This window comes from Aythya marila, assembly GCF_965140915.1.
Source record: "Aythya marila genome assembly, chromosome: 5".
Lineage (NCBI taxonomy): Eukaryota > Metazoa > Chordata > Aves > Anseriformes > Anatidae > Aythya > Aythya marila.
In genome coordinates, this window is record NC_139046.1 from 57,113,910 (window position 1) to 57,258,088 (window position 144,179).

General features: G+C 40.8%; 1 protein-coding gene across 3 annotated transcripts; it reads right to left on the reverse strand.

The window, feature by feature from the left end:
• Positions 1-5,391: 5,391 nt before the first annotated feature.
• On the reverse strand, positions 5,392-104,705 carry MPPED2 (metallophosphoesterase domain containing 2). Of its 3 annotated transcripts, none has more exons than XM_082761215.1 (7): positions 104,556-104,705; positions 100,120-100,363; positions 70,368-70,549; positions 49,176-49,401; positions 12,416-12,531; positions 10,182-10,295; positions 5,392-6,952 (listed from the first exon to the last, which is right to left on the reverse strand). In XM_082761215.1, exons 2-7 carry the CDS (start codon positions 100,245-100,247, stop codon positions 6,834-6,836), a joined length of 885 nt encoding a protein of 294 aa, XP_082617341.1. In that variant the 5' UTR covers positions 100,248-100,363; positions 104,556-104,705; the 3' UTR covers positions 5,392-6,833. The 3 variants fall into 3 exon arrangements, with proteins under 3 accessions (XP_082617341.1, XP_082617342.1, XP_082617343.1); XM_082761216.1 differs by lacking the exon at positions 104,556-104,705 and adding an exon at positions 103,952-104,032; XM_082761217.1 differs by lacking the exon at positions 104,556-104,705 and adding an exon at positions 103,361-103,514.
• Between the last annotated feature and the right edge of the window lie 39,474 nt (positions 104,706-144,179).

The window sequence follows — 144,179 nt, forward strand, 5'->3', positions numbered from 1 at the left end:
TTGCTCGAGCATGTCTTTACATCAAGGAACTACATCTATCAAAACACAGCTTAAAGAAAAGAAAAAAGCATGGTGACTGACTGGTCTCAAAAAATTAAACTGGGATTAAGGTGTCAGCAAAGAATATTCCCTGCCCAACTAATAGTGCTTTGTGAACTACTTCACAAAGGTATCTGGAAAGCTGTCCGGATTTCATTAATAGAAACCCAAAATCAAAGACAACAATAAACTGAGCTTCAGTTTAAGCTGATACGCCTATTGAATTTCAAAGTTTTATATCTCGAATAAATGATTATGAATAAGAATTTTGCATATTTTTTACTTTTAAGTCTACAGTAAATTCAATAGCACTTTGTAGTAGAAGTTGTTCTGTTGATTAGGAAACCTTAATCAATACAATTTAGCTCCTCTTAGGAACTGCCACTCTCCCAGCCTGAGTTGGGCTTCAGCCAGATTCCTCCTAGTGTCAATACAATGTTCAAATACATTGTCTCCAAAACTCTCTAGATACCTCGTAACACAAAGCCAATAACAATGTGGTGTTACTGACAGAGCTGTAGTCATCTGTACCTTACAGTAATGTAAAGATTTTGTACTTCCTTCAGACCTTTTAAAGAATCTATGCTAGTGATGATCTTCAGAGAGTTTGAACTAAGCTAATTCATCACGTATTTGCCTGCTGAAGAAAAAACACAAGATGCACTTTAAGATGATTGATAAAGGTTTTGCTGTGCATCTAACATAGATTACTTGCTCTGTTACTAAAAGCCTGTTTTTACCTGTTTATCCTCACTCTATCCTGGCTTGATTAAAAATGCAGGAATCAGCTTTGATTTTTCTCTTCCATCTAGCTGAAAGTCTCCCCTGTCAGCCTATGTTCCAGGATCCAGGGATGATTATCACAGCAGCAGCTTTGTATTTGGGTGTAGTGAAGGAATTAGTATCTCCACCTATTTGCAAAGTGTACAAAATAGAAAATCGTAAACAGAGAGCTAAAACACTGCTTGCAAGATGCAGATTCACCTCTGTGAGATCTCCTGTGTGATCTTGGGAAAGTCAGTTAGTTTTCAATCTGTTTACTCAAGAGACTCCTCTCCCACCTTTTCAGCACCCTGTCCTTTTAGATTCAGCCTTACAGCATGTGCACTGAGCTCCCAAACAAATCAGATCCATGCTGACTTTGGGCAATACTACCTACGTTCACAATTAAGACCAAGAGATAAAGAGAGAGAGAGAGAGAGAGAGAAGTTGCTCTCTTCCTCCAATTGTAGACTGACTCTCTGCAGGCAGTAAAAATATTTTGCTGAAATACTCATATGACAGTGAACGGTGAAAAGGCTTGTACGTGATATGCAAAAAAATGAAATATTTTGCATTGTTTCTCCTCTAACAGGAAAATCATCGCTGAAAGCCCTTGGCAATAGACTGGCATGTTTGAGTCACACTAATAGCAACAGCTGTATAAAAATAATGAAATTTGAGGAAGACTAAGTCTCGGTCTTTTATTTTAGACCTTTAAGTCTGCACTTTAAAGTGTTTTTTTTTGTTTGTTTTGTTTTTTTTCATGTTTTGTAGTTTAGAAGTCTTAAACTCCTAGAACTCTAGCAGTCCTAGCTCCTCAGTTCATAAAGCTGACAAATCCTATTGTACCACTGAGCCATTTACCTAGATAAACACTAAGCACATTTTAGGGAAGACATGAATGTGGGACATTCATTCAGTTTTCCTAAACCCAGGTAAGTGTTTTTGTCAGACCCTCTCCCGTGAATGTAAGCCTTAGATACAAAGCAAGTGGGTCAACCGTGGAATAGAGATTGCCTAGAAGAAGTGAAGGACTCCCCCAACTCTGTGCTATAACCACCAACAAGCAAATTTCCTCAGCAAAATTTAGAGGTAGAACAAAACAAGATGTATCCTTACAGCCACATCATGAATGAATCATTATAAAACTGGCTGGCACAAGCCAGAGATGGAGGTATGGAAAGCAATAGCTAGATGGGGAAAAATAAATCAATATGGATGACTGAAATCCGATTTAGTGCACTAAAACTCCCTCAGCTTTCTCTTACATTTTCTCTTGATTAGGCTGACAGTAACTGAAGTTGAAAATGTTAAAAACCCAGCCTTAGTCTTCCATGTTGCACTTAGGCTACGCTGATTTATTAGAGTCCCTTTCTTTGTGCTTCTGGAGGTCGGACAGTGCTTTGATGGCTGGGACTTTCTGCAAAAGTGCACAGGGCACCATCCTGTGAGGGCTCACAGCTGGAATAGGTGTCTAAGCCTGATCATAACATGATTGAATGTCAATTACAACAGTGATAGTGCATAAAAAGACTGGTTACTACAAATGGAGAATCTGCAAGGAAGTTAGGATCTATACCTCAAAAGAGAGACACGGCAGAATACATTGCTCTGTGCTGCAGGCTTGGCTGCACACAGCTTTTATCATGCGTTTCTCCTTCCGATAAGAAGTTGGTCACAGCAGGCAGGGAGAATGGAATTCCCTACCTGTCTGTAACTACTAGAAAGTATCCTGAAAAAAAAAAAAGAAAAAAAAAAAAAAAAAAGGAAAGGGGGATGGGAAGGGGTGTTGGAATTGGGAAAGGAAGTAAAGAAAATTCCAGAAGTGTAATTCAATCAGGTGTGGTCAAAAGCAAGGTCTTAGAGAAAGCCCTTGGGTCAATTTAACACCAAATGGAAGGACTGCAGAGTTTGGATGTCTCCCGGAGACTTAAATTATAGATGGTTTCCAGGAGTTTCCTTAATAAAATTTGTCTAGGGAGAAAATATTGATGTCAGTGAGGGGAAAAAAAAAAAAACCTCTGATTCACGGAAAATGGAAAAGAGAAAGGCAGCTTCAACCAGGAGTTAGCCATCAATCTATTTCTTAGACACAGTCTTGGCAAAACCCATTCTCCTGGTAGAACTTGCCTGGAGTAGACCAGATTGATTTGACAGTCTCTTAGCCTAATAAATGCTTGACCTCAAGGTCTGCTGAATTCACTAAATTCACTATGCAGAGAGAATTGGGAACCAATCTCCTCTGGGGAGCATCCTGTTCTGCAGCCCTCCCCTGATAAAGGCCTTGACTGCTTTCAGCCTCAGCAAGACGACTAGATGAAAGCTGCTCTCAGAAGAAGAAAGGTTAATCGACTACACCGCTGTTAATCAATCACTTGGAAAGATTCAGCACTTACAATAGGTAGGTCCCTCTTCCTGCCAAGAGGTTCTTGCATGTTAACCAGGGACCATCTCCTCCAGTTTGAAGGATGAGCAATAGACAGAAACACAATCCAGAGAGATGCCAGGTGTCTGATCCAAAGCCAGCTGAAGTCAATAGAAAGACTCCCAGTGAGTTCAATGGACTTGGATCAGACCTCAGAGAAAGACTTATTATCCGAGGTTTATTCTGCACACAGACATTGAGCTACTTTTAGTAGTAAGGGATCCTTGAAAAGCAGCTGATTTAACGCCATTTTGCCTCCCAGTGAAACCAGACTTCTTCAAATCATACTGTGCCCTATTTACACTGATTGTCAGATATGGCTGACATCCAGCAAAGGAAGATTTCCTGCCTGTGACAGCAGACAGACACATATACATTTCAAGGTCTCTAAAGAGTATGAAAAAAAAGCCAAACTATCTCTGCAAATGTTTTCCTGGCCTTTTTGTAATTGCTGCTATCCAGAATGTTAGCTTTCTCGGAGAGGAGAAAAGGATAGGTAACTGTTGAAAGCATGATGGGAAAGGAAGAAACACGATGTAAAAGATACTGCCACGCGGAACAAACTCTGTGATGAACAAATGGTGGTAAAGACGGTGAAGCTGACAGCCAGAAAGAGAAAAAAAAACACAAGAGAAACAATATATTTTGAAAGTACCCCCTGAAGACTAGGGATTTCTCTAAATGGACACATATTCACCGTCAACACCACCTGATGATGAAGCAGTGACTGTCCTTGACGCTTGTCTGACTAGAAGTCTCAGTCTGTTACAAATACAGGCCCTCACATTCCAGTGCAGAACCGCTTGGTTCCACCTGCTGCACTACAGGGCCTAAAAGCTGTAAGGGAAATAGTTGAAACCAAGAGGCACACACCTTGAAGACATACACAACGACGCGCACCAATTCTGTTGATTGCAGTCTGGTGCACACTTTTGCTTATTCAAGGAATTTTGCCTGGGATATTTTCTCACTACCAGCTGTCTAAAGGCAGACTCCTGGCTGCACTTACACCAGCCTCAATTCATCTGGCTCTGTCTGCTGCCAGAAGGCTTCATTCAGGCTGCTCACATTCTGGAGCAAAGCTGCTGACTTATAACTTTTGCTTTAGGAATAATAACCCAGTTTGCACTACGGAAAAATACCTGCAGAGGAGAATGAGCAGTCATGGACTGCTCCTGTCCTAACTACCATGCACATAGTGAAAAGGTAGGAGGTCCTTCAGAAGGCTGGAGAGGAATTCAGATGCAAGCATTATTCTCTGCTCTTCTAGGAGTTCATGGCACTATGAAGCATTCCAGGTAACAGATCCTTCTTCCTTGTGTGGTGACAACAAGCAAAAGACCAATGAAAGAGAATAATTCTGAGTGCATTATAATTTTTTTTTTTGTGTGTTCCAAGAAAATGCTTCACCTGAGGAAGGACAGTCATTTTTAATATAGCCACGTTCTTTGCACATAAGCAGGTGACTAGAATATTGGTTTTGGCAATCTACAGCTAACTGGGGAAAAAAAAAAATCTGAATTTACATCTACAGTGAATGACTGATATTTAGTGACAATGAAATTTCAGTATCACCAAGAGACTTAAAAGCTAACAACCTGCTAAGATAAATGGGAGTACTCTATCTTACTCCACTTCTGCTCACTGCAGGTTCAGAATCATGAAAACACCATTGTATCTTCTTATGTTTCAATCTAGATTTTCACAGCTCCAAGTGCTATTTTTAAAGAAGATTCTGTTATTATATACTTAACTGTACTGCAGCATGACCAGCAGGTCCTGATTCATTTGTTGTTCTGCTGACACACACTGAATCATAATCCCGTGCAGTTCTCCTGTCAGTGGTGAATTCTGCTGTAGCCACAGAACTAAGAACAGATCCGAATAAAAAGATACATTTCATCTATGACTATTCATTTCTTAACCCACAGTGGATGAGCTTAAAGTACCTGCAGCTCGGTACAAACAAGTGAGGAACTACAAAGGCTGCTGCCTAATCCATTTTTCCTCGTGTTGTCTGGAATGGGATCCTACAAGGCTTAACTGCACGAACTTGGTCGCACTGAATTATATCATCTTGAGACAAAATCTCTTCTTTCTAAAAAGAACGGAAAGATGGATGGCTTAGAAACAGAAGTAAAAAGTCTGAGTGCTTTATTGGCCCAACTGACATCCTACGAATGGTAAACAATAAAAAATCATGGAAAATTAGAAAAGCTGTTTCTTAATCTTATTGCTGTCCCCCCCAACGTTCATGCCAAAGAAAAATGCAAAATTCTCTTAAACCACATATTTAAAAATCTTGCAATTTTATTTGCATATAAAGGCCGCTAGATATAATATCACAATAAATTTAAAGAAACAACTGCTTTTCTAAATTCCATTAACAAGGTAACATAAAACAGAACAAAGCTCAATAGCATTTACAGTGGTAGAACAGAAATAACTATCTGCAACAATATTTTGTGCTAGCAAGATTGCATTTACACACAGTGCAAAATAAGAAAAAGAAAATAAAAAGACGAGAAGAATATTTAAATATAAAGGACAACTAAGCCTTATTTTAGTTAGGCTTGATTGTATCCATTTGACTCTATACATGCCTGAACTACGACAAAGATTTAACTCAGGCTCTTGAAGGCCTTGAGCACTTGGAAAATGTGTCACATCCTTCATAATTTAGATGTGCTGTACAGCATAATTTTGCAGATGCTATACTGGCAATATTAAATCCTAGCTTAGTTATAATGCACAAAAAATACATATATATATATAAATTCATATTTAAAAGGAGTCCGCATTTACATTTTTTTTTATTTTTTATTTTTTTTTTTTACTGCGTGAAATGCCTGCTCTTTGCAGCTTTCACCCCCAGTTTTTTAAAGCTAAAATAATTTAAAAACAAACAATAAAAGGTAGATACCACATACAGGCTGCGGCTATCTATACCAGTCTTTAACGTATAAAGCAGGTAGAGACAAACAACTGAGAAGTCTATTCTCCCCTTGCTGCATTCCACTGTCAACGGAAAGAAGTTGACGTGTAGACATATCAAGAGAAAAATGGACCCCAAAATCTTGTCTGTACTACTACTACAAAAAAAAATGATATAAATGGAGAGATGAAAAGCTAACATTTAGACCTAGGGAAAAAGAAGACACTTAAAAAAACCCCGACAGTAACGTAAGTTGTGCAAATTTGGGTGTTTTTAAATGCTGCCTATTTTTTTAGCTTATCATATAATATTAAAATAAGGTCTCTCACTTCTTAAAAGAAAGCTTGGCTGTCCTTTTGAGAACACTATAACAATTTACAATGGCAAATTTATTGAAAAACAAAATTCATTTTACAAATTCACAATGCTTTATCAATTTAAAATGGATGCTGCATTTCCAAAAAGCACAACCCTCTAACTTTTTTTTTTCTTTTGTACCAGCAATTTACAAAAAAAATCCATCCCAAAACAAAAACAACCACAATTCTCTCCCCCAAAATGCTCCCCCCCCGCCCCAGTAATTTTGAAATAAACATGTAACAGAATGTAAGTTTTGTACTTAGAAAATGGCAGTTTATAGACCTTCCCCAGTTCCAAATGTGCAGTAGTGCTTCATGATCCTTGAGGGGTTGGAAGGTCAAATATAATTGGAGGATTGGTTGGTTGAAAGCTGACTGTACACGTTGAAGCATTGATGTAGGTTGTGTAACCGTCTGTCATAATGCCATAACCTGTAGGGAGAATGTGTCACACTTACTGTAATATAAACAAACGATGCTGCCCATGGGCAGCTGCACTGAAAGCTTGTTGCGGGATCAATGCTTTGGAATAAAATTGAATTAATCCCTTCAAAATGACATAAGCTCTTGAAAGCTGCCACAAAGACTTGAAGGAAAAAACGCAATAGACTGGATTTGAAATCAGAACTGATGCTTTTGTTTTATCTTCACACATTTTTCCACGGAAAATCCTCTGCTGCAATTGATTACAGCAAAACCAGAGACAAAAATCACACACGTACTTTTCCTAATTACTTAATTAGCACATTGTACTTTGCATGCTTGTAGTATCTGTCAGATAATAAAAGACCGATCAGGAACAGGAGATTTAGAAGTACTTTCAGCTCTACCTACAAAAATCCTTGCTGTCTCTGGGCAATGAACCAAGCTTGGTAAGCTTTCCCCATGCTAGCCTTTATCATCCAGGTCCCTCTCACAGGACTGCCAAGACGGTGTTCACATTGGCTTGTGAAACCTCAGAAACCCATTAGTAGCAGGTTAAAAATACACACACACACATTACTACTCATAAAAGCTGCTGCAAAGTATTTCTTTGAAAGTATAAGTGGGTCTAACCAATAGTGAAAAACACAGGCACTGCTTGGTTCTAAAGAGGTCTTCGCACAAAAGAGGAGTCTCATTGACTCAAAGGGGAGCTGCAGTTATGGCAGCCTGAGCAGGCCAGGCGATTTGAACCCAAATGTAGGAATAGACTTGACAAGAAGAACACAATTAAAGAGATTAAGTTCTTTACAAGGAGACACCAGTGAAAATCATGACTAAGGAAAGGAATCTCTTGCTATAAGCATAATAGAGCACTGGAGGTCACTGGATAAGCACTGGCTTAAGCAGAAAGTTGAGGTTAAAGTTTAATAGATGACTGCTTTTCACTATGAAGGGATCCTGACAGCTCATTCCCAAATAAATGAAGGACTAGCCAATATTAATCATGGGATTTTTCAGCATGCCAAGGCCTTGACTCCTCAGTAACACTACGGCGTCAGGTTCAGGAGGCCGGAGACTCTTCTCAACCCCCTAAACATCTGGCCAGCAATAGCCATGTTCAGGACAAATTTGAGCAACAAGCAGTAAAGCCGCTTCACTTCTGGCCTCTATCTGTTCTTCCACTTGCCACACAGGAATAGGATGGAACAGCCCAGGGCTGTGCACTCCAAGAATTTTGGGCAAGTGGAGCAAACTATTGACCTGTGAACTGAATCACACCTGCGTCTCCATTCAGGCAATGGGATTCTATCTACTATGTGAGAAAATGAATGGTAATAAAAGCACAGAAACGTCTCCTCTTACAGACATTCTCTCAAGGACATGGAGACGGGGCTCCAGTTCCATCGGTGGAAGAGATCCATTGTTTTCAGCTGATATCCACCAAAAGCGCACAAAGAAACTAGAAAAAGTCTAGGACGAATTTGGCACAAAATGTACCTTTTATTTTATTATTATTATTAAGAGTTTCATGGAGAAAGAGAACTTCCCATTGCTAACCCACAAAGGAAAAATGTTTTTCTTTTAAACCAACGTGGTACAGTACAGCTCACTGCTGTCTGAGAGCTAAGATAAATCCAGCTACCTACAGCGTCTCTCACAGAGAATAATCACTTCAGAATTGCTGCACTTTATTTATTTGGACTGGCAATTTTGATTTAGATCATCTTACAGTGGGGAAAACCTTGTTTGTGGTTGGTTTTACTTATCAACCAGGACAAAAAGCCTGCACGATCAAAATGTGTGTATAGCCTCCCTTGGTTTAACAGAATGTAGTGTGCATTCATCTGAGCTAGAGTTGGATGAGAATTAACTGTACTGCGAGGTGCTGCTCTGAAGAGTTGACCATTTGTTTCTGTACAGGAACTGGTAATTCTTATGTCTTCTGTGTAAGTACTAAAACAGGATTCTAACTTGTTTTAGTATTCTTGTAAGAATGCATTTGCACGTTCACTTTTAACACGTGCTACCACCTTTCCTATGAGATTTAGATGCGAGGTGCTGCACGTGGCTCCACAGTGCTTTTTCATAATCATCTCACACATTAAAATTCTTTTCTCTCCCATTACTTAAGAATATTACAACTAGAAGTTTCAGCATCCCAGGCAACTACAAAAGCTGCATTTTTGTGTTTTAGCTGGAAGTCTTGCTGTATTCAAATACTGCTATCCATGCCGCTGTACTTAAGGTCAAGTCAGTATTTCCATTACAAACTCCTTATTTACAGACCTTTATAAACCATGCGTAAAATCCATTTCATGAAGTCATGAAGGCTTTGGAAAAACCAACAATACTAGTTGACCAAGCTCTCTTTTTTTTTTTTTTTTTTTCCTTTTTCATTTCAGAAGTTCTCCAAATCTGTGAGCTTACAGAGAAGCTAATTAGAGTCAATGGAGAAACCTCCAGGGGGGAAATATAAAGCATTTAATGCATAATTTTGAGTTCTAGGGTCACAAAGTCTTACACTCTCTCTCTGGCAGACCTCCTAATATTTGTCTCACAGCCACATGAAAGCTACAAAATTGTATTAAATATTTAAATATCTCCAAAATATACTTAATCTCTCATTCCCTCCCACTGCCACAAACAGAGCTTTTCATTTCTGATCTGGTACTGACAATGGGCAAATCTCTTTTAAAATATGAGGCTGCTGGAAGCTAACATACACAGTATGAACTGTACTACAGGATGCTTTTAGAAATGTATGCAAAGTGAGTTCTGGCAATCTCTCCTCCCGATGTCTGTCCTCCTTTCTGCTTTTCCTTGCATGCCGAGGGAGGTAAGCTGAGACAGTAAGTTGTCTTCAATTTTCTAGCACTTTTCTTGGCTCCCGCACTTGGAATAATTGGAATAATTTTAATTTTGGCTTGCATGTGTGGGGTATCTCATCTGTTTCTCTAACAAAGTTTGTCAAAATTTACATTGCTTTCAATTAACCTGTGTAGAACAACCTTTGCACAGTGAAAGATGTAGGTGGCTAAATGTAGCACACATTCCTGAAACAGCCTGTTTTAATTCTGGCATAAATTTACAAAGTGCTGTGCATGCAATCACTTCCCTCAGTTCCCTCTCTACTTTAGTCCAATATGCCAATACCCGTCCCTTTGCAATGCGTCATGGAGAGATGCGCTCCTTTGGAATTAGCCTCAGATCCAAGAGGAGTAGCACAGGTCCTTACCTTCATGGATTCCACCAAAGACGTGGAGTTTGGGCCTTACTCGCCTCTGCACTGTGTTTAGCAGTTCCACACAACCAACTCTCTGCAGCTCCTTTGGAACCCAGTCTCGAAAACCTGAAGGCAAAATGCAATCAATAGTATTAATTTTCTCTATTCAGGTAAGGTTTTACATAGTCTTTCAGGAAGTCATAATTCACTGAAGGTTTATTACCATTATCTACACTCATAACCTCTCCATTAAAGCACACAATGGCTTTTAAGCAACATTTCACTGTCACTTCGTCTTCCTTAAGATTTCCCCTCTCCACATGCATTAATATTTTTCTGGATGTGATTTGTTTTTTTAAACTATAGGCTTCAACTCATCTTCCACCTTCAAACCCTTGAACATTTTTTCCCAGCACTGCTGATTTTTCTTCCCTTTCCCCTGGCTCTCACAGCGGTCACCTTCCCACTTCAGTGAGGTGGTCCCTCCAGAAGCAAAATACGTGAGGAAATCAGCTGTTCTACAACCTGACACCTCTGCCACCCCAAAGATTTAACACAGCCTTCCACAACTTCCAGAGGGCTGCGAGCATCAGGTAATGTCTGAGCCCCCAGTTAGCAACAAGAAGCAATGCATATTCAATTAAAGCATTCATTAGCATCTGCAGCATCACTGTATTTCTCCACGAACCCAATTGAGAGCAGATGGATTAGCAACCCATGTAAAATAGCACCCGCGAAACATCATAAAAGTGCTTGTGGGGTTTTCTGCTTCTTCGGGAAAATAAACAGATTAAAAGAGTGCTATTCAGAGCGCTGGTTTGCAATATCCGGTGTGCTCCACTGTCAGCAGCTGGTGCAGCGCTGCTTTATCAAAGCAGCAGGCAGGTAGCTCCGGGAAGCTTAAAGTGAATTTGCAGCACTATTAAAAGAGCTCCTAGTAACCAGGATATAAGAAGAGCAATAAGTATATTATTGGTCAAAAACTTTTTTTTTTCTCTGCTCTTAGCTCTCCTTCGATTGCTGACTCTTAACTTACTATGATGCAAAATAGGCATTAATTCCTGACTCCACGGTCCCTGGGAGAGCACTGAGCCAACCTGGTGGCATTTAAATGCTGCTTTATACTGGCACCGTGCAATTCTGAGAACTGGGGGTTTTCTTCTTTTAAACTCACTACCATCCCAAAAGTCAATGACTTCATGTTATCGTGCGATGATCTGACCCCTTGTATTTCTAAACAATTTACTGAAAGCCTGGCAAAATCACCATCTATTAGTGGTAACGGTAATGAATAAGTAGCTGGCACTTCTTCAGCCTGATAAGCAACATTGAAAAAAGGCAATTCTCAGTTGTAAAACTGATTGAAATACCGAAAATATGATCCTAGACTGTTTGCTATGTGTCTTGAAGAAAAGCAACACATGATGTGTGATAGTATCTTGTAGGGTAAAAGATTGGAAAAAATAGTGGAAGTTTTAAAATGGTTTAGTGAGCACTTAACACATGCCCCAAACCAAGTACTTCTACCTCTGCTGAGCGATCCTCATCTTAGCATCTTTTTGAGACAACCAGAATTTACTTTATTGCAGAATTACTGTGAGATCTGTTTTATCTGTGAATTACACACATGTTCAGGACAAGCAAAATGTAACTAAATGGAAAAATTTCAGCTAACTCATGAAAAAAATTTACACATTTACATAGCTGTCTTTAGTTTACAATTATCTGAGGGCGTAATTCATTCTTTCACAAATTTACTTTAAGTCAATTAGAATATGTAACAGTGGTTTTACAGATGTTATGCTTAAAAGGGAATTGTAAAGGAGAAAACATGACTACAAGCTCTTGAACTTTTGACTGCATACGCTAAAACCTCAAAGAAATATGTCATAGTAGGGGGGGAAATGTTTTAGAAGTTTAAGCCAACCTCTGAAAAATCACATGGGATTGGAAACTGTCAGATGAATATTGTACTTAAACAAAATGGCCATGGAATTGGATATATGATATTCCCTAGCTTGAGTTAAACAAAAAATGTAATTGAAAAAAACACCTGGAAGCTCAACAGATTTTGCTAACCTTAATGATCACCTTACCCTTCTTTCAGAAAGGCTTTTTAATTCATAGCTTTGAGTTAGAGTGCAATTACAGCACATGTTATGGAATTACTAATTTTGCTTAGTTGGAAGGTAAAATTCTCATGCAAAAAAAAAAAAAAAATCACACACAGCTTTTGTTTCACTTACCAAGGGGAGGTCCATGTGTCATTAGTATATCAATACCCTCGGGGATAAGGTTCCACTTGTCTAGCAAAGACTGACCTCTGGGTAGGTTAAAGCCCCATCCATTAAACCACGGTGTCCTTTGGGGAAAAATAAGATGAAGTGCATCAGTGCAAAATAAAAATCTCTTCCCTTCTCCAATTTTTCTGAATTACAGTAACTTCTGCAGCACAGAGACTACTTGCAGACAGCCTGTTCGAAGGGAATGTCTCTACAACAAACTGGTTCAAGTACACACTGATCTGTATGTTTGAATTTAATATCCAATGATCTTTCTGTACCTCAGGAATATTCAGCTCCGGGGGCATTTATCCAACAAAGAGAAAGGAGAAAAAATTAAACAACACAAGCTCATTCTAAAGCTCACATTTGGGGATGTTCAAATACAAGAACTCCTAACTTGTATTATCCAATCAAAACAATCAAAACCCTCAGTTTTTGGAGGCAAGGGAAAATTACAGCACAAGGCATCTAGTGGGTAACAGTTCATCAGGAAGACAGCGTAACATTGTGGACATAAGCACTGTGTACTACAATATTTCACCAAATTCAAACTTCCTTTGTCTAGCGCTTTTAATATCAGAACATTTGCACATAACTTGGCTTTGAAGCCCCGAGCCTCCTGGAGGCCTCGATCAATGTTTAGCCTCCCAGTAACTTTTTTTAAGAGATCTTATCACTTAAAACTCATTTGGTATTTCTTAAGAAAAAGAGATCCTCAGGTTTCTCCATCACAGCACAGCATTGTTCTGTGACATTTGTTTATCCATCAACCCAGGCACGTAATGATAAAAAGCTTACTTTCTTAGAGTACTTTGTCAAGGTATAATACCACAGTGAGTGGTCTTGATGCAATTTTAATACAGTAACGTCTTTCCTGATCAGGTAAATCCACAATTGTTCTGAAGAGGCAGTGTTTACAGCTGTTATTTGAACATTTTGGGTAGCTGTTAGAATTAAGGTATTTGTAATAGTTTTCATCTGTGTGCGTGTTTCTTAGAGTGTAGGCAAAAGAATTAAGACTGGGTTGCTTCATTTTCTAGGAGGGTTTCCCTGTACCAGCCATAGATATTTGGGGCCATCCTTCTCAGAGTTCAAGCTACTCCTGCAGTCTTGTCTGTACTGCAGTTGTGAAAAGAAAACTTACATGTTAAAAAAAAATGTGGAAAAGCATACCTGTTAAATGAGAAAGATCATTAAGAGTCCTACATCACTTCATTATGGAATCTGCCTTCTGCACCCTCTAACTTACGAATATGTTCAATCTCAAATACGCATTCAAGTGGAAATTTCCCGTGGAGATTACATCTCTATTTAATTTTATTTTTTGTAATTAAAATACATACTTTGCTTGCCAGAGAAAGTAATTTGACCAATGAAAGGTTTACCCAGTTCTAAGTACACTCAGAGTTCCTGACAATCAGCAGTAAGGGCAAACAGCAGGCACTACCAATACAGGTGCAGGAAGGTCACAGCTACAAATCACAGACACATCCTCCTCCCATGCGGTCCTTCTGAGCTAATGCTTATATTACACATACATAGGAACTCGTTCAACCTAATAGACTTCCTGGACGTTGGAAGAACGGCAAGAAAAGACAGGAAAATTAATGCTATTTAAGCGTTTTATATAAGCTATGGGCTCCTCGTGCATAGCAAAGAAACTCCAGCTCTCACTGTTGGCTTACTCTGCGCCATCTGAAAACCTGAAGAAAGATCTTAAGTTGTTAAGTGAGGGCAGTGCACCGCAGAGCAGGTTTGCAAGCAACTGAATTAAAAATGAAACGTGTCTGAACTTCAGCTAAATCACAACTGCTCCTGCTTTGCCATGATTCACCTTTCTGAAACGTCTAAATTAGGTACGAATGTTTCCTTTCCTGTAATGTTCCCACGTTTTAACATATCAAGATTATCAAAACCCTCAGGGCTGCAGTTGGCTAAACATTCAGCTGCTTAAAAAAAACAAACACACAGCACATAGGTTGAACTTTTCACTATCAATTAATGATTCTTTCCCCACTTGCATTCCTCCTGCAGATAGTACTGTACTTATTATACCATAGTTAAACCTGAAACATGAAACCACATCTGTGATCTCTCTGGAGCTCTTTGGAGACTGCAACCACGGAAAAAGCTGCATTTGTCTGCAGGTTTTTTATTTTATGTTATTCTTAAGCACTGAGGGAGGAGGAGGGGAATCCGAGTTCCAATATATTCTTCCTTCACCAGCCTCTGTAATTAGCTGTGACTAACAGCCACCACATGGGAACCCACTTGTAAGAAAACTTTCGAGATGCCTTCCCCATTAGCCAGCCCATGCACAGAAAAGGCAGGAATCTTTATTACACTCAAATCTTTTCGTAAAAAATTAATAAATCGGGAAGATGAGAGGGCGTGACTGGAAGAACAGCAGGGTTCAGGCTCCGCTCCCTGACTCGGGCCTCGCAGGGAAACCCACAGGGCACGTTTGGAACAGCACCGAGAGGAAAAGCAGCACAGGGTCATGTTGGGATGAGATCCCATGGAAGGTCACCCCGTGCTTGCACTACGCTGGGTTGTGGTGCAGGCAAAATGGAGTTGATGTGCTGTGAATCCCCTGAGGGGCCGGAGGAACGGCTGCTTGTCCCCAGCAAGCGCTGAACGGGTGGAGGAGAGGCAAAGCCCGCACTGCAGGCAGGTAGCATCCTATCAGCATGTGTTGGACGGGGATATTGCACTCCAGGTATTGCCTTTCGCTGCATACCAAAGAGCTAAACAGAGTCACACACAACTTTTAAACAATCTAGGGGAAAAAAAACATGCACACAGATACATACAACGCCTTCCTGAGCTGATTACTTGTTGGGAGAAGACCCCTCAGCTCCAAGAGGATGTGTCTGTGATGTCCTTTGGCTGCACCCGCCTATGATAAGGTGCAATCCAGTGCAAATAATTATGCAGAGGATAATTAGGCATTCGTAATCATATTTAAGACCTGACATATTTTTCCTTCCTATTACGTTCGAAGTAACAGAGTTCTGTGAACCACCAGCGCCGTGAATAGCGTGCTTCATTTCTAAATAGTCAAAAGAAAAGAAAGCGATCAACTGTTGAAATGTCACAAGGGAGGCGTAGCCATAAAAAACCGTGGGAATTCGTAATGAGAGAGAACAAATGATTTTGTCATTTTACGTTTGACGGACCAGAACACTTCCTCAGACGCACCGCACGGCACGACACGGGTCCCGCTCACGCACCGTGGCAGCCCACGGCCAGGAGAACCTAATTCAGCCTCCGCTCGTCACAGCCACGCTGCGCTCCACAGCATCCTTCACGTGCCATGAAGCTGTCATGGTAAGTCTTGAGCCCTGGCTCACCTGACAGCTCGGCCCTCCCCTGACTGCAAAGCTTCCTTCTCGTTTAGGCATTTCGGCTCTGCCGGCACCAGATGTGTCACGGGGAATATCCTAATGAAAGGCAGACACCTGCCCCGCTGCTGTACCCTCTTCGGTTCTTCATTTCTGTGCAGGAATCCCCACAGATCCCTCTCCACCTGGCGTTCTGGAGCTTACGTTGGCTGCAATTAACAGAGTGCTTATGCAGCAGGCTGCGCGTTGCCTTCACACCCTGTGCTGCAGGAGGGGCGCATGGCACTCGCCACCAGAACGAGGAGGCGGCGATCCTAAACTTCAGGGCAAGGCTCACCCTCCCGTCACGGGTGCTGTGGGAGAACTGCCTGACAAGACAAACAAATCCAGCGGCCTTCAGAGGCAGAGAGCTGACTCTTCAGCAGGTGATCGCATCCTCCCTTTTCCCAAATAACTGAAGTGTTCTTACTATTTTGCTATTAAAAAAAAAAAAAAATACAGCGAGGGAGCATTACTTTACAGCATAAGCTTCAGAAAACAAAATCACAACCCCTCCGTGGCATGTACATCTCAGAAGCAGCAGTCACGCAGGGAAACAGAAGACACACAGCTATGGCCAAGCTCATACAAGTGATGCAAGAGTTTTGACTCCTTCGGGAAGGTTGATGTTTTTAAAGGATGTTATCTCCCACCATCTACTTCCATTCTTTCTCTGGCTAGGGGCTCATCAATTTAATTACACAATCCTCAGAGTTCAACAACTCAAAAGGTAAACCTACAATGAGACCTAGACAAAACTTTTCCTTTTAACCCATGAGCAAATCCAATTATTTCATTGGCTACATCTAAACAGAAGTAGAAAAAAATAGATTCTTTTTTCTATTTCCTTTATTCATTCATTTTTAAGGCTAACCGGTCACCCTACAAAAGCTCCAGTTTGATCTTTAATCCTCCAAGCGAAGTGCACAGGAGGCAAAAATCTGGGGCTGTTTCCTTCTACAGGACCAAGCCGAAGGAGCGCCTGGCCCACACCGCAGCAGGAAGCGCTTCCACGCAACGACCAGCAGGAACGAGACGCTCGCTGGGTGTTTTTGTCAGCATTCAGGGTGCACACACGAGCCTGGAAGGAGACAGACAGCTCCTGCAGCAGCAAAGACGGGATGAGACAGGGCACTGCATGTGCATTCCCAGAATCGTTGAGGTTTGGGACTAGCCCACTAGCATAGCCCCAAAATATTCACCACGACCCGACGCAAAAGCTTGCCGCGGCGCAGAGCGCTTGCTGACAGCAAACCGCAGAGGGAATAAAAACAAAAGCGACCTTTGTGCACAGCACAGAAAAGCCTTCCCATCCGATCCTCCACCCTCCATCCGATCCTCCGCCCTCCGTCCCGAGGCGCACACCAGCGTTTGCCAGGGCGCAGCAGCACACGCGCTGCTCCGGCAATGGGCAGAGCAGAGCGTGCCTGCTGGGGAAACAACGGGGCTGGAGAGGGGAGAAGGGGAAGGCCAGAGCCTGTGTAACCACGAAGACAAAGGGCTGAGCAGGGCAAGTGCACGGCGTACTAAGCAAGCGTGTTTTACGAGATAAGAGCTTCTGGGCAGACTCTGACACTTGCCTTCGGTGCCACAAAAGCGTTTTTGATTAAGCTCTTTCTTAGAGTGAATATTAAAACCCCTTTTTTTAATATAATGTAACAACAACTAGGAAATCCTAAAGGCTAAATAATTTCCTAAACGTGCTTGTTATAACATCGTGATATTGCTCATAACGTTGTGATAGCAGAAAGGACAAAGTTAAATGGTTCTGGCTGTCCTAGCTCATTTCCACCCGCGTTTACGTGCTGTGCCTCGGCGTCCCGCTGAGGAAAGTGGGGACAGTAACACGCAACCTTCTTAATAAGTATCACAGAGCCCAGCTCCTCGGGGTTTTGCTTATCCTGCATCTTTAAACAACTGAAGCTCTCGTGGGACAGCTCTTACAGAAGTGGGTTACCAGTACTGTGACGCCGTGGCTGTATCCCTCTCCTAATCAGAGAAGTACACACGTTTCAGGCACCTCTGCAAATGTCCAGAACACGGTTCTGCTCTTCTCCCAACGTTACAAAAAGCTGAAGCCGCAACAACGGCTGGGATTTTTGCAGGTTCTCTCTCTTTCAACTCACATGCTACAATTTCTAAACGTTTATTGGTTCTCTGAATGATAAAGCTGACAGTCAGGAGGTTAAAACACCAGCAGGATCACAGAGGATGACAAGACAGAGGACAGCAAGACAGGGCATGGGGCTCCCTGAGGGAAGGGGGGAAAGAACACGCAGTGAAGCAGAGATGGGGATGACACCGGCATGTTAGTGGATGCTGGAGAGGTAGGGAAGAGATGAGATTTTCAACTTTATGACTCAGAAAAACTTTGGTTAAGTATGTGAATCGCTCATCAAAGAGGAAATTTCCTCCAAATCTTCTGAGGTTTTCCAATCTCCAGCTGTGTTGCAATTATTTTATTGAGGGCTTTACTTAATGAGATCTGGGAGATATTTTAATATCCCCCAAATCTGAAAATAATTCAAACTTGACTCAAGGGCTAATTTCATTCTACTTTTAAAACACACAGAACTACACAGACCTACTAACAGAAGAACGTAGTAGCCGCTGCGTATGGCTGAGGATGGCTTGAGGGACACACCTGGGCCAAAGGTAGCACCAGGCTCGGCTGGGGCTGTATGGGACCTATAAAGTCATCTGGGGCCGTAGAGGACCCACGCTGCATTTCCCCAACTGCTACAGGAGTGCTGCGGCAGCAGGTCAGGCCTGCAAAACACCATGGGGACTGATCTGATGATCTGCTGCTTGTTCCAGAAAGGGCACCTTGTCCCCTTCATTCCCGTACTGCACCCGTGCCCCTTCCAGCATCACAGGATGCTGCAGTAGTGAAAAGAGCTTGAATTTCTCGGTTTTTGATGGTAGGATTTTCTGATTTTTGTGGAAATGAAGAGGAAGGAGCTGACTGGTCCAGAAGCTCTCCACAATGTAAAATCAACGTCCACTCTGAGGGACAGGGCAGGAGGAGGAAGAAAGAAAGAAAGAAAAAACAGTTTGTTTGTTAAGCTGGGTGAAAAGCCACTTACCCTCCATAGCCTTATGGAAACAGCCAAAACAACCCAAGTTTCCCGAGTGATGACACACACTTATTTGGCATTTAAGTACTGCATAAAACATCATGGCTAGACCTTAGACAGTAACACTGGTTCACCATTTCATTGTGTTAGGAGGTGTCATTTCTTTAAAAACCATGCCCGTTTTCTTGTTTTTCTTCACTTATTATAGCCTTTGCCTTGTGCTGAGAAGTAACATCTGACGCAATCAAAATTTCTCTTTGCTGAAAACTGTGATCCTACTTCAGAGTCTGCAGAGAAGTTGGTAGCTTCACCCAAACACACTGCCACCTCCTCTGTCAAGTTCTGTCAACCAAGAACTACAAAAATTCATCGGGGGAAAGGGGTGAGCATGGCTCTCTGAATACATATCATACCTCCTTCTCAGTTCAGGCAACCTCATGTACTTGTTTTGTAGGCACATACAAAAAGCCTCCAGCTGATATTACATACACGCTACTTACACAGGTATACACGTGTGCATATACACATAAATACACACTACCTATGTAATATAGATGTATATAAATACATCTATCTCCTGTTGCTCTGCCTGTGACAAGGAATCTAGCACAGAAGTTGAAGAAACAGAAGAAGGCACTCCCAACCCAACGAAAACTACAAGTACTCTAGCACTCAAGCATGAACTCAGTAACCTACGTTAACATTTTCAGGTTATTACCTGGAGGAGCTGTTTTATGTATGAGCCAATTTAGCAAATCAATTAAAGTAATGCAGTTACTTGATCAACAGATGAACACAAAGGGGAAAAAAAATGACAGAAGAGGCTGACAAAAAAAAAAAATGAGGATCATAAAAGAAGCAGGAGCTGCTGAAAAGACTGCAGAGCACTCAGCATTACAGAGGTAAAAGGAGCATTATTTTAATTGAAAAGGATCTGTTTAAGCATGGGTCATTCGCTTTTGTCGGCTTCAAGATCATTAAGCAAAGATCTCAGATTACAAGCAGGTCAATTTACACAACATTTAATTTTAGGCTTGCCCACCTTCATCACGCCCCTTCAAAGAGGTTTGTGGGGGGATGCAGATAACCACAGACTGAATAAGAGTCAATTTGGCTCTTCTGGCGAAAAAAGCTAACATGAAAACTTTAATTAGAAACCGATGTTGTAGAGTCTTTACCTCTGTATCAATGACTCCAACGGATCAACAAAATGCTCCTCATATTCTATCCAGTTCTCACCTTGACTGAGACAAGAATTTTTCATCTTTTCATCTATCCAAGGCAACATGCAACACCTAATTCCCCTCAAAAGAGGGTTAATGGCGCTTAATTAAGTGCAAGCAAGCAACAGGAAAAAAACATGAGTCAGGAAAGACCTCTTTCTCATGAACAACCCATCAAAAGTCCTGATTTTATGACAAGACGGAGTTGCCTCCTGGTTGGAGGATACTGTAAGTTCAATTTGGCTGCTTTCAAGCCCTCTGCATGCCCGCCAGAGCAAGCTGCTGCTTCTCCTGCAATCACAAAGCCCAACCCCAGCCAGGGGCACCCTGCCGTGGCCAAAATGCTGGCACCATCAGATGTTCCCATTGCTGCTATAGGTTCACCATCACCTCTTCATCCCTCTGGATCATATACACTTGCATTTTTACAGAACACATTTTCAAAGAAAAGACGTGAGCTCATACTCCAAGTTTCCACCTGAAGTAAATTTTTCCTGATGAGTTACAAGCCTACAAACTGGTGGTTTATAATAGAAAGGCAGACTGACATTTAAATAGAGCGGATCTAGAATAATGGCTTTACATTAGGATTTTATGGGAGGCTGAATAACCACAGAGTTAACATACTGTATTTTCTAGCAATAAAAAAATCTGTTGAAAACAAAAGGTCATTTGATTTGATAATGTAAACGAATTAGATTTGTATTGTATGGTCACAAGAGTAAAGGAAAGATTAATTCTTAGAGGAGAAGTCAATATATCAGAATGGCTAGGATTGGTTTGGTTTTAATCCTTTAACCGTGTTGTAAAACCTGCGGTTCATAACCCACAGCCATATATTGCTGTACTCTCCATTTTAATACAGGCCCCGGACTTTCAGTCTGATCCGATAAAAATCTGAAACTTGCAGTAGGCCATTATGTGGGCAAACTATTCATTTTATATTCACCTCCCTGTCGTGTCAGTGCAGAGGTCATCTAAAGAGGGGGCCTAATTAATCAAACTGTCAGAGCCAATGAGGAGGAGCATGTTAATAGGACTTTTATTTCACCCAGGAAAGCAGTGGTCTGACAGGAACCAGAAAATATGGCCTTGATGTTGCTGTTTATTAGCAATGCTGAGATCAGTGGTAATAGGTGCCAAGCAGCTTATGTTTGATAAAGTGCTGAATGTCAAGAACCTGCACCAACTAGAAATTAGACTGACAAGCAGCAGGGATCTCAGCATATTGATAGCTAGCGAGAGGAGATGGAGCTTGGACAGCACCACTAAACTTGAACCTCCACAGGCCACACTCATTTTGTGAAAAGCAAAACAAAAAAAAAACCACTCCCTCCATCCCCAAACAACAACAACCAGCAGCTATTTTCCTGCACTGAGAGGTGAGACTTCTCTCTGTGTAACTCCAGCCCAGCATACGTAAGCAAGCACAGCCACACTGGCAGAAGAGCCCTAACTAAACTCGGTACAACGGTGCAGAGCTTAAGGGATTGCCTGGATGGGAACCCGTGGTGATATAAGGCCAGCATGCTGGCCCCACATCGGTTATCCTTCGAGAGAAGTGTCAGGTTTTCAGCACAGAGTAGTTTCACACCTAACACTGACCCAGATCACTGCAGAGGCTGCTGCAGATGAAGGATGCACAGCACAGGTAGCAGTGAGGTCCACATGCCCCTTGCCTGTGTTAGGCTGTGCACTTAGTGAGTTAATCCTGGCCCCAAACACAATAATAATGCTAACACAAATGTGGCGAGGATTTCATTTCTTACCCGAAAGCCCTTTTTGCAAAATGGATACTCTTAACACGAATGGCATGCCCATAGTAAAGAATAAAACAAGCGCAGCTAAAAGGGAGTGAGTGGGAGATACAAGAGATGCTAACAGTTTTTGAAGGGCACTGGACTCATTTTAGCAGCAGCCACGGCATTTGCTGTGTGGGTGATATATGTAAAATCTTAAATTAATTATTTTAGTAATGCACCCCTACATGATTTCTCAGTCTGCAATGTATTTTATACTTCAGGCCATGGTAGGTTTTATAATTAACTACTTTCTGAAGCCATTTTAATTAATTTTTTTTTTTTCCCCAACACCATTATTTCCAAATGAAGAGAGAGCTAACATTAAATGGCCTTCTAAATAGAGTGCTGCAGGAATCTACTCCCGTAGGATGAAGCACTCAGAATCATGCCCCTGGTAATGCCCCCAGGAAGGTTTAAGCAGAGAATGTGGCAGCAGGACCGAAGTGAGCTGCCCCAGGAGAGCCTCGGACACCAACGGGACACACGAGTAACTGGTGAAGTCAAAACCTTTCTTGGTGGAAGAGGAACGCCGTTATGTTTACGGCTGCTGTCGCAGATCCAAATATCCTCATCCTGAATGATCTTGTTTTCATTTGCCCCGAGAATAATCCATTGTCTGGATCTTCCTCTCAAAGCCAGCAGCGCTCTAACTGGAATCAAATGTTGCAGCAGGGAATTCTGTGGCCCCTCGTTCTCATGACTCGAGCCTCCATGGCAACCGCACTCCATCCCCGAGCTCTCAGGAGGTTGCCACAAAAGCACGAGCCGCTGCCCAGGGCAGAAGTGCCATCTGCGACGTGGACTGCTGTCCCTGGCGAGTGGCCTAGCACAGCTCACACTACAGAGACTAGGGAGAAACCTCTGCAGTAAGCTGGCGAGCTGGTGCTGGTTCTGATAGCTGCTTACTCACCCTGACCGGGGTTGATAGAGCTGAGCACTGAGGTGTACGAAGATACTTGGGTGGCAGAACCACTTGGAGAACCACCTGCCTTTCTCCTGAGCTTTCCCTGCTCTCCAAACAGGCACCGCTCCACCTTCTTGGTACTGCTGAGACCGAGATGGGGTCACTGACACATCACATCTTAATAAATAATAAATAAATAGAAGCGTATCTTTTCAGTTACTTGATTTAGAGCGCTCAAATCTTCCACGGCACAAATAAAGGACAGGAGAATGGTAGAACAGTGCACAGGACTGGTTATTCAGGGCATGCACTGCCTCTTTGGTGGCAAAACTTACTTGATGTTTTACCATCAAACTACAGCTTTAGAGATACCAGTTCATTCCTACTGCAGAAAAAACACGGAGAATAATAAGGACACTTCCTCACATTCTGTTGTTTACAATGTCCTTTCGAATGGTTAAAATTATATTATTTTCCCCTTACAGTTTCATACTTCCTAATTTAAACAAAATAAGGCACAACTCTGTACTCCACAGTAAACATGTCAGGTTGAAAATAAACAATTGAAGATAAAATGAGGTCCAAATGACTACCTTTTAGAAATTTAAATGGCTGTTTTCACAGCTACAAGCAAAGTGTGTGTTGTTCAGTAAAATCTTAATAATGGCTATGAGCATCATTTTTACATTTCTCAAGTGCAGTAGTGTTTTTAAAATCATAGATTTGTTCCAGCATTAGCACTTGAAGGGGAAAGTAGCACTAATTCAGAACTGTGCTAACTGAGCAACTTCTTTTTCTGCCTTTGACAACTTATTACATTGCGATTAGCACAGTATTTTATTAGTTTTTGGATTTTATTACCTAGACTGTTATTACTGGTGTGTGTGTGTGCAACATGTACTTGTATATATATACATGCTATTTTTTTTAATGATCTCACACCTTCATTTACTATTCTGGTGTTGTCTGAGTACGGCCAAGTAACTGTTTCTTCAATAGCTTTGTAAAAGTGTGTGCTTAAAATTGCTTGCCTAACTTCACAGAGATACTGCTGCTGTTATGAAACAAAAGAAAATCTGTATGCTGATCCCAATAACACCGCGATAGGAACCTTATTTACAGTATGATTTTAAAAATAGTCTTTTCTTACGGGCTCATTAAATCTAAGCCTCATTTAACTACTAGGACATTTTTACAATGGGTTTAGTGACATACTGTGATAAACGTCTGTGTAACATCCTTCAACAATAGCCATGACTACAGTCATAACCACAGTGTGTATAAACACTGCATCGGTTTGAACAATGCGCTGTCCTGAATAGTAGGAAGTGAAGTAATACTGAACACATTTTTACTAACCAAACCAGCTTTTTGCCTTTTTTTTTTTCCCCTCCAATGGTTTCTGTTTTGTTTTGGGGGAATGCTTTGTTTTGTCAGTGGGAAAAATAACATTCCCCCTAAAATTATGAGAATTAAGCAGCTCAACTTTTTAAGTATTACATGATCCCTTTGAAATTTCGGCCTAGGCAGAAAGGTTTCCTGAAATTTGATTCTTTAGAGATAAAAGGGTTGGCAGCAGGATGAAAGCAGCCCTGCCCTTTTTTCCATGTCAGAGAAATGAATGGAATGGCTTATGAATACATGCAACTCACCCTTTCAGGAGCCACACTGGTGCCTATTTGTCCCGAAATATCAGTGTTACGTTACTGTGCAAATCAAAATAACTGTTAGCCAGCATGAACTTGATCCACAAGAACAATGAGGAGCAGAACCAGCTTTCCAGAGACAAACTTTTCGAACTGAAGTGTAATGCAAGAAACTAAAAGACATTTCTATAGGAACTGTGGTTTCCAAACACTTTATAAGCTGCTACCAATTGTAACTTGCTCTAGCTAGGAACAGAGATCAGGAGCAACAGAATTACACTGCAAACTAAAACTGAACAGGCTCAACTGCATTCCTGTTGGTGGCTGGCCTCTGATTTAATTTCACACAAAATGATATCGCAAAGCTGGACATGGTAAACCTACAGTATTTACGCTGGAGACTAGGGTCTGACATTCTGTCTAAATGAAATTTCCCAGTTGTCCTAAACACTTTTTATCTTATTTCCATGCTAGCAGTTTGAATTGTCACTACATATTGCCACAGTGACAGATGAGCAAAAGCACAAGAAAGCAACGTAGCTGGTTTCTCCAATGAATCATGCCTGGTAAATGTGAAAATCTACTCTTGCCCCAGTTTCTTGGTCCACACCCAGGCAGGTATTAATGGCACCGGGGGTAAATTCTGGAATGGGACTTCATGCAGACTGAAATATAGATCAGCCGTTAGTATTTATTTATATACAGTTAGTATTTATTTATATACGTTCGTATGTATTTATATACACACACATTATTAAAAACAGCACTAAAGGACACACCTTGCAAATATATATGTATATATTTATACATTTATTTTACTGTATCTCACTAAGGTAATGAGACACAGAGCAATAAACTTCCTGTACTATAAGGCTCAAGCCACGTGGCCATAATACATATTTTACGTGGATTAATAGACTCAGGCCCAGATGGTATTGATGAAAAAATAAACATCCTTCAGAAAAAAATTGCTTAAGAGATGAATGCCTCCAACTCGGTGGCTTTTCAGAATCTGTGGAGACTTCCCTCTCGGTGACAGTGGGGATGAGGCCATGGCACACTGAGCAGTGTCCCACCTTTGTCCCGCCTCAGCTGAGTATTTCTACTGACTGCACTGAATTGTTTCAAGGATGACTTCAAGATCAAACTCTGAACTTGGGTTTCTCATTCCTAGACCTCTCTCTCGTTGTAATGAAACCTTCATTAAGCAACCTCTCTCTTCAGGCTTGTCCCTGTCATAGAGCTGCTAACCACTAAAAGAAAAATAGATGGGGTTACGTTACCAAGGAACACCTAAATGTTGCTTACCCTCTCTTCCAGGTGAGTAACGCTCTGAACAACACTCCTGTTTACCTCAGTGAGATCAAAAGACTTGCCACGCATGGCAATGACTCTTTCTGAGCAATATCAAAAAGAAAAAGAAAAAAAAGAAAAAAAAAAAAGAGAAAAAGGAACAGTGAGCATTTGTATGCAGCAACCTCCATCTAGAAACATCCAACAGCTGTATCAACATGTGTGAAATGCTGGTCTCTCATTGAAGTCAGCGTTCAAAATTTCACCCATGATCTATTTTTCAATAAGTCATCTCTCACTGTTCTGCTCTTTTATATTGCTTTCCTTCTGAGAGCACAGAAGATATGAAAAGGTGCATTTCTATTAGCAACATCCACTTTAAAACTTCACATTTCACCCTCTTTATAAGGCTCTGCTGCTATCCATTCTCTGATACAAGAGGTTTTTCAGCCTTCATCTGGCTTTATCCTCACAAGAAATCATTTCAACTACGGCAATACTCCGTGTAAAAAAAAAAAAACACATCAGAGGTCAACATGGACTCTCTTGTAGGCATTAGGAAATGAACTTTTGAGTCATAGAGACAGGGTAAAAATAGATTTCTCCACTGCATTTTCAGTAAGTCCCCAGGAGACGGGAATCTGTACAACTACTTACTTAAGCAAGTGTAGTACAACTGAGGCCCCAAATGAGTTGAATCTTCCACGAGTGAAATGACGAGAGTGAAGCCTACAATATATTAGGAGTGTATTTTCAGAGCTTAATAGTGAACCACCCAAACCAGCAGCACAACATCCTTACAGAGGTAAGTTTATCCCTACTGTAGCTTTATTTCTTACAATGCATCAGGAACGAATATGACCTGTTATTGTTACGTAAAGTGAATGCAAGTCTATTAATACTAGAGTTCCTGTCAGCTAAATTTAGCCTTCTGAAAGTCAAATGTTTGGTCCAAGCCAGGGCTGGGCTCCTTTATAGGCAACGGACAGAGCCAAGCCTTGCAAAGTGCAATTCAACTTGTCCACAGGCTGATGTTTAAAGCAGTGGGATGGAATGCAGGGGCTGCTTTCTCTCCCCATTAACTAAATTAGGTAGCTGAGGAACTTAGCTTATCTTACACTCCCAGCCTTTAAATGCAAAAAAAAACCACCCTCAACAACCCCACTTACTGTACCTTAAGGAACATCATGAATATATGCAATAAGTCTTCTGCAGAAAATAGTGGTAAGAAAGGTGTTTGTTCACATGGGAGCGCGTGTATATATACGGCATATAAAATTTGACACCTAAAAGAAAGAACATATATACACCAACTTCTGGCAATCCTGAAAACCCTTCAGCATGTTTCATCTTTCAAAGTGTGCAATGCTTATAAGAAGGCAACTGTGATACTGCTTTTAAGCTATTTTAGTAAAGGCCCTTGACAAGCTTCACATAAAATATTCAGCTTTGATGCTTTCAGGTCCACACAATTTAACTTAAAATGCTCTCAGTCTTCAGCCCACATTCTGAACAGGGTTCTTCTAAAGGCGGTGCGTGGATTCTGTGCTTTCCTTTACCCTTCCCAGATCCCTTTCTCAAGTGGAATAGTATTGGACTGCATCACAAACACAAGCTAAAATCCAAAGCAGTTTATTTTCAGAATTATTTGGTAAAAATTGTAGTAGTTTTTAAGAAAACTGCTATGAAGGCATTTTCACATTTGCTTCAAAGGTATGGTACAGCTGAAAAGCAGAGGGGGCTGTAAGGATCCTATATATTTGGTCCTCTGGTATCAAACTGGCCATGCCTTTTACGGGAAGGGTTTTGCCTTCTGAACTGATTTTTGACATGAAATTCTGGCTTTGTAGAACTGAGGAGCCAGCGATACTGATTTCAGAGGGAGTAGGCTTTCCTCCCTGATCTTTCCTTGCTGTCTGCATAATGAGCAGGTATCAGCTCAATGTAAATATGACACTTTTGCTGCCATAAAGCAAAAGCCAAACTCTTACGGGCCTGGAGACTTCAACATATTTTTCTAAGCTATTTAGATGCCGAAGCTGGCATCAAGATGGAGATATGGTTGAGCCTGGATGCTGCACTTCGGAATGGAAATCTACAGTCCTTAATCAGGCAGAAATCCAAGTGCGGCATTTAAATCTTTCTCATCTGTTGTCTGACTAAGATCTTCAGATCAAGCACATAATTTAAAGCCTACTGAGATCAATGGAAAAATCCTACTGGCTTCAATAAGCTTTGGATCAGGCTCAGAGGACCACAGGCAGGAAGCTACGTCGGGCCTACAAATGCAAGCAGGCATCGAGTAAGTTTTCCAAAGAACTAATGCAGATGCTGAAAACACTTTTACGACTCAGTGCTTTCAGCATAGATTTTGAAAACAAACAGATTCTCGGTTGAACCACGCCATTTTTTTGCCAGCTCAGCACAAAAACTTCTAGTTATCTTAGTTTTTCTCTCAACTTTTCCACCTTCCTGCCCTGAACTCACATTTTCTTTATTCTTTGTTTCATTGGAAATCTGGTGCCTCTTTTTCGCTCTTTTTTTACCCTTTCCCCTCTCTCTCTGTTTGGTACACTTGGGAATTTTCTCCTTGACAACAGAACCTCATGATAAAATCGAGGCTAATAACACTTTTAACTTCTATTCATGTTATGCAAAGATATTTTAACTTCTGTTGAACTCAAGCTATAGGAAATGGTGACTTCAAACTGGACTTGATACATGATATGGTCATTGAGATATTTCCTATAAATATTTTAGATGGTAATTCTATTCTTCCCAAAGAGAAAATGACTTAATTATCAGAGTCTTTTACTTACCCTATTCATGGGAACAGATATACTTTTGTAGCATATTTAAAGATACTAAATTATGAAAACCGGTTCACACAGGGTAACTATCAGAGATAATTATTTGATAGTTCATTACAATGACTACAGGAGATTTATTTATAATAAGCGTCGTGTTTTATAACGTGGTACCAAAGCCACATGCTGCTACATAGCCAAAAAAAGCCTCCGTTGGCACCAGCAAACTAAAAATCAGTGCAACTTGGTGTACAAATATATGGTTAACAAGCAAACAGATTTCTCTTTGCTGTATTGATACTGCACAGCTACCACAATCCATTTCCTTGTCCAAAGCCCACTCGGGTCAGTCTGCTGACTTAAGAGCTGTGCATGCACATCCGTAAATACGATTTGCCATTTTCTGCATTTTATAATTCACCACTTACCCTTTAAGCATATGTTTGTTAAACCCCTAACAAGACTGATGCCTCGATTTGATGCTCATTTACAGAGACTGCAACCTCAGCTCCCACTGAAACCAGAAGTTTCCCTATGGATTTAATTCCAGGTGACTACTGCCAAGGCATTTCATTTTTCCCTGCTGTTTTTATGCATGCATGGACTAGATCTAATAATTTACTGTGCAATTGTTGCAAAATGTATTTTGATAATGATAATGCTAGAAAAATGTTTGAAATCTAGGAAAGTGCCATCAGAAGGAGCAGAACAAATGCCCACTGAAGCATATGGAAAGATGAAGTCAGCTCTGGCTCACACCTTGTTTACGAAGCACCATCTTCTTTACAGCTAACTATATTTTACCTGAGGAATTACAGGTATGTTACAGATCATCTGTACAAGTTCCCTATAGAAAAAAATGTGTAGAGAATATATGAATGCTGAATACATGGTGAGGAAGCAGGAAGACTATTTCCACAAGCATTTAGGTACAATCTTTGACACGCAGTCAGGGGTGATGTTTGTTAGAAATTTTTCAAGACAGCAATTTGTAGGCTGGGCTCCTCTGCTTACTTTCAGCAACCTGACTGCTTATTTGAAAAGGAGAGCAGAGAAACCACAATGCATGGATTTATTCATTAAAACAATGCTGTTTTAACGAATCACCACATTACTGAGAAAGTTGAGGTTTTGGAACAGAATACCAACACTAAGCAGTTTGGATACATGTGCCAAGTTTGTTGCCAGTGTTTGCTGAAGTTAAATGCATTCACCTGAAATGTTACCAGTGAGGAAGAGTAGAAGGTGCAACATATCATTACAATCAAAGGCAGGACATTAAAGTTGTGATATGTTAAGTTACCACCCTGGCTGGCCCCCACTGCTTACTGTAACTAGGAAAACATCTAAGAAAAAAAAAAATGCTGTGCTGGACCAACTTTTAATGAACTTATGTACCATGCCTCCAGAAATGATTAATATTTCTTGAAAGGAAAATTAAGAATAGCAACAAAATAAAAACCTAGACCATCGTAACTACACTGAATTTCTTCTTGAACTACACTGCAATAAGTTTATTCCTCAAACAGTAAGATTCAGTTACTCACGTTGTAAAGTCAAGTACTACAAAATTAGGATTAACTTAGATTTTCAGTGCACAATTCAGCATGATGTTTCTGTATGAAAGGGCAGTGCTTTTGACAGGTTGGCTGAGAAACACCGAGAGTTTCCATTACAGAAACTAAAAAGAGCAACAAGAGCATATGCAAAAGGTAACTGGGAATACTTGCCAGCAGTGCTTGCTATCCGTCCCGAGGGACTGAACCCATCATCCAAAGCACCACTTGTCCCCACAAGCTTCTGCAGCCTCTGCGATGAGCACTAGGGCTTTCCACAAGCTGCAGCGTGTTGGTTCACCAACTTCATCTCAGCTTGGTGGGCGCTTTGTGGAACACAGCTAACAACTCCAGGAGTACAGAAATACAGACATTTAGCTTACTCTGTACGCCGTTCTAGCTGTGAGAGTGAGATGACTTGGGATTGTTACCTTTTTTTTCCTCCCCCACTATTCATGATGCAAGAATGCTGGTGCCTTCACTTTATCACCTGCAAAAGGCATTCAGTCTCAAAAAAATACATATATACACATTATTTATTTCTTTATTTTTACTTTACTGATTGGTTGATTCCTTGTGCAAAATATCTTAAATACGTTTCCATAGGAAAGGATATTTTGGAATACATAACCGGAATAATTAACAAGTAAAAATATAAACACAGAGAAGTGCCATTCCGTCCTCACAACATCGCTAGCATAAAAGCTGTGTGTGTGTGTTGCAATTTACTAAGTAGAAAAGCAAAAGCCACACAAGTCATACTCGGTTCTCTGCTGCAATTTTATCACAGACATGCAGGAAAAATGTTAAGATTCACAACACTAAATGGTGGCATTGAGACAAAGTTCTATCTCTGATTTAATTAATATGGATTTTTCTTCCGATTTTTTACATAATGAATTGTAGTTTATATTAAATACATTATTACTGTTTTGGACAGCTAATTATTTTTAACATTTACCCTCAGTCCATGACTATCTACACGAAATCTACACTTCCAACAATACATTAAAATCATTATTAACTTAGTAAGTAAGCATTGTTTAATTGCCTCTGAAGTTAAAAGTCAAACCACTGAACTGGCAGAGGTCCCCGCACAAGCTCTCAGAACCACAGTTTGCTGAGAAAGGTTTTCATAGGATTAGTCTCTGCTTTTGGCGCAAAGAGAATTATTTTTAATTTTAGCCTATACAAGTAGTTCACATTAATGTTTAATTAAAATGAAAAAAATAGACTGGGAATTGGAAAAGCAAAGGTGCCACCTGCAATTTATGAATAAAATCTAAGAATGGAGGACTATGTCCATTATCTCTGCGATCTTGAAAGACTAGCTTGACCAGGAACAATAGCTCAGTTTAGAAGCTGAGACAAAAGTAATACTTTGTCTAACGAGACAAAAAAAACTGCTGAAATGAACTTACTTTAGGTATTTAACAGTTGTAAGGTGGTTTTGTTCAAGCAAAACAATTTAAACATTGTGTTTATTCATAAATTAATTCTAATTTGCATCCAAAGACTGCTTGAAGTAATGACAAAAAAAAAAAGTTTAAAAAACCTAATTTACCATGGTATATCCAGAAAAAATTAAAATGCATAGACTAAAATGTAAAGAAAAAAAAAGTAGTGACTAACATAGACCAACATATAGCAAGCTATGCTGTTATTTAAATAAGAACAAGCAGCATAACATCTGATGTTACCACTGAAGAAATATTGTTAATCAGCAAAACTCGAGCTTTCTTCCAATAAAAAACCACCGTATTTTAAATAGCACAAAAGCAAAACCAGATTAAAGCTGAATAGAAATATCCCTGCAACTTAAACCAAGCCATTTTGAAAAACACAATCAAGCACTCTCTTTTCCAAGCAGGTAACTGGGTGAATGGCAGTGCTAAGCTTCCCCCTGCTCCCGAGGCTTTCCCCTGAGGAACGCTGTCTGCCGAATCTTTCCTCAGCTCCCTCGCGGTGCCACCCATCGCCGTGCTCCCCGCAGCATGCCCTCTTTCTGCACCTTGCTGCTGTTTATCCACCTTATCAGCTCAGGAAGAAATTTCGGCCAAACTCTTCCTCTGGTCACTGATATCTCTGGGAACCGAATCCATTAAGATATTTCTGCCCCCTACTCCTGCTATTTTAACTGGCTGTTGTACAGGAAGGAACTGATAAAAATAGGCTTACAATGCCCTTACAGATGAACTAGCAGGAGGCTTGATTGTGATTGATGCCTGAATAAATATACAATAACAGGCCCTACATTTCAACACAGCTTTTGATAGAAGGTATGGAGAAGTGTCGGTTTTCACTGCCCGGATTGCAGCTTTCTTTTCTCAAATACCTGGGAAGTGCCTTTCAGAGCAGCCTGACTCTCCTACTTTGATTTGAAACGCAGAGCGGGAGGTGGTATCCGTAGGCAGGAACCAATATTCATAGGAGCTGGGAATTACAAAGGTGCGTTTCTTCCCACAGGTGCTCATGTGTGAGCCCCAAGTCTGAAAGGTCTAAAGCCCTCTGAAGCCCAAACCCCTCTGCGAGACCTCAGAGCCAAGGTGGGTCCATGGGAAAAACAAGCAACACCCTGAGAGCTCCAAACAAGTGGCTCAGGCTTGGAGTTGGAGGCTGGGGCTGCTGCAGGTTTTGGCCACTCAGGAACTCCCTGGGAGAAGTTCTCAGCAGGCCTTTGGGTACAGGCTTTGCTCCGGGGAATTAAAACAGAGCCAGCTTCTTGCTTTTCTCCCAGTGGGGTCAGCTACAAGAAGAGGGGATGAGCTCCTTGAGAGGGCAGCCCACATCCTTGCTGTACCTCACTGGTGACGGCTGCGGGTCCCTGCCCAGCACGGTGGCCACATCTTTTTAGGAAGGGCACTGTGGAGATGCACTAAGAGGACGAGCCCAGCTGCTTGCTGCTGGTTTGGACAGTGGGGGCACCGTGTTCCTGACAGCTTTCACTCACCCCACTGCACTGCAGTACAGATTGAGCTCTGTCTGTATTCTTTTATTCTTTCTCAACAAACTAGTTAGTGCTGAGTGATGCATTTACCAGCCCAAACAAAAACGTCAGGAAGCAAACTCAGTGCCCAGTTTTTATTAACCTCCCTCTTTTTGCAGAAGAGGGCTTCAAGTGTCCTGAAAGGACACATTATCAGCTCCCACTCCAAGTACCACTGCTATCTATACCACTCCAACAGTAGCTCTGATATGTCCTTTCTTATCCTGCAAAAATATAGATACCTACTTAGCTTTCCAGTGGCACAATCCAGCAAAGTACTTAAGCGAGTACACAAACTTCAGGCAGGCAAACAGTCCCACTGGACTCTTTGAAATCACTCATGAAAGTAAGCTTGAATCTGTTCGGTACCTTCCCGGATCACCTTGCTAAAAATACCTAATAGTAATACTTGGCACTTGGCAGTACTTTGTGTGGAGAAACTACTGCCCAAACAGCAAGCAGAGGTGCACATGTAACTATCACGAGCTTCGTTTTGCAGATAAAGAAATGAAGGCAAAGACACAAGTTACTTCCTGCTCCTCGCGAAGCCAGGCAGCGGCAGAGCTGGGACTCCCACTCCGTTTCCTTCCCCATATGCTCAGTCCTTCTGGCATAAAGTGGCTCTTTAGCTGAAAGCATGGTTAGCATACATAGCAGCTGCCTGCCAGTCTGCAGTGCTACAAACAAAATGGAAAGATTTGGTTCCACCGATTATTTTACAATCATTAATATAGATCAGTGTGATACATACTCGAAGATGCGTTCTTTTGAATGGATTGTAATTGTGCTACCAAGTAATTTCAAAGACACAGTCATTTCTGACATGCACATGTTGCAGCACAACCCCCTGTGCTCTGCTAAGGAGCACCAACCATGTTTCCCTCTTACCCACTTAGCTTTCTGAAAACTCTGAATTAAAATTGTTTCATTGCAGGTGACCGAGGCGCAACTGGCTTTCAGATGCACACATAAGAGCAAATCACGTGGATTTCTGATGAGGGTACACTAACTTCCTAATGGATTTCTCCTCAAGCACTCAACCCACTAAAAACGTAAGCCAGACAAACAACGCTGTTTAAAAATATATCATGTCCAATTCCAAATGCCTGCTTTATTCATGAAGCACTTCAGTTTAAATGAAACACCCTTACATTTAGAGTACAAACGTGGACACCAGACCTGCCACTCCATTTCTTGCTCTTCGTTATTAGCAGATCTTCCTGAAGTACTCCCTCTTCCTGGAACCGTGGTTCAACACAACAGTGAATCCCATTTCAGGGTACCCAGTACTAAACCAAAACTAGATCAAAACCCCAAACAAACTCCAGAACAAAGCACTGCGGCGACAAGCTGCAAAGCATTCACCCAGTTCAAAATGCTGAACGCACCCAAAGGAGTAGCTCTGCCCTGCTGCAGCCAGCGCAGACTCCCTTTTTGTACTCTGGATACTGAATGAGAAACGTGTCTAACTCGGCCGAAGCCTGCATTAAGGGGTCGTACGGCAGATCTCAGACCCAGCATTACCAGTTGCGGAACTGGGGCTGAGATCACACTGTGCCCCAGCCTCCCTTCCCTTCCCCAGTTTCTCTGGGATTTAAATGCTTGCAGGGTGACATCAAAACCCCCGTGCCTGAGGTCATTTAATACAGCACCTTCCTGCTTAGTGTCACTGGAGAAGTCGCTCCCTTCAGCAGGGAGAAGTACCAAGCCCTGGCTCAGGGACTCGGGTGATTTATGAGCAACACGCCCGACGAGTGTGATTTCTTTGTTTAGACTGCGCTGCTCCCCAGCCCTTACCAACCAGAACGTAACAACAAGTGCTCTGGTTTTATGTTACCATAGTTCTGGATTAGCACAGTCGTAAATCAGGGCTGTGACCCATATTTTAATACCTTTTCTTCTCCCAGTTATTATGATTCGGTTATGATTTGAACAGCATGCCATTCCAACCAAGCTGTGACAAATACACTCTCCACACTGCACTTTATAATGTAAAAATCAATTTTTGCACCGAGCTTGTAAAATAAAGCCTAACATACATAAAAGAAACTGAACTTTCCCAAGATTGTTTTGATTCAACTGCTGATAGCACAACTTGCTATTCAAGTTCATATAGGTGCACACAATGCAAATGTGGAAAAAAAAAATAAAGCAAAAGATTTTTCCTATTGCAACTTAGAATTTGAATGGAATATTAATTCAAATGGGCTACTAACCAAGTGATTCCCCTAACCCGCACAACAAGAAAGCGCTCAAGTCCGTGTTAAACTTAAGCAAGTACATAAATCCTACAAGTTTCACAAGGGTAAAAGTGCGCACTGAAAATTAAGTCGGGAGTTTGCTGTTGCTTTTACAAACAGAAGAATGAAAATTCAAACAAAGATACCTGTCATTACAAAGTAACAAAGCTCTGACCACAATGACTGCCGACAAACAAAAGGTAGTTCAAATATCTAAATATTAGTGGAAAAATTCTGGCTAAATTTTAGTGGAAAAATAAATATTAGTGGAAAAATTCTGTCTAAATATTAGTGGAAAAATAAATATTAGTGGAAAAATTCTGTCTATTGTACTAATACGGTATTATAAAAAAAAAATTAATTACATTAAATTAAAATGTAACAATAACCTGGTAGATTGTATCACACTAAACTTTAGCAAAATGCTGTACAGTCTTTTTTTAAAAGCCCTAAAATTGGCTTGCCTGGTAGGAGTACCACTCGGAGGAACAGTGGCTAAAGGGCTATAAACAAATAGATTGCAGCAGCACGAGGGAGGTGCTAGTGGATTGCTACAGGGACTGGTATTAGGATCAGTTTTATTTAACATCTTTATTAATGATCTGGAAGAACGGGTAAACAGCACATTAATTAAATTCACAGATTTCAATACAGCGAGAGGTGTTATAAACACGGCAGTAGGGAAAGAAATTATGCAAAAGGAGGTTAGGAATGCAGAAGTAAAAAAAACGGGATCCCTTCTGAAAAAATGCAGCCTAATACATTGGAGAAGAATTTAAAAATGTAAATAATCAGGGAGGGGAAGCAACCTGAAAACCGTTAAGCTAAAACAAAAGACCTTAGGGCAGCACTTGACAGCGCATTATGCATGAGCTCGCAACATGAACGGGGGGAAAAAGAATAAAATGATGCAGGCTACACACATGGATGTATCACAAGACATCAAAGAGACAATGCGGTGCAAGTCCAGGCTTCCTGCAGAAGCAATAAACATAGAGTTGCCATACTAAATCAGTATTTCAACTAGCCAAGTGTCTCCACTCAACATACATTATGTTAGTGACATCCATGCAAAACATTGGCTTTTTGCTTCGCAGCCTCTTGTGAAGATTTAAATCAAAATAATATCTGGGAAATATGTATATAAAAAAAATAAGAAAGAGCAAAAGAGGTAAACCTGGAAGGATTACAAAGAATGAATACATAATATAATAGAGACAGGAGCTGAAAGGCACAGGAATATATACATCAGGAAAGGAAAAGAAACCTTTAGGCTCATCAAATATGGTACAACTTGGATTTTTTAAAGAAATTAAATGAATATAGGAAGATTTAAGTGGAGTATCAATTACCGTTAGTAACACCTACCAAACTAAGGAACAATTTTGAAAGGAGTTAACTAGAACACCCTTTTTTATTCATCAAAATTGAGCAAAACATTCAAAACTATAGTGCAGGAGACAACCCCGCAATGGCAGAATGACTCAATAGGTCTTTTCCATCTCTAACTTCAGTGATTCCATAAGAGACAATAAGCAGAGAGACAACCCTCTGCAAAATTAAATCACTGGGAATCAACCGGAGAATGAAAATTAAATCACAGGAAAGTATTTTCTTCTTTGTAAGCATTAGCATTAATCACATGCAAAAGTAAAATATTAGTTAATTTGATTCTCTGTGCCTTCCAGACTCCAGTCGAAATGAATCAATGCAGGAAGAGCGGTTTCTCTGATAACTGGGAAATGATAAGGAAAAAAAAAATGTAGAAAGAGATGGTGAAAATGAAATGACCAAAAAAGGGACTATAGAAAACCATATTATGGGCTCTATTTCTTCTGAATCCCTAATAAGAATAACATAGGTGATACTTCACAATGCTGGCTTTTAGAGAGCCTTGCCCAAAAGGGCAAGAATTAGGAAGAAAAACACCTTCCGCGATATAAACTATTACTAATTTGGTTGTTTAAATGACTGTTATCACTGCTCTGCGAGCCTGTGAAAAATGGCTTTATTATATGGCACCTTCAAACGGTGAGCCCGCTGTAATGCTGCAGGTCTGCCACAGGGAAAAGAGCAAGGTAACCTCGAATCCCAGCAGCCCCTCCTCAACTCACGCAAGAAAATAAGCAACGGGTGCGATGGATTTGCAAAGCCTGATGCATTTGGGGACCCGTTTGCCTTAATTGCTGTGAAACGGGTTACTGGGGTGCACGTAAGCTGCTCGTGCGGCTATTCATGCCAGGATCGTGTCAGCGATAAGACACAACCGAAAGAATTACATCTGCACAGTGTCAGAGCAGGGAGGGAGGCAGAACGCTGGCACTTAACGCTGTTCGTTAGGCCACGAAAGGTCAAACCGGACAAAACGTAGCCTAATGAAGCAGCTTGTATCGGGGGGGTGAGGCAGCACAAAGCCTTTTAAATTAGCAGTTAAATCACGGCAAGAAGCGATAACGGAGCTGGGTCTTATCACAGCCAACAAGAATTCAGGTACGTACTTCACTGGAAGTTGAGACTGGTCCAGTTTTGCAAAGGGTGGTGATTTAAGCTCGCATGCTAGTGAAACTGAGGCATGTGCTGTGGAAATAACAATAAAAAAAAAGGACACGCATACGGTGAGAGAGCAGCACTGCAGTCGAGACAAACCCTACTGCCTCACTGCCAGGTTATTTTCCAGCCAACAACCCAAGCTCTTAGTTCAGTGACAGACATTCTTGATCTGACATGAAAATATGTAATAAACATAATGGAAACTTCAAAAAAAAAAAAAAAAAAAAAAAGAATCAAACCAAAGGGACAAAACAGAAAAAAATAACTAGGGGTCTGTTTTGTTTCTTCCAATACATTTTGAAAATAGATACTTTCCTCCTACAGGGAGGAAATAGTACATTTAATTGGAATCATAAATCATTAAGCTTTTATAGTTAGTAATATCTTATATAATGAAACTAGTTTCTCACCACATATACTGTTTATTGTTCAAATTTTACAGTAAGTTCTAATAATGGAAGTGTTACAGATCAGTTCAGCTTGCCATTTATATTCCGTCAGTTCCTTGGTGTTTTGTTTTTTCTTTTTTTATGTGTGCGGTTTTAGGTTTTATTTTTTATTTTTTTATATATATATATATTTTTTAATATCAGCATAAATCTGTCTGGCCTTCTACCTCCTCCAGAAAAACACAGGCTATTTTAAATGACTCTGAATATTAGGGGGCTAAAAGTATCTTTAATACTCTGTAAATGGAGTTGAAAACACAGCCTTCCTTCTGTAATCACAGCTGAAATTCCAGTTCTCACCTTTAAAGATGTGAGGTTCTTCTCATTCAAAAGGCACCTAGCAAGCCCTTCCGCTGTGCCAGGCTCCTTCCTGCAGTTGCCGCTCACCTCTCTAGCAACACGCAGCCACAAATGTCACCAACTTGAGCAATTTTCTATAGGACTGCAATTATTTTCCTCTTTCTGCTTTCCCCGTCCCACAGCAACACAATCAAGATGTAAAAACAAAGAAAGTGCAACAGACACATCGCTGATTTCATTGCCATTTAAGACAAGCCCGGCAGCTCTGCGCTGCGGGCTGATGAGGAAAGCACATTAAGTACTTGCAACAGAACATCCAAGTAGACCTGCTTTGCAGCCTGATTAATAGAAACAACCTCTAAGGACTAATCACAAGTCGAGCCCTGTTTTGTAGATTAATAGAACAAAGGCACGAGAGAATAGGGAAGGTTACAGGACTGGAATATAAATAAGCAAAGGTGTACACTCTGGGCAGTTTGACTGCTAGTAATTATCAGCTAACAGCACATCCTTACCACGAGGTCTCAGTCTTCTGTGCTAAAGCAGCTCACGTCCAGATGGACAATCTGCCTACGCATCTCTGAATGTCTTACCTCTATTTTAACTCCAAACTTTACGAAATCAAAGCAAAACCTTGCTCCCAAGCTAAGCATATTTTCTTCCCCCTTAAATCGCTGTCGAGATTAGGTGATTACCAAGCTTGCAGGAGGTACACTTTTCAGTTGCATACACACAGCTCAGCAAATCCCACGTGGGCATACAGTGGGACTCAAGCGCTGCTGCCACTGCAGCATGGCAGCAGATGCTCAGACCCTGCAAGGAGGCGAGCGGCTCCTGCCGCGCTGTTCTGGCCAGCAGGTTTTGCTGGCCCTGAGCAGGATTCCACCTCGTGAAGGAAATGAACTCAAGAGAAAAGTCCTACAAATAAATAAACCTCTCTGGAAGGAGATGCAAGATAACTAATGCTACCATAAAACAAGAATTAGAAGTTATGCATTAACTGTACATAGCAGCTGTATAAATACCAGACAGAAAATTATGGAAAAGACTTCCACACCTCCGAGGAAAACAGTTTCTCTGCTTTTCAAAATATTCCATTGGATTGGCTCAGATAAAATTCAGTGATGATAATGGCAACACCAAATGCCTGCTTCAGAGCTCCAGGTACCACTTTGCACTGTGAACTTCATGAAACACGTGGAAGCTGCTGCCCAAAACCCTGAATGACCGAAGTCCTTTTAACTACAGAGAGGACAGATTTCATCCTTTATGTTTCAAAGTATGTCTTCAAATACAGGAAGATTAAACAATACACTGAACTCTACTAGAGTGATTCATACTTATTTCCACATTTTCTAAGCCTTCCCAAAAGCTCAGCCTCTTCCCAAAAGCTATGTGCACATGAACACGAGCAATATCATTCCTGAACCTTATAAATCCAGGAGTTAATTAAAAAGGATCTTCAGGTCAGGCAACGGATGACATTCTTCCTTAAAGTGGTACTTTCCACATTTCTCAGCAAATACAAAACCTAAGTTTTATTCACAAGCAGAAGGAGACAAGCTTTTTAAACACTGGAAAAAAAAAATTCAGATGCACAGAGTCCTGGATTACGGTGTATCGGGGCATTCCCTATTAAAAAGGGAAACACTTTAGGACTGCAGCTTTCAGGTTAATGCTCAGTTTGCCTTTTTCCTACAATTTCCTGCTATGGAGAATATGGAAGTGCCCTAAGCAGCCCAGATGGAACACCAAGAGAGGTGTTAAAGAGAACACCTTTCTTGTGGTTTCTTTTTATTACATTCCCAGTTTGGGAAACAAGATGCATTAAAATCTGTGCCAAGAAAAGCAGACTGAAAGATTCCTCCTTCCTTCTTACATAAAGCTTTTTTACATGAAGTCTGAGGCAATACACAAGCCATAAGTGTATTTGCAGGGTACAAACCTAAAGCTTTTCTCACCAGGGCAACAGCACAAATAGCAGCCTCTGTCAGTTAAGATACGCGGATTTATGTGTGTACAGAAATAAGGAGGCTTTCTGAGGAACTGCAGCACACAACTTTCTGTCAGTCCTACCCGTCCAGAAACCGCTGCTGGAACACCAAAATGGAAGGCTCTCCGGAAGCAGAGGATAGCCAGGTTGGCAGGTGCACAGATACAATACTCAAGTACTCAGAACATTACTTGCAAAATAAAGGGCAAAGGACATTATGACACACTTGGCAGGTGATTTCACATCACTACTGGCTCATTTTCGAGGAAGTATTGTTTCCTTTGACAATGTAGATGTAGGCACAAGGTTCCCAAACATGACGTGCATATCAGGATGTCAGGCCACCAGTGAAGCACATACATGAAAGGCTGCAGGTTTGCTCACAGAGGTGGCTTTACCCAAAACACTAGAAGAGGAGGAAAAAAGAATGGAGTTTCTAGCTGCTAGCTCCCATTCCTTTTTGCCCCAGCATGCTGTGCACCCAGGCTGTACAATGGTGCCCCTGTTTGTGCATGGTTACAGCATGCAAAGCAGCTCATCCTTGTGATGAGCAGGTACAGCCTACCTGCTGGAGCTACCTCAGGTGAGGCACTTGTGGATAACCCAGAGCTAACTGAGGAGGCAGCAAGCACCACACCATGGCAAGGCCTCCTGGAGACACACAGGGGAGGATGCTACTCAGCCACTTCCATGGTGATACGTTGTCGTCACCTTCGTGCTTGTAACACCACTTCAGCCTTTTCCACGTGCACAAATACAAACAGTTCTCAGCCTTACAAAGATTTTAATGCTTAACTAGTAGAGTCCAAAATGCCAGCAACTCCCCTACCTCAGATATACACAAGCCAAAAAACTGACAAGCACCTAAACATTTTAGAGGTGATAAATACCCAGTGGTCTCATTGATTTCCAACTAAATCCATGAGTCTTGACCACTTGTGATTAGATGCCAAATCTATTCTACTGAAAGGACTCTCATGAAAATCTGATGAATGTAGTTGTCACTCCTGACCTTTACATCCACGCTCAGATTCACAATCAGTGTTCTCTTATTTGGAGTGCTTGTGCAATTTCGGCTTTATTTCATAGCCTCTGTGAATTCCATTAAATATTTTAAACTGGTTAAAGTTAGCATTCTGATCAATAAGTATTAGATAAATATGACCCAAATCATCTTCAAGATAGTCATGAGAAATCTTACCCTTCATTGGGAGCTAACAAAATCCAGTCACTTGCTACATGACTTATTTTTATTAAATCCACAACACTATTTTTCAAACTTAGTTTCTCTTCTATTTCATTTTATCACTATCACATCATGTGAGTCTCATCATCGCCTCCATATGAAGCAACGTACATTCTTCTACACACTTTCCTCGTATTGCTCCAGAATAGATGAACTATGAAGCGAGACCACACTTAACCATTTCACATACCTGATCCCTCCTTGAGACAGTGTGCAGGACAATGCAGGGCAAGACCTGCAAGACCTTCTGTCCACCCCTCAAACTCATTCATTTCAAATAATCTTTAAAATGCACTTGAACGTGTCCTCTGTATTTCCAATTACAACTTAATTCAGCAAATTTCCTACCCTTTATTTACATACGTAATTTCAATTTTATACAAACAATTATTTAACCAATCAATATATTTATAATATGTATGTATAAATTGGTTAAATAATGATAAATATTCATATTTAACCACTAACTACGAAGGTACTGACCCCCGTATGTCTCTTCTAACTCAGGGTCACAACTCCTGACTTAGCAAAGATTCACTCATCCAGTGCTTTTAAAGCAGCAGCATTACTGACTAAACTCCCCACCAGAAGCTGTTTGGATCTGAATATCCTGCTGAAAATATATGTGCTTCCACGCACATCAGACTCAATGGGCCTCTCTCTTCCAGTGATACAGTCCCCCATGGTTTCCCCTGCAACAAGGTCTTGGTCTCCCACCTGGCTCCTTGCTGGGGTCCTGGTTTCTCAGGCTCACCAGCTCACTCTGCCCCCAAGTCCTCCGTCAGCCTCTCTGCCTCTCACTCAAAGCACTCTGCTGCTCTCCACTTCCTCGTGTTTAGGGTACACCACACAGGGGCAACGAAGGCAAGAAAGTAATGGGACCTGAAGCACACCATCCAGTGTGGAAACTGGGATGTCAACTCTGGTCTGATGTAATCCAGACACAGCCTGAGACACCCTCTTACTTTTCCAGTCTCCTATTGAGAAGGTGGCTATCCTCAAGTCAGATAATCTTTCAGTCAGCCGTAACAGGTCGGTATTTTCAATTTTATCTGTCTTACCCCCTGTACTCACGCACCACAGAGGTATGGCACACATACAGGAAGAAAATCAAAATGTAAAAGTCATGAGGTGCGCAGAAGCCACCCAGGAGAATTTATTTAAGTAATCAACATGTGCTGAGCCTCGCCTCACGAGGAACAAAGTAACCACACATTAGGGTTAACTCTCCCCTTCCCTCCTCTTTCCCCAGCTCCCATTCTTTAGAGTTTCTCCTCCCAGGGTTTGCTGTTTGCTGTTGAGCAAACCTTATTTTAATCTGTGAATAGGAGACCACCAGAATTAAGTAACCCCTGAGCAGCACAGGTGATGCTCATTGTGGCTCTTTGCTTTTTTGTGTAGCACCTACTTAACTCCAGGAAAATGGTGCGGGAATTAGAGCCATACAGCACATTATTACCTCAATCATTTGTTTGGGAGTGCTCTGAAGGAGTTCAAATCCCTGCTTCCACACCAGGAAAAATGCAAAAGAGTTAGGAGAATCACCATTTTTGCCTGTTTAAGTGCCTAGACTTCCACCCACAAATAGATGCAGTTCATGTGTACTAGTAAATTCGTGTTTAAGTTGAGCCTGAATGAATAGTTATGACTTTATGACTTGTCCCAATAATGGGATGCAGATGGGATAATGTCCTAGTTCGCTAGGACAGGATAGCACTGGAGTATTAAAAATCACTTACGAGATAATATATTTCAAATTACAAACATTCCATTATTTCTTTAAAGAAAAAACTTTTAAAAAGTAAACAGCAAAAAAAAAATTCAACTTCAAGTAAATCTGATATCAAGCAGACTGAGGAAAAATCAGCAACATTCCCAACAAGGCAAAGAATGTAAACAAACCGCTGCACTCCTGGACCTGGGGGAACACATTCTTCGAACTTAAAATGAGAGACTTGAAGGACAGATGCCAAGAAAAACGAAACAGAAGCCTGCACCTTAAACACAAGCATGCTACAGTGGTGGCGTGTTTGTTTAACACACAGACAGAGGACCAGAGGACTTCAGGTTTTGCCAATATTTTGCTTGGTTGCTGACTTCTCCTGAATAAATGCTGGAACTCATACAAAAACTGGTACATCACCAATTTTCTTTTCCAGTCTCCTCCTGGTTCCCTCGCTGCTAAAATAGCAATGAAGAACTTTATTGCTGAGTAGTCCAATTTCTGTTCCTCCTTTTTTTTTTTAGGCACAAATTAATTGCCAGCTAAGATTATGAAATAAAAGAAATGAGATCCATTCTAGCCCATCAGTATGTCTGAATCCTATCATGTGAGTTGCCAATTGGTTTTCCAGTCCTCACACTCAATATCTGCTGTTAATTTGCTTGCTATTTCAAGAACTTGAAGACTGTCAGCAAAATCCATGATGCATTACGAAACTTATAATTGAAAAGAAAAAACAACATCTGATGCTTTTCTGACAGGATAAATACAAAGTCTGAAAACACTGATCAGAAGACGGGAGACGCACTAACTTGGAGCCACTCGGATTAAAATATAATTGCAAATGAAGCAAAGAAAGGAACTTTCTTATTATAGAAATAAGTTCAAACTTACACAAAATCTTTTGATGAAACCCACAAAATTTAGTGTGCTAAAAAGAAAAAATCTCAAAAAAAATTATTTCTATAGCAGATGACTGAACCTCTCTACACTTCCTTAAGGTTGCATTATCTATGCCAATTAAAATTTTGCTTCTGAAAAAGAAGTTAAGGCACTTCCTCTAGAGTTACTAAAAAAAAAAAAACACCTTGAAAGCCTTGGCTTCTCAGAGGTGAACGATAGTGAGCTGTTTGTTCTTGACCTCTGGATCACCCTACAGATCAAATTCTTGGACATAGGAAAAACCCACCAGTATTCATTAAAAGCAACTGGGAGGCCAGCTTTGTGCTGCTGTTCTTGAGACCTGAGCAAGCTACAACCTGACAAATGTGCAGGATATTGCTGAACAATGCTGCTGTTCCTGTCAGAAGAGAAGAGCTTTATTCCCAGCTTCATTCAGGATGAAGTGATTTTAATCACAATGATGCAAATCACAGATTTTGAGTCATTATTTAAATAATCAATGTTAGTCTTTTACATTTGCACTTTTCAGTTATTTCCATAAAGTTGATTCAATTAACCATTAAAATACATTGATTTATATAAAATTAGCTTTTATATAAAACATTTTCACTCCTTAAAATGATTCATCTCTCTCTATGGTGATTTAAACAAATATATATGCTGAAAGCCTTTGGTCTTCAGTTTTATTTTTCATTCTGCTAGATATGGGTGTATTTTAGTAGCTAAAAACTAACGTACATGATTGCTTTACGAGATTACTTTATACTTATGACTGGTGACATTTTTCTGAAATTTTATGGAGAACAGGATTTAAAATCCATAAATAAACCTATCACCTCATTATTCATGAAATTATGTACCGTAAATTTCTAAGCACATAAAATGAAGATCATCAGAACACTTTCAACTTTTTCCTTTTAAACAAACCAAAAAAAGCTAGCTGTAGAGCAGAACAAAATAAAACAGAAAATATTCTCCCTGAACAATTGTTCCTGTCAAAATGTGGTTTAAACAAACTCTGCCTCCAGTTAACTGCAGCTCTCCAGTGGTTTGAACACTTTTAGAGCTTCATCTGAAAATAGACGTTGCTAGAATATTTGTATTCAAATGTCAATAGCATGCTACAGAAAATTCACCCCTCAACATGGATGAACAATTTCAAATATTACTTGAACACACAAAGTACATTTGAATTTAAATAAGACTTGCATTAATTCACTCGCATATATTCAGTACCGCAAGGTCCAGTAAAAACAAATGATCTCCCCCTACCCTTTTAAAGACACGCTGATATGTGAGTTACACTTATATATAAAGACAGAGAGTCCTAGGATGTAGAAATTCATACATCCATTACTGTTTGTATTTTTGTCTCATTCAGTGACTAGCCTTAATCTCAAATTTCCAAAGGAGAAAAATGTTTCTATTGGAGCCCTGAAGAGTTTTGACTATCCAAAGTATAAACTATTCATCATTTTTCCACCAAACAAGTCAGATTCACCAGGCAAAGTCAAAAGAAAGAGAAAGAAAGGAAATATTTTTGTTGATTGTTATCTGTAGACTGTATGGAAAATCTTCCAATCCCCTACTCAAGGTGTGAAAACATCAGTTAGATCTTCCTCTGAAAGCGAGCAGAGCCCAGGGTGTGACTCATGTCTCACCCTCACTCTTTTCTCTTCTAGGGGCTGTTGCTCTGTTTTCAACTCCCCTCCAGCTAATGCCATTTAATACTCACAGAACCATCAGGCTAAATTCAAATTTTCTGCTCCTTAGAGGCTGTTGATATGCACCACCGCACATTCCAATTGCAAATACACATGAATGCTCCCGTGTATTGTAAGTTATTTTCTACATACAAATTCTTCTAAATTGTAAGTTAGCAGGCACTACTTGAATTCTCTTAGGTCTTTAGAAAGCTTTCAGATGTACCATGAGCAATAACATGTAATGAATATGGACTGATATTTCTTTTCTGTAGTTACACTGAGTTGGCAATTTACATTTTCTAAATAGATAGATGACTTATAGCCAGTTTTCCCAGTCTTCTAGCAATTACTTCTTAGAAACCTCTGACAGGCTGAAGCCTCCAGAATCACAGCTGTTATTCTTGGTTTGATCCCCCTTTTTAAATTAAAACCAGTAGCTTTATCAGCAAATGAGAATTTTTTTTCCCTCTGGAAATACAGAAATGCACATAAATTGAACATGCCAACTTATCTCATTTTAGGGTTGGAGCATCTTCTGGGTTAACGACCACTGTTCCACATCTGTGACAGAACTAATTGGGGTAAGGAGGCCATAAATACACACAAACCCCCCACAAATTCTCTTCCTTTGGGGTAATCAGAAGATTTATTCTACTAGAGTGAGATGCAATTGGAAGGGAAGGAGAAAAAAATTAAGAGCGGTCAAACACTTATCTGATCATTCTGTCTTAGTTTCCAGGCACAGATCAGATTTGGAACAGATTTTTCCAGTATCTAATGCGACTTTTTCTTCCTCTTGAGGACCAAGTAAAATACTGGACACCAGCTTAATATTCATCTTCTCAGGGGTGAGGTGGCAGTGGTGGTGGGAACCACACAAATCAAGAGAAATGAAGATACTTATCTCTGTCCTCCAACTCGGATTACATATACTGATCTAAAAAGCTGTACTTAAACTGATAACCACAACTCCATTTCCCACCACCAGTTGCTTGAAAACATGCTTTGACAGCAGTTTGTCACAGCTGAACACAAAGGAAACATCTTTGACAAGAGAGTAGAAGTCTGCATTTGGTTGGAGCTCAACTTGCCGTTTCAGAAATCTAGCCGAATCTCCCATTGATCATAAATTGGAGAAATTCAGTTATTAATCAATAGATTATAAGGATGAATAATCAAGATTTGTCTTCCACAAGGTCACAATATATATGCCACTCATGGTTAAAATCAACTCTGATGGCTTGTCCCTTGGAATTTCATAAGAAACATTCTACATTCACATGTGTACCAGTGAAATGAAGGACTTCTCGACACAGCTGGATGAAAAGGGGAACTAATCACCATTATGAATTTTGGAAACCACAGAGGGCGGGGAGGGGGAAACTGCACTACATTTTGCCAGCACACATAAATGTAATCTGTCCCAACAGATTTTGAAAAGATGCCTACACACTGAAATCATTGGGTGCCTGCAGAATGCAAGCTCTCTGTCTCAAACATACATATGGAAGAAGCTGAACAAAATCTTAATCTCAGCAGGTGACCTTCCAGCCCACACAGCTACTCACAAATCTACCATACTCCAAAAGAACTTTTACAGGCCCTGTTTTCTTCTGTGTGTTATGTATTATTATACTGAAAAAAGTAATTTTTTTTTTTTTTAAACTTTGAAATGTCTTTACAAGATGGTTTCTAACCTGAATTAAGACCATCTTTCCCAATCAGCTGATACTGCAGGACACAGAGGGTTGGCTGTTTAATTAGTTATTTTTTAGTTAAGCAAGCTGTCGGGCTGACTTAAAACTATTTTAAATAAAGAATTTTAGATCAAGCTATATCATTTTTCTAGATAGCACTAGTACACATGTACTAGTACAATTATCTAAAAAGTATTGTCAGAAGCATTAACATATGTGTATAAACTACCAAATACTGCAGGCTAAGTGAATGGTCAGGGGAGATGAGATGAAGGTAAGTATGAGAAAGGGGGAAAAAAAATTATGCCTGTATATGTTTGCTCCATTCTTTGGTTCAGACCCTGCCATTCCCCCTTCCTCTTCTTTCACCTGTAAAACAAGCCTGACATAAAAAATGTAAATTGTAAGCTTAAAATAAACCCTTTTTATAGGTGTGCATAAATTAGCATCCAATCACTTCAGCTGATAATTGAGAATGCCAAGTAACATAATGATCATCACGATCACTGAAGTTCAGTTTTCTGGTAGAGGCTCAAAGGACCTTGGTTATTGTTGTTAGTGTGAGAATTTAAAACGAGTGCTACTGAAGACTCCACAGAGAGATAACAGGCATTGCAATTTAACAACATATTGAGAAAACGAGGAATAGTCTCCTTAGTAAAACACTGGACAGCAATTTTCTTCCTGCATATACTTGGCTCAGGGGTGGAATGAAAACAAAACTAGCTCAAGATCACGTTATTTTAGCTTTACACACACACAAAAAAAAAAAAAAAAGCCTCAAACTGATCAGAAATAGCACTTAAATCACCTGCTGCCTTGTACCTTGTGCTGTGTTGGTGATAAACGCCACCACACTAACCTATTAGAACAGTAGATACAAATATCTAAATAGCATACAACAGAACAGTGCTTCCTTCCCTAATACATATTACATATTAAGATGATACTGAAGTTAATCCGCAAGCATTAAATGGATATTGAGTCCATAATTTAAGTGCGTTCAGCATGCAGAATACAGATAAGTTACAACTTTTTCTTTATTTTCACATACGTGGCTAAACACAGCATACTTATCCACACAAAAGAATGGCCATTTCTTCAGGGCTGGGAACAGCTGAGTTTGATACTATTCTGCAGGGCAATATAGCAAAGCAGCTTCAGGCCTTTTCAGCAAGAATGATTCCTGCTGTGGTTTAAGTAATAAAGAGCAAAGAAAGTTTAAACTGAGACTTACCATGGGGCACCGTATATTCGGAATCCTTTAACTGTTACCTCTGAATCTTGTAAGTAAATACTATTTGTCAGGAGTGACTGAACATTGTCAAAGTCCTCTGGTTTCAATTTGGACACAGAAGGAAAGCGGTAGTAATCTTGTTTAACAAGGTCTGCCATGAATTCCTTATCAAATGTCAGTTCATGATTCCCAGCAATCACTATTTTATATTCATATGGCAGGTTTCCTGAAATAACAAAAAAAGGACTTAATTAGCACATTTTCCTCCCACACCAGCATTGCCGGCACAATAAGTAGACAGCTAGCAGTGACAGAATGAAATACCCAAAATCTGCGTGCATCTCCATGTTGAGCAGAAGCTATTAATGCTGCCTCCCTTCCACTGAATGAAACTGTTTTAAAATTTAAAGTAACGACACAGAAATAAATGTCATAATAGTAATAATTCTGAACAATAATTCTGCATGTAGCGCAGAATTAAACAAAACAAGCTGGTAGGCACTGAACCACCTCCAAGCATGGCATAAACCATCAGTGCTCCCTTGCTTTCAGCTGATTATATGTTGGTTTATATTACCCCAAGCTGTGAATTACCACTGAATTCATGGGACTGGGTCAGTCAGCACTGCTGAGCCCTAGCCCATGGAAGCGACCCGCAGTGATTTAACTGGGTGCCCTGTGGGTGGGTACAGCAGAGGCAGCAGCATGCCTCACCAGGATGCCTCACCAGCACATTGTGAGGATACCAGCTACAGGGCACTGAATCAGCTAGCTGGCACAGGTGTTTTTGAATTGTGCAGTTTTTTTAGGTCAACGTGTATGGAACCCAAGCATTCAAAAGATGGCATTTATCCCCAGACCTCGTCTGTTCTTCAAAGCTCTGACTCAGTTGAAATGGACTTTCACTTTATTATTATTCAGTTTATGGTAGTATCTCATTTCTGTAAAGAGTACATACATTGAAGAAACCATCGAACCCAAACAATTAAGACATAAGGTAGGAAAAAAGAAACGTGGCTAGCACATTTATTTTGAGTTTCAGATATAAAGAGTACAGGCTTGATCACCTGAAGTCCATGCAACTATTTCCTGTGTTTGGAACGAGGCATGGATCAGGCCCACGGAGCCAGATTTTTTTTTTTTGAGTTCAGAGACAGATTTTTCAAGCACTTGGTACCAACAACCAGTGCCAAATATTTCAATTAAACATATTGCGTATTGGGCTCCCTTAAAAATATGTTCCTCTACTATGGTGTCTTCATAGAAGTCAAGATCTTTTACGAAATCTGTCTTACTGTGATTTGCCAAAAATCACATCCAAGTTTGCATCAAAGCTAAAACCAGGCTCACATCTCCCCTCTATTGCCATCACTGATTCTGTCTTGAACCAAGTTGTTCATTTTAGTGCACACTCCTAATCATCATTTTAAAAATTGTTTTTTTTACCACAAATATGCACAATACTTTACAATCAAATGGATAATACATATAAAATATATCATTATATATATTCACTTCTTGTATTGCTCATGAGTCTTTGTTATTTACACAAACCATGAAAGCAACAACTGACACACTGTAATGGTTAATGCTGTTAGCCCCGATGCTCACACGTATATATACATGCAGATGTTTAATGTCCACTGGTTCAGAAATAAAGCACAGGTCCTCAAAACATAGATGGGTACATCTTCCAGATCTGGAACTTCCAGCATGCACCCCCAAGGGACACAGAATTGTAAGCTAGGTATTTCTCATGAATACTGTTCTCCTACTAAACAGACACAGCTTTACTAGTTCAAAACTTGTTTTAAACAGCTTCCAAAGGTGTTTTCTCTTTGTTTTAAACAGTAAGTGTTAAACTAAACCTGTAAACATCTACAGCAAGATTAACTTTCCCCCAAATAAGGCTTATAGGGAATCAGCCAAAGCTCTCTGCTTGTCAGTATTTACAGCAGAGAAACAGGAATTATACAAGATACATAGGCACTGTCTCCATGAAATAAGTTAATTCTGGATAGAATAACAAACAGTTATATATCCCCTGGGGAAAAACAAAAACAAAAAAATCATAGATTCCTCACACCTGAACTAAATGCAGTTAATACATATCCATAATTCCCTGAACTGCTGCATTAGATTAAAAACTGTGGGAGACACGGTAAATGTTCCTCTACAGATTATACCTGACTCCTTTCTTTCTTCCCTTCCCCATCTCTGCTACTTGCTCCTCTGCAATTAATTTTTATTTGAATACTAGAAGTGCTAAAAATTCCTGCTCTTTGACACTCCTGGGCACAAGGTAAAATTGCTATTTTCTCCTCTCTCAGGAAACACAAAGACACCAGTGGCATGAAATCTGATATACTTGTCATACCTATCAATCCCCCAAAACAAGAAAGATGTGATTAAATTCTCAGAGCAGTAGGATGGAAAAGTTAAATTCAGGTTTCTGCTAAGTTATTAACATTTACCATGATAGCAGAGAAAAATTCCCATCTTACTAGATGAATGCCCAGGTTTTACACTTTCTCCAACTTATTTTGATAGGAGATCTGAAAATCAGCACATCTTGCAGATATTATGTCCAATTAAATCTGGAACGTTTTGTTTGAAGTGAATGCTTTTTATCTTGACTTGTTGAAAAACAAGGCTTACTTTAAAGACACATAGGACACACACATAAAAAAACAAACGAGTAGTGGGATTAATGATTGTTAAAACGTACAAATGTAATATTATACATGTTATATAAGCAACTGAAATCACTAAGGAAAAATCTAGCAGTAATTACTTCAATTAATGTCAAGAAAGCCATTAATTTTACGGAGACTAAGGAGACGCTCCGCTTGGTCAGTCCTTGAGCCCGGTAACGCCTCAAGGCCCAGGTCTAGGCCTCAGGCACCAGGCGTAACCAGGGAGCTCAAGACTAGGCCTCTCTCCAGGATCAACACCAGGGACTGAGAAACAGGGCTAAATGGGTGCCTGAGGAGAAATCCTACAGGGACCACAATTCATCAATATCTGCCTGCAAGCCCTAACTTAGTAGTTCTGCACACCGAAGAGCAACCAGTGCAGGCTGGGGCTGCATTCACCGTAGTCCCGAGTCCCCCCTGAAGGGGCAAGGCAAGATGCGCTTCACTCCCTAGCTGTACACACAGTGTTATTTACCACAGCATGGGCACAGAGTTCTCACCTGGCACCCCCGCTTAGTTCCCTGATTTTATTACCAGCCACATTTTGCACTTTTTCTGGAGGCAAAAACAACCAAAGTTGCATTGTGACCTAGCGATGAGGAACATGCCTCATAAAAATGCCAACACACCAAAAGCCAGGCCCAAGCCAAGGAGAGCAGCCAGAGGAAGTCTCATCCATTTCTTTCCTCTTCCCTGAGGAAAGACTATATAGCACTAATCATGGTAATAAATTACCTGCAATCAGATTAGCTATTTGTTCATCACATTCAGGTTTTGCCTTCCTGAAAGGCCCTGGCGGCAGTGCACAACATTCATCCTCTCTGATATAATTTATGAAATACTTCGGTGTCTTTTACTTTGGCAATTTTGCCCTTTGTCTATAATCTGCTGACCTTTTGTGCTTTTTATGGAAGCATAACAGTCACACAACAAATCTCCTACTCCATGATATTTTAGTTTTCATCTTGACCAGATTAATCTCTATCTACTTCCATTCCGTCAGTTCAGAAAGCCACTGTACCACAATACACAAGTTGGAAGCAATTTTCTTCACTAAATTTCTGTTAGCTACATTTGGTCTTTATTAAACTACTTTCCTATCTACCAGGTTTTCTATCACGTTTCAGTAATATTATTCATTCCAATTTATACCACGATTCTGAGAAAGAGAAGAATAACTTCTCAAGCTAGGAGGAGTTTGATGTGTTCACTAGGACAAACACTTCAGAAACTCCAAATATCAATTCACAAAGTAATTGCTAAATTTAAATTAAACATACTTAACTGTTTTCCAGATGAAATCAAAAGGCTAACATCACAGCTTCTAAAAATGATTAGAGCACTAAGTCTGTGAAGCAGAGTCACTTATACGGAAGTACTTGAAATCTTAACAGGTATAGAATACATATATGTGCACATGCACATACACGTGGTGTTTATCTTCAGTATATGTTAATATTTTTTTGGCCAAGATGTCAGTTAATATCTGCCCTCAGCAGGAGTATAGCAAGGACAGAAGGTGGTAGTTGATTAAGAAAATGTCGCAGCTAGACAAGTTGTCCTGAAGGACAAAAAGTGAGTATCACTCTTGCTCCAAAAAGAACAAAGATAGGTAACTGCAAATCATTTGGAAGAAAAAGAAAGAAAAAAAAAAAAAAAAAAAAGTAATTTATAGTCAACACATTAATCTGGCAGCCTCAGAAGATTTCTGTAACTTTTCTGTTTGTCAGTCAACTGTCAAGTTAGAGTCCCACATAGCAATACTTTCTTCCATCTGATCCACAAGCCTTCGTTCTCACTCCTCTGCCAAGCCCCTTTGCCAGCACGATTTGGTGGCCACAGAGCACGGTGGATCAGGAAACCAACCCTGCTGAATACCGATGCAGCAAATAAGGAACAAGACTGTATGCACGTGCTAGTAAGGCAGGACAGGACTTCTTTCACTGGCAGCAATGATGTATAGCACTTTAAAGCAGAAGCTGAAAGGACTGACTTTAAATACAAAAATTACATTGTTGTTTTTTATTTTAAGTTTACCTTAAATACTTGATCCTAGGAATCCTTAATCCATTGAACAACCATTTCTATTTTAATGGCATGCTTCATACAAGTCCAGCTTAGTCACACAACTGAAGTTCCGTAGAGCTGCCAGACATGAAAAGCAGTCTGACTGTCAATGAATGTTAACTACTGACTACCTATAAAAATAAAAAATCGCATTGTTTTTTGACTACTGTTATCTACAAAATGCATTGGGAGGCAGGGGAGCTAGAAATAACATGATACTAACTGTCTATATATAGTGGTACAAACCTGTACTTGCAGATCATCGCTAAACAAATACTTTTGATGTGAAGCTCTGAATATGCACACACATGCATTAACTATTCACACCGCACAACACTTCCATCAAGCGTTAAGTGCTTTCATGCCCATGTCACATAGACCCTTTGGCCATATCCTAAAAACTGTGCTGAGAAACCTTGAAGTAAAAAGCTTTGTCCTTTCAAAAAGAAGGAAAATTTCTACAAGTCAGATGCCTGTGCAAGTCAATCACCTCCAATTTACAGTGTATCATATATGCTTCAAAGAGCATAACTAGCTCTGGAACATTCACTTACAAGCAACCCTATGCATGTCCAAAGATAAACACCGAAGGAGCAGATTTTGTGTGGTCCTATGGCCTTCCAGTCCCTGCAGCATCTCAGGTTGCCATCAGCTGTCTGACCACAGCTGCTTAAGTGCCCTGACAGCAGCCAGCAAACACCATCACTGCTGTTCAGTAGCACTGGAATTCCTCAAAGAGGTTTCCCATGGAAAGTCCATTGGATCTCAAGGCCATGGTTATTACTCTTCTTCCCAGCATTTATAGAATAATCACAACACTCACAAGCCCCTTTCACAATTTTAAAAGGAACAGTATCAGAAAGGATCTGATTTCTCCATCAGCAGCAACAAATGAGTTAGACTGTACAAGTACAGTTACGTAGACCTAAACTGTCACATGATATGCTGGACTTCTCTCACCATAAAGGAAAACCATCCACTCACTGTAGGTGTGGAGATTCAAAACTGGGTATGGAAAAAAACATCCTTTCTAGGATGAGAACGATTGGCTTTAAAAATATTCTGGCTGTTTTAATCAAACAGCCCGCATAAAAAGTCTTCAACGAAACAGCTATGCTGATGCCAACTGATACACTGACTGAAAACTTAACCCATATATTTCTATTCATCTTCCCTTTGTATCTGCAGAAACCTAAAGAATGAAATAAATAACAAAAAGCAGGCAAATAATAGAGAAAACATGCACAAAAACAGAACAAGTTTCTAAAGAAGCAGAAAGAGCTGAAGCACAAGATCTCAAAATCTTTTTGATGAAAAGTATTCCACCAGCTTTTTAAACTCTCATCAGTTCAAATGCCTCTTCATTTTTTTCCTCCAAAAGAAAATCTGGAGAAGGAAAAATAAAGGCAAAACACACATGGGAAATGCAGCAAGGCGAGTAGATGAATGAAAGTTTAACTGTTTTGCCTTTATGCAAGGAAAACATCAGACCACAGCGCAGGGAGAAGCAAAGGCTGAGACCCTTGAGTTCCTGTGATAAATCTAAAGCTCGCACATTAAAGCTCCCCTTTGTTGAAAACGCTGTTAGACACAACAAAACAGAAATGTTACGTAAGTGCAAGCTCTGCCTCTGACCTTTCACTCTGTAACCGTCAGGCTTCATTAATTTTCACAAGGCCTGACAGCTCTAGCGTTAATACTCACACTTGCTGATCGAGCCACACAGCAGGTTCAGACTGCTACCTTCTCCTCTGAAACTCATGCATTAGGATTTCTTCCATGCTGGCAATGGAAAACCAAGTCTAAGAAACATTAAACACAAAAAACTACGTTACAATAATGCCAAGGTTGAGTCATAAACCCATGAAAGCAAGGAAGTATCAAGTGAGTCTTGCCTCAGCACCTGTAACTCGGCTACCCAGTGCCAGGATGCTGCAGCCTATATGGTCCACTTTGAGTGACCACAGATGCAGGCTCTCCTGTACCTATGTGGTCACGTATGAGCCCTCTGAGGCTGCAGAATTGGTGGTGCCTAATACCAAGTACTTCTGCTCTCTCCCATCTAGGTAAATGAATTGAATTTGGTACAACACTGGGCCACAACATCACCAAACACAGCATGAACCCTGGAACAGGGCCATATCTACTGCCGAACCTAGTTAGCTACGGGTCTGATTTAACGAAGCTCTGACATCGTAAAGATTCCTTGCTTTTATGTATTTATGTCTCAACCATAACATTATTCTAATGTAACTGTTTGTGATTAATATCCTTCTCCTCTAATAGAAGGAAAGTAGCATAACATGAAGGACAACCTTTTGTTTCACTTCAGCATTGCACAGCTTCTGTAGCATTCCGACATTACACACGTTGGGTTTTGATCTCAAAGTCATTTTTGATTTCATCTGACTTCTGTTATTGATTTTTTTTTTCTTGAAACAGAAGGTTTCTCTAAGGTTTTATCAATTAATACATGACATTTATTTGCTTTGAAAAAGAATCTGAAGGTTTTGTTTAGTCTAAGCTCAAAAAAAAATATCCTCAGGATTTTGCAGCTCACAGCACTGCCAACTGTAGGTGTAAGAAGTTCCCAAAATTGGCTTTAAAATTATCATAATTGGAACTTAAACAGCACAGATTTCCCTGTTTATGAGTCCACAGAAAGGGTTTCTTTTCAGGCTTGTATTTATGTAACCAAAAAGATGGAGCTTTCAAAAAAAAAAAAAAATCGCGTAACTTAAAATCAAAAAAGCTGACAGCTATGAAGTTTCCCTTTAAATTTAGCGAATTCTCAACACAACACCCTCACTGCAAATCACAATAGCCTTATTTTTCCCTTTCATTTCTAAAAAGGATTCTTGCAGAAACGGTAGTTCCTCCTCCACTTCTGCTTCCTATAAACAAAGCAATACATAAAGGCCTAGCACGACCACTTTGGTGCTGCATGCATGCTTTTAGAGAGATGTTTTAAGTGAAATAGAGTTCACTTGGGACATTACGTAAGGTTTTCAGCCAAGAACTACTTTTTGTCTGGTAGAGTGGAAGGGTATTCCTTTAAACAGGATTACCCCATATTTACACTTAACATGAAATTTGCGTCTTATCTCCTATAGTTTTTGGTCTATCCATCCTGTAGGCAGATATACAGAAGTGTTATATTTTGTCCAACAGTTTTACATTTTCTCCTGTGACCATGAACATGAAACATCAATGCATTAAGATGTAATGCACCAGAGCCAATGAGTTTTAGACTGATTTCAGCTCAGTGCTGAAAATGGAAACAAAGCATGCCTTCACAGGGCCAGCAGGGCTACACAGAAATGTTCTTCTTCAACTTGATTAAGACAAAATTGAAAAGGAATGGGTTTGGTTACTATTGTATTAGGCTAAAATAAGAAATGAACCCTAGCACTACCTAAATCTAATATGAAAAAGCCATCTTTGTTTCAAAATTTTCAAAGCATTCTCTATAAACGCATCACAGATCAATTTACATGGTACTTTTGCCAATAAGCAAAACGAAATCACAAGTTCCAATTGGCTTAACTCATATTGGAAAGTGTGAAAGCAAATGCTAGTAAATGCAATTACTGCAAACAAACTCCATTTTCTTCACTCAGGAGGGAATTTCAGCGAATATTTTATTGCCCTCAAATAATATTTCTAAAGGCATCAATACACAATTCTATTTTCTTTTTGGAGTCCCCCCCACACACACCATATAACCTAATCCTCTATAAGGAAACTCACCAGTTTTTGAAATAATATATTGGTAGTTGATATTACCTTGTGCACACACATACTGTATCAATTTAAATGATTATTCTCAGAGAATCTTAAGAACGTCAAAACCAGCAGTCACTGTCTGACACAAACAGCTCTGGACCTATTTTCATAACATGCCCTTTGTCTCTGTAATTTACAATCTCAATTAAGTCTTTCATATATTTATAAAAAATAAATGAATAAAAGCCATCCAAAAGGAGGTCATCTTGAGAACAATTATACAGAAAGTAATTAAGTTAATCATAATCATCACAGACGATAGCTTGGTACATGTACGTGTATTTTCACACTACAAAAACCTGGCAAGCGCTAAGGGCACGTTTTACCAGACAAAATAATATCTTTTAAAAAGGAATGAGTCTGGTTGGCAATTTTTCACTCCTTACTGAAAGAAACTTGCTGCAAATCCATTAGAATTATGAATACAGGCCCCAGATCTAGGGTGCCTCAGATTGTTCTTCTGCCTCACCAACAGGCAGCTTCATGGGAGCAGCAAGGCTGAGAAATGGACCTGGACCAAGATATTTCCAATATTTACCTACCGATCTTAAAATAAATACATAAACAAACTAATCAGGATTTGCAATTAATTGCCAGAAACATTCTCTTCTTTCCTCTCTGACCACCTTCCCATTAACTGTTTCCTCATTTTTAAAGGAAAGATGCAGAGTCTCTGTGGCTTACAATTGCCAAAGCACAGGCAGACACCTCCCTCTGCCTCGCAGCCTGGGAAGCCAAGTCAGTATTTCTGAACAACCCCTTCAAATGCCTCCTTTTTTCTCCATCCTAGAAAGGTGATCAGAACATTCCTTACGAGAAGAAAAATCTCCACTACATAACAGGGAAACTTCTGATACCAAGTTTAATTTTCTTCTGATATCGCAGTGTCTTTAACGTACCTTTTCCATTTCTGTACATGGAACTGAATATCCTCCTTTGATTTTTGAGCACGCTACTGATAAACACTAAAACATACCGGTGCCCAGACTCACCTGACTACCAAACACTAACATAACGTGAATAGAGTCCAATAACGGCAAGGAAGTATTAATAAGCAGGAACAGCAAGGATAATCACGAGTAAAATAAACCAAAAGGAAGAAGAAAAATAAGGTAACGTGTTTTTAAAATATCATAAAGGTTTTAAAAGCATAGAATGCTGTCTAAAAGCAGGAGATCAGCTTTTTAGTAACTCTAAGAATGTAACGTCTTCCAATGTGCTAAAGCAATCAGCTGCTTTTGAAACATGACGCTGTGTGCATTTGTTGTGGTTTTACTTGTAAGCATTTAGTGTAGGAAGCAGATCGGATATTCAGAATGGATTTTTAAACATGTTTTCAGATGGCCATGCTGATGTTGGTTGGGAATTGTTTCTTCCTCTTGTAAGTCGCAAGAGAGGAAATCTAAAACCTGAACTAAACTCTCTGTCTAGAAGCAGACCAGTACGCTTCTGACAGCACCGTGCACTGCGTTTCACAATTACCTTCACAGTCCGCCCCCGAATTTTTTAGAGGATAAAAAAAGACGAAGTACTGAGAGAACGCAACCAGAAATTACAGTCAACTAAAAATATTCAGGCAGATCTCTGCGATCCTCCAGTACTATCTTCTGAATCCCACATTCAAATTTGTTCTTCTCCATAAACCTAAACATTCCACTGCAGTCTTTCAAGATGATCTTGGATATCAGGGATCTCCTGAGCCCTGTAAGGAAATTCCTTTTAATAATCCAGCCCACAGAGAGATTTCTTAGCTACTAAAGGAGACAACCAGATCACTCCAGCTGTATCATCTTATTACAATGAACTGAATTTCTCATATTCCATTTTTTGTTTTGTTTTGTTTTCCCTTAGCCATCCACAGTTGCCTGAAGAGAATGCCACATAGCCTCAGACATTTTCCGTGTAGGTTTAAGCACATATACTAAGCCCAAACATTATAAAATAAGGAAGGACGCTAAGCCTGAAAGCAGCTCTAAAGTGAAACTGGGATTCCAATGGAAATCGGAGCCAGCAAGTTCTGAGTTCTCAATCGCACCTCTGGTACTACTTTTTCCACCTCCTCTCTTCTTCAGCTTCGCAGAATTTCAATTCCCAAGTTACTGATGTCACGGCACCCCACAGCCCCACGACAGAAAGTTCAGACTGAAGACTTTTAAAAATCCAAGGCGTCACTCTTCAACATGTAATGGGCAAACCTATGTGCCCAAACACCTCCTAATCATCCTTCCAAAGAAGGGTAACAAAAGAAATGAATGGAAATAGTGTACAGAAAATAAACTTCATTCTGCAATATCAGAGTTCAGGTGCTTTCTATGTGCCTGATCTCACTCAGGTAAGCCTTCTCTTTCTGTCCCTGCTGCTACACATACTTGGGCCCTCTGCCCCAGCCATCTCCGCTCCTTATTAAAATAAGGATAATAGTAAGTGCCTAACATATTAAGGTAATTAAATATTTTTAAAGCAAGCTAACGGAGTATGTGTGATTCATGGTACTTATATCTGTGCACTTGAATTTACAGTAACATTTTCGTGAAGTGTTGTAAAAGCTCTATGATGCAGCATCTGTAGTTTCCCTTTGTGTACAGAAAATACACCAAGGACCGTGGTAGATGAGTAAGTATTTCTCTATCATTAAATGGTATCATTAACTGCTGGGGTATGCAGCATTTGCAATTTTTGATCGACTGTGCTTTCTTCAGAGCAGGGTGTTTCTCGGCTTACCCATTTTAGTCACCGTTTCTAGACTAAAAAAAGAAAAAAATGCCATAAAAAGGCAAGATATGCAGATCTTAACTTTTGCTGAATAACACAGCATAGTTCATCACAGCTGGTCATTAAGACAAAGCACTACCAGAACAGCTATTTCAGTCACTTACACAAAGGTAACAATTTATGTCTTATTTATACTCCTTTCTGCTAAGGTTTTGCCCTTTCACCTCAAAGGCAAGCATCATTGTTTTTACAGCTGGCTTCACGGAAGCATTTGTTTATGAATGGCTATATTGCTTCCACTATAACTGTACGCGCCATCCTCTCTAGGAACTCAGTCAAATGTCAGCCCTCATTTTAGCACATCTACCCAGAGCTGTCCATCAGCAAAGCAGCAGCTCTGCCTCCCCTCTGCCCCCAGCGCTGCCCCATGGGGACTGCCCAGGTGTCCCTGAGCCACTCTTGCTCAATCCTGCCCCGCTTTCCAAGTCTAGCAAATGCCACAGGGCTGTTATTTGCAGCCAGGTGACTGTTCCCGGGGAATGGCTTCCCCTACAGCAGACCCTACAGACACCGGGGCTGTTCCAGGAATTCCTTCAGCAGGGGTTACGAAGGGATGTTAGTCGGGGACCTTGGCTCTCAGGAGCATCAGCACAGCCAGCGCTGTTACTTAACTCCCAGTGACCTCCAAAGCTTCCAAAGCACAGGAGAGCAGAAGGGATGAACTCCTTCCTCACGACGCTCAGGAGAAATCTCTTGCAGAAAAAGGCAGAAAACTTCATGGTTGCCTTGCAGCTTTTCTGCTCGTCTCTCAGCAGGGAATGCAAATAGCAAATGCCTCTCACGGAGTGGGGGGATTCAAGGGTAGCACACACGGGAGGGCAGCTCAGATGACAGTAAGGAAGCACAGGAACTTTTTAGCATGTGCAGCTCTGTTTTAATCTAAAACTCTTTACCTTTCTCTTGGTAGTTACGCACAAAAAAAAAAAAAAAAAAAAAAAGGCAACACTGAGGAGAAAAGGAGCTATTGTACCCTGGTGCCTGGCTTGTAATATTAAAGATTGTGGTTCATTAGGAGAGATGTGTGTAACCCTGGGGCCTGCAAGTTTCACTCATCATAAGTCACAGGAAATTCAGAAGTACAGAGTGTTCCCGAGCTCTCATTTGTTAATTTCATTATCTTGGGGAGAAATGAAGCTCTGGAAAATGCAGGTGAATCTCTGCTACTTTACGTCCCCATGTTCTCATTTGTCTTTCTTTCCTCTGGAGCTGCCGTCCCTCCCCCAGTTTGAAGTCATTTTGTTCTCTCCTGTGTTGGCTTCGCATCTCCTTGCCCCTCTCCTTGCAGTGCTATCCCCTGTTGTGCTGCTTTGTTCCTCTTCTACTACAGGCCCGGCAATGGGAAGAGAGGCTTTAGGAGCCGTCACCTGGCAGCTGGCAGGCAGCACAGAGACACGGGGCAGCTCCGGGAAGCAAGGCACCGCCGCCAGCCCTGGGACACAGCAGCACAGCTTTTCACCCTGCCAGGCTCAGGGTGACAAACAGGACACAGAAAACACAAATTCCTCCTCCAACACAAGCTGAGCTCTGCCAGGAGTTCTCCTCCCCTTTTTCTCCCCACCAGTAGTACAACATTGCCCACGAACACAACAGCTGTCCCCTGAAATCAAACCATCCCCTCAATGTCACCAACGCGGGCTCCAAGCACTTCTAACAGGCACGCTGGGAGGTGGGGAGCAGGGGGGAGAAGAGACGGTGCTGCCCAGGTTTTTGTTTTTCACGGTCCTTTTGTGCCAGGACTTCATCGCTCCCGGTACGTAAAATCCCTGCAGAATTTGTCAGAGCTCAAAGCCTCGGCTTCACCCACTGGAACAAGAGGGTTAATTAACAGGCTACACAGGCTGCTTATAGCCAGTAAGAAGCAACCATCTATTTTTCTTTAATAAAAAAAAGTCAGTAATTCTTGGAACATTTATTAACCCCCTAGTATTGGCAATTACTGTAAGATAAAGGTCTGCCAGTCTTGCATTAACATAAATTGCTGCATGTTGCTTTTCTACTGCATAGTAATGTCCACAGTACTGTGAATAAATGCTAACATTTGGGTTTTAAGCTTGATTCAACCCCTCAATCTAACGTGTTTAGCAGATCTTCACTCTCACAGACTGCCCACAAAAAAATATCATTTTCTACGAAGCAAAAAAAAAAAAAAAAAACGCAATAAGGCATTTCACTGAGGTACCATTTTTGTAGCTCAGTTTAAGGTAATCTCACACACTGAAAACTGAAACTGCAAAGAGGAAGGGGGGCACGAAGCACAAAACCCAGAAACCATTCCTGCTGTCTGTTAGCTTCTGTAGTCACATACGACATTAAAAAAAGAGTGGTGATTAAAAAAAAAAAGTCTCTGTAATAGACAGGACACTGCCAACCAGCTTTAAATTGAATTACACAGCCTGCTAATCTTTATGATGAAATAAAATTTCTTTGAACACTACACATTATACTAAAATCTGCAGCGCTTTCTCCCCCTAGCCCCAACCTCTCTCTGCTCGAACCAACTCCTCCACCCCCTGAGACCATTGTTCTCTCCGAGCAGGAATGTGCTGCTCTGCTAACCGAAAGACTCCTTATTTTAATTAGGTATTGTTAATACGACATGCGTGATGTGAAAATGTAAGTGACAGGAGTTTTTGCACTTTGCATATTTTGATGCAACAATTAATTTCGGTGACAATAAACTGCTGGTGACTGCTTGCCACTGGAATCACTCCCACAGCTGCTGTGTGTCTGCCGCAGCGAGGCTCCGGGAACGATCTGGTGACAACGCCCACAAAACTTTCTGTTTGGATAGCGTTACTTGCTTGATAACTGGTCACTGCAACAGCCACAGATACGGGGGAAAGAAGGAAGTGAAAGAAAGAATTATTTTGATTCCTTTAAAATTTTGTTTTCATTACGGCCCTGCTATTTGAAACCTGATCATCCCCTGCCCTTTTAAGACAACAGCAGACCAGGGAAACAGATCCAAGAAGCGACTGAGCAATTACTGTGACTGAAAGTCCTGTTCAAGACTTGTGCAATACTTTCCAATGCTCTCTTGCTCCTCTCCTTCATTGAAAATTACCAACCAAATATACTAGATTTGAACACATGAAGAACTACTTCATCTAGAACATTATTCGCTTTGAAAGCATATTTAACCTGAGCCATTTCCTAATGGCTGTCAAGTAACACTTCAGGATTTGGCATGGCTGATTGCGTTTAGCAATACACAACTTGTGCAGAGCATTTTACGCTGTATCTCCAGTAAGTAGGTGACTACAATGTAAGAAAAAAAAAAGCTCAAAGTTTCTTTGTGTGCCATTAACAGACAGCAGAAGTAGCTTCTTGTGAAATTTCTTCACAAAAAGTTGCCAGGAGTAACAAGAGCAAAACGAGAAACAAGTGATGAGGTATGAATAAATTCACGTGCAACTTCTGCATAAGCACCGGTGTTATTGAGTGGAAATAGTAGTAGTTTGTGTGGAAATAATAGCACTTTATTTGATCTTTTAAGTTATACTTTAAGGTATCTGTTGCCCACAAAGCACGTAATAAATATCTGACTCAGAGCAGAGGATAAATATAAAGAAGGAACCAAAAGAAACACAGAACAAATGTAGGAAAAAAAAACTAGGGTTCTTGCATTTTTCTCCTTTTCACTGTAGGCTGCTACATCAGGAAAACATTATTCAGCCTATTACAAAAAAATGCACCTGGCTGTATTTTCCTGTTATTTTATAAATACAATAAAATGCAACATGGAAATTACTTCTGTGTTCCGCTGAGAAGAAAAAAATGAAGATCAGTACTACTCTGCAAACAAAAGCTGAGAACTGATGACTAACCTTGTTCAAGCCACATGGGAATTTAGAACTAAGTACAAATAAGAATTTAACAGTGACATTAAACAGTTCAAGTTAGAGCAAAAGCAAAGGTAATACTCTTACGAATTCATATGGCAATAAAACCTAAACGAACTTGGAAGAACCCTTATAAAACTTTAGCGTAAAGATGGAATGAGATACATATTCCAGAAAACTAAGTAAGGAAAACCAAAACTTGCCTAAGACTCTAAATTCCATCATATAAATGCTTTTTAGTTGCTGGTGTTTTAAAAGAAATTGCATCAACATATTCCCTGCTCATAAAACTCTACATGCATCGCCTATTAGAATTACTAAGCAGCTTGACGTGGTACAACTGTCTGTGCAGGCTTGCTGGTACACCACAAAGTCTGTTAGTCTCCAGTTCGGAGCATCCCCGAAGCTGGCAGCCGACCTGGTCTGGCCCTACAAATCACACAGAGCCCCTAAAGGAGCTTTCTTTTCTAGATGTAAAGAGGAACGCAGGTACCAACCTCTTGCTAAAATACACGCAGCCCATTCCGCTGTCTGAAGCCTGAAGTAGCTCCTCGCTGAAACCCCTGCCAGAAGACATCGCTGTTTTCAAAATCAGACTAATAGACATTTCAGGAAGTTGCTTCCCTCTCTCCCAGAACAGCTGTGCTAAACTCATACTTACAGGATTAAAGCTACCTCAGCATTTTCTTTCACTTGCAATGAATGCAATTTTTTTTCCAACTGTTAAAAGAGTTTTGTTCATCAAAACGGTATTTTATGTTTAGTCACTTAATTATTCATTCTGGCTAAAACAAGTAGAGCAATGTAGAGTTCAAAATATGTTCCAGATGGTAAAAACACAAATCAGAAATAAATCATTTTATAAAAATAGGAAAAAAAATGTTTTTATTGCCATAATTTTCCTTTAAAATATGCATAAGCTTCCTTTTGGATCTAAATTAGATTGGAATACTTTGAGCTAATATCCCTCTGAGTTTTGAAAAATTTAAGAGCTGATTTGTTTTTTTTTTTTAAAAAAAAAAAGTCTCATGTCAGATGCTCAGATAATTTTCACATCTGAAATACACTTGTAAGGAGCAGAAGTTCTGAATGACAAACAGTTGGTCACGGTGAAATTGTTTTCAGTGCACAGACTCTGAAGGAACACAGTCACACAAAGCCCCGCGTGGAATTTCCCTGCATAGGAGATCAAGCCTTGGTAAGATGAGGGAACAACTGAGCCTGACAGAGTGAGAAAGAATATATGAAGACTGTGACCCTGAATTTTAAAATGGTGATAAGAAAAGCGCTTGAATTTATCATACTATTTTGTTACAGCTCTTCCCCCCTCGCCCCCATTAAGTATATTATCTTAAAGATCAAAGACTGTTTTGGCAGGTCCTAGCGGACAATTTTGGATATAATTTCAAGTTCTTACAGGAGCTAAATGAAGAAATGTAAGCGTAGACAAAACCTGCCTGTCCATGCCTCCACACCACATTTCAGAGCTTCTTGTCTTGCCATTTTTTCCATGTTACAGCCAACACTTCCAACCTGAAGCAGCTGTTTTCAGAACTAAACCTTCATCCATGAGTAGAAACATGGACTGTAACATCAGTTCTACTAACACAAAAATAAACTTTAAAAGAACCGACAGTACATTTCTGAGGACCATGTCCACACAAGCAGCAAGAAAAACCCCACATTAAAATAGTAAAGCCACTCTTTTCTCCTCACTTTAAATAACATGATAGAGGAGCTACACCACAGGAAAAAAAGCTGAATTTTTATTTTAGTTGTATCAACACTAAACACAAAGATATGCTACAGGTAAATAAGAACTTGTTACAGTCCAAACCATAGGTAATTGGTCACAAAAGCGTTCACAGAATTCCTCAACTCCTAGGATAACAGGGCAATGATAGGATAAAACCTTAAACATGCATTCAAAACAAAAACAAAACATGAAAGAAAAAATATCATTAGGCTGCCAAATCCCCAAACAACTGAGAAAAAAATCTAGTCAAATTTTACTCTCACTGCCACAAGTTGTTAACTGGCAGTAATTTCACCTCCTGCATTTATCCACTGGCCTTGCAGAGTTTTTGCCTGGTTTGTCCTGTAATATGCCTTATATTAGAAATGTTGCGTTGAAAACAACAACAACACAACACAGTAAGAGAGAGCTACAAGGAAAAGATAATCTGAAGAAAAAAAAATGTCATTCTGAGAAAAATGATGAGAATGGATGCAAATTATTCACCCAAGTAAGGGCCTGCACAATCAAGCTAATTGAGCCCAATAAGCATCCTATCACTCATTAAAGATACATCTACCCGAGTTTAGCTTGGCTTTCTTTTCATTTCACTTCATCTGAGCTATTCAATCCCTTCCCATCACACAGGAAAGGAAGTATTATATTAAGACAGAGCTATAATTAGACATTCCTGTATTTCATTCCCATATGTGACTGAATGAGAATGGCTGAGGGAAATATGAACAATGAGAATAACGCTGTGTTGAATACGTTCGGTAAGAAATATACAGTGGTATAATAATGTCATAGTTCTTCCTCAGCACAAACTGTTGTGTTTACTGCAAGGTCAGTTAAGTTACTATCAGAGATTTTTAATGAAAACAATTATAAATTTAAAATAACTGTGTTTAAAGCATTTAACAGTCACTGAGGTCAAGTGATTACAGCAGTTACAAGACCCGAGGGACGTGTTCACACCAAAACAAAGTGAATAAATTACCTCAGCCAGTGTATGCAATCACTAAGTGACCACAGAGGTTACTCAGTGTATGAGCCTAGATGACTTTCATGCAAAACCAATAATGAAAATTTATCAGGCAAAGGGAAAAAATAAAAAAAAAACAAAACATAAGAATTGGTAAAAAGTTGCACGATGGGCTGAAAGCTAGGAAAAACAGGAGGGAGGACATGAAAGCACGTTCTGTGATTCAGCTGCAAAGAGGAGGAAGAAGAATGGATGTTAACAAAGTGGATGGACAAGATGCTGTACATTTTGCCCAGGTGAAATACGCAGACTTGCAAAGGTATGCAAGACCCACAGTTGTAAAGTCACAGCGTTGATGGAATTGCTCTCAATCCTATGCAACGCTGACATATGTAACAGCCAGTGAAATAAAATCGAGACAGGAGTTAAGAATCATCACCCTTTAAATTTTCCCTTGGCTTTCTCCTGTTAAGAAAATAAGGGAACTGTCATCGTGGTTTTGTTATCCCATTATATAATCCTAGTGGAGAGTTGAGCCCCTGTTGTTTCACCACCAATAGGTAAACTAAGCTGTAAAATGAAGTCTAGCTTTAATTTTGCTTCATTCCCTAAAGGTAAAAGTGATAGAAATGCCTTGTCTTTATTACTGCTTTACAATAGGCTTGCCAGGGAAGAAAACCAAGCATGCAAAAGATATGAAACCCTTTTCTGTAAGGACAACCTTGTGTTTGATGGGAGTTCTCAGTGCATTGTTTTGGAATAAGGTTCCTACCAAATACGATGATGCTTTCCCCTGTATGGCAGCAAAAAAAGGAATCCTCCTCGTCCCTGCCTGCCACTAGTAAGTACTTTTTATACTATTACATGTCACTTCACAACCTTGAAGGTATTAATTTTCACAATATGCACAGCAAATAGTAATATGTGATTACTCCCAGCTTACAGACAGGAGCCTGAAGTAAAGTGGCAAGAGGACGTGCATGAATTCATAGTGTTTTGATTCCAGATGAGGAGAGGGCAGCACTGGAGCAAATATTCACCATTATGACATGACTCCACAGGGGAATCAATTTGCAGCCTCACTTCATACTAGAAACCTAATAACCACTATTGTTTTATATATGAAGATGCAAGAGTAGACTGTGCATGTAAAAAAAAAAATAAATAAAATTTAAAAAAAACAGACACACACCACAATGAAATACCAGAAGAGATTTTCTCTGTACCTGAAATACCAAAGCCTGAGGCCGAAGCCAGCAGGCTCTCTCACAGCTTCCAGCCAGTTTCAGTGACACAGACTGCCAAGGAATGCAAAACCTGCTTTCTCAGATAAATACCACACTGACTTCTGCAAGAACCATATATTTGTTAAGAAAGCCCCATGATAAATTATTGAGGCTGGAACAAAACCTATTTAAAGGGTTATAATCCTTCTGTTGCAACTGTTAAACCAAGAATGTATGATAAAACAGCGTCATCATGAAATACCTGTAAAACACAAGGGGAATGCCAAGTGGCTACCGATACTCTAAGAGTCCCGGTGAAAGACTAAGAACATAAGAGCAGCTTACTTGCTCTGGCTTTCAGCAGTAAGTATCGAGTTAACATTTTCCAACAGAAAGCAAGGGACATGGGCTCTGGCTGTACCAAAATACTTGTGTAATGACCTGAAGTCCAAAGACAAACTTTGGTAGGGGCAGACTTCATAAGTCTACGCTCTCCAGAAAGCAATTCCTTTCCTGGAGCTGATACAAAACCCATCTGTGGCAACTGAACCTCACTGCAGAGCAGTGCTGCCCACCTTCTCTACCAGGGCTGCAACTCAGTGGAGACCACACTGCCCGACCCCAGGGAAGCTGTGCAGCCTCCCACAGTCCTTACGTTGCTTGCTCCTTCCTTCTCTTCCTCTTTCACAGTACTTGAACATTTCCAGGTCACCACAAAGAATGCATAAAAAGGAAAATGGTTCCTATTGTGTCTTCCCTCAACCTACACACATACCCACCTATTTCCCATACCACTTCTTTTTTCCTAGCCTTGTGATTACATTCGAGAGAAAGGAGAGTTTTGAGGCCATAAAATCTGGTACTGCTTTCTAGAAATAAGATCAGTAAAACGGAATTACGGTAATACAGCAGTACCTGAGAGCCCCAGTCCTGCATGCACAGCCATAAAAAGATGGAAAAGCATTCTTTAAAATTAGGCTAGAGAAATCAGAGGAGGTCATAAGAAAGACAGAAAGAACGGTGTGGAGAAAATGCAAAGGTAGGTGAAAAAGAGACTACGAAAGCTCTTTTATTTAAAAATTGCTTTTGTAAATCTTTAATATTCTTTACTTAGCTCTTGAAGGGTCAGCCAACGAACTCCAATGGAATAAAATTAGGCTATTAAAGACATGTAGAGATGCAGCCATCATACAGCATGCAAAAAAGACTGCAGTGACTGAGGTAAAGCATGATGACAAAGCCATGCTTTCAGAGGTTTTTATGTAATGCTCTAAATTCATTTTACCATTTTGGGAAGATCAGCTGCTTGAGTCACTTTCACCTCTGAGTATTTCTAGCACAAATGGTGACATGGCAGTACCCAGCCAGCCTACCAGCAGCATTCGTAATAGGAGCATCATGCACAGTGTGTGAGTTCCCTTCCCTCATTTCGGTCTTCTGCTGTTGCAATCTAACTGCCTTCATCTGCAGCAGCACACCAGCAAGACACTGCTGTCAAGCACAGCAGAATACAAAATGCATTCAGCCTAAGAGTTGTTGAGTATCTGCGTTCAAAATTAGAACCAGAACTCTAACTCAAAGGGCTAATCATGTTGCCACCGCAGTAAAATTCTCCTCTTTCAAATAGGATTTTTGATTTTGCCACCCTATCCTGTGGGGAAAAGGACTTTCACCATTTCTGTATACGTTGTAGCTTTCAGCTGTGCTTTAAAGTACGATAAACCTGAAATGCAGCAGGCAATAGCTTTGGATGTGCACATTAAAGCCCACGGCATCAACTAATGGGACACGGAATGCATTCACATTAGGTGTCACCAGGCCCTTAGTGCACACAGAAGGTTACACAGTTGTTGCTCGGGAATGACAGAATCTTTTCCCCCAAGACAATGCACAAACACAGTGAAATCTCTAAAATTGTCTTAATTAACAAAATCATGCTGAAAGTAGAAAGAGCACATCACACGAAGACAAGTGAAGCAAAGGTAGGGGGGATTTTCAAGTGCTCTAATTCAATTAGGAAGCAGTGACTGACACTTGGACAGGAGAGGTTAATTGGGGTCACCAAAACGCAGTAATTCCTTACCTAACCAGTCATTAAACTTCTTAACCTCTGAGGGCAGTCCCAGTTCGGTGAAATCGCCCGTGTGGAGAAGGATGTCCCCATAAGGCATCTGGATGCCATCTGTTCTGGAGTGTGTGTCTGAGACGCAGACAAATCGCGTGTGGCCCGCTGGTTTTGGAGTGTCATATGGGATAGGGTCGACCCTAAAGCAGACACAAAGATCTCGTAACAGTTACAAGATTAAAACCCTCACATCTCTTATTTCAAGTATCAACGCAAATCAATCTCTACATCAGTGTGCACGCACACACACACACACACCTCTACACACAGCGTGCTGAAAGAATTACATTGGTAACAAGGCCAAAAATCCAGACAGGATCACAATGCTTCTCAAATACTTACCTGGTTAAAGACAGGAGATTAAAAACTACACAGATACAACTACTTTTCTGATGTTAAAATAAAGCACTGGGAAAAATATGGGGGAGGGAGGGAATACTTTAAATTCACGTAGATTTTTCCCCAACTTCTGCCTTACAAGTGAGCAGGTGCATGGACCATTAAATAACAAATCCTGCAGGTGGGCCAGCAACAGGCTCTCACCTGATCTGAGCTTAGCATAAAATTTTGTTCAAGGACATGGGCACTCCTACTGATTCCAGCAGGAGTATTTGTTTACACTCACCGAGGTACGGTGCTTTGATGAAGCCTGTCAATTACAGCACTGAGCCTAGTGACAACTTCTTGCTCTCGCAGAAAATCCTGAGCTCATCTTTCAGAAATCTATAAAGCCACAAGCTTGATGTGGTAGAGCACTAAGCAAACATTTTTTTTTTCCTACAGTCAATGATGTTAAAAATTTAGTTCAAGTGGCTATTTGCAAGTTACACAGTTGTTAATGTGATCTCATAAACTACCTATGATTCAGCATAGCAGTTTGGCTTTGAGAGTTTCTTTGTTTATTTTAATTGAAGCAGAACAGAGAAAAAAATATTATTTTTAAGAGAAAAGTGCTTTATGTATATTTAGTTGTTAGAAGTTCTAATTTGTATCATAATAACTTAAAATGTAAAAGGCAACCCATTGCTTACTTTGGAACAACAGCTGTCTGCTACCATCTCCAATCATTGCAGCAGCACAAACAAACCAAGTATTTTCAAGCACCCGAAATAATGGTATTCCAGGATTTACTGGGACAAACTGACACAACAGTAACCATTCAAGAATTGGTGCCTGAAAGTAAAAAGAAAATCAAACAGACTTTGTTTTGCTCTCCACAGTGGCTGGGAAGAAAAACAAGAAAATTCAGACTTCAGATGTGTTCCTTTATTTGATGAACATTATTTACTAGATTTAGTAAGTTAGTACTTACTATCTGCCAAGTTGTGTGATAACTTCCACTGATGTCTTTAACTTCAGCTCCATGCATTAGTAAGACTGCATTTTTCTGGGTACCATAACAGTTCAAATTGAAGTGTATTTCCCACAGATGTACCACAATTGGTTGCCATGGACCGCTGAGCTCATTTGTAAAATCCATGCTCTACAAAATTATGTTTATTTTAATACAGTCTTTATATTAAAAATGAAATGTCACTGTAGGCTGGGCAGGGTGGAAAGGTTCAGTTTGGTAGGTAGCTTTTTTTTTTCGTTTCTGCACCTCCTTTTCTCCCCTAAGCACCACGTATGATTACTTGAGCCACAAAACCGGTTACCACTACAGAGACCCAGTGTAAAATCTGAACTCCAGACATCAATGAAATCTTCTTTTCTATAATGGTTAGATATTAATAAGGTTACCATCCAGAGGAAAGCTCACTTATCCATTGCGATTATGCTAGCAAGATGGGCAGAAATTTAATAGTCGGCCATAGCATTCTTGTATTTGGTGTCTTCCTCCCAGTTACCAAAGGTAACTCGAAGCATTTTAGAAACGCGTCACACAGTAAGCATGGGTTCTATAAATCGATATTTCTACACTGCCAAGCATGTTTTCTCCCGACAATACAAAATATGAACACCAGCTGTCATTACCACCACATACCTTACTCAGATTGTCTCTGCATGAGCTATGATCAGTGCTGCCTGCCTCTGGGGAGTGCAGCTTGCTCGTACACAGCAGCTCTGCTTTTGCTATTCTCTGCAGTTTATTCCAAAATGAACCCTCTTTTGCTTTAGACAATCTGTACTGGAGTATAACACCAACATTTGGTTTAGGATTTTTCCAATCCTGCAACAACTTACTTACAGGAGATACTATAATCAAAATTCGCTAAGTTCCTGACCCCTCTCTTTCTCTTCTTTACATACTCTATGATGTTGCCAAGTAACCTTTTTTGTACATCTTAGCTTAATTTCTTCTCTTATTCAGTAGTGCTTGCCCACCATGTATTTGAGAGTGAGATACTGACTGTTATTGTGCTCAGCCCATCAATTTATCTTACGCGAAACAGTCTTTCAATAGAAACTTAATAAAAGTGGTGTTATTACCAGTCCTAAAAGCCCAAGTTTCCTTTTCATCCACAGCTACAGTATGAGAAACACTAATGCAGGATTTGCCTTTATCACTGCATCATGAGAGGACTGGCCTCTGAATTTAAGAGATCGCCTACGACGGTAGGCAAAGCATTGTGCTTTCACAGTTTTTGGCAGCACGCAGCTCACTAGCAGGCCCCTGCCTGGGCTGTGAGCATCATCTATTCCTGTGGTGGTCTGCTCACCTCACGACCCAGCGACTGGAAATTACAGGTTGGCATTTCTAAAAGCTCTGTAACAGTCACGCACCTGACCCTGAGAGCAACCCAACAGGAAATAATTAGTTCAGCCCTGCCCAACACCAGTCTCTACTGAATCTATCAGTGTCTACTTGGGTAGCACAGCCCTAAGGAGTCCAGCAGATTTGCCCCCATTGCTCCTAACACCATACAGCCAACTCCTTCACTACCAACACCTTTTTTGTTTTAATGGCAGACTGAAACACTTTACAGGTTATTCTATCACTGCATTTGGAAAAGCATGACTATAGAAAGATGTAGTGAAAGTTACTTGAGTGTAATTGAAAACATTAATACAACAACCGGGAAATGGAAAATAAATGAACAAAATAGAAGTACCAATACAAATGAGGAGGTTTTGTCTTAAAGTTAGTCAACAAATTTGGGCACCCAACATCCTTTATAGGTAGTTGATAATAACTACTTATCTACCCTAAGGCACGTTGCACCTTAGAAAATAACGTTTTTAGGTGTTTTTTTTACAAAAGTTTACATACGACCCAAAATGAAGCCCCTACAGCATCTGCGTGATGACTGCTTTTTAAGATCATGACAGTCACTGAAGATGTCACATTTAATGCATTTATAAGGACTTAGGAATCAGAAGGGACAATGGGATCTTCATATGCTTCTATAAGGACTTTGCTTATCAGATAATTACTTGGCTTTACCAAACTGCGTTTGCAATCAGTTGTTCTAATGTAGGATGAGAGTCCCTCAGACAAAACCCTCAGCTTTCCAGTTCCTCACACACCTCTGCAATCGAACCAAGGGATGGTATGAACCCAACTTCGATTTGGCTTACTTATCAGCTGTCACTAAACAGTACCTTCCTCCCAAACCACGGTTATCACGGCACTTCCAAGGCCTTGAAAGCCAGAGAGCTCGGTGCTGCCCCGCGGCCTAGCAGCTTGGCACCAGCAGCCCACCTGTGGCACTGCTCCTCACTGCCACGAACACTTGGGGTTTTAGGCAGTGCTCCTCCACCACACAGCTCATTTTGTCACGCCTTTATGTTTTAAGAGCGGGTACTGATAGGAAATGCAATAATTAAACACCAACCGTTAACACTGAAGTTATCAAGGAGATTTTGGCAGCGAGGTAGGAGGGCTGAATTCAAAACCACACACAGGAGGAAAACACTGGGCCTTTCACATGCGTGAAGGCAAAGGTCATGATTTAGGATGTCAAGCTATGGAACAAATACATCAGCTGTGCATTTCAGCTCAACCATACGCTGGTTACCCATAATGATGTCTTATAAATCAGCAGAATTAGCGAGTACATCAGAGACAGCCAAGGCAGTACGGCCCTCCAGGAGACATAGCTGCAGGGAGAATTACACTGCCATTCTGTTTTCAAAGAAAACTTTGGGAAGACACTAGCACCATTTTTCTCAGAGAAATGAAAGTTTTGATTCCAAGGCATAATTCTGCATGGGTGACTACGAAAGCTGAGAATACCGGGCTCTGCCTCGGTGAGCCAGCCCTTGCAAGGCCTGTGCTCGGAGCGCAGAGCACACAGCACAGCCTGTTCGCCTTCCTGCTCTCTTGGTGTTTGAGATATGCAGGCCCCAAATCCCCTCCCATAGAACAATTCCCGAGAAACCAATCCATCCATGAAAGCGAAATAAAAATCTTAAGCATTAAGCCAGGAAGAATTTCTTGTTCCTAAAGTGGAATAAATCATTCAGATGAATGCAGCACCTATGCCGGATAAAACATTCACAGATGCACAAAAATCCTCCTCCGCAGAACCGTCCAGCCTCAAAGCAGCAGGATTACTGCTTACAGCCCACTCCTTTTAACCTGCCACCACTGGCTTTGCCACAGGTGAACAAGCCAGAGGTCACTGCGAAGGACCACATCATTTGACTCTTTCCCAGGCTCAGCAAATAGAAAAATAGTCCTATGACAGCAGTGCCTATGTCCTTCCCAGATTTTGTCACACTTGTGCTGGTTTTTCAGCTGTTAATGATTTCTCCATGTGTTGTACCTGCGACTGAATTTATGGGTTCGGTTTTTGTAAATTAGCATTCATTATAGATCAACTTAAGCACAAACTTCCTGTTTGTAGACCATATAAAATCTGTATGTGTTACTGCACTTACTCTAATGGGTTTACGGTCATTTGGAGACACACCATCTAGCAACTGTTCTACATCTGTATTATCAGTTTTTTAAAAAAAATCACCTACTCATCCTTGCTATGCATAGTCATGGTTTGCTCTATTTACAGTATAGATTCCTCTTGCAAAATCTTCATACCCTCCCCGCTACTCCTATTTTCAAAATTTGTAAACCAATTACTTTTTCAAAGAGCCAGTTAGCTCAGTATATTTACTTTTGGATTTTAATCCAAATATTTCCTGCAAAAACGCTTACAAAAAACTTGGTTCTAAGTGCTGTTAGATCCCCCTCCTCAGCTGCTGTAACAAAAGAGTTTTGTTGAAATTGGAAAGCAAAAGAAACAGACCCTCTCCATCTACAGTGTTTTCTTTCTTTGAATTCAGTCCTCTGTCTCAGTGCATACTAACTCTGGTATGTGAATTTTGGAGGAATAAAAAGGGAATTTCTGTGAAAAACCCTTGCTACTCTACTTACAGCACTGTCACTGTAGCCAAGTCCCATCTTCATTACATTGCAATATTTGTTATTTCTCTTGGAGTGCATCCCAAGTCCTGGAATTGAGTGATCATGTGAGACCTGTGGCTTAATTATTTTTGTCAAAATACATCAATCAGTCTCCTCATTGGAGAAAAATGCATGAAATCAATCTGTATGCCTCGCAGAGGTTCAAGAAATGTACTGAAAATAAAAGATGTGCAATTGTTCTTCTTTAAAAATCAAAATCTTGGGGCTATTAGGCCAACTTCATAATTTCTGATGTTACAGACCATCAGAACTATATCAAGATCAAACAGGGTATCTGTATTTTGAAACAAAAACTCAATATACGAATCTAGAATCTCCGGCCCAAAACTTTAACATGAACCTTAAAACATAGCGTCATCCCATTTAGTTGACCAGGCTGATAGGAATAGGGATGTGTTACTGAAGACTTGATAACCCTGTTTGATTAAAAACAGAAGCCACAGCATTAAGTGCAGAATGAATACAATGCCTTTATTCCTCATTAAAACTTAACTCAAAATCTTTAAGCTGCTTCATTCAGTGGGTCAGGCTTTCTGTGCCTGTACTCTCCCCCACAGCCTGTCCACTGCCACCCTTTTGGCCCTGCCTTGCCCCCTTCTCCTTTCAGCACTCAAACCATGCACTGGGCGTGATTCCCCAATTTTATTTTGTAAGGCAGCTTGGAAGACTGAGGCATTTCCTTATCACTTCCAGTTAGCACCCTGACAGTGCCCAGCATTACCACTCCCCTACACACACACTGAAGATGCAGGATGCCAGCAGCCACATCATACCCATGTCCCAGGGGTTTTGTCCTGCTGGCCCTCTCCTGGCCCAGTTGGGCTCTGGTTCGTCAGTCCTACAGACCTCTCTTGTGGTAGTGTGGAAACCACAATTTCCAGCCCTCAATCCAAGTCTAGGAACGTGTAAAGAAGCTGCAGTCCTGAAAATTTGCTCTAAAAAGTGAAGAACTATATCATTTTTAACTTAAATTTCAAAATTCCAAACAGAACAGGCCTCAAACAAATATTTTAAGTTGTAGTGACTATTTAATAATTTAATAACTTCTCAGTATTTATAACTCATCTCCTGACTTTGAGAGGTGAACGACAAAAACTGTGATTAAAGGAAAAGCAGTTTATCTGGGGCCTATCTAGCTGTATCCTCCACTGAAAGGAAAGGTGGATAGTCTGCAGCTTCTTGCAGTATAAATTCAGTGCATCATACGCATATCCTGACATCTCCGGCCTGAGAACTATATATACATAAGCAGAGCTGATTTTGTGATATAACACATGCAGAATGACACAAAGCTAAATACTCGTTTCCTCTCGGTAAACACAAGGAATGCCAAAATACAGCATTACGCTAGCTGACCGCTGTCAGATGTTAATTAAATTATATATTGTATTCGTGCTTTTCTTGACTTGACTCTATCTTCTAGTATAGTAAAACACCAAGAAAACATCTGCTTTCTCCTCTGACTAAAAAGAAAGGGATGCAAATACCTTTCAGTGTTCTCATTGCCAGGTCCAATTTGTACAGGCACACATATCTTAAGAGCAGAATACCTCAAATGAGTTAAAAAAAAAAAAAAAAAACTTTTCTGGAAACCTCCATGTACATATGTCACCCATCAAAACCTTAGAGAGGTTCTGGAAACTGTAAAACAGAGGGCTGATATTTCTTTCAGAGATGCCATTAATTGTATCTCAGTGCGATGTGGAAAAAAAAAAATTACATTTCCAAACCCACACGAGGATTCAATGCACCACTCAGCAGCTTACTGCTAATGTTTCCAACAATTATAGCTGCAGGGAAATGATGGATCTTTTTATTACAGGTTTTGGAGCTGTTTTCCTTCCAGTGAGATTTATGAGATTAAACAGAGAAGACCTGTATTACCCACTGCCATAATTTGGGCAAACTTAAGAAAACCCTCTGCAGAAGGAAGTTACAGCCTGATATAATAACCCATAACTAATTAAGAGTCTAAAATCAGTTAATCCCAGGTTCTGGTCAGTAATAAAACCAGGAGGTAAAATCCAGATTTTCAGGTGCAAATAGTCACCTAGCCTTTTTTCTGAAGTACCTACGGTATAAATGGGAATTCAGAAACTGAATTACTTAAGCAGTTTTGAAAGTCCTGTTCATCATGGCTTTGCAAACAAAATTTCTTCAGTCAATGAAATACTTTTAAAAATCTGAACATAAGTGGCTTTTGAAAGGTTACAAAAGCAAAACAGAGCTCCAAATGATATCAAAACCAGTATCAGCATCACTTTAAGGCCCAGGCAGAAATTTCTACTTTAAATAAAACAGTAAAATGCTATTTTTACCCAAGTATGGTTTCAGGTCATTAAGAAGCACTTTTCTCACATTCCTTTCATGTTGGGGGACTGCTATAAATTATACCTTCCCTTCACCTTGAAAGAACTCAATTGATGATAAAACTCCACCTGCTAGGAAGACATACCATGAAGCTTTGAACACTGAAGCCTTTTTTTTTTCTTCCCTACTATAAGCTCTACAAACACTGACTCATTACACACTCAAAGCATAATCTGGAATCCCAAACCCCCAAAAGATGCGAATTTAGATCCCATTTTGAAGGACAATGAGATCTGAAAGATTCACATTTTTATATCTCAGCAAGAGTGATGCTAAATTAACGTGTGGTGCCCCACCAATTCTTTCAGCTGCATGAGTCATAAAACAAGGTGGACTTACCTCTAGGGTAGAAACCACAGAGACAGCTTCAGCCCTTGATACAACCATAAGTCAGTTTTCCACATTGAAATGCAAAAAAATAAAATTAAAAAAAAAAAATCTCCAGGATAGAGTAAATTTAACTGGTTTTGCTCTAACACGACACATTGCAAATGCCATATTTTTTTTTTTCAAAATCACAATGATTTTCATCAGAGGGACAGATGTAGAGAACTACCAAGATCATTTACTTTTACAAGGTTCTGTCAAAAAAGCCTGGTGTAAGAAGAATTACTGCAGAAGAAATAATGAAGCATATACTGAGGTTTTGATGACCATTCACATTAAGAGTGAAATCCAGGATGTCCCAAAATGCAGAGAGCTCACCAGCACAACTCAGTACTTTTTCTTGGAGATGATAAATTCAGCGATAGAGAATAACTCCTATGTAATAAGGCAATTGGACTTGAAGGCACACAAATCTTCAAGGAGAACTGATCACCTTGTAGAATTAGCCACCTAACCCGAAGCCTATCTTCGTGTTCCAGAAATGGAACTCCGTGGTTAGACAGCATAGAGCCTAGAGTGTTTGCAAAAAAAACACTTCAGGCTGGTTTTGATTTATGTATGCATTTTCCAATATGTATTTGGTCTGAAATATAGCAGCTACCAGAAATCTCGCCGACGTTTAGGAAATAAAAGATCCTCCTTTAATCCACACATTAAGCATACTACGCAAGGAAGAAACTCCAAGCCTTCTCAATCATTTTGCTTTCTGACCTGAAGGCAGCACCCTCTCCAGGGATGCAATTCAACCTCCATGCAAGCAAAGCGCTAGCCTCTCCTAAATGAAGTGCTGATCACGAGTCTCTCTGCTACTCTGCCTTACACATTTATATAACGCCCACTGGGGCAACGGAGCCCAGTCCAAAGAACCTGTTCAAAGGAAAGCCAATTCACGCTGGGCAAACACCACCAGTTCCTATTTTTAAATTACTAAAGGTATATGGTGCCATCAACGTGCCTATGAAATTGTCACTGACGTTAGTACATCTGTGAACTAACAGAGCAGCATGAACAGCTCAATTAAGCGCTTTCTTAGTCTTCCTGCAGCATGAGATAGTATATTAAGGAGCTAAACTGGCAAACTCTATTACCCACAAAATCCATTTGTGGATCTGAACCACCACAAAAATCCCATCTCCACCAGGATGTATATTCTCCCTCCTGTACCTAGGCTTGAGAAAAAAAAAAAAAAAAAAAAAAAACTTTTTAAAGATTTTAGTAATGAAATGCTTCCATTTAAATCTGGGCATCTAACACTATATTCCTATTAAGTAAACCCTTCAGAATGCTGTCCTGAAAGGCTTTTTTCCACTCATATTCATGAGCTACTTCAGCCCTTGTCAGAGATTTCAGCCTTTAGCTCCCTCTTAAGTTTTAAGGATTCTTCTGCAGGGAAGATGATACACTATGGACAGCAATTCAGCTCTCCTTCTAAAGTCATTTTCTTCTTAATAGGAATAGAGAGAGGAGATTATTAACTAACTTCTACCAACATCTACAGAACCTTAAAACACAAGTTCCCGTTCAGCATCCTGGTTGCCAAAAAACTCCGCACAATAAAACGGTTGACTGAAATTACATAAGCTTGCATGGTATATAGTCGCACAGCTGACCTAATATTATTCCTATGCTGCTACCAATTCCATTGCCATAAATTCTGACACCGGTCATCTCAGTCTCAACTGGAATTCCAGATTTAGACTCCATCAGTCCCAGGGTGTATAGAAAAACTCATATTTACTTCCTTTACTTTTTTTTTTTTTTTTTTTTTTTTTTTTCCAGTTCTGGCCCTAAGCACACTCTCAAAACTTTGTTGGAGACACAGAAACATGCAAGGAGACTTTGGGCACCAAATCCTACTGGATGTATTTTTGCACTTTTATCTGTCTTTAACTTTCTAGGGCAATTGTCTAATTGTCTTCATTACAGCTAACATCATCTCCCTAAAATACGTGTCTAGCTTGAAACCTAGTCGCAGGCAGAATTGGATTCAGTCAAGAAAAGCCTGCAATTCCTGGGTGACTGCGATGGAGAGGGCTGTAGCCCGCCGTACTGCAGATACTGAAAGCAAGTTCTTTTCTTTGTAAAAAGATTGTGCCAAATACATTCCCAGCTCAAAAAGATTGTACCAGATAAGTTTCTCTCTCTCTCCCCAGGATTAAACAACTTATGACAAGGAAACCGCAGGTCAAATAGTGTACGTTCCACAATATCTCGAGATACAAACATGAGTCTGAGGGAGAAAAGGCTAGGTAGATAAAAGTTATAGCAGAGGGAGAGAGAAATAAAACCTCACGTCTGCACTACCAGAGCACTGAATGAATGCAGCTTCAGCTGAAGATATTCCTTAGAACTGCGCAATTCATTCTGACGCTTTTGCTTTTCTTTTTCAACCCTTGCTCATTATTCGGTGTGCTCACACACTTTCCCAAGCAATGAGAACCTCTGTGCTAGATGCTACTGAACTCAGCAGCAATGTCTTCTTACACAAAATGAAAAATTCTTCAGGATAAAACCCAGCAATGAGCATTGTTTCACCACCACTGTAACTTGGTTATGGCATTTATTTGACATGTATAACACTTAAACAAGGAGTATTATGAGAAGTACTGCCATATGTATCATCAGGAGCCTTTATCAATAGCATAGTTAACAAGCAGAGGTTTTGCGGGTAACCACAGTGTTACAGGTTATATAAGAACATTTTTGTTTTGCTTCTACTTCTGTCATAAAAAACACAATGAATTAAAAGTCCTCAGTGGAAATATTTGGCTGCTCATATTTATCAGAATTGTTACGGACTTCTGCATTTACCAATTATTTTCTGTGTTAAGCCTTTTTTTTTTTCTCCCCTCGAAGATGTACCTTCCTAAAAATCAAATAAAAACAAAACCAAATTATAGCCAAGATATAAATCTACCTTAGGGATACTTTCAGAAAACTCAATTTAAAAATGCATTTACTTTCGCTTCTATACCAGTAACAAAGGCAGGGGAAAAGAGGGAAGCACTACAGAATTATTTCCATTTCAATATTATCCTCAAGTCAATTCTAAAGCCAAAGAAGCTTAAACCCCCTCAATATATTGTTTCTATGCGTGAATGGGAGTAAGGTATTACCCTGCATGACTGAAGTTGTTGTTAATTGTACAAACCTGCTCAGGAACCATTTAACATGCAACAGAACATGAGACCTTGAAAACGTTGCAATCTGCTTTCCAAATCCATATGTTGTTCACTATCAAAATTTTGGTTCATGTGGCAGATACAGAAGTGCTCTGCAGAAAGTAATTCCTATGCCAAATGCAAAAAGCAAATGTTTCGTAGCTTTGAAATTTAGAGAAAGGATATCACCATGAAAAGCTCCAGGAAGAAGGCAAACAGGCTGCACCACATAACATTTTACGATACGAAATGAGATGTGGGCAATGTAATTTCACTTAGGCGACTCAGTTACAAGCAATGCAAATGCAATCTCACTGATTACACTCCGAAACAAAAGAGGGAATTTCATTGTTTCAGCCAACGCTTTAAACATGGAAAAATCATGAAACTTCCTTTCCTTTCAAATAGAAGCCATTGTTCCACATTCAGATGGCAATAACCTCGGTGGGTGAAATTCATCCTGTTGTTGTGTGCGCTGGTGAGGCACAAACTGAGCAACATAACATCTAAGCTCAGTCAGTGATACGTAAGGTCTCACACACGGGGGTGAATTCCACCAAACTTGTCATTAACAAGCCCAAGACAGAGAAATCATACATCTCAGGTCCTCCAAACCATGAGTTTAAATATAAATAAATAAATAAATAAATAAATAAATATATATTATAAATAAATAAATGCAAAAGGGTCTGTTTCATTGTTTTTATTCATCTTCTGGTTTCTTAAAGTTTGAGACCGTGAGGAGGTTTCCCTGAATTAAGACGGGCTGTGTGAATTGAAAGTACTGTAGCTTTTCCTATATGACTCCCCAGGGAGTCTATTTATTAGGCACAGTCCGGTTTTCTGATTTAGCTTAAGTAATTTTCCTAGAGAATGTGAGTGTCCACACCAGGAGGAATTCCAGAATAGCAGCTGCAGAATAGCCTTTTCTCTTCGAACTACTGAAATAATTTTTCCCTTACATGGTCACGCTTATTCTTGGTTTTCATTTTCATTCTCCTCCTAGTACTTACAAGCAAAAGAAACTTAAATCTTTTTTATATGTGTTTTGATAATAAGTTTTTCAGAAGAGCTCCAGCTGCTTCAGAATTCACAATAAAACTGCAAAAGCTGTCAAAAACAAAATACATAAATATATGGAGTATTATCAGGGTGCAATCATTGTCAGCTATACTAATGGGCATTTTCTTTGTTGTTTTAAACAACCAAACCCATTTCTGCTTTGACCAAGAACATTTGCAGAATTGTACCCACTTCCCCATCCACAGTAATTTCTCTGAGCGTGCAAAATGGAGCACCAGTTCTCTTCCCTGTCACTATGGAGCAGGAGGAGATACCTTCTAGGCACAGAATATGACAAAATCCCATGACGGCTTTGCAAGGCTATGAAGAATTGAAGAAAAAAATACATCAACAAAAACATTTGTGCAAGTTTTCAGGGAAAAAAATATATATATATCATTGCTAAACATTTTGGAGAAGGGAACAAACTAAAGTTTCCCAGCATCGTTGACAGCCTTATAACTGGGGATTTTTTTTTAAGTGAGAAAATAGGCTAATTCAGGAAGCTGCTCACGGAGACAAAAAGAACAAGGTGTTAAAACCTGCGAACAGCTGTATTTTAACCATTTCTTCTTCTACATCTGGATCCATTTCTTTTTTTAGTTTTTTCTACGTTTCTGTGCTTTGGCATTGTCACTGAAGTTTCCAGTTGGACAGCACGAAGGGCTTGTGCTTGTGCTTACTGAAGTCAATGAAGCCAAAGTTCACAGTGACCGTAATGGTACAGGAATGTGAGCTAAGAGAAACTATTTTGTTCACATCGGTACTTTAGCAGTCATCTATATTAAACAAAATTAGCAGTTAAGATTCTCAGTTCTTTGACTGAAGTGACTAATTTCCTGCAACCTTTCTCCTCCTTCCCCCCCCCTCCAACCTTTTTGGCAATCAAGACCAGACTTACAGCCTGCTTCATAACAAGCACTGCCCTTAAGGGCAAAATTGGCAAGACACTTCAGTCTGTTCCAGAAACCCCTTCTGCAATTGATTATGCGATCTAGTTCTACTCCACCGGTGTGTTGTGACCTACAAAATCCTCAGCTCCTTCATCTTCTGCTGGCTGTAAAGGCTTGAGACAAACTCCATCCTTAATGGGCACGACTGGCTCTTTCTAGAATTCAGAGCCTTAAGCACTGCTCTGTCTGAAGGCCCACAGACAGGAACCACACGGGAACACATTCAGAGGCTTTCCTGTAAAAACGCCTTTTATACTGGAAGCCATCTCTTCTAGTTGCTTCCCCCCTCGTTGGTATTACCTACAGTAACAGGGATCACAAGTTTTTGGTGTCAAACGTTAGAGATTTTTTTTTTATAATGATCATTTTGACTGATGCAGAGAACATCACGGCAGTGGCACACTGTGCCACAACACCCTTCCTTACAGGCCGCTCTATGTGCACACAAAACACGCCCCACTAAGTCACTACACAAAACAGAAGGAAGCGTTTACCAAGAGGACCCACTGGCTCTTGGATTTTCCCTGGTGGCTCCCAGCCCACGATTCTCTCTTCATGTTTGTCCCACCAGACCCCAATGCACGGAAGAGGACAACTTGTGCCAGGAAACCTGTAAAGATCATCACCTTCACCACCCGTGGAACTAGCCCTCGAAGTTCTCCATCACCTCTATCCCCATCACCTCCATCAGCCAGCTCAGCTCACCGGGCTGCCAGAAGAGCCCAAACTCGAGTAAAGCAACGAGAGCATTTGGGCACAGCAGGCACGAAGGCTGTGGGCTGGTCCCAGCGGCAGCAGCTCCGTGGTGGACTGACGCAGCCATTTTCTGAAGCGCTAATCAAGTGGTTTTTTTCTCCTCTTGAGGCTCAAATAAGAAGCTCCCTGGTCTAATGAGAATTTTCCCTACTTCCAGACGCTGTTTAATCTTGTAGTGCATGTTCAAATCCTAGACAGCTCGTTTTGTCAGAGACAGCATTAGGCCTGGATGGGAAACAGACTTCCTAAACGGACAAATTAATAGCAAACAAACAAAATGAATGGAAAAAGAAAAGCAATTAACTTAAATATATATTGAGATAACGAGCCCTGACCAGTTTCTTTATTGTGCTGTATTTTGCAACCTTCTTCACACATCACTTCTCCCCCCATCTTCTCAGCTCTAACCACCTATGCTCTTCTGTTACTCCCTTTTTATCCATTTTGTTTATCCTCCTTGAACTAAATTGTATCCCTGTACCTCATGTACTTATTTGAGCTTCAAAAGCAGCAAGTGGACATCCTGTATATGAAATATAGTTGTGCTCAGCTCAACTTTAGTCTTTCCTTTTTGTTGTTGTTTTCCTACAACCACTTCATTTTTTTTTTCCAGGGGGACACACTGCCAGGGATGCCCCATTAACTGACAACTCCATGAGAAGAACATTTCAATCAACCATTACAAGTAAGAGTCAGACCCCTAAAATCCCACAGCCAGATGCTGTTTCATGCCCTGCCAGTAACCCTACAGCACGGTTATCACTGCCACTTCTTATCTTATCGTCGTTTCCAACATTGTCTGCTGTGGTCAGACAGAGTCAGACCTAAACAATGATGTTAAATGAAGACTTCCTCCCACGGCAGTCTTGAACTTCTAATGAAACTGATCACTCCTTCACGAGATAACAAACCACGTCGGATTTCACAGGCTTCGAAAACAAAGTCGAAAGAAGGTCAGAAGGAAGCAAGCTCACAGCAAATTACAAAGGCATGACTGCATGTAAACATCCTTTCCAGGCCACAGGTAAGCATCACCTAACATATATGTGTATGCATACACGCACACACATATAGAAACAAATATATGGTGTGGGATTTTGTTGTTTGTTTTACTTTTCTTCATTTGTTAATAACAAAGAAAGGAGGGTCAAATTTTCCTCTCTCACACCGCACTAGAAAGTGATGTCAGTTCGAGAAAACTATGTTTGCAATGTTTTTGTAACAGTCAAAGGTCTGGTAAATAAATTTATTAAAAAAAAAAAAAATTAAAAAAAGCTTTTTTACCAGCATAATCTGTGTCCTGAATTAGATGGCTTTGTTAACATGATTAACGGCAGAACTCCACTAAAACAAATCTGGTTTCTGTCCAGACTAACTGCCCTGTACGCCAGGGGAGCCACAGGTAGGAGCTCTGCATGAGGATTAAAGGTTTTCACGGAGACGAGATCACCCTGTGCATGGCTCCATGGTACAAAAGCCATTTGTCACCCACTCAATCCTGCTGATTTAGCTTTAAGGGGAACGATGCTGGCTGCCTGCAGCTCGCCCCGGGGGACCTCCGCAGTGGGACATGTCCAGGGTGGCCACCCCACAGCTCCAGTCGGGGCACGTAGAAACCACCTCAGATTACTCTTGTAGCCTTGAACAACGGTGGGAAATTCTTCACCTGCCGTGTTTGGGAATTACAGGGAAGCCTCATTTTAGCTTGGCCGTTCACCCACACACCGAACTCCAGGCCACCCAACACAAGGCACCCGCACAAGGCACTCAGCCCCTCCTGCTGCCTCGCTTCCCGTGTGTTCCCCTCCCTGCAGGGATGATTCCCAGCTCCTGGCCATGCCACACGTAGGGCAGGGATGGGCGAGAGCAGAACAGCAGCGCAGGTGGAGCAGAGGTGCTCCCGTTGGCAGTACCTCCACCGCAGAACAACGGGGAGCAAAAAAGCCCTCAGAAAACCACGGCTTCACACACCCACCGCCGTAATGAATCCAGCAAGCGCCAGCTTGGCCCAGCTCACGTGCCAGGACGTTATTGGGACTTTATTCTGAGCAGCTTAACGCAGCCCCAGCTGCACCCTGCAGGCAGCAGAGCAGCTCTGTGGTGCCGCAGCGCTGAGCAGAGCGGGCTGCTGGCTGCAGGACGTGCTGGAGCTGCTAGGTGGGGAAAGAAGAGACAAGAAAATGCTTTGCCGGCTTGGCTGCACCATGCAGCTAGTGGCACATGGCGGGAGGGAGGATTTTGCCCTTTTTATCAACGCAGCTCGGGTTAAAAATACATTCCACAACATCTGAATGTCTCTGCAAAGATAACGAAGACTTCAACTCAAATTTTAGTCCAATGAAACCAGCCTCAAAACTTCTGTGCAGAGGTCCCACCTCACAGTTTCAAAATGTTTCCCCAACGATCACAACAAAGTAGCCTTTTGAATGCATACAAGGGGTAAGTAGCTTAGTGAACGCATTACGTTAATGAATTCCACCCTATTTATTTTTTTATTTTCATAAATATTTAGGTCAAGTGCTGCAGAGCAGCATCACGGAAAGCTTCTTCATTCACTCCCGGAGTCCGGAGCAGCCACTTTCCTACTGAGTGCAGGGAGGAAATGAGGAAGCAAGTAAAGCTGTCAATACAGAGTTGTCTGTGTGCCATCCCCTTGTAAAAACACAAGCACTGGAGAACCTTAGAAGTCCTTTCCAGGCGTTGTGTCACTACTAACAGCTAATATAACAGGAGATTTTAAGTCAAATAGTATATTAGCCAAAATAACACCAATAAATAGCAAAATTCCAAGGCTTAGCATGAAAATGAAAAACACTAATGGCACACAGTGCAGCTTGTTCGTACCACGTGCAGTCTAGAATCATGCATAATGTAACAGTGCAACTGCTAACAGCAGGCTCACAGAAGATAATTTACACTTGTTTTTATGGACATGAGGAACTGATCTTTGAAGTTGTCCCTAATGAGATTCTGCTTGGCCCTAACAGCATCCTGAGAGAATGCGCTGCGTTTCTCCCCTGCATCCGGCGCATATTTATAACGCGGAGTACACTGGGCTGAATTGCACATGTGGACTGGGGTCTCCCCATCACATCCCAAAATAAGATGCTCACAGGGAGGGAAACGCCTGCTAATACGTCTCACTTCAGCCTCAAGTCTTTTGGTGATTACCCACGCCACTTTTGCTAATTATCAGAAGATCCACGGGGGTTAATGAGTAAGGTTTTTATTTGCTTTGCACGGTTGAACTCCTAACTTGGTTAAGCTGCCAGGTAGGTCACTGTGAGATCACAGCTGCATCACACATCACAGAAGACATCCCAGAAACAGTCATAAGGCTCTTTGGAGAAAACAGAAGTGTAGCTGCATAATGAATCAGAAAACTTTATTTCACAAACACAGGCAGCAGCATGAGGAGTACAAATAGAAAACATCTTTTGGTGTGTCACATGTAGCCACTGCTTTAATACTATACCCACCTGGTTTTGAAGGTCCTTTCACTTAGGAGATCTGCAACGCACTGAAGCAACATCATTAAAATCTCAGCTTCCAACTGAGTGCAGTAGCCACAATGCCTTCTACATCCAGGAGGTACTGCAGCAAAGTGGCAAGGGGTAAAATGCTTAACGTCCCCAGCGCGAGGGAACAAGAGCAGGCCAGAACCCTGACGTGCTCAAACACAGATGCAGTCACATCTGTAGTCACATGTGTGTAGCAAAACCCTGCTACAGTAGTGGACCAAAAATGGCAGCAGAGGTGAGATCAGCATTTAAAAACACTTGTTTAAGTCCTGCCCAATGCAACTTCTGTGCTGGAGTATTCCAAGCACTGACACTACCAAGTGGCATTTCCTGCTCCGAGCCATGTTTCGCAGCAAGTTAAACAAGGACAGCCTCAGCTTCCCTCTCTCATCCATACTTCTCTCAGATACAGCTGCCCATACAGCACGGTTCTGGACCATCACTGTTTCACATTAAGGTATTCGAGTAAACTAGAGCTGGCTTTTATTTTGATTAATATACTGACGTATGCACTCATGCAGTTCAGGAAACTTCTTCATGCTCCATTCATCTGCTCCTGTCTTCAGGAGGGTGCCAAATTCTGACAGCTGGGGATGGTGACTCCAGGTCGCCATCCATTGTAGCTAACATATAACATACTTAATTACGCCATCGGTAGCAAGTCACTGTTTTGACACCTAGTTCTCTGCCTTTTTCTGCTTGGAAAACACAGGAGAACATCCATACATTCCTTGAAAGTAGTGGTCAGCACTGTCCCCCCACTACAAATACACAACATACAGCTTAAGATGAGGTGCCTCACGGGATAGGTATAGCAGGACACCTGATTTTTCATTTAGAGCTTTTTGTCTAATCTGACCCAAGACAAGAGAAACGTTACAACTCAACGGGTGTTTGCTGCCTTAAAAAAACAAAACCCACAAAGGACTCCGTTTTAGGTCATGTAAAGACGTTCACATAACACAAACCAGCACTGTGATGGATGTTCTCTGAAGCAGCTCTCGTTTGAACGGGCACAGACACTAATCTCCCTCTCGGTTCCATGGCGAGTCCCTACAGGTGAGAGGCGAACGAGAGTCATTTGCGGGGAACTTATGAGGGAAGCTTCAACAGCAACGACAATAGCTCTGTGTGCATACGTGGAGAAAGAATTTGTTCTCAGTGCACTGACACTTCTCACAAGCGCATGAAGCCCAGCAGAAGAAAAAATGTAAAGAATAATAAAAAAAAAAAGGCACGTCTTTAAAGCCATCAGGGTCTGGGCACAGTACTGAAAGGTTCAGGTGACCTTGCCTCAGTACGTTAACGTACAGCCTCTCGGTCAGGACGGCGAGATTCCCTTGTGAACAACTACAAGGCATAAGACTAGAAGCTCAAAATCTAAAAAAAAGCTTTTGTTAGGAAAATAATAAAACACACAAAACTGAAAGGCTCTGATACTGATGCTGTAGCAATAACGTGATACATTACTTCTACGTTTCACACTAGGGCAAGATTGCCTTTAAACACATACGCAGACAGTAAAATCGTAGCAAATGAGATACAGCTGCAAGGTGTGCTGAGAACTATACTTTAGGCCAACTTCTTATCTCTGGTTAGTCCCGAGTATTTGAGATCAGCTATCTGTTTCTCGTCTTCCATTTATTCTGCTTCCTGCTTACCACCACTGCATTAGTCACCTCCGGTACATTTGTCTTGCATTTTATTGGACAAGTGTCTGCACCCTAAAGAAACTGCATTGCCTCTTTATAACTGGATATCCGAAAAATCACCATTTCTTGTACCAAATCTCATCCAGACCTCAATTTCATTTGAATCAGAAAAACTTCTACCAGCTGCCTCACTCAGTGTTTCAGTTTACCCCTTTTAACTCTACGCTGAATAAGACGAGTCATAAAAGGTCTTTCCCGTTCTGTAGAGTGATGGCTTAAAAACCCTCTAAGAGAAGTACTCACTGAAAATGATGACTCGTGCGTATCACAGCATTAAATGATGCTATGAACAGACCACCAAGAAAGCCAGGTGATCCAAAGTTAATTTTCAACTTAATATTCCTCTTGCCAATCTAGCCTGAATGCAAGGATTCCTTTCTGGAAAAGATGCCCTGAATTAATGATAACTGAAATGAACAATCCTGAAAACAAAATGAAATCCTCCTAATAGACCATTTAATTTCCTTGAAACTGATATCAGGATTTCCTTTCTCCTCTGGCTCAGAGAAAACCAAGACTTACATCCACTTGAAAAACACCCTCTTTTCTTGAAGGCATAGAATTTATGCTAATAGACAACTAACAACAAATGATGAAAACTCTAAGAGCTAAAGGTCTTCATTTTGTTGCCAAGCTGATGTATCAGGTTCTGAGACAAACAGTACGTGTGATCCTTCCATTAACACAGTGGCACTCACAAAGCTGCAATGCAAAGCAGCCTAGCAAAACACCACGTCAAAGGTCACAGTGAAAAAAGCAAAACAAAAAAACAGCACGCGTACCACCCCTAGAGGATTATCATCATCATTTTAATTCTCGCAGGGTGCCTGGAACTTGTATTGCAATACTTCATCTGTGTAGCCTCATTATACTGCAACATTTCTAGCAGAAAAACCATCCAAGAACTTTGTACAAACAATTAAAATGCCATCTAAAAGATCCAAGAATGCGGTATCAGCCGTAATTCTCCCTCAGGAACCCAAAGAGCATGTCCTAAGCAGGAACATTTTTACTTTCAAGGTATAGAATAATAACAACAGAACCAAATTTGTTGTTCCTATAAACAAGCCTTCCTTTCAAAGCTGTGAGCATTGCTTAAAAGGATGATGGAAAAATCCCATTGATGTCAAGAGAAATATAATAAAAATGAAAAAAATACATAACTTCAGAGTAATTGCAGAGATTATACCTGAGTTCTTTATAAAATGTTTGCAATTTTGTGTTTATTTAGTTTTAATTTTTTCTTTCCTTTCCAGCAGTAGGGAAAAGTGAACGCCTGGCTGATTTGTAATTTACAAAACAAACAAATCATAAAGACAAAATTTCCTCTCTCTCTAATATATTTTAATTATCACAATCTTATACCTACACACCATTAACAACCAGAGGAATGTAATCCTTGAAGAACCATAGCTTAAAGTTGAGGGCGTCACTTAGCCTGGCAGCTAAGAAACTGGTACTGCCCCTCTGGAAGCAGTAAGAGCGTCACTGAGCCCTGCATTTAAAAAGTATAGGACTGGGCTCCACTTTACTTAACAAGCTGGACCGCACAAAATTACAATTCTGACCAATTCTCATTTTCCCAAAAATTACTTCACCATTCAAAGGAGAGAAAGAGAACCCTTTGGTAATTCTAACCAAAAGCGAACGTGCTTACAGAAACAAAGAAACCTAGAGTAATTAAAAAGTAATGACTTTTTCCTTTGTGCTCCCTATATAAAATCAGCATGAGGGAAGATAAACTGGACCAGCACCTTTTCCTTCCCATAAAATGCTACAATAGCTAAACATTTAGGAGTAATGTGCTGACCCTGATGCTCCCAGTCACTACACTCAATTCCTTATACCAGAGAAATTGTAAACGTGGTAAATAGCAAGTTTCCTGGCTTACAGATCCATCAGATAAAGTCCTGCTATCATACTCCTTTCTCCTTCCCTCCCCCATCCTCTCTCCATCTGCTGCCCTCCTGGGAAGGGAGTGCTACACTTAATGGCTGTCTGCTTTTAAGTCTAATGTGCTGGAGAGAAGTTAATGCCCAGTACAGTAAGTGGGGACTCTGCTATGAGCAAGCCTCGAGTCCTGGTTTTTCTTGCCAACATCTCCTGGAATCTTTGCAGCCCTACATCAAGCAGCATGCAAGGAAGAAGGGCTCTTGTTATATGAAGTCCTCGATTTGTGACACAAATAAATCTTACAAGATACCGTAGCACAATCATTTAAATAATCTTTTGGAAAAAACAGGAGAGTTGTGATTTTCTTACCTGTCTCTCCCCTCAATATGATGTGTATGTAGAAAACATGCCCGCTATAAAAACAGGGGCATTTCCCTGCCCATGGGGAGTACGCACCTATCTGCTGATAGGTGCGGGACAAGAACTACGGGACAAGAAATGGGCTGGATCCCTCTGAGATATGAAGAGGGTGACCAGATTCTGGGATTAGGGTTTGACTTGGTCTTCAGCCATCCTCTCTACCATTTCTTTCCTCCTTGGCCCCCAGCAGCAAGCTTCAGCAGCAGCATACAACACCAATGCTCATCCACCAGCGTTTATGTTTTGGCCGACCTTCATGCTGCACAGCATGCAGGACACAGAGAGCTGATGTGCTGGGAGGAACCTCCGGGTGCATGGAGGATAAAACCAAGCTTTGTGGTCAACCTTTCAAGAGAGAAGTAAAAGGTACAATTCGAGGTACCCAGCATTCACTGTTCAGAATCCAGGCTTGCAGTTTTCTGCTCTTACCACTTGGTACCGCTCCTGGCATGTCACCAGCACCGTGCACGTTACTGGGTATAAGATTATCTATCATACACTGACTTCTTGTTTGAAAGAGACGTCAAAATAAAAATCATTAAATGAAGTCTAGTCACATTTATTACATGATAGAAGTGTTTTGACTGCAGTGTTTTATACACATACACATTTTAGCCCCAGCCTCCTCACTCTATAATTAAAAACAACCAAACTCGGTATCACAAAAACTTGCCCTCTGCAATAAACAAGACCTAAAAATTGCAATCCTAACAGCCCATATTAAAACTGAGAGTAAACAGGCATGACCTGAATCTTCAAATCCCATTAGAAAAAAAAAAAGCTCTTTGTATCTTCTGAAATACCTTCTATGAAACACATGAAGGTACATATGCAGGCAAAATTATCTCCTTCTTCTATTTGGCACTGCTCTGCACATACACAACACAGAAGAAGATCAGAAAGCCAGTAGGAGGCCTTCTGCAAGCAGAAGCAGTCACGATGAAGTCCATGAAACTACAACCGTAGATGCCAAGCACAGTTCAAACCACTGGGAACAACAAGCCAACGCTTCCAGGACCAAAGCTGACAACTCACTGGAATCATTTCTAGGGACCTGGAAAAACCTGGTGTGAAATAAAAGGGAATGATTTTTCCATACCAGACTGACATTCAGCTCTTTCAGCTAGCACTCACTGCTTGTGACTACACAGGTAACCCCTACACCAAACTTTATTATTTCTTCAAATCCACAGCTCACTGTAAGAGATGCATCTTTCAAAGAAATCTCCCTGCCTCTCTGAATTTCAGCTGTGCTGAAGTGCATCTACTGTCTCACGTTATGCCGAGACATTTTACAGAGTTCTAAACCAAAACTCATCAAATGCTCTGTTTCTGAAGGAAACATGCTGACCCCTGACTCCTTTGTTCCCAAATTTATGCACACATACCCATGCTTGGCAATTGACTCTACTCCTAGAGCCGCTTACAGCAGCTCGAGATCAGAAATGGAAACTCCAAGGTATCTGTGCAACATTCAGTACAAAGTCCATGTTCACCGCCGTTATTTGACATAGTCCCATATCAAACATAAGCAAATAAGCTGCGTATAGTCACTTAACATCTAACATAAACCTCTAAATCTGCACTGTTTGCAGGGCTTTCCTTTTGTTTATTTGTCTAGCCAGATAGTCAAACAAGGATTTGTAAAATAAACCAACACGATGTGTCACAGGTAGGTGCGGCACTTTCCCTGGGCTTCCAACAGCCACCTGTCACCGGGAACACGGCAGGGCTGGCCTTGTTCTGCCACTAGGTGAAAACCATGAGGCCAAAACAAAGATGGGCCTGAAAAGGTTGTGAAGTCTTGACTCCCTGACTGGAAAGAAATCTATGCTCTCGAGGTTGTTTCACCAACCAGGTGACACCCTCACCTTTCAGGTGTTAACCTACAGCCCGCTGCCTTCATTTCCCTACTGCCCTACATTTTTAAATGAAGTTGACACGCTGCCCATGACAGTGCAACGTTGTGATCATGAGGTGTTTAATCACAACATTGTCAACCTACCTCACAGCGCTCCCTCGGTGAGCAGTTCCCCTCAGGCACAGGATCCTGGGGTACCACTGCTGCAAAAAGCATTCTTGGTCAGATCGCACCACAAACCCCCTGGAAGATAAGGACTAATTGTGTGCTGTGAATAACCGTGACGCCCAGAGCCCACTGTCACTCATTATGACTGAACACTGGAGCAACGACATGGGAAAGACCGTAATGTAGAATCAGACCATATAATGAAAATTTCCATTTGTAGTGCTCAGCTAATGAAACGAGGACTTACTAATAACAGACTTGTTACCAAAGGCTTCTTTGCACAATTAATACAGCATGAAAGAATGTTAACGTACGTGTGCATAAAAAACACACCGCTTTCTTTCTCCCTCTCAGGGTTTACCACAGGGGCTAGACTGACCCTACAACGTGCTGTCCTGGGAACATGATTTTGTCAATGAGGAAGTCGAAGGAATGTCCGATTGCGACCCTGGATGACTGCGGTAGGTGTGGAGACCAGCACGGGCAGTCAGCGGCTTTAGCACCCATTTAAACCAGATCTCACCTCCATCTTAGGACAACCTAAGTCAGGAATACAGTAACCGATAGAGAGCTGGTGACAAAACATTATTTTAAACCTGTCCTACATTTATTAAAATAATATTGGCACTTTTAGAGCATCAGTCTTCCAGGGACGTCGAAGTATTTTTAAAGGTAGGTCGGTATGGGTCCTTTCTACAGTGACAAAAAGAAAGGTCAGAAACTTAATCAATTCTTCAAGAGAGATTAGCATGATATGGCTGCACTGTATAAACACTGTATAAGGGGGCTAAATTTGAGCTTTAATTACAAAACTGCATGCCATACGTCACCTCTGCACAATGCTCACTTTCAGCATGCTCCACTCAAGCATCTCAAAAGGCTTTACACGTAATTAAAGTGTACACCCATGAAAATAAGTTTTTCATTTTGCATCTGAAATTTAAATTGAGAATGTATCTTATGCTCAGATTTTGCAAAATACGTCATTTAAAATCATTAAGATCAATAGAAATCTTCCATTATTTCAGCCCACAGAGACACAGACACATGCACACGCTCCAGCGAAATGTTTTCTTAATGACAATTAAAATTAGCATCTTTGCAACTCAGCTTCCATTGTTCTAGAAAATGCAATCAGTTAATGGTCCTCTTCTTGAGTGGGGACTATTTATTTTGGGACAGCTGTAAGGATTCTCACCTACAGCTGTCCTCCCCTCTTTTCTGCTGGAATCCCCACTGGCGCAGGGAGAGCTCAGCTGCTTCAGAGGCAGCTGCTGAATGGCTGCTGCTGTCTGCTTGGTGGGCTAAGAAAAACAGGTTTGTTTTACTTAATGCATCACATTGTGAACTGCTGCTTTTCAGCATCCACCGAGGGACCAGCGAGGGATGGGAGACTCAGACTGCACCAAGGTAAGCTAATGGTGAGCCAAAGGCCCCGTAAAAATCACTGTGAAACAGAAGTAAGGCTCAAGTTTTAACAACACTTGTTCAATGTACTCCTGTTTCCAGTATCAGAGCTTAAATATCATTTGTTTGGGGGCAGTAAAGTTTTTTCAACTTTTTGGGAAAAGCAGTGAAAAGCAACTACAGTGCTCAGAAGCTACATATGCTTTTGTAAGAAATGTTATTTTACTGAGAGCAACAGTCAGCACCAAAGCTGTGATTCCCTCATCACCTCAATATCACCTGAAATAACGAGCCCAGCCACACAAGGTAATAGATAGATAGCTTAGACTGAATATCTGTATTTTCTCAGCCAATATTATTACATGTAAACACTCCGCTATTCTATAAACATCAAACAAGTCCATGTTCTACTAGTGTTAGTCTTTCCCCACCCCCCCGAATATCACACACCTTTTATGAATGAAAAGTTAAGAACGTAACCAACAGAACGCACACATTTTCTGCTAATCTCACTGGGAGTTTATAAAACCCATTAAATGCAGGACGGTTTCCCCGAGAGAAAAAAATCTGCAAGATCCTATCTGTCAAGGTCAGTAGTCTGGTAAGATCTTGGAGTTTTAACTGTTTAAGGCTTTGCCACAGTTGAAAGTTTTTTCTTCTGTGACTGTACAGCCACACTTTTATATTACTACCATTATTATATCTCACGTTTACATACGTTCACACATTTATGTACTTTAGTCAACTATATATAAAGTTCTACTAACATAAAATGCTATGTTTATACTCTATTTTAAAGTAAGAATATTCACGGAGGGAATTGCTCTAGTACAGAAAAGGCAATAAAATTATATAGTTAGAGATTGTTCAACGCATCTCCGCGCGTGAATAAACTCATTTCGAAGACTTCCTCTTGCACTGAAACCTCTTTCTTTCTTACTCCCCTAGCACTGAACTTAAACCGTCCCGGAGTACTAACGTACACTCAGAGAATCCTAAAAACAAGCCACTAAGCCATTCTGGTGAAGTCTGAGGAAAGCTAATGAACTTAATTAGAAGTCTTCTAAATGGATGGGCCTGCAGCAGCTTGGGCTACAGCTGGCTCACCTTCACAGCACGCATACCAGCAGCAGCAGGGCCCATCAAAAGAGGCGTTTCCTACCACAAACCCAAGATGTTTATTTCACTCTCCCCTTTTTTCCCTGAAAGTGATTAGATGTTGTACCCGACAGGAAGGTTCTTCCCTATGATTTGAACTTAAGCAAACTATTTTCAATTCAGGTTTGTCCCATTTTCTTCTCAGCTCCTTTCCACTGGCCTGGGGGAGGAGGAAAAGGTGAGATGGGAAGGTTCTGCAAAACCAAGCCACACTGATTTCTGCTAAATTAAAATGATTTAAAGATCCACTGTGGTGATTACTGGAAAGTTGTAGAGTCTCATTCTGAAGCCCTCTGAGTCAGTCGTGCTGCAGAACAGAGAGGGCAGCACCACACCGAAGGAGCAAGAGGCATTTTCCTAACAAAAAATGGGGGAGTACAAAGACATCCTGAAGAATACTAACCATTAAGAAGCCAAGAAAGGTGCATTATCGTTGTTATTATTTAACACCTGCCCTTTAAATCAGGGAACTAAGGTAGTGCAGTTAATTAAAACTAAGTGAAAATATTCAAATGCAAACATTTAATAACATCTTCAGACAATTAGGGAAACCTGCGGGTGGGGGCATCGCCTCAAGACGTTCAAAAATTTAAGATGGTATCTCTTTAGCCAAAATAAACTTACAGTAAAAATTGTCTTCACAGCACCTGCTCAAACATTAATTAGTACAGAAATAAAATAGAAAGGCTGGACAAAATGATATAAAATTTGTACTACAGCAGACTCCAAGTAACTCACAAAACTACTGTCTGCCAGGCTAAGCACAGGGAGCTTTAAGATACTGATATTTACTTGATGGCACGCTTAAAGGGGTTCACAGAGAAATGCTAGTGTAAAAATACATATAAAGACAGCAAAAAGACAACCATATCCCTGTTGATTAAACTACATGACACTATCATGTGAAAGGCACTAAGTGAAAGCAGGAGAAAGGATACGCCTCAGGGAACAGGAAGTCTAATTCCAGGATTTCTTTAAACATCAGTTTTACACTGGTGATATTCCAAGACTTTTAATTTACTTCATGTGAGATAAGAATCTGGCCCAATGAATACTAGAGACAGAAATGACTCAATATATGCCAAGAATCCAGTTCCTGCCTTTGCATGTGAAGATGCATATGCATTAAAAAAAAAGACTTTTTAAGAAATTAATTCATTTAGGAAATAACGATGTCCTCAAACTGCACCCAGCCACTCATTTATGGTTTGCAACAGGGCCTTGCAGCAATAGATCGCCCCACTATTTACATACATGTCATAGCACTCGGTTTCTATGTTGTTTTACTCATTTCTCAATACCCCGAGATTTTTAAATTATTTTTTCACTGGAAGAAGACCTCCTCAAACTTCTTCTTAAAAAATAAATAAATAAATAAATATGCATGCATTACCTTCAGATAGCAAAATAGAAAACAATCCTGGCAACTGCAGCAATGTGGCATTAGCAAAGGTACAACATGATAAAAAAATAGATCATGATTTCTTTGTCAATATTGCTTTTACTCATTTTCTGTTCAGAGTTTCTTATTTGGTATCTTCTCTCAGAAATATGCACAATGCTTCTTCCATTATAAAACACTGGGAGCAAGTAAGGACCCTGTCCCCCCTCTGAACGTACAACATGCTCTAAATTTTCCCACTCAGGAATAACTCTGTTCTTACCATCACACAAACCCCTACCCTTAGTCGTATCTTCATTTCTTGCTTTCGTCTGCCCGTAACTCTAGACCCTCAATATGATCCTATCATCTTTTTCCTCAAGAGGTTTTCCAAAACCCATAATTTGCTATCCAGACCTACACCCCAACTCACCTCCTGTACTGCAACATTTTCTTTGATCCAACTCTTTCAGACTAATCTTCTTTCATTCAAGTTCCCATCTCTCTTTTAAGAGAGGGAGACCAAAAGATCATATGCCACACCCTTGAAACCAAACTAAGGAATTTAAGAATGCTGCAGTATTTCAGTTACTCTTTTTTAAATACTGTCATGATGTTGTACTTCAGAGTTTCGGCATTTGTCAAGTGTACAACTTCTCTAAACAAGTAAAACATTTTTGAAAACGTCTGTCAAATCAATACCATTTAAGACATACACAAGTTATTAGGGAGGTGGTTGTATAGTTATTTGTGCATTTTTGAACCAAAGCGCAAATAATTCTTCAAATGCTGAACACCACACTTAGTTGGTCCTAAAACCAGCTCCCACTGAAGTCAGTTGTCAATAAGGAGGGGTTCTTTAAAACTGCTTTCTAAATCTCTATTGTTTGCTCTGAATTCATTCTCTCCACAGAATTTGTGCTTAACGTCAGTCAGAAGTGCAGTCTGGAGTGCAAAACTCGCAATAGAAATTTGCTGACAAAAGATCTGAACAGTGAATAAGAAATGGAAATATTCCTAAAGGCAGAGTTACAGCATCTCGGCAGCAATAAATCAAATTAATTAATGAAAAAACTTTTTCAGTCACATGCACAACAGAGCCTCCAGCATCCTTCCTCGGGAAAATTCCTTTACGGAAGATTGTAACCACATGAAATCCTATTAGAAGGTGCTGAACTCCTACATTGTGACTCTTCCGGTAGGCTTCTACATAACAAAAATGCAATGAAGTACCCTACAACTTTTTTCACTCTTATTATGCAAAATCCTTATCAAATTCAATAGTGTGACATCACTCAAAATCCTGACTAACAATGGCACACAGGAGGTCAAGAGATGTCCTCTTTGTTTTAGTTTCAAGTGCTTTTCACTCTATTAATGTTAAAAGAAAAAGAACCTTAACAGAAATAACTGATAAAGATCAAACCTACGAAACAATGGGAAGGAAATTCAGACTTAAAGCCGGTGCTTAGCTTAACAGGAACCATTGTGCCTAGGTGCGGGCAGCAGAGCGATCTCGCCAGTCACACAATGCCCAAGAATAACAAGGTGAGGTAAGGCGGCCCAGAGCTCGCCACTTCCCATGCTTGTGGTGGTTTCAGTTCAGGCCATGCCCGTTATTTTACCGCAGTATTTGTATTTCTTGGGAGCAATTGTTCAGCAGGCTCCCACTCCTTTGTGCCCCGGCTTGCGTGGAGCGCAGCATGCGGCACACGTTCCCCTCACAACCAGGAGGACAAAGGGCTCAGTGATCAGGGGGGACAATTAGTCCCAATTAGGCCTATTTCGCAGCTGAGTGTAAGGGGCGGGGGAAGGGAGCTGAAATTTTCAAGCCGTGGGTCCCTCAGGCAAGTTACAGTGCGACCAGCAAAGTGCCAACTTTCAGAAAACGTACAGTACCCCGCCGAACCTCGCCGAGGGACGCTTCTGGAAGTCGGGGCACAGCTTTCCTCCAGGAGCTGATGGAGCAGGACTTCTCCCGCATGCTGTGTGGAAAGCCGATAGCCATTTTGCCTATGAGCTAACGTGACTAACCAATTTTTCCAGTTTTCAGCCCACTCCTTCAGCAGCAGTTCTCCATTTAAGCACGCACACACACACACACACACAGAGGCAACGTTAGTAATACTTACATATGCACATGTGGAGGCTGGAACCTGCTCTGATTAATGTTGTAGTGTGTAAACGCCTGCGTTGGGTTGGAGCTGTACTCATCCACCGTTATGGTAACTTTGCCTTGTGAAGGAATTCCATGAGCCATCCTTCCTCCTTATGGACATGAGCAATTCACAGCTTCCCAAGGCCAAGAGCGGGGCAGGGCATTGTGTTCCCGGCAGCTCCCGAATCCCAGCAGCTCCTCATCAACGCCGCAGACCTCTGTGAGGAGAGAACAGCGCATACTGCTAAAACCTTGAAGGAGACACAAGCAGGCACAGCCATTACTCTGTCCTCTCCCCATTTCCAGAGTGTTTTTTTTTTCTTTATTTTTATGTACACATCACCCAACACTATGCATTACTATTCACTACTGTATTCACCCCTTCATCGTTTAACTCCATCACTATTACATAGATTTAAAAAAAATAATAATACTTAAAATAAGGCTTTATTTACTAGAAATCTATTTGTGTGGAAAGCCCCACTTAAGTACTCCGTATTTACTATCCTTTATTTTAAGTAACATCTTGTGCTAATTGCAACCATGAAAATTAACAAGTGGACCTAGTTTCCTGAAGGACAAATGGCTTTCCGCAAATACACACACTTGTTTTCAAGGCCCCGTTTTAGCTTTACAAAATGAGTTACATCTGACGGACTTTGGGGAAGCCGACTCAAGGCAGAAAAACCTACAGTTGCACAGCAAAAGGTGCATTCAAATACCTTTGCATCAATGTATTTATCTGCCTGCAGCAAGGCTAACATCTAGGCAACACCCAACAGAATGACCACGTTACAGTCCACTAGCAATTAAACTGGTTTGGATTCATCATCAGACAGAAATGATTTGTCCAGTAAATTTCAGAGCAATTTCATGCACAACTATTTCTGCATACGATGAAAGAAAGGTTTTTTCCCTCTCTAGGCATCCTGATCTTTCACTTCTTCCAAGTGCTCTTAAATATACTTTTGCACTACGGCTGGAAGCCTTCTACAATAAAAGGATAAGCTGAAGAGCCAGCAACTCCCCAAATCTGATCTCTGTCGAGTTCCCCACACACAATTTGAGTCTCAATTTCTTGAATCGATAAACTAAGGTTACCTCAGCTGCCTGCCTTCGGAAGGACTTTGTGAAAATTGATCTGCTTGTATTTGAAGAATACTTTCAAGACGAGCAACTCTTTAAAAGCATTGCTCATGAGGTAGACCCTCAGCTGCTGCACACTACCATCGCTGCCACGACTTCAGTGAAATTATCGCACCCCGTATCACTCGATCTGCTCTTTAGTTGCTTCACACAATAGCAACATTTTTATATCTAGCGCGTACTTTACAAAACTAAGCCAGCACTTGCTGGAAAGACAAAGAGATAAGAAAAAGAGGATGATTTGATCCCTGGGCATCAAACTAAGCAATGTTTTTCCAGTGTGATATTCCTGGACTTCTCTTAGCTCCCAGATCGAAATGTGTTTGCCATGTGTAGCATTAAACATTTGGAATCTTTGATTTGTATTCAAAATATATTTTTAATACAAAGACTAATTTCCAGTTTGGCATGAAGTACAATAAAAATGCCCTGCAAATGGCAGATGGCCTGCTATAGGCCATTTATTTTATTATTTTACAACCTCAGGCCTACGTAGGCTTCCATATGTTAGCTGGGTTAAGACATTCGGCAACCTTCATTCCAGTAATTGGGTTCTATTCCTCATCTTCTTTATTATTATTTTTTTTTTAAACGCAAGATGAAACTCAGCCATGAAGTTCCCATTTAAAAACCGAGCCATTGCTGAGCCAGTCAGTCCATCTCAGTAACTAAGGTTGTGGTCTGGCCTTTGCACTAACCCACTCTCCTAAAACCAAGCACAATAGTTTCAGGGGGAAAAAATCAGCAAGGTGAGCTTTATTCAACTAAATCTCGGCTGTGTTTTAAGATATCTGCAACAACTGCTTCCGAATCGTAATGTGGTGGTTACCATACCAGGTTTGCAGCTGTTTCCTTAATTTCCCTTACAATTATATTTCAGTGTTATTTTGCATAACAGTAAAACACAACACCTGCTTCAAATTGCAGTCCTGTTCCAAGCACTGTAATTCTTTTGAGATACAAACTACGAGGAGTGTGCAACACAGAACAGCATAATTGCCCTGCACTGAAAAGTAAATACAAATGAAAACATCTTCCTGTTGGAGAAATGACTGTCATTAACAAGAATGCTCGCCATCAAAGCTCCCAGGAAAAAAAAATAAGTTTTTCTTTTAGGCAGCAAGAACTTCAGCGTTTGCATAAATTAAGTGGTATGAAAATTACGCATCCATGTTATATTTCTGCAATTAAAAGCTACTATATAGAATAACACGTTAAAGCAACAACAAAAATATGCCTGGACTTTCAGAAAAGCTAAATCACACTATTTTCAGTAATCTAGCGTAAGAAAGGTCAGAGCATTAAGTTTTACATTATAGTTCACTCGTTGGGAAAAAAGAAATCCAATTTGTTTGTAAGAGTGAATCATACATAAAGACAATAAGCGTTTTTACAAGGTTTATAACCTTTGTGTTACAGAAAGAAATTACCACAACGGGAATAAAACAAATGATAAGAGGATATTCGAATAGCTCTATTAGATACTTTAAAGTTGACTTTTGTATGATTTTAAGCATATAAGCTACAATTGCTTCCCACTATGCCAGCCTTTAATCTTGAGAATAAACCTCTCTACTTGAATCAAGACAAAGCCAAGCAAAGCATCTTTTAAAATGAAATTCAACAACAAACGCCGGACTGGAAAAAAAGTAGCTGACTTCTGTGTCAATTCTCTACATTCCCTGTAGTGCACTATTCCGTACTACAGCCCACCTAGCAGAAGTGCCTAATTAATACCTTCTTTAATGAGCTCTCTGAAGAAAATAGCAAAAAGGACCTGAATGTTTCTCAACTTTAAATATATTTTAGGCCCAAGGTTTTAAAAACAAACAAACAAAAAAAAAAAAAAGGCTACTTTGCATCGCTACCATTCTTTCTCCAAAGGCAATCACTCTTCGACGATTACATGCAAGAGACGAGTAGCAAAGAATGGAAGTCGCATTATTTCTCACATCTGTCAAGTGAAACAATTTCACACACTCGATATGCTAACGCTGGATTACGAACAACCGGCCTGAAACCCCACATAAACAATCGCAGCCCGCTGCGGCTCCCCACGCACAGCTTACCCCGGCTGCAACAATCATTTTCCAGCGTGGGTTTGGACTGACAGCGAGATGCGCTATTGTATAAATCCGCTCGCTTTTCGAGGTGCGAACCGCTGCGAGCCTCTTTCCCCATACAAGGGCCGGCACAAACTTAGGGGCAGCTCCTTTTACAGCAGGCTAGCGGGACCCGAAGGCGATCTATGCCCCGAGGGGTCGTTTCGGAGCGCGGGGCTGCATCCCCGGGCGCACTGCCCGCGCAGGCTCCGCGCACAGCCATGGAGGCGCACGCTGCGAGCACCGCACCCCCCTCGGCTGCCAGAGCGGTGCCTCCCCGGCCCCCCCGGCTGCCGGCACAGCCCCAACCCCAACCCCAACCCCGGCCCCGGCCCCGCCGCCCCCCCCTCGTTACCGCTCGCCCCGGCGGCGCTCCCCGGCCGCACTTAGCGCCCAACTCCGGGCTCCAGCCCCCGGCCGCCCGGGCACGGCAGCGGGGGCCGCGCCTTCTCTCCCCTTCTCCTCCCCCCTCCCCAGCCCCCCAGCCCGGGGGGCCGGCCCCGCTTCGCCCCCCCCCCCCCCCCGCCCTCCCCGCCGGGCCCCGGCCGCTCCCCACACCTCCGGCCGCCGCTTGGGGCTCCCGGGGCCGCCCCGGCCGCGGCCCCGCGGGGCTCCGGGCTCGCCCCCCGCTGATTGATGGCTGCGGGCGGCCAATGGCTCCGGCGCGGCCCCGTCCCGGCGTGTGCCGCAGCCCCCGCCCCGCGCCCCGCGCCCCCAGCCCGGCTCTGCGGGGCTCTGCCCTGCCCCCGCCTCGCCATCCCCGCGGCTCCGCTCCGCGCCGGCTGCTGCGAGCAAAGTTTGCAGCGCTGTGTGTGTGTCCCCCCCCGTCCATACAGCGGGGCTGCACCGCCTGGGGAGGGGGACGGGGACACCGGGGGGGGGGCCGGCTGCCAGCTCGGCTCGGCCTGGCCTCCCCTCCGGGCGCGGAGGGCAGCGGGGGCACGGCCCGGGCAGGGCCGGTTCAGCGCCGCCGCGCACCCCCGGCTCGCCCCGACCCGACCCGGCTCGGGGGCGGTCACGCCGGGCTCGCCCCGGTCATTGTGTGCAGGAGGCTGGAGCCGCCCCCCCGCAGCCGCCGGTGGCACGGCACGGCCCCGCCGCTTTGTAACCCGGCGCTTTGTGCCTCCCAGCCCCAACCACCCCCCCCCCGGTCCCCGCTCACCTTCTTCCCTGCGGGCGGCGGGGCCGCTCCATGGGGCGGCGGGGGCAGAGCCTGGGGCTGAGCCCTCGGCGCTGCCCGAGGCCGGGGCTGAGGGAGGAGGCCGGGAGCGGGGCCGGGCGCGGTGCAGTGAGCGGGGCTGCCACTGGGGTCAGGGAGCAGGCACCAGGAAACACGGCGGCCACGGAGCGCTGCTCGCACGCACACACACACACACACACACACACACACACACGGCTCCTCCCGCCGCCTTGCACTTCACCCCCCCGGGCAGGCAGGCAGGGAAGGAGGCAGGGAGAGAGGGAGGGAGGGAGGAATCGCTGCTGCATTTCCATTTCCCAAGTGCGGCACAGCCTCCCCCCGCCCAGCCCGGCCGCACAGGCCGCCCCGAGCAGCGGCCGGGCCCCGGGGCTCGACCCCAGCCCCAACCCTGGGGGGCGATGTAGGGTGAGGGGCAGCGGCCCCACAGCCCCCCGCGGGGCTCCGGGCGGGCAGCGCCTCCCCGCAGCCGGCTCCTGAGGTGGCTGAGCCAAGCTCGGCCGCCGGGAGGGAAAAAGCAGCGCCCGGCAGCGATACCCTTTGGGAAGAGGGTAAGCAGGGGGTTTCTGCGTGTTCAGGGAGCCTGCTGGTGTCTTTTTTTGTTTGTTTCCTTTTTTTTTTTTTTTTTCCTTTCAAAACCCACATTTTGTGTCAAGAGCCGCAACAGGGACAAAGTGAAGAAGTGGAGAGGAGCCGTGTTGGGGTTCCTGCTTCCCAGAAACAAATGGGAAGGGAGACTTCCCCACAGCCGCAGAGTGCAAGGGAAAAACAGCCAAAAGGAGCTGACGGAAAAAAATATGAAAGCTCCTAGCAGGCTGCTCAAAGCACGCTGTGCCCCACGTATGCTAAATAAATAATTTTGACTCTGACCAACCTTTGGATATGCATGGCAACTCGGCAGGTTTTCCTTTGTTGCTGAAAACAATGAGAAGGGTCCGGGGTATTGTCAGACAGAAACCCACGAGGATGGATGGTCCCCTCTAGAAGCACAGCAAACTATGAAAAATCAGCCTGGGAAAAAAAAAAAAAAAAAAAATACATTGCATGGTTTGTTTTGTTTTTCTTTTTTTCCAATTTGACATCAGATTTTTCTGATCTTCTATTGCCATTTTCCCTTTTAATAGAAGTAAACACTGTGAACCAGCAAAGGGAAATTCCTCCTCTCCTGTTTCTGACAAAACGGCCCACAGTTACTCGTCCTCCTCACCAAACTGAAGCAATGTTTTCAGGGAATCTTTGCCTGGCATGGAGGCTGCGGCCATAGTTTCACAAATATATTTAGCTGCCTGCCCCTGATGCTGCTGGAAAATATCCAGCACTCAGCCACCTTCTGTCCCTGCATGAGCCCTTGTGCAAGAACAAGGAACCCCACCTGGGACGGAGATCAGCGCCGGGGAAACGCAGCCCGTTTCCTCACCCATCCGTCTCCGCAACCCCTCCACCTCACGACTGCACACACGCTTGTGCTGCAATGAGGCAGGGGGCAGGATGAGCAACTGAGGACACAAAGGGGACAGGATAGCTTCCTTGGTGCCACTGCCTGCTTCAATATAAAAATATGGGGAGTGAGGGTGAGCGGGTTCTGTACAGAACCGGCTGTGCCCCTTCTCGGCAGCCGCAGCAGCAGGACTTTTCCTGTGTTTGCCTTCGTACTGCATCCAGAGCCCTCAGCACTAGAAATGTGAGCTGGCACAGAACGAAGAATGAGGAGGAAATATGGGTAAGGTGACTGAAAGCTCAAAGACCTCCTCTCTGATAGCTTGTACAGTCAGAGACAGATCAGACACATTACCCCAGCGTCTCGGTGTCCTCGTACTGAAATAAGCATTTACCTAATTTACTAGTCCTTACATAAAATAAAGTGTATGGCTTCAAAGTTAGCCTCGCTTGGCTTTTGCCACCATGAATCAAGCGTGGGTCCTGATTCCAAGGTCACACCTTTTTCACGATCCTGCACGTTCAGCCGTAACACAGGCACTGGGAGCACTGTTTCTAATAAGCGACTCCACAAACTCAGAAACATTTTCTGACAAGAGCACATAACGAAATTCTTCCTTTTAACAAACTGCTTGTTTTCAGTTTCCCCAAGAACACTGTGTGTTCCAAACTACCCACTTTTAGCAGTGCATTGTCTGTGGAGTTGCTACAAGAGGGAAAAATTGTTTCCTTAAATTGATTACAGGCTTTTCTGAGGAAAAGAGTTCTATTTTGCTGCCTTTCCTTTCTAGTTCAAAAGAGCAGCCTCAAAATGCAAGTATGTAAGTACAGAAAAAGAAAATGTCTTTATTGTGGCTGGAACATGGACTTACTAACAAATACACACTTGACAAGAGGATCTCAAAGAAATTTGGAAAATTAAAAAGTAAAGAAGCTGTTTATTGTGTCACAGGACTGATTTTTCTAGTTGGGTGAAACTCAAAATAGTGAACAAGCAGCTTTTGTTTACTTTAATACTTCCTATTCATAACGTTTCAAGTGTGTATTATACATGAAACTGCAGTCACGTTCAGTTTGTTCTGGATTTTTTTCTTTCTCTTTTACAAATCCAAGGCAAGCATCATCAAATGCACAGATGCAGCTGATGCACATTAAAAATTATGAAATGCTACAGTGTCGTGAAAAGCATACAGATTCTCCAAAACCTATCCTGCAATCTCTGATAGTACTTTCATAGGTATTATCATCTCCAGTTTCTGCCAAGCACAAGAAAAAAACTATAAACTTTTGAGATACACACACAGCAGTTCAGAGTGAACTAGGGAAGCCTGTCTCACTTTGATTTTCACTTTTGGACAAACCTTCCCTAAATATCTGTGGACACCTTTTAATCTTTTACATAGAAAAGAAAAAAAAAATAAACAAACCACACACACAACTTTCCAACTGCACATCGTGACATCAGTCTATGATTGCAGTATTAGCCTGACCGAGATCCTACCCGGTTAGGATGTACTCTATCATGTGGTGCCTTACTGTGCTCCATGGTTTGCTGCATATCATGTGTTGAAGCTACTCACAAAGTGAGGTATCTCAAGAATATTCCAACATCTGACCCAAGGAAGCAAGAGCTGATTACAAGCCCATGTTTCACAGTATAAAATGACTGACAGTGCTACTTCGAGGTTGTTTCCACAACTCCTCCACTCCTTTACCATTTATTTTTTGCTCCCATTCTTTAAGGACACAAACCACATAAGAAAAAAAAAATGTTTTCAAAAAAGCCTCCTCCAAATAAGCTTTTAAAGCAGTTCAGTTTCCCCAGCCCAGTTCAAAACAGTCTCTTGAAAGCTTTCACTACCATAACACGGGGCACTCCAGTCAGCAGTGCAGGAGCAAGAGGGACGCACACTATGTTATGGTTTCAGAAAAAGGCCACTGATCCACGTTATCTCTGAGTCTGGACACAGTATCAGAGGTTTTTTTTTGTTTTTGTTTTTGTTTTTTTTTTTGCAACCTTTTTGTTTGTTTGGTCTTGCCTTTTTTTTTTTTTTTCTTTTCTTTCCTTTTTTGTTTGGTTTGGTTTGAGTACATGCATTACCTGGATTTTTGGCCAGTTTAAGACAACAGCAATGAGGGTTCTCATTTGTATTGCAGAGAGAACTCAGTTTCAGCTTTCAGAGACTGGGGCATGGTGGTGCACTAGTAAATTACCTACAGCGCTAGACAATACATATTTCAAGAAAGCAGAAATTGATCCAGTGGGCATCCACTGGTGGCAGCCTACACTGAAGTCACCAGACTGAGCGTATTTCACCACATGCTGCAGCAATTCTGCCAAAAACTGGATTTTTAACGGGCTTGTTCCCCTCATTGAAGCAACAATTCTCCAGTAAGTACAGAACAGAAGACAACTGGAGAACACCACGTTAGCTTAGCCTTTATGCCCCACCGAGCAAATACTACATCTCAAATTTGCACAGTGTAGCTGGATAGATGAACAGTTCTCTATTGCTCTCCTCCTCCATTTGTAGCCTGAAAGTCATCAAGTATTTGGTGTGCCTGCTGCCCAACGCCAGGCATCCAACAGAAGAACACAGTACCCGAAACCAAACCAAGCAAACAAAACCAGGATTCGAGCTTTGAAGATACACATTGTTCTTGTATCACTTGGAGTTGCTTTCACGTAGAAAATCAAAGAATAGAACTAACAAAAAATTAAACCCTAAAAAAAAAAATATAAAAAAAAATACAATACTCCTTGGCTTTAGATTTTTGTAGGCTCTGCTGTTACCATTTTTTTATCTGACTTTTTCTCTCACTATATGGGCCCGTACACTAACCAGTTCAGCACTCCAGCAAACACTACATCCTGAGGAAGAAACCATGGCCCCTCCAAAGAAGTGCCCCAGCTTTTTCAGCAAAAGGACAATTCTCTTAAGGAAGTAAAACTGAAGCCTTCTGTCAGAAATCTGCAGACAGAGAGGAACACATCATTATAATGCTGATAGAGCATCAAGTAAGACTACTGAAGGAAATATCATCAGTTGTCCCCTGGGCATTCTTTTTATATTCGATGGACCAGAACATTGTCACAGGATAATGGTTGTCTGCCGCCTTGCCCCTATTAAATTAAATTAAATATTTGATTGGAACTTTCCTACTTGCTCTCTGTAGAAATAAAAACTGATGCAAAAAAGCTGTAGGTGAATCATTTGCCCTTCTAAAATCTCCCAGTCTAACTGCTAGTCAAGGTAGCTAGAGAAGAAACCATTCCTATTAAGTTTTGGGGGGATCTGAAATTTTTCACAATTGAGAAGGATGTCTGGGTGATTTATTCCTTCATAACAGAGCAGGCAGTGACTTCAGCTTTGTATGTACATAAAGATGCAAGTACTGTTTGATGCATGGCAGTTATTACAAAGATATTACTGCGGGAACAGTTAGGTTTGCTCCCAGATAGTGAAGGCTCAGGACACGCTACAAGGAAAAGATTTTGGTGTTCACCTTCTGGTCAACAAGCTGTGGCAGTGAATAAGGAAAGCAATGTGAGGTGGTCAAACATCCTATTTGTTGGGTATTGATTTACCTGTTTGGGAGAAGGTAGATGACTTTTTCTCAAGTGATCTTTTTATCAGCTAATTGGTCTACAATGTATTCAGCCCAGGCCAATGCATCAGAAAGTCTTCAGTTTATTCCTACTGCAGTTTAGCCACCCAAATCCCATTGTACCAAATAATTCCCAAACCTCAGGTTCTGGCAGGAAACAGGCATTCGCTACTACAGCAGAGAGAATGATGAACCTCTCTTCTGCTTGAACTTTCACTTACTCAACAACCGCTGTCCCTTTTCATCACACACATTGCTTCATCCTGTGGCAGACTGTCCACAGTGCATTTCTGGTCAGAGATGTAAGATGAACTTCATACCCAGGAGTTCTGAGTAGTCAAGGCAATATCAGGAAGCTTCCTGACTACACCCTCCCTCTACTCATGTCCTTCTGATTTCAGAGACAATGTGTAGTGAAGTGGGTTTCTATCACATGAAGCGCACACTGCAAATTACAGATCTACAGATCATTCTACAGATGAGTAGAAACTCTGTCGATGGAGAAAAATCATTCTGTTCCTGAGAGAAGGTCCCCATTGTACTGAAAGCTACCTATGAAATTCTCAACATCAGTCAAAATTCCACATGGAAAGCAAATTGCAAAACTGAAACAGACCTCAGCTCACAGCACAAATTAAGAAGTCTACATGGCAATGCTGAAAAGAGAGTATCACTCCTAGGCTATCTTGAATTTTTCTTTTTAAAACTACAGATCCAACTGCTAATTCAGCTGTTGCTGATGACTTTTGTCAACAGTTACTCACAGTTAACCTCTTTACATCCAAACAAACAAACACCACAGCTTCACTTCATGCCTTGCATAATTAACTTACATTTTTGACAGAAGTTACAAACATAATCTCCAGCACACTTAATTCTAGTTCCAGTTTATGGACTCCAAATTACTTTTGGGCCAGGAGTGTGTTCCCTTTATAGAAAATTGTAGGGAACTGTAGGATAATTATAGTGAAAAGCCTTAGAAGGGGACAGGCATTCCAATACGAAGATCTTTTTTGTTTTGAGCATGCAGCTAAGAACAAGACTTCCTAAAGGAAGGAAAAAATTTTCATGTTTTCAGGAGTCTCATCACTTTGAATGTCCACAACACCACTGTTGATCTGAAAGCACATGGAAACCTAGAGCCCGAAGCCAAAGTCTTCATTATGTGTTAACTACCCTAATAATCAAATTCTGTGATACTCACACAGGATGCTTATGAAGCCCAAATTCTATGGTGAAAGAGTGAAGCTTGAATTCACACACAGGTCTGTTTAGTGTAAGATAGGTTTCTGGAAAGAAATAGATAAGATCTTAAGGCATAATCTCTGATGAATGACCATTTTTGTCACTTGATTTGATGTTTTAAAATCAATATCGCATAGCAGCTATTGTCTAGATTTTGAATGCGTACAGGCTGAAACTGCTTGTTCACTGCTGAAAGATCCTGTGCTGTTGGATTCTACACTCAGACGCCCCAGGAAAAAAATCCTCTATTCCAGTTATTGTCTAGCATTTGAGTTCAGCCTTGGCAAACTGGCCCCTGCATGTCTTTGAGGCATATGGAAATTGATGATGAAGGTGTCTAGTATAACTAGAAGTGTAATTTGATGAAAACTGAGGCAGTGAACTGTGAGAAACTGCTAAATCGGTGTCATCAAACTCTGCTTGAAAAATAATGAAACAGAAATATTACTAGGACACAAGAAATGCAGAGCAAGGGCTGTGAAACCAGAGACTAAATGCAGAAATTAGGGAAACATACAAGATGTTATTTTCATTGTTATTTTTGAAACACATACCCAAAATACAATGCGCTGTTCCTGTCCAAATTCACTTTATGGAGACAGTGACATCATGTCTCCTCCAAATTGTTCAAGCCTGAATCTTGGCACGAGCTCTTCCAATAGAATACCATGTTTGGCCCTGGCACTCCCGCCTGTCTACCCGTAACCATGTGCAGAGTAAGAACAGCACCATGGCCAATGCAAATCCTGGTAATAGCTCAAGTCCCTCGGGGCAACAGAAAAAGACCAAAATAGAAAACATATTACAGTTTTCAAGCAATAATATTGCTAAGAAAAATAAAACAAATGTAACCTCAGAAGTAAGATGACATTTATTGCCCAAAAGTTAACAATTCCTGAAGCTGTGAAAGCACTCTATAAATAAAGACCTGAAGATGGCAGTGGAAAGATCCTGATACCGCTTTATTCATACATTTTGAATGAAAACAAACCAGACAAACATAGAAATCTGGGAACAAGAGGACACAGGAGGAAGATACACGTTTTAAGGACTTGCTTAGATCACTAAACACACTTGAAGTACTGGAAATAAATAAATGAAGATTCTGTTCAGTTGTACCCATGTTTTGAGACACGTGCACTCTCAAGAAAGGGACATAAGCTTGCATATTCAAAGATTTGCCAGAAGATTTGTACAAAAAGATCACAGGGAGACAGACAGCTGGAAAAATTGGAGCAAGGGCTCTGATTTTCATGCCAGTGTTACACCTAATGCAAAGAGAATGCAGATGATGGTCTGCAAGCTATATGTTATTCCTCCTGCCACTGAGCAGTGTGCTTGGACAAGAATCGGAAAGTAACGAGGAAAAAAAAAAAAAAAGACACAGAAATGATAAAAATTGTGCCATTGTAAACAAAAATATTTGTGTCAAAATATTTCTTACAGTCATAACATCTTTATGTACAAATGGCAAATGTCAGCATCAATGCAGCCATATATATCAAGCACTAATTTATTTAAAGCACAGACTGACTTGAAAATTTAACGAAGCTATCCCCACAATCTCACCATAGCATGCACAGAGCAGAAAACATGAAATGGAAAAAGATCTATAAACAAACACCCTATATCATGCTTTAAAGGAATGATAATGAGATGTTTTTGCACATGGATTTATCCAGATTAATTATCAATAAACCTAATTAGAAAGTTGTGCCAGTAAATGTCTAGAAGATTTCTTTTTACTGGGGCATATACAGAGAGGAAGCTTAGTAGAAAAAAGGTAAATGGAACCTAGAGAGGACTTACTGGGAATACATGCAAGTTTCAGAAGTAATCTATGCATGATTGACATGGGTTTTAGTATCATCTTTTCCCATAAGGTGATCTTAAAATCTGTGCGTTAAAAAGTCATTTTTTCTGTCAGTTACTGTTAATCCAAACTCTGCACTTGAGAAGCATTCTTCTGTCAGGGTAGTATAAATTTACCATTTACATATATATTTTTCCCTATCAGAAATATTAGCTGCAGTTCTATCTTTCGTGATGTCATTACTGCAAATTCAAAACTGTGATCTTGTTTGAAAGATATGTTTTAAAAGAAACACAGTTTCTAAAATCAGTTTATGAAACTCACTTTGAATTTAACCAGGGTGCCTTTTGTCCACATAGGATTCCCATTGATCCCTGTTGCACTTTCAGATCTGCACACAGCTTTTGACAGCGGCTGAGAGAAGCAGAGCCACAGTGTCTCTTTGGAGCACCTTCACTGTCACAATGACGTGTTCATGGAGATGTCTCACTTCTGGAAAGGAGAAATGAGGAGAAAAAATTAAAAACATAAAAAAGGCAGAGGAAAAGACAAAGGAAAAAGAAGGGATTCAGATCCCAGCTCTCCACCAGGCCAGTGGCATGTTCAGCATGGGGCTAAGCCTACAAAACTCTACAGTATCTAAAACAAATCTGGATGGAAAACACTCTGAGAGTAGCTGATGTGTCTGCCGAGATGCCAGATAAACCAACAGCCTGACAGTTATGCTTTCCTATTTAGAACAAGCAGTTAGCCAGCCATTTCTATGCAACAAAGCCTATTAAACCGTACTACCTCATCCCTCCTTGTTGGTTTCAGGAACACTTTCCATTCTTTCCAATGTAAGTTACCTGTGGTGTACTATCAACTTAAAAAGAAAATTAACATATACGCAAGTTCTTCCGTGGGTAAATTATTCTTCCTATCTGGAGTTCTCCATTTTAATTAACATTGTGAGCCAAAAACAGTAAAGGAAGAGATCATAATTGTCAGTTCATGCTTTAGTACTTTCAGTTCAGAAGCTGAGTAACTGTGCACAGGTCATTTTCCAACATTCACTCATCTGATGGATTTTCATCGGGGTGCTCTTTCCCAAATACTTGTTGGATCAGAACGCTAATTACTATGTCCAATACTGCCAAATTAACGAAGCAAAAATCAATGATTAAAGCTCACAAACAAGATTGCCACAGTCTGCAAGCTGCTTAACCTCTTTTTTTTTTTTTTTTTTTTTTTTCATTTTTCTTGCATTTTGTTGTTGCTACACTCTTGTAAGAGTGCTTATGCCCTTACATTATATTCACATCAGAACGTGTGTGCGTGTTTACAGGAAAGCTCAGCGGCACTGCCGCTGAAGGAGCTCTGTTCTCCCACACAAGAGTGACCAGAGCATGGCACCACGGGGAGCTCTGCTGCTCCCTTCTGATAGCAGGTGTTAGAGCCTCTGGCAGGGGAGATCTCCAAGGTTTTGGACTTTGGATTCTCCACATGTTGGAATCAAAAACCTACTTCTTTGTGTGACTCACAGAAAAAGGAGTCAGGCTCTCAGGATTTTAAAAAATCTGGATTTCAAAATGGAAACCACATAAAAACATGCTCGTAAACTGCCCAGGAAGTGATCCAAGAGGTGGTGTCTTAAAACACCCCAGGCCGTACCTATACTGGTTTATTACTGTTGTTTTGTTCTTCCCTGAGAGGGAACAAGGATGGGAAGAGTCACACGAGATACTTTATCTGACTTACCGAATTACAATGCTTTGTAACGACACACTTGTAGCTAGGGAGTAAGAGGAGTTGAAAGGGCTCAAAAGATACTATAAAATAGGAACACACTCCACAGACTACATTTTCCTTTTAAACACAGGTTTCTCTCACAGCCAAGGCTCCGTTCAGACCTAGCAAAAGCGCTCTTTAAGGCAACAGGACTGGTACATGGCTTTGCGAAAGCTGAATCTGATCCACGCTTAGTGCCTTAAAAGTGTCCCTCCCAGTGTCATCATTATCCCACCATAAACCAGCGCTAAATCTTAGACTTCTTTCCTCTTGCCAAACCCCACTGTTTTCAGAGACAATCTGGGATTTGCAAGGAATACAAGATCAGCTTCCTTTCAGATGCTAACTAAATATTTAAATCTTGCTCCTACTGAAAGAGGCAGAGGTTTTACCATTAGTTTAAACAAAAGTGAGATCAAGTTGCAAACTTACAAACCTGCACCCATTAAACTTTTGCTCTAGCTTGGAATTCTCCGTACAAAAAAGGTCACTTCAAAAGCAAACCCAAAAGTAACGTACTTACAATTTAAGACTCCCTAATGCTGACAGAGCAAAGGTGTTGCACTGTAACAGAGATGTTGATAATGGTGTCACCCAGTTTACACAACGCTACAGATTCTCTTTTAAACAGTTTCTGGTGCTAAATTATTAGTTCTTATTTGTGAGTTAAGGCTAGACCCCACCAGCACGCAATGGTTTATGCTGCCTGCTCCAGAAGCCATGCAGGTTCAGGATTTTTATTTCCTTTGTTAAGCTCCTCTTCACACACCAGTTTGAATGTTTCATCCTACAGACATCAGGGGAATCACAGCCAGCAGCTCAGTGGTACACAGCTTCCTCTACTGAAGCCAGGATTTGCACGTTCTGTTTTGAGAACAAGACAATTCTGTAGTAATGGACTCAGACGTCTTTTATTAACAGAAGTCTCCATTTCCGATCGCCTACTCGTCACTATTCTTAATTTTGTCTCTTCTTTATTTGGCACAGAAGAAGGATACATGACACTTTTTAAATACCCATACTAAAAATGAATATTAGAAAATCCTATATTGTGTTTTACCTGTCAGAGGTCATCAGCAGCTGTATTTCAAGAAAACTGAAGGCATTAGATGTAGTTTGCCCAGTAGATTAATACTGAGCTGTGAACTTTCATCCTCTACAGCAAGATTTCCATCCAACTGACACAGAACTGACACGCAGTAACACTTACAACCAGGGGGATCCAATTTAGACGGAGTTCAAATGGTTTCAAGCTACTCATAGGTCACAGAGGTAAAGTATGCATAAGAGAGCTGGCTTTAATCAGAAGGTTTTCAGTAATGTCACACCAGAAGTGATAGGCCACGTTGAAAACGAACTGGATGTTAGGCTGGAGAATTAGATTACAAATACATTTAAATATTTTGAATGTATTCTTTACGGCATTTTCACAAGCCCAAAATGTTGGGATTTTTTTTTTTTTTTTTTTAGGATAATAGAAAAAAGAGTTTTGCATGAGCATGAAAAAAAAAAAAGACATTTTTCCCACATGGTATCATATCTGTGATACCTATTCACGTGCTTCTGAGGAAGAAACAGTCCAAAACAAAAACAAAATAGCTTCGTTGTGGGTGACAGTTTGGAAATAATCTCAGAAGACTCAGCATTTTCTCCACAGTGGAGCATTAGAACATAGGAAAATTGCGAGGGATGGCAAAGATTGTGGTGAGAGAGGATTTAGGAAAGGCCAATTTTAATGCAGTTATCAAATGCTGACCTCCTTGTGAAACAGGCAGGTAGATTGTCCTTTTAGCATTTCATACTACAGGACAATGTGCAAATGAGAGGATTCATTAAAAGACATGTCCCTGAAATACAAAATATGACTCTCTTGAGGGGATTTCAAGGGCTGTATCCCACCCAGGAAACCCTGAATCTGTCAGGCGCTCTTCAAGTTTCTCTGATTACTTTGGTTGGATCCAGACCAGTCCCGTGCTCTCCTTCTCACGCAAATGGGCTGAGCTGTATCTCCATGCCACTAGCCAGGAGGTAAACTGGGAAACAGCTCAGTAAAACAATGGAAAGCATCAGACACCTTTTGCACACTGGTTTGCACTACATTTTATTTCTGCTTCACAGCAGAAATAAAAAACAACTACTGCAGAAAGCCTACCAGACAAGCTACGTCAACTTTCTGCAGACTTACATTGAGCTTTGTTAGGAAAGGGATTGAAATCCTGACTGCTGTGCCTGTCTACAGCATCCTCTCTGCAAAACGCCCAGCCCATGCCACAAAGAGAAGGGGGAACTCCATCTGCGAGCAGATGAACAAGTCTGCTGCTAGAAACACAGTGCTGCATCTCATGTCATATTACAGCAAGCAGCTCTGCTCAGATCAGCAAAGCAGAAACAAGGAACCTGACAGGGTGGGATGCAGTGCTTTGTTACTGAATAGTCACCCAGTGGCATCGTATTCAACACGCTGGATGTGCAGGGTCACATCCAACAAAACTGCACCCTTATAATCTGCTAATTTCCCTGCATCCTGCACTGATAATTTAACATGCACAGACAGAAAAGGAAAACAAAGAATTCAAAACAGAATTTTCTTAAACAGGATGAAGTTGGGCTTGTCGAGTTCCTTACTACGACTGTTTCCACCACCCGGCTTACTCATTTACAGCCATTTCAGGTAGCTCTTTACAGAACTCTAAGATGTGTAATGCAGGCATAAATTTAAACACTGGACTGGCTAGAGCATCTCCGTCTAGGTTAGTAAAATAAATATTTATTTTTTCCCAAAACTGGGAGGCTTTTAAAGACCCATCCATCACAGCTCCCTAAGTCTGTATCCATTTTTCTGCCTCGCACTGAAAGCACAAGTGGTTTATCACATCCAGGAAACCATTCATTTCACAAAGTTGTGTCTTTCATGTGTTGCTCTCACTCACTGATCAAACTAGCACCACTAAATTAGACGCAGTATTCCTCAATTTTAATTACACTGCACAGCTCAGTTTTCTATATGTGCTCAGCTTTATAGGAAAAATAGCTATACTGTCCAAACATGACGAGATTTTCTTTCTTTTCTTCCAGCCTACCAGCTCACATAACTCTTGAATTACGAAAAAGTCATTTTTCTTACTTGTCCTTGGCACCCTGTCTTAACAAAATAAGATTCTAAAATCACCAGAACTAGCATAGGCCCAGTTGTTCCAAATCCTCCACATTTCCCTTTCCAACCTTCCTACACTCCCCCCGTGTAACTCTGAAGCTTTTGATTAGCTGTGTTTCCATTTCCATGTGTACCTGCACGATCCTAAACTGGTGGATTTAAGAGCACAGGGACTGCACCTCAGCAGAAGTGCAGCATACTCCTATAATTAAAAACAGTTTACAATTAACTGCGACAGTTTTCCTCCTCTTTTTTCTTTTTTTTCTTTTTTTCTAGAAAACCAAACCATTCTGGTTTTTGCCTTTTGAAACATCCTAATGACTCATGGCATTTAAAATGGAGTTAAGTATTTTTCTCAACACAGCTGTATATGTTTTATTTCATACTTTTGCCAACATTCCTCATGCACTCTTACAACTCTTACAGTCTTCCTTTCATGTTTTTAATTTTTAGTTTCCATAGTTCCATAAAATAGAAGTTGCTGAATGATCCCTAAGCTCTTTATTCCATAGCTTCATTAGAACCTTGGACAGATTTTAACATCCATCTTCTAGACTTCTCTTCAGAAGGCAGCCATGGACTAGCAATGGACTCCAGCCCCTAGTCTCTTCCTTGCTTCCCTGAAGCAACTTCATCTTTAAAATACTGTCCAAGATTCTCCTACCTTCTTCCACTGATCATGAGTTTTCTTAGCTCTCTCCTCACAAAAGCAAAAATCCCACAGCAACTGGAGAACTCAGCAGATTCTCATGTCTTCCTACCAGAGGACAGGTGATCCATCCAAGCTTTTCATCCTCATCGGAGGATGGTATTTATTTTTACATGGCAAAATAGGGTAAAATATTGTTAGGATGCATCTCAGATCAACTGAGTGGGAAATGGGAAACATATTTAGCTGTACTCTTGAAATCCTTGCTAGTGCAATGCCCTTACATGGCAGCAAATGAGGCTTCCTTCAATCTTCTGCTAAGTGACTCCATCCTATCGGGCTTGTTAATGATCTGGCTTCAGTTATTCATCTCTCTTACCAGTGCAAGACATCTGGCACGAAGGCTTTCGTGCTAAAGAAAATCCAATTAGTGCAGAACGCTTCAGTGCATCCCTTCAACAATGCACACTATCGTCATCTCACCATCATGTCCTCTACCCTCTACACTGGAAAGCCCGTGAATCCTAAAGCTTTGCAATGAACAACTTCCCTCCTCCTGCAAAATGGATCCTTGGAGAACACGGCAGGGCTCAAGCCCTGCCATGAAGGCTGACCTAAACCTGTGGAATGAAACGCTTTAGATAAAAAGGGAGCATCTCAGATCTTCACCCCCACCTGCTGCAATTTCAAGTCATGTTTTAGGATCTTGTTTATATTTAACATTAAAAAGGAATCCGCACCCAAGAGATGTGTCCAAGCCCTACCAAAACAAATGCCCTGCAGAACAGATTACTGCACTGGTGGTTTTGAAAACCAGACCAACCCTCCACCTGTGCCCCAATGCTACTGAAGAGATGCTAAAACATGGACATAAGATAAAGAGTTACTAGCCCTTCCTTTTGGCCCTGATTTGAATGCCACTTAAGAAATAAAGCACAACACAGCACAGAGCACTAACTTTGCTGTAGAAATAAAGGTGACAGCTTGGAAACAACTATGCCCCAGCATCAACATTTTCTAAACACCAAACATTCCTTAATGATTTCTCATTACGCTGCTTTTCATTCATCATCTTCCCAGGTTCTGCTCAGAGATTACAATTCTCTCAAATGAGCTGCCTAACTCGTTTTACGTCAGCTGAAAAAACCCTCATGCCGATTAGGAGTATTTTCCCCTCACTGATTTTTAAAAAATAGGTATTTTCATTTAACTGACACCTGATAGTGATGCTACATAGGACTCAAGATATTTAACGTTTTTTAGTCTATTAGCACCAACATCTTTCTCTAAAGTTGTAAAAATTATAACAGTTGAGCAACGTCCTCTCCGTGGCTGCACAACACCTTTCAAAAACCAGAGGATGTTTATTTTAGTTGCTAAATATGATTTACCCATTGATTCTTCAGCATCCCTATTTCATCAGCCCCCAAACCGTTAAGCCATCCCATGAGATGCGTATCCAGTAACATCCTTAACTATCTCCATTTCCACAATAACAGCACATGGAGATACGAGTATTCTGCTCAGCTGGGTCTGAGTGATCAGCATCGATCACCTGGGAAATGCCAGGAACCATAAGGGTTAACGCGTGGACTACCTCAAAACACATTCGTGTTCTTTTGCAATAACGCACCAAACTTAATGACCATCATATAATGGTTGCACAATCTGAGATTTGGAAAACCTAGCCGCATTCAATTGCTTTCTCTGATTAGGTCTGTACTTATTTGGCATTACCAGAGATATCTCAATCCCTAAATAATTAACCTACAACCAATACGTATGAAATTGCCTCACTAAGCTCACTATCCAGGACTGTTTGCTGTTAAATTAGTAGAATAAATAATTTACACCAAAAAAGTGTGCACAAGATAGTGCCAATGAACCTGAGGGAACTTGTTCATTATTTGCAAGAAAATTGGATGAAACACAATTCCCCAAGTACAAGCCATTCTGTAGAGTAAAAGGTGTAGTATTATTAGTATTATTGCAGCATGTAGGGAACAAATGAACTTGCGTGACTGTTCACTTCGGAATATGCTCTCTTCATTAGCCTTTTCTCCAGAGCTATAAATACATCCAATACACTGTATATACACAGTATGTATGTATATATACACATAGGAGATTGTACATTTGCATATGAACTGCAATTCTTACGGAAAAAAATCACAAATAGTGTAGATTTATCTTCACTCATGACTGGATGAGCAAGGGGACAGAGCAATAATGTTTAACACTGAAATGGCAGCTGTGTATCATTTCAAAAATCTGTAGATCGTGTTTTCTAGTGGCAAAGGTTACTATTGCTAAGTCTAATTGCTCAAGAAATTGGTTTGCGAATTTGTTATTCACAGGATTGTTATCATTTTAAGATCATTCTAAAATGATAAAACTTCTCTCTTTCAATGTTCTGCATGGTTACTCCTATACCACTTGCTCCAGCACACAGTGAATCAGCGCGTATCTGCACTAATATCCCTAGGAACTGGAAGAGGCAAAGAAAAACAACACTGATTCTTGATAAAACTTCAGAAATATATATATATATATATATATATATTTTTTTTTTTTTCCTAAAGGCACATTCTGAATTTATAACTAAAACCTCACACTTAGAAATAAATAAACAAAACCAATTCACTGAGAACTATTCAGCACAGAAACTAGCGCTGAGGCCAAAGCAGAGTTTATGGCTTTGGCTGGGGCCCATCTCTAACAAGGCTCCTGAAAACTGCATGCTCCGGCACTCAAACTGCTTGTAGTGTTCCAAGGCATAGCCTTCCCTTCACAGCAAGCTCTGAGACTGTCTATCGTGTCTTTCTCTGTCTATCGTAACTTAAGTTTTTGGCACAGAATACTGTTTTATGTTCCTCTGTAGATACTCCAACGCCCTGGGGATATGCTCAGCCAGGGAATGCCCTAAGCTAAAAAAGCAGCACCTCAGAAGGAAGCACCATCACACCACCTCCTCTTCAAGCTAGGTCTTCCCCACAAAGAGAGAAGGTCGCTATCCTGTGTTCCTGTCTCAGCCCAGCAAGAGCCACAGACAGATTCACCACATCCAAGGAAGGTGCGGTAGAACTCGCAGAATTTCGGGCTGCATCCAACCCCTTGTTTGAGTTTGAATTCAGTGCTAGCTCTCGGCCTGATTTGTGGTGGGTCGTTGATTTTTATTCGGTCACAAGTATCCTGGGACACGTTTTCTGACCTTGCTGTGTATTCACACTGAAAATACAATTGATGCTGTTCCTAGGTTATGAATCATGTAGTTGCATGATGTGGGTCGCAACGCTTCCTGCAATCTATCTTATTTAATACTGAAAGAAATAGATATGAATACCAGTTTACCTGTTCTCCTAGGAAACAATGCTGGGGAGACCAATTTCCCTCATCTTTATCCCCAAAGAACAACAAAGACAGCAAAAAAGGGTTAGCCCTGTGGAGTAAAAGGTGTCCCAATGTCATTGTTGCATGCAAAGATCAGATAAGCACCTGGTTTGTTCTGTCTGTGAAGACAGCTTTATCCAAATAAAGCATAGTGCATTTTATCATTCTGTAATGGAAAAGACCTGTCACTCTTTGAATATCATCATATGGTCGGTGGCCGGCAGATAATGGACTGTTAAGTGTCAAGGTGACTGGCTTTGAATGTGCACAAAACTAAAAATTATAGACCTGTCATTCCATAGGCAGGCCACAATTAGCTGTCTATGCAACTTGAAATTTCCATTTTGCCAGCTGAATAATCAATTGGCTACACTTTCTCAATATAGATGCATTTTTAGTTTTTTTTGCACTCAGGATTTTATCTTTTTTATAAGGTTTTTCAAACAACTGTGCAGTGCACTTAAGCAGATGGGGTTACAAGTAAGCCACACAGTTGTCGTCTCCCCAAACACATACACAAAGACAGTCACCAGTATTTTATAATCAACACTTTTTCCATTAATTTCCTCTAGCCATACTCTTGCCTATAATGTTTTTGTCAAGGATATGGTGCTATGGAACACAAGCTACAGAAAATTCACAGCTTCAGAGTTCACAGCTGTTTGTTTTGATTACCAAGGTAATAATTTTTCCACATTTTGCCATCAGTCTACCCTCACATAGTTAATATATGAGATGTGAGCTAATGGTACAATATGAGTTAGAAATAAAATGTTTCCAATTGTCACCTTCTAAAAGGAAATGCACTTTTTTCTTGGAGACATTTTTCTCTATATAGCTTACTAAAAACGTTTTAAGGTGGTTTGGGCAGGGGCCTTATTTTACGCTGCTAAAGCTGCATAAGCTACCACAGTGATACATCAGTGATGACTCTTACACAAGCTTATTTGAAAAGAAACAAACCACACAATCAAAAAAGTTCAGAGTCTTGTGATGTATATCAATGTACGTACAATAACTCTTTCCGTCCTGGATGACTAGCAGTAATTTGCTTTCTTTCAGGCTGCCTGCATTTGCGGAAGAAACTGCGTAACATGGCGCCTGACCGTGAGAACGGGATTACAAAATGGCGGCCTTGGGAAGTTTGTGGCCTATAAACAGCACAGTATCAAGCAAATGCTGCCTCAGTGTAGTTCTAATATTAAAAATGTGCCTTAAAGCTATACCTGCAGCTTCACATAGTGTTACTGCAACTCTCCATTCCCCCTTTTTTTTTTTTTTTTTTTTTTTTTTAAATAAACGCAGCCTGATTTGTACCACATGATGGGCAGAATTCCTACCACCTGATGTGGAAACGCTACACACAGGTTCTGTCCAAAGCCATTTGCAATAAAGGAAAGACATCTGGGATCTTCACCAGACTTTGAATCAGGCTGCAATATGTAGTCTTGTATCTTTACAGTACTTCATACATTGACAGAGCCCTCGTATGCAGTCCTGGAAGGTACACGGGGATACTTTGGTAATCTAAGGAGGGCTGTTGAGCATCAAAGTCTACAACCGGGTCTTAGTTACATGACATATGGGCTTTTAGTGATGACTGGCTCGAGGGATAATGGCTCAAGGAGCTCCTTGTCTTCCCAGCCTCCTCTCCTAGGCCCATGTTCATTTCCTCTCCCACCGCATAATTTGCTTTTCCCTCATTTGTTCTACTTAGGTGCTCCCCCCATCCTTTTAGGATGAAGACTGCTAAGAGCAGTTATTTGAACAGTCTAATTTACAGGAAGTCACAGAAGGGTCTGTATGCACAAAGCTGAGGATGGGGCAAATTACAGCAAGAGAACAAGAGGCTGGAGGGAGTGGAGGGGAATGTTCTTAAATTCACATTGCAGAACTACATTGTTAGCCTGGATTTCTTCCCTGCTTTTCCTCCTCTTTCCCTCTAGAAATAGAAGGTTAGGCCATTATAGAATTCAATTGGTTCCAGATGGACCCTTAACCCAGCTCCTCTAACAAAAACATTTTCCTGTTAAACAACCTGTGTCACATGGAATAGATGAAATTCATCTTTAGTATACCGCCACTGAAGCCTGGAAAGACAAACCTGAAGTATGAGTATCCCTATCACAAATGTAAAAGGGTAATGCAGCAATGATTTATCTCACAATTAGGCAGCAGTAATTATAAAAGTAATGCTGTACTAGACATACTATAAGCTTCTAAGAAAATTTATAAATAATTACACCTATCTTTTTTAAAGGCTTCTACCTTCTTTATAAAAATCAAAAAAAAAAAAAACATTTGACAGTATGACTCCTAAATCATCTCTTTCATAGGCCATCACCATGTTTTACTTCTATTTTTTAATACATGAGTGAGAGGCCCAGTTTTACTTGTGTGCAAATCAGTGACCAAAATCTTCAATTTTTCTCCCGAGCCCGCATTCAATCCTTTTTGTACATTAGAACAAAACCCTTCTGTGTCTCAATTAACATTTAAGGTACATAAGAATAAGGCTGGACTGAGATCTCCCACTCAGCAGGTGGCAGGCTGCTCACCTGGCTCCCACCCTCCTTCCCAGCAACCTCCTCCTGCTGCACATGCCACCCAGTCTTCTGGCTGGCACAGGCATTTGTGTTGCCACGTAGCCACCATATATTTTATCCTTTACCAGCTGGATCTACTCCTCGATCAAGTTCACTGTGCCACTGTGCAAGCAGCTGTGGCAACCCAAATGTAGGAGCCAGGCACAACCCACCAGCAGCCAGGAGAGATGTGCATGCTGCTTAAGCTATGACTTATAGTCAATAAACACTCACAGTCCCACAGCCCATGCATCCTGTCTGCCTCCTCAGTTCCTGTTCAAGAACGCTTATTCACACATCACCTTTGCAAGAAGTGCTGCGATCCCCAGCTTGCAGCCACGGAACTGTCCTGCAGCTGTATTTTCAAAAACACCTTTCAAAGAGGCTTAAATTCTGAGTGCCTACAATGCTTTCAAAGTGAGCTCTTAATTGACTTAGATGCTTTTGAAATTATTTGCCTAAATGCAATCAAGAAATGGGTTATAATGGGTTCTAGACTGGCATTGTAACCAGCAAGCTGTCCTAGCACTGTTGCTTTGTGTGTTTCCTTCCATTTTGCTGTGACATAATTTATCATGATCATGAACCCAGTTATGCATTCTGAAGTTGGCAGACTTGCCATAAAATAACAGCACCTTAATGAAAACCATTCATGGTGGAATCTGTCTGGGCAAATGAAAGAAAAAATGCTGTTCGCCTCAGAGTCCATCTGCCCTCCGCCAGCACAGTTTGATTCTACTGTTATTTGGAACATGCAAAAATGCAGTGTTTTTGTCCATTGTAGAAGCTCAAACTTTTAAAGAGGCTGGTTTAGTGTATTTTTTCCCTTCATGTTTCCAGAGGGAGGTGCACTGGGGTCCATCGTGTATTTGATCTTTAGGTTCTTTGCCTTGAGAAAAGGGCAGAGCCTTCTTACTGCAGCACAGGGCATGCATGAGGTGCCTCAGCGTGTACAAGCAGAATTCAAAAGAAACTTAAAAAGCCACCGGTAGTCTATACAGAATTGTACCTTATTATTGGGAGAACAAGTTGTCCTACAGAAGCTCGTTGGCACTATCATTATTGCACACTCCGGGATTTTCTATAAAGGCACATCCAAAACAAAAGACTGAGATAGCTCCCTTTGCTACAGCTGTCAAAGCTGACTTTAGGATTCTATACATTTCTTTTGAAGTTGATATGATCATCATTATGCAAATGCTTGGCTATTAGAAGAGAAGCACAATGCCTTAAATTCATATCGGTATTTTAAAATGTGTTCATTCATCCTTTGACTCTTCATATATATATATATACACACACGTATACATACACATGAGAGAGAGAATATATTTCTGTATCTGCCTTTATACCTGAGCATCACCTACTTTAACCTTATCGAGCAGTAATTAGAAGAAATAGCATTAGTCATTCTTACACTAAAACATTTGATTTTTGATTCCCATGCACGGCACCTAAGTAGTTATTTGTATAAAACTGAATCTTAATCATCTAAGAAAACCCAATGCTCTGTTTCTGATGCAAAAAGTATTTTGTTTCATGGCTACTCTGAAACATTCGTTTAAAATCTACCATTTCATTTACAAGGAAATTCGAGCAAGCACGGTAATAAAGCTGCAAAAAAGCAGAAACATGGAATATTAAGTTGATTACAGATAAATACTTCACCTGTCTGGCAGTATTTGTTTATGTTTCCTCAATAGTAACACTCTTTATAAAACATAAAATGAGAAAGGTCAGTAAAATAGCTGATTCTACCAACCATGAAGAGCTAGATTCTTTTAGACAATCCACAGTCATCACATTACATACGTAAATTTCAAGGAGCCAATATCCAATTTTCTGTGGTTTCTTTCTTCCCACACATGTCACACTTCAAATTCGTTTTGACAACTAAACAATGTTTCCCTTATTTCATTATAATTCCCTTATCTAGAGTCAAAGCTTCATGACAATTTCGTAGAAAGAAACATGAAAAGACTTTCTGGTAGATAGGTTCCTTATTTTAAAGATTACTTACAAAGATATGTTGGTAAACAATCCAACTGCATGGGTTTTTAAAGGCAGTATCTAACTCTTGCCCTACGTCACTCACAAATTCCATTATAGATCCAATTCTCATTATTAATATTCTATCTCCATTTATATATATATAAAAAAAAGACATTCTTCTTCATTACCTTGTTTCTGTTTTATTCTTCTTGAAGCTGTAGCATCTGTGTAAATATTCTACCGACACCATATATATTTTTAATTTACTAAACGCAATAAAAAAAATTAGTTGTCATTTGTGTAAGATACATTCACTCGTGCTTTTTTCAGTTTGTGTACAAATGTAATTGAATTCACTGTTAAAACAGATATACTTCAGAACAGGGATGGAGGCACTGATTACTAATGCACAACAACAATGTGAATTAATTGTTAGCTGGCTTCCTATCGCCCAGTGATCACAGAAAACCAGAAAGCTCACTAGAAGAAACCTGCAAAAAGGAATCGGCAACAGCTATTGATTCTGGGACTGGTTTTCATGCTGGACTGAGACCCAGCATGGCTCAGCAGGTCTTACTGAATTGCCACGCTGTGATTCCCAGAATGGACGCCCCACCTTGCATGGGCTGGTGAAGCCCAAGAGCACTTCAGCCATTGCCCTCTGACTCCCTGCGTCCACTCCTGTGGAGGCAGACACTTTAGGAGGGCTCTAGGAGGCAACTCCACAACTGAACAGATAGAGGAATTCAGACCTACCTGCAGTGGAGGAGCTCTGGATTCTTCCTTGTCCTTCAGTGCTCTATAGAGAAGGCTAGAACTGGCCAAATGTTCTGTTGGTACAGCAAAAGTGCCACGAGATAGATGGTAGGTAGACAAACAGCAAACTGCCAAGGTGGCAAGCAGTCAGACAGAAGGCGAGAGAACAGCCTTAGTGACTTTAACAATCTTAACAGGTATACCCCTGATTTTACGACACGGGTGAAAATGACATTGTCGGTGCTTCCTCGCTGCCGTGCCATCCTGTGCACCATGCACTCTGAGACAGGTGGGAAGACTGCTTAATGAATCCCAAACACGGGGCAGGAAGGAGCCTTCTAAATCAAAACTAATTGCCTGCTATCACAAGCTGCTTCATCACAGAATCCGGTTTATAAATTAATCATATTTTATCTTAGAAGAACCTTGGCATTTTTCTCCCATTGCTACTATAAAACAGCACTTCTGGCATCTCCCTCCTTCGGTCCTTAAGAGATCTTCTCATTTCCAGCCCAAATGTATGCCTATTAAGACCAGGTGATAACACAATTTGTTCTTGTGCCAATATTTTCCTTTCTCTTAAGCAGCTGTTTTGTCTGCCGTTCACTCCTTTAACACACTTGTAAAGAGCAAGCAAGCTACTTTTCTGCTTCACTTTGCTAGGCTAAACAAATGAAGCTATTTCAATCTGCTCTGTGCAGAGAGGTTCATCCCATCATTAATCCTTGCAGCCTTTTCCTACACCTCTTCCTATTGGAACTGTATTACTGACACAGGGGCAAGAACAGCACACAATAATTTAAATGACATGTAGCACTGTCATATGTGACCTTAGCAATTTGCTGTCCCTTTTGGGAATACTTCTTCAGGTGCATGTAACTATTGCTTTATTTCAACCACGTCACAGTGGTAGCTCACCCTCATTCTGTAATGTGCAAATATTTTCAGGTTCTTCTCTTCGTAGTCATTCCCAATTGATTAGCTCAGATCTTGCAAGAGACATTCTTAGGACTAGTTTTTAAAAGAATAGCATCATCCTTTGTAGTATTAAATGCCTTCCCCCTTCAGTCACTCCTCAATCACCAAATTTCTCCTTTATGAAGCTCATTTTTTTTACAATGATTTCATAATTTGGGGTGTTGCAATAATTTAATTCTATTGTACCTGCTTTTTATTCCTATGTTATTACATAACAATGTTTCCAAAGCTGACCTTTAAAATAACTCCAATCTACTTCCAGTCAAAATTTTCTACTTTTGGAATACATTTTTGTAGAATTCTTCAGCCACTTTACACAGTTTCCCTCTTACTTCCCTCTGCCCCCAGCCTTTATGATTTTTCGTACATTACCCATAAGAAGTGATTTACTGAGGTCAGGTTTCAACAACAAATCCTTTACATGGAGAATTTGATATATGAAAGAGAGATTTTGATATATGAAAGAGAGATGTGGCAAAATTTATCTTTGGTGTGTTATCCTATTATGCATCAATCCCCAGAGCTTTCTGTTTCCTTGTTTTTAATACTTTCTATTAACCTTTGGTTTAAAGCTCTGAGCTCTGTATACTATTAAAGCTGAAGCAACAGAAAGTTATCTAGGACCATCCTTATCACCATGCATATGCTTCCTAATTAATGCTTTTATTTACCACCATATTTACCATTTTAATGATCTATTAAAAATAAAAAGAAGCTTGAGCAAACAGTTTCATGTACGAGGTGCTTGGTTTTTTTTTGGTAGGAGTTGTCCAGTTGTTTTTCTCCGCTACTTCTCCCCTACCAGGTTGAAGTATAATATGCTTATTTTTCATTTCAGCTTTACTAAGATTGTATTTTTATACTTTTCGGTCTCTTTAAGAACTGCATTACTTCACTGACACCCTCCCTCTTCATCCCCTCCAGCTGTTTTGGCCCAAACTAGATTATCCTCAGTCTAAACCTTATTTGTATTAAAGGCATGTCCCACTTTCTCTCACCAGCTTTTCTTTAAAAACATCAGTAAGGAACTATTTACCATGGGTTTACTTTCCATTTCTTTCCCATATTAAGCCATCTTGACTTCGGCACTTTTCCTAGGCAATTTTCCTACCCATGACAGATCTCGTCCTCTGTTCATCAGCTTCTTGCCTAATTTCTAGTGAGATTTTTACTCTTAATATTCTTTTAGGTGGTTGCCCGGGTTAACATAACAACATCGGCCCTCAAACCCTTACAAGTTTATTCCCTCTCGCTCAAATGTAAATTTCAAACATTTTTTTTTTTTAAACCAAAAGTAGACAGCTAATCCAGAACCTGACTTCTGCAGTACAATGACTCTACTGAATAGCTCTCTACTTCGATTAATTTTTTTCAAGAATAGATTGTAATACTTCATTTTGATTTGAAATTAGTAAAAGAATCAACCAAGGCTTTGCTCTTTGAACAGCTTTCATTATTACCTGGTGTCCAGTCCATGCCGTTCGCTGGATTGACGAGGTCCCCGGCATTCCTTAGTCCATAAACATTTCGGATGTTCCTCAAATAGTCTGCCAGTTTGCTAATCAGATAACTACTCAGCTACCTTGCTGCACACCTGACCATCGTTATCACTGCCATTATGCCTTTACTGATCAATGTTTTTAACAAGGCTACACACAGAGCTAGGGGCACTGCCAAAAGTCCTCCTTACTTTTATCCTTTAAATGGAAACTATTTTAAACTATTATCAGTAGTTCTTTATATTAACAAACTCAGGTCAACTGCCATAGTTGTCACAGAAATTTTCTTGGTATCATTTCCCTTTGCTAATAGTCATTATCACACTTGGAAAGCAAGCTGATAACGATGATGAGCTGAGATCCTGAGCACTGACAGTAACGCAGCCAGTCCCTACTGATGGCAATGGCATCAAGATTTCATTGCTGCTGGTGGTACAGTTGAGCATTAGACCTACCACAAGGTTCAGTGTTTGAGATCCAAGTATTGCTGCTTTAGCTGGTATCTGGTGGATCCCAATAACTGTGCTATTAAGTCCACCTTTGCAAATTCTCTTGGTATTTTAAGTATTGCTTAAACAGAAGTTCCTAGTAGTACCTCATAAAATTGATTTGGGAAGAAGAGATTGGACCAAAGAATGGGGTACAAACAAAACAAAACACTTTCATTATGGAACTTATTCTGATTATCGTTCCCAGTGGAGACTTGAAAAAGAGCAGAACTGATGAGCAATTTTATATCTGCTCTCCATCTGACACTAGTTTATTACTATGTGATAGAAGTATTTCGTTTTGAAGCATGGTGTTTCTTCTTGGGAAGTAAAAGCAGCATAGTTACAACAAAGGCTAAGGGCTGGGGTTTTTGAACAAGTCTCCTTTTTCTGTGATGTTTCGTGACCCTTTTACCTTGAAGGACCCCATCAAATGACTCAAGCTGCCAAGGGTATGCTGTAAAGTTTGATTCTTACACACACACGAAAAAAAAGTAAAGAAAGGAAGTTAATTGCAGGCTGCATGTCTTTCAGGAAGATGATATATCTCTGGGTTAAAAATAAAAAGCACTACTTTTTGGAGGACGTTTTCTGGAGATGAGCAAAGGTGTTAAAGGGAAGTCTCGTTAGAAAGACATAGTCCTCCCATCATTGAATGTCTCAAGCAAAATAATGTTTAAAACCATCCAGGTTTAACAGAGAAAATTCTGCAATATTTGCTGCTCTACCCTGTGACAGGTGTTCATCCTCATGCATGAAACCACACAAAAGAAAGGGACGGGAAAAGACACAGCCAGCTTCCTGCTTTGTTCTGCTCTGACATCTCTGTGTTTCTGCCTGACCCGAATTCATACGAAAAAGGCTATCTGACAAAAATTAAGGGAACATTTGAAAAGTAATTAAATAAGAGAATTAAATTAAGAGTAATTAAAAATTCTGCAGTATTTCAAAAGTTGATTTTAAATACTAACTTCTGTTTTTATAAAGAGACTTCTGTCTCCATTGATTACTGTGTAGTCTCAAAAGCATTCAGCATACAGATATCATTTCAACCACTGCTTGTATTTACTGCAGCTTAGGAGCAGATGTGTTTTACAAACAACTCTTTGAAACTGCAGAGAGAATTAAAAATGAACGTAGGTGCCCCAAAATGAAGTAAAAGAAAAAGAACGTAGCTCTGGACTTAAAGCTCTCGTCAGTTTTAAGTCTTACTCATGAGGCAGTGCCCTGAGTATAAAATCATTCCTTTGGCACTACAGTGAAAAATATGCTCAGTCCTATCAACAGAGGCTGCCTGGTAGGTCATACAGGAACACAGTACATGTAAATGCAATTAGGGAACAGAAACCACCTGGCAAACAGGAAGAATAAATAAATAAAAAATACCAAAGGGACCAAAATGCTAGCCAAAGCCCTGGTAATAATACGTTGGTGTGATTATACATTCAAATGTGTCCCATCTGCAAGTAGTTTGGTCTTCCTACTCATTTTGCATTTCATGTCAAGTCTCATATTAACTGGATAGCACCAAGATGCCACGGAGTAAAATTGCCACTGAAAGTGTGTTGCAAATAAGGAAGAAACCAGGTGGCTGCCTCCCCAGAATATCCTCAGCTAAAAAAGCTTTGCTACCACCCCTTCCCAGGCAACATAAGGGATTATTTTTCCATCAGGTAGTCATGTTCTGTAATGCATTCCTCAAATTGATTGTATTGCACCAGAAGATTGCTTACACCACCACACTTAGCCCTTAATACTATTGCTAGTAGTATTGTATCTCAGAAAAGTTTTGCTTTAGTCTGATTGCCAGTGATTACCATTGGCATTTTCAGGCTACTGACTGGTTTTCTGACCATGTTATTCCACAGATGCTGCATCCAACTGCAAAATGTCTTGCTTATCGGTCACAGATGTAAAGGAATCGGGTGTTTCAGTCTTTCTGTATGAGTCCCCTTTGAGAATCCCAAACCTCTGAGAACAAACTGCATCCCAGAGAAATGATATCACATTTGTCTCTTTTTTAAATGATTTAAAACCCTTTTACTTCAGCATATATACTTTTTCACCCCTCAACAAAATAGCTACGAAGTGTTGAGAAAACATAGTGTATGTATAAAATATACAAAAAAGCTACTGCTTAAAGCTTTTTCAAATTATATAAATCCAGAAACATTAATTTATTTATTTCAACTATAATGGGCCTCCTCTCTAATAACCATATCTGCAAACATAAAAACTGAGCACAAAGAAACCCAAACAGACTGAGGACAGTCAACTTTTTTACTGCTCATCCACTGGTGCTGGCTTATTTTGTATTATTTTTCATCTGAGAATTGTTTGAAAATGAGAGAAGCTTGACTCTCTTAGAGTCACTGAAATTTATACAAGGATGATATTGGCACTGTTTTTAGTAACAAATGTTAAGGAAGGACAAATAAATTCATATTTGTCTGTTGACACTCATTTTCCTAAAGCTAACATCTTGTCAGAATGAAAGAGAAGCACCGAGGAGAGGAGAAGGGTCTTGCAACAACCTGCACTTGGACTTTTCACTGAGAAAATCCATGTCCTGTGCAAACAAACCCAACAGAAACAACCTGAAACTGAGGGCAAAGAAAAAAGGAAGTTTTCTTTGAAACACGCCTGGAAGCTCCCAGTGTGTTCTCCAAAGGAAATACTGCTTTACCTGCACAATATGATATCATGCGTCATTAGTTACGCTACTTCCCACAAATAACCAAAATATAGAGGAATTTGAGATGAATATCTAAATCCTGATCACGTTGCAGACTGAAGTAGTCACATATTCATACAATCCAGAGTAGTACTGCCATCCACTTGCATTTGACCAAATCTTTAGATGAGATGAAATAAGTATTTAACCAAAAGAATTGCACATAGCTCATGTGATTTTAGCTGCTTGCTCTGGAAGTACAGTTTTGTTCCTAATGTTACCCTGAAAAAACATGAAAGGAAATAATGCCAAAATGTCTTTGCTCTAGATTTTGCAACGGTAAGTGAACCTCCTGAGTTTTTCTTGTTCAGACCATGCAGGGGTCAAAAACTTCCTTTCACATACAAAGAGGCAATGCCAGCCTCTGTGTCCCCGGTCAAATGCAGTTATACATGCACCGCAAACAAAAACACTAATCAGCAAGTTGCCTTAGTGCTGCTGCAGCAAGTTGTTGAAACATGACATAAACTAGACCAAAGTTTCTTTTATATGGTGTTTTTCATACCCAGAGTGTTACAAAGCCATTAAATACTTGCAATAGCAGGAGTACCCACATGGATGATAGCTCACACGCAGCTTAGGCAATTAGAAGCTGTTTTATTTGGAAAGAATACGTTAATATTGGCCAGGACAGCATAAGGATAAGACATCTTGTTACTTGGTGTGAGACTGACCCTGATAAGGAGATTATATGAGCTTGGCAATATGATAAGCCTCTGTGTACTGAATAATTTCAGGAGCTTGGGAAGACTGAAAGCGTTTCTACTGTACTGAGCAGCAAAGAACGCAAAGATCCCCGAGCCAGGGCTGGATATGCTACCTGCAGATCTAGGAGCAGAATAATCACATCAGTGCAATGCTGTACCACGGTTAATTACCCTTTTTGAAATTCACTGTAATCATTCAGAAGAAGGAAAAACAACAAATACAATCAACAAGCAATGGAAAATAAATTCAAACAAACAAACAAACACAACCATGAACCAAATGTACTGACAAAAAGCAGAACACCCACCCTGATCATTCAGCAATAATTTATCTGAAAATTCATCCTGCACACTTGTAACTTTACTTGTTTTATTCAATTTTGTGAGCAGAATAAAGGACCAGTAAGGCAGACACATCAGGATATTATTTTAGAAAGCCACGTACAAATGGCAGAATCAGCATCAGTGATTTGTGACTACTATTGAAGAAATTAGAAATAATTGCAACCTTTCATTACAAAACCTGTCATTTGGTATCTGCAAGCAATTTGGTGTAAAACTAATCTTGACGACTGAGTCATTGCCAAACCTAATAATTTGCTGCATAAACTTTAAACCATATAATTGCTCAAGGTGAACGCAAGAATCTCTAACATTAACTGTTACTATATCAAGCCCCAATCATACAGTTCTTGATTCAAAGAAATCGAGACTATTGGATCAGGCCCTTCATTAGTTTTTCTCTTTGAACATGATGTGGGTTAATATAAACTTAAATTTCATGAAAAAAAAATCATCAGTGAACGAGACAATAGCACTGCCATTCAGCGGGAATATTTTGGATAACTCACGTGAACCACTGAATTCACAAAAATTCACTGAATTGTGAAAACATAAACTGCATTCACTAAAACAATGAGGAAAAAAAAAAAACAAAACACACAACTGCACAAAGTAAAAAATCCATTACTGTTTATCACTGATCAAATTAAAAGCAAGAGGTTTTTTTGTTTGTTTTTTGTTTTGGTTTTTTGTTTTTTGGTATACAGAAGGTGTACTGGAAACCTGATGTAAAACTAGCATTTGCTGGTACTGTCACTGAAATGATTTCAGAAGGCTCCATTTGCAGCCTGTTTTATTTTGCTGCCTACCGTTGTTATAAAACAATTACCACGTGCATGTATTTGTATCACACCCACATGTAGGAACACTTTTTTCTTTAACTTCGATTCAAGGATTTGGAGAGCAGGATCGACTGGCAAGGAATGTAAGGTGTTCCCACAACATGTGAAAATAAAGTTCAAGTCACAGCACAGTGCAAAGCATTATTGGAAGAGAAAAAGAAAGAATTCTGCCCTACAATGTGTTGAAAGCTTCCCAAATGGTGAGAGGTATTTCAGAACATTTATTTTAGGTAAAAGAAAGCTTTTCAAGAACATGCTAACATAGGGATATACATTACAAAAGTTGCTTTCCAAAGCAAAGTGGAATTATTTTCCTGCTACTCATCTTTTCAATGTATGCTGCTTCTCCAGGAAAAAGCTACCAGGGCATGTCACCTAATGGACAGCACATACATATGCATGTATGTCAATTTGATTTTCTAGGAAAAGGCAAAGTTAGAAATATGTTCCTTAAAAATATAGAATCACTAAGTGAAATTACAAAAGACAAAAACCCCTCTCCTTAATGTTAAGTACTGCGTAAAAATACAGTAAGTTTGCATACAAGAAGTATAAAGATTCCTTACAAGCCTTTTTTTTTCTCCACATTTCAAGAAGCCTTAAAAGATGAAATATTAAAATTCACTCCATCAGTTCTACCCTACATTAAGTAGCTGTATCCTGAGGACTAAATGTGTCCTGTGAACTTAAGCTTTAGGATCTCAGAGGCTAACCAGAGCTGTTCCTCTCCTCCTTTCCTCCAGCCCAGCTTGAGCACAGCTCCCCAGAGGCATGGCTGAAGCCTGTGGTGGGAAGAGAAGTTTCAGGTGGAGCCCTGCCTTTGCTGCTTCCCAGCACACTCCTCTTTAGCATCCCAGAGCTCTGTACGGTGTCTGCTTTCAGTCCCAAATGAGACACTGAGCTCTTCACCACGAGTTCAGTAACAGACCCGAGATCTGCAGGCCATACTGCACCCTCCCCATGGCTGTTTGCATCGTTCACTGGAGCTAGGGAGAACCAGGAAAGAGAAGAGAGAGGAGACTGCAAGAACCCTCTCTTTAGCTGACGCCGTTACAACTTGGAAGCTCACCAGCAGGTGAAGTCAGCTAACAAGGACACGAGATCTTTCACAATGAGCCTGCATCATGTTATCGGAGAAAACGTGTGCCTGCGTGGCAATGAAGCCACCTGTTAGGCCAAGGGATGGACTTCACAAAGCGTTTCTGAATCAGTAACTGGAAAATTAATTTGACTGTGATGCTGCAAAGCAAAACTTACAATACAAATAGAGGGTTTGATTTTTTTTGCAGTGAGCTGAAAAATAAAATTAAATCTAGGATTTTCTTTTTTATTATTTCTACAAGCCTTACAGAGACTATAAATAACAGAGCTATAGTAGCTACAATTAAGTCCTAAGGCCCTGGAGGAAAAAGGAGCAATTTTTTGTCTACTGAAGCAGCCCCAAGATTCAACCAAACAGGTAAAAGATTGGATTTCTCTCAAGCTTTTTCAGAGCAAGTGACCTCTGTATGCAGCCAAGCACCAACCATAAGCTAGCCCTCCTAATGCAAACAAGTTGTTTATTTATCTACTCTACTGAATACTTGAGCTTGCACAGTAAAATAACAAGGGGGAAAAAATGTCAAGTATGATTAAAAAGAAAAGATTTTTCATTTATTTTAGTGTTTGTTAGAGCTCATCAAAAGCAACTTCAATAAATTTCACATTAAAGTGAAAGACAATTTTTTCCTTTATCATGATGGCTTAAGTATTCCAATACGACGTTTTGGAACAACACAAATACCGGTATGGAACTCGGCTTTTATCTGATTAAAGCTATTCATAGAAATTATTTTACCCACTAAACACAGTGGTGTGAATGTAACAGGCTCAATGTGGAAGGTCTGCATCATGTGAGTAGCAATCAATAATTGTTTCTTTATAACGCAAGAAAATACATAACAGTAAAACTACTCCACTAATTCATTTCATTGTATACGGCACGAAAACCTGAGATACCACAACAAATGTGTCTTCACTGTTACAAAGTAAGGAGGACACAAAACTTGGGAAGCATTCTGCATACGTATGAAGAAAGAGAAAGACTTGCCAAGAGGAAGGTGGTCTTCTGTACTCAAAACTGCTGCGGTTCCTTCTGCGAAGGAAGGAACATTGCTGATGGACATGGCACTTCAGCTGCCAATGCCAGGATACACAGAAACGGGCTTCAAAGTTTTTATGGAACTTCAGAACCTCCAGAAAAAGAGGAAAAAAGGAAACAACACACATTTCTTGCATCTGGGCAAGATTATATTTGTGTAACTTCAGATTCTGTTGAAATAGTATACAGAAAGCAAAAGTCCAGATTAGTAAAAGGAGCCTCAAAATATCTATTATACAAATATTAAAGTTATTCAACCTAAACTCCTGGAAGTCCACTATAATTGCTTCTTTTATATCTGGCATTGCACTTCAACTGCTGAATTCCTTAGCCTCCGAGAGCAGACTTATAGAGATGCTGTACTGTTTGATTTGGCACTATTCACGAGCCTTGGCAGATGATCAAATAGAGGGCACAGAAGAGCAGGAAAAGCCTTAAGAAACTGTCTGGGCTGCTGCCGTTACTGCCTCCATGGAGAGCAAAGTTACTGGTAAGCACAAAGCAGCTGTATCTATTACTTGTTTAATTTTATACTGTTTTATTATGTATCTTGACAAAATAAGCATCAGCATTTCTTCAACAGGGACTAATTTGTGTCTAACTTGAATTACAACTCTTAACTCCCCAACAGGTAGACAAATTATTTTTTCCTTTTTGCAATATTCTGGAATAAATGAGTCACTAATGTTGCATAGTAACTGAAATCTCAAGACAAAACTGTTACAAAAGGCAACAGGAAGGAAACAGGACAATTTAAAAGATACTTGAAAAAAGCCACAGAAATTATAAGATTAAAACTAGAAAATGTCAAACATTGCATCTATAAAGATCCAAGAGGCATAAAACTGCGTTTTTGCAGCAGGGTTTAGATGCAGAGCAGCATTTTGAAGTTCAAGAGGACCCAGTAACAACTTGGAGAGTCCTGAAAAGCTGCCAAGAAAATTCTGCTCATGTCGAGTACCTGGGGGACTGGGGGAGGATGTCCAAGTAACCCAGAGGCGGCAGAAAATAATCCTGAAATCTACCACATGACTGGAAATTCACGGAAAAGCATCACCCGTAAACAGGAATCCCCCAATACTGACACCCTTACAAAGGCGTTTACATGCAGCTTTTAACTCCTGCTAAGCTCAGGTGGCAGGGCTGAGGGCAGGCAGCAGAGCCCCTTGCCAGCAGCCTGCTCCTCCTCTGCCTTCCAGCAGGCACTCCAGACAAGGGAGACAACCCGAAGCTGCATCTTCCCCCCCCTGCTGCCCCCAGGAAGCCCTGCAAACCTGCATGGCCCTAAGACGCCTGCGCTTCTGCTGAGCATTGCTCCAGCAGGAGCTGGGAGGAGAAAGAGAAGGCTGCAGATTGCAAGGGGAGTTAACGCTTCAAGCACTTTAACTCCTCTACTCCTATTCAGCTTTCTGCTTGGAGAGCTGCCAGGTTACCAGGGAAGCAAGTCATACAGAGCAGCTGTTGCCCAGTTATGATCTTCTCTCTCCCCAGGCTTCCTCCACGTACATGCTGCAGATCCTTGTCCATAAACCGGGGCTCCTTAGGAACCCCACAGCAGAAAGACAGAGAGTCGGAGCTCTTTGCTTGCCTACGGCTTTGGCTGTGTTTCCTCTCCCCTCTGCACTGCAAGTGGAAAAAAACGTGATGCTCTGGACTGTTTGGCAATGTTGGGTAGTGCCCCCAGGGGAACGGGCACTGGGGATGAAAATAAGCTTTGGAAAATATCAAAATAAGCTTTTCTAGTTTGTGCAAAATACGCACAGCTTCATCGAGCTTACCGGCTATATGTCAGATGATTCTCAGCCTATGGTTCAGCCTTCAGACACAGAGCCAGATATAGAGCTCTGTAAAGCCAGCATCACGCCCTGTCACAGGGCTCAACATGAGCCTTACACACGTGGAAGTGTACTTCTCACCAAGAATTACTTAAAAGCCATCCCACTGCCTTCCTCATTTTCCAAGATTTGGAGACTACTTGCCAGTTCTCCCCCACCCGACAACCTTCAGGTGCCCGCACGCAGACCTTCTACCTCAGCCAGCATGAACGCACAAAAGAACATTTCAGTATCTTTATGCCATGCCTTCACCAGCATTTCTGGTTAACTATGAATGGATTTGACACATTACAGAACCTGAAGTGAAGCTTCCTCAGCTTACGTGTTTTGTCTCATGTCCCATATAAATTAGGAAAGCAAGCCTGAAGGCACTACTGCTAAATGCTCTACTTGTGTATGTACTTGTTTAATACAGGTGTACTGAACTGACGATCTCTTTCTATCAAGTATGCATTTTATATACTTTTTTTAAATGCACGAATGCTTTACTATATTGCTTTAACAAGAATTCTTGTGACAGTTCAAAAAAAAAAAACCATATTCACTAGAGACAAATATTTTCTATATTTTTCACTTATTTCCTTCAAACTTCCTTTCAGAGCGCACTTTATGATTGCTGGTTTACTGGTCTAAAGTAGAACTATCCAAGTGAGCAGCATCCAAGAGTGATGCATGTCTGTACACTTGCTGTAGACAAAAAAAAAAATAATAAAAAAATTAAATCACTTAGTGGCCAAATTCCAGTTACAGTTACAGTCCCTTAATAAAATTATATCTTAATGAAATTGACCTACTTATACATTAATACTACTGTACCTAAAATATAACATAGATGGAAACATATTCTTTGTCATTTTATCTGCAATTTGCAATATTGATTTTAACCCCGGATCAGACCTCGATCTAACTAAGTGCACTGTGAATCCAAAAATGTTGACCTCCAGACCAAATGTGTTCTTTATTGCAGGCGCAAGCAGACCGCCTCGCATTTGGGTGACGGATGTGAGCCCAGTCTCAGTTCGCACTGGGTCAAGGAGCAATTCTGCCACACGCAACTTTATTGCCCTGAAAGCTATAGCAGAGTGCTCACCGAGAAAAAGTGATGCCTCCTCATTCTCAGTGGTGCCAAGAACCACCGGGGTATTGGCCCTGCGGAGTAAGAATGAAAAACCAAAACCAACCAACCAAACCCTACCACAGAAGTCAGGGTACTAGTTTACAAACAAATAAACAAACAAAAAAGTATTCTTCATACCAATGAAAGTTGGGGGCCAAGAGAGTCTTAATGCTCTTTTAAAACACGCTGAAGCACTCCACCTCCCATCACAATATTCTCTTACCTTGATTTAGACATTCTTGAAAGGTTCATTCATTGCAAGCAGAAGCATAAGGTAATTCTACAGATTTATAATGCTGATCTTCCCTATAGTGAATGAAAACTGCATCTCCAACAGCTGCTTAGATGCCTGTTTCCCTCTGGTTTTACTGGGCACATAAATGCCTTTGAACCAATTCAATGCTTCACCACCCCTCTTTCTCCCAGTAACTGGAAGTAGCCAAAGGTAACACAGTCTCCCAGTTTCAAAGAAGGAAGCACTCAAAAACACCGAGTCATTTCAAATTGCACGCAGCTACCTAAATAATTCTGAGGTCTTGGGCTTCTGGGACAATCTTAGGAACATGGATGTGGGTAAGCCCCATACAGCATTATAGGCTTGCTACCTGTAGCAAAAGAGATTTTAAAAAAAACTTCATCACAAAACCAGGAATTTATTAAAAGGAAACCATGGTTCCAATTCTCCTACGAGGAGAGGAGACGGGTTCACTAATTCTCCTTTACATCTTTCAAAAAAATATCTCTTAGGAATGACCAGACTTTTTATGACTGAATTACTCCGTCCTTAAGGAGAGGAGTCCACATCTAAACCTTGGAGCAAATCAAATTTGGTAATTGTTCTTTTCGTGCCAAAGTATTGCCTTTGTTTTTAAACAGTATGACACAGTGGTTCTTGGGAACGTATCCTTCAAGACTACGATACAAATTAATTATTTTAAAATATTAGTGAATTCTTATCTTTAATCACAAAATACACTCATCCCCGAAATAAGCGAAAAAATGCCACAAAAGGCCAAAGGAGATGGTCTAACTAGCAAAACACAACATTCTGACGAGGTGACAATCAAGAGCATTTGAGGAGATCTGCACCAACTATATGAGCAGTCCTAAACAACCCACCGCATATTTTTTTCCAAAAAGCAGCCAATAAAAGAAAAATTGCATTCCTACCAGTGCACAGAAGCAAGAAAGCCTTCTCTCCTGTTTTAATAGAAGTATTTACAGATGAGAAAGCTCCAACCAGAAAGGCTACATTTTGATAGAAACCAAGGAAAGGTCTCCTGTAAATGGCTCCAAAACACATGTGCTTTATCACCTTGCCCCAGCAGCTTCTCTGAAAAACGCCAGATCTACAGGGAAAGATCCTTAAAATATTAAACACAGTCTGTGAGAGAAGGCAGCAAAAAAATACACTGCAGTGTACTTCAGCTATTTCAGGAACGTATATTGTACGTGCCTTTCAGATCAGCATAATGGTAGCCTTACATACAACACGCCAGTCTTGCGTGAGATATTGAAGTCCTCCTTTTCCTCAACACCATACAGAAGAAAAGAGTTGTTGCACGCAGTAAAGTAGAAGTATGTGTACCTCAATATCATTTTGTATTCGCAGCAAGTATCGCTTTAAATTATTTTTCTAACATGATAGATCGTTTCTTTTTACATCTGTTTATCTGTCCTTAGCCTGAGAGTCTTGTAAGGCACAGACAGGAGCTTTTTGGAAAGCGTCCAACCGTCCCCATTGAAATAATGACTTTTGCTTAATGAGAATTAATTCAATTACAACAAAGCACAGCAAACAACAGAGATGCTCTGGCTTGATTTTACAGAGATGAGTTGTAGCGAAACTCCGAAGTAAATGATAACGCCAAAGGAAAAATTCTTCACTGTTGTCAAACTGTTCGGAAAGCGTTAACATTGTTCATTCATTTTCAGCTGCAATACCATGTTGAAAACATAGTTTTGCTGGTCTGCAGTTGATTGATGTACATTACTCATATCAAGCTAATGGCACTTTATTTTCCAACAGTAGCAGGTAATGAGTGACCTTGAGTGCATATTGTTTTGCTGAAAGGTTTTGTTGCTCCGTGTACTCTATGAGCACCCCCAAGGAAATGAGGGCCCTGTATTGGTGTTTTTCAGCAAACCTCATTTCTTTCATGGCTTTCTGTAAAAGAATTTGATACAGGGATAGAAGCTAACCTCAGTGAGTAAATGAAATATTGATCCACGCTACTCTGGCCTTGCCTTCACCTTGTCCCAGGGCTGTGAGTTACTGACTTTTCCGTTTTGGCTGTAATAGGAATTATTACAACAGGCCTGTGCGAGTAATTACTTGGCATGGCAAAAAGGAGGGTCCATCATATATTTCTGTAGAGACGTTAGTTTCCATCAGCCCAGCAGTCTGCTTTTTTGGCCCTGTCTTTCCTACTCTTGATTCAATTCTTTTAACCATCATTAATCAAGTTCCTTGTCAGTAGAAGTTTATCAAAAGTATTAAGTGAGCAAGGTTGCATGGCCTCCTAAAAAAAAAAAAAAAAAAAAGCAAAGAAAAAAAAAAAAGCTAAGAAAAAGAAGCACCAATGCAGGGCAGTAAATTTCAAAATATGGAAGGCTGGCTCCGTGATATATACGAGTGTCTCTTCAGCTGGAATGAGCAGTTTGTTTTTGTGATAGATATTGTAGTTTGAGCCGTGATAGAATCCTTCTCAAGTTTATATGTCATAGACTATCGTTTATGAGAGACCATGTGTTTCTAAATGGTGAAGGTCATGGCTGATGGCAAAAGTAAAAGCAGTGGTGATTCATTAAAAATAGTTAATAGGGCCTGCTGTTGACAGGGATAAATAGCAACACGCTGATTTTTCAACCCGCAAGCAACTAGTTCAGGCAATGTTTCTTCTGTGTTTTCCACCACTCCTGATTGCCAGACAGCTGTGAACATACATAGAGACATAAGCAAGATTGCTTCCCCTCTGTTAATAATAGATGCAGGATGGGTTTCCAGTGTGAATGACATTCCTAGATACAGATTTTCCAATCGGCAGCTTGGGCAGACTGACTAAACATTCACTTCACAGTGATTTGTTAGCTAATAATCAAGTTCAGGCTGTACGGTGAGCTCTTAGGGACGAAACACATTAGCTAACTGTACTGCTGGGATCCTAGCCTCCGGTTTCAACAGCAACCAAAGCCCTGGTAGAGCCTAACATCCTTGGAAGCATTGGAGGCATAAAGGATGCTGAGATGGGACCTCACAGCACTGGCACGGCTCAAATATTAATCATCTTTATTGTATGCTTGATCAGAAAACTCTAGCTTCCTTAAACTATTTTTGTTTTCTTTAGAAAAGGTCTGAAAATGCAGTTATAAATAAAAGAGGGGTTGTGGTTGTGCTGTTCTTTTTTTTAAAAAGAAATAAATCATTTTTTAAAACAGAGACATCATTAAAATGAAGTTTTAGTCCACTTATCAAAATTTACAAATATAGTTTGCCAAACTGATTTGGGACTGCGTTTGAAAAAAGTTTGGTAAATGTTCACATATGGGTGGTTTTATTTTTGTTTGATTTTTAATGCAGAAGGCTTTACTACTACTATATAGTCATTATTAATATTGGGGGGAAACCAAAACCAAAACCAAAAAAAGGCAGAGCAATGCTTCATAGCTTCCAAAGAAAACACCAACACCTTGAGTCTTCTGGGATTCTTTCTTGAGTCTTTCTGGTGGAGAAACCTGACAAAACTCCACCTTTCGCTTTACCAGATATAGGATCAGATTATCGTTAGTCTAAACTGGTGCAATCACCCTGAGGCCAATGAACTGGTTGCTAAAATGAAATGACAGTTTCCTGGCCCTTTAGCTTCTGTCAAACACACAAGCTTCAGCCCTGACATATTCTCAGCCTGAACAGTGCAGAGGCAGACCCCATCTCTCTCATCAGCTCCACTGCAGCAATTTTATACTGCACTAAGGTTTGGTGTATTCATTTTCAGTGACTGATCAGACAGAATGGAAAGCTGAAGAAAGAGATCATTTTATTTCTGATTCTTTTGTTAACTGAATGTTTTGCTCTGTGTCTCGTGACATTGCTCTTGCTCTACCCTTTCTACCTAGCTGACGTCCCAGCTAACGTGAGCACAGATGCTAGGGAGGTTGGGGTGTGTGTGTCTCCTTCATTTTAAGAAAAAAAAAAAACAAACACATTTATCATTCAGCTCAAGTAGTTTCCTCCATGATCTCTGTCTCAACTATTTAGAGAGATCCAATCCTTATTTGATTTTGAAGCACTATCAAAATGAGTATGATTAACGACTTCCCTAGGAGTTGATCGTGCTCTGCTTGACTGGTTGAATACTGGAACACTAACAGAAAGAAGAAAAAAAAGGAAAAAATTTACTGGATAATTAAAAATAGTAACAAAGAGAGCAAGAGAAAGAGTGAATCCATTAAGGCTTGGTTAATTCTGCCATCTCCAGTCCTTTGTTCTTCCTATGATACATATGC

Bases quoted from the DNA above. Each gene is read 5' to 3' on its own strand.
- MPPED2 (XM_082761215.1), bottom strand. From the start codon at position 100,247: ATGGCTCATGGAATTCCTTCACAAGGCAAAGTTACCATAACGGTGGAT. The intron at 70,550-100,119 runs GTAAGTATTACT...TGTCTGCTTTAG, and splicing joins CAGCCTCCACATGTGCATAT to GGTCGACCCTATCCCATATG. The intron at 10,296-12,415 runs GTAAGTGAAACA...TTTTGCCTTCAG, and splicing joins GACACATGGACCTCCCCTTG to GTTTTCGAGACTGGGTTCCA.